Source organism: Melitaea cinxia, chromosome 7 (assembly GCF_905220565.1).
Source record: "Melitaea cinxia chromosome 7, ilMelCinx1.1, whole genome shotgun sequence".
Lineage (NCBI taxonomy): Eukaryota > Metazoa > Arthropoda > Insecta > Lepidoptera > Nymphalidae > Melitaea > Melitaea cinxia.
The window spans coordinates 12,928,940-13,069,219 of record NC_059400.1 but is presented as its reverse complement, the minus strand read 5'-3'; the positions used below and the strand labels follow the sequence as shown (position 1 = coordinate 13,069,219).

The following is a 140,280-nucleotide window of genomic DNA, read 5'->3' as shown; positions in this document are numbered from 1 at the left end:
AATTTTTTTTGTATTCTTTCTAATCTATTTTTGTGAATTTGGTAGTATGGGTTCCAGATAATTGAACAATATTCGATTTTGCTCCTGATGTATGAATTAAAAAGTATAATTTTTGTATATGATTTTTTGAAATCCTCTGTATTTCTAAAGATAAATCCCAGCATTTTAAGGGACTTTTTCACAATATCTTCTATATATGTGGGATAAAACTTAGCTTCGAATCCATTAAGATTCCCAGATCATATATTTCATTAACACATACCAAGTTATTACCCCTTATATTATAATCATAACGAATATTTCGAATTTTCGACTATATGTAATTTTATAACACTTTTGGTGATTTAATGTTAACTGATTCCGTTCATTATTTTTTAATATACTAATTAAAGATTCATTTTAAAACGAACCACAAAAATATTAGTTTCAAAACAAATATGTCACTCTAATGAGTGACATAGAGACAGTTTAACCAAGTTATACTACAGAGCAAATTTCATTTGATTGTATGTCCTAAAACTAAACCTGTTCTTAAGATAGAGAGGTATGTGATTCAGGTTTTGAAACTGTAGTTGTATATTTTGAATATTTTAAAAGTTTGTTAATAGCATAGGTTTTGTATTTATTTAATGAAATAATTCATATATGTTTGGGAAAAATTTGCTAAGTGAAGGAGTAGACATATAAGTATATAATTGTATGTGTGTAGAGGTTAAAATTGTCTAGATTAGATATAAAACGAGTTAGGATTATATGTAGACCACAAAAGGATAAATATTTTAAGAAGGAGCACCTATTTATAATTACCTCAAATATGTGACGATTTTGTAGAGTAGTATTTACATTTATAAATAAAAAAAAAATATTAAAAAAAAACGAGTGTGATTTAGACCACACGACCGAAATAAAACCTCTTTAGCTTCATCTAACTTATATCTTCCTCTCAACTTCCGTTCGTCTCGCCCGATCACACTTTTTGCGATGCTCTCGTCACGCATTCACCAGCTTACTTCTCAAGTCTACAGTGTGTAAAAAGTTTTACTTCAAAAAACGAGTGTGCTGTAGACCACACGACCGAAGTTAAACTTCTTTAGCAATAGGCCTGCACTGTGTCTTAGATATACGAAACGTAACTGACTATGAGAGAAAGAGTAAAAGAAAATCAGGTCCGCACTTCTCTTTCTCCGTTTGCCTCTCCCGATCACACTTTTCGTAACGTATTCGTAACGCATTCACAAGCTTACTCCCCAAGTCAAGCGTGCGTGAAAAAGTTTTACTTCAATAAACATACGAACAAGGCTTGAAACAATAGCTAGCCATGTATACAGTTATGTATAGTTGAAAACATTTTCACAAAACTTCGAACCGTGAGCTTTCATAAATTCTGTTTATTCGCTACGAGACGTAATAAGACAGGCGTTTTACGGGAGGGGCGCGATTCACGGGCCAATCTTCACTTGTTCCTCGGATATGGTAACATTCATGCAGTTACCAGCTGAATTGGCCGCTTCGCCTATATTCAAGGAGTTCGGTTGAATTTACGGAGATATACCGTTACTAGACGTGAAAAATACTTGTTTGTTACTCGTGTCTTGTGATTTAATCTTGCGTTGATTTTTGTTATTTTTGAACTATTCGTTTTTTAATTTATTGTTTTGCTAATAAGATAGTAGTAGTGTGACCTCATAGTTTTACTCATCAAAAAGTTGGATATGAAAGAAATTTAAAATAATGCTTATTTAGTGAATTTTTTTATAATTTTTTTACCTTTTGTGCCAAGTTTTGTCATTTTTGTAATAAAAGTCGTATTTTTGTTTTAAGGTTATGTGTTAATCAAAAATAACTACCATTTCTACAGTCTTCAAAATTCTATTGAGGTTTTAACCTCTAAATTACCCATCTCCTTCGTGTCTTCTCCATTCTACGTGTCATTTGCTAAATCATAATCATAATCTTGATAATGAAAGCCATTAATTCTAAATTATAATAATAGAATTTTTAAAAAATAACATTTACAATTTATACAATAAATTTAAATTTAACAGTAAAAATACGATAAAAAAAACAAAGATACAACTAAAAATTACTTTGAAATTTAAACAAAAGACGATAATTTTAATAAAAGAAAACTATTAAAATTAAAAAAAAAAAAAATTACACACTTTTTTTATACAACTAGGTCGGCAAACAAGCGTACGGCTCACCTGATAGTAAACGATTTCCGTAGCATATAGACACCTGTAACACCAGAAGCATTGCCAGCACGTTGCCGAGCTTACCCCCAGTCCCACCGGAAGCTCTCGTCACCTTACTCACCACAGAAACACAACACTGTTTGAAGGTAGTATTATTTAGGTTTGGATATTTCCTGCTGTACACTACGTTATTTAAATTAATATTATTTCGAGCTTTCACTCCGGTATTTGTACAGTACCGCAGCACTGCCGAATATAAGCAAGCAAAATGTTCCGCAATATTCATAACTTGCGATAAGATAAGCTTTTAATCGAGTTCTAGTTCGGCCTGTATAAAATACATTATATACATTATTCCTTGTCACATCTAGGTTAGGTTTTTCAAATAGGTTCACGGAGTATCCGTTGAAATATTTTACGATCTTGTGACATAAGCCGCTAGAAGACTTTCTGAACAATGTTCGTCCCCGTATGGTGATTTGGGCCATACATATTCTTGTCTACGTAGAAATGGACACACGCTTATTTGCTTATAATTTTTCACTTAACTATCTATATTTATTGTTATAAAGTATAAGAAGAAATATATTTTTGTGACATAGTGTTGTAAAATAAATATTTTACTACAACGTAAGAAAGTACGGAAAATTTTTAAGTATGTCTTTAATTTTAGTTACGTAGTTTTATAGGAGTTAAAAACTCAACAAAACAATGCCTGACGATGAAGTAACCAGTGTTAAAAAGTCAACGAGTAAAAGGCAAAGTTCGCAATGCAAGAACAAAACAGTATTACGATACAATGTAGTCACATTATATACAAAAGATACAGAAATAAAATAATAGATTTCTGGAATGAAGAATTAAGTGTCTTAAAAAACGAGACAAAGAATGTTAAAAATAAATACCCAACTACGACAAAAAAAATGTATGTCACTTTATATCCTTAAGAGGGCGCCACATTAAGTATAATGTAACACCATATAACCAGCGGACGATTAAGAAGCTTCTAATAATACCTAATTTGTCTAAATATGACTAGTAGTGTGGGAGATTGTTGTTGTTGAGATATGAGGGAACGGATGAACATATATACGTATATACATACATACATACATAGATTGATAAAAGTAGTGGGTCAGATTACACAGTACACCCTTCAACTTCAATTGGTCTGATAACACTGGCAGAGTTTTCTCTGTAACATCCTCAGCGGTCTTCTCCCTAACTAGCTCCATATAACAATAGTATTTTCCTGGGTGCATGTGTCTCCTGTCTATTCAATCCTTGGGCCACTAGTTTTGCCTGAGATTTAAGCAGTTAAGTTTATAAGATTTCCACACGAAGTTTTTAAAAGTGTGTTTTGACGCGGTGCCAGCTGCAGGAAGGATCTTTTTTTCAAAATCTTTTATCTTGGTACTGATCATAAAAGACAGATCGTCTAAGTTTATGAGAAGCTGTTTCACTATTGTCTCCATTGTTATAGTAATGAGTAAGAAAGTGTGATAACAATCAACTAAGGCAAGATATACTTATTATATCATATATAACCAGAGGTAAACTATTTGAATTCAAACTTCACAAACACGTCTTGACACTTCAAAATCTACCCGCCGAAAAAAAAATGAACAGTTGATTATATTGTATTTTATTATAGCATATTTCCGTTAGCTGTATTTATAAAGTTATTTAACTATCCCAATTTCCAAATTTTTGATATTAGATAAATCTTTAAATTGTTCCCTGTTAAATACATACATACAAATATATATCTAGCATATAAAATTCTCGTGTCGCGGTGTTTGTAGTTAAACTCCTCCGAAACGGCTTGACCGATTCTCATGAAATTTTGTGTGCATATCGGGTAGGTCTGAGAATCGAACAACATTTATTTTTCATACCCTTAAGTTATATAGGGGTGGGGGGGGTTAAGAGGGTTAATAAACTATTATGAAATTTTGTGTGCATATCGGGTAGGTCTGAGAATCGGCCAATATCTATTTTTCATTCCCCTAAGTTATAAGAGGTTAATAAAATATAATATGGCAAAACAACGTTTGCGGGGTCAGCTAGTTAATTTACTTAAATTTACGTTTATAATCATAAATGATGGAAGATTAAATATACGCAGTCAGATTTAAAACGAGAGTAATCTTAATAAGTGAAATCTTTAGAAAATTGACAGCTGCTGTAGATGGCGAGCGAGGCTAACCGGGGTCAAATTGTTTAAAGAAATATCTAGGCATCGATAGGGATGATTAGACTTGACAGACTAGCTAGTACGCTAGTTCCAAATACTAGCCACATATATAATAAATAAATAATAATAAATAAAAAATATATAAATAAGTTATTAAGTTGAAAGGTGACTTCGCCCGTTATAATAGTCATGTTGTAATTTGTATTGGACAAACAGTTACACGTCATAGGACTTTGCTCTATTAACACCTAGTTGTTATTGTTCAATCATATGGCAACGAACCATTCACCCAACTCCGTTTGCAAGTTCATCCCATTTGCATAAAGACATTTCTGATTTGCATTGAATGTGAAGAGTAGTGTTAAACACTCGAGTGAGAAATCATGATGTTTGATCCTGCTGACGATGATGATGACGCAAAGAATAACTATTTTCTTGTTTAAATAAAGATAGTACTATTACTGTCGTAACCACATAGCAAGTATACTCTTCATTCTTTTGTATAATCTGCCAAACAGTATGGATATGGTCTACGGTGCTGTAACCATTTCGAAACCCAGCCGGCTCTGGTTGATGGAATTAGTCGAGTCTTGTGGCGAGGCGATTCACAAGGACTCTCGAAAACAGCTTATAGACGTGGCTCAGAAGTGAGATCGGTCTGTAATTCTTCAAGAGAGACTTATCGCCTCTTTTGTAGAACAGTACTATTACACTCCTGGACCACGCAACCGGCGTGGAACTCCGTTGGATGACGGCGTTAAAGATTCTCGGCAAGGCTTTTAGGACAGTTCACCACGTGACCTTAAGAGCTCACTCGTAATTCCGTGATCCCGGGGCCCTTCCGATTTTAAGCTGCTCGAGCGCTGCACTAATCTAGTCGAATTCTATTTTCCGAGATTTAACTAAATTATCTATATACAAAACATACTAATGATTACTGTACGACATGAATCGTATGCAATTTTGGGTATAAAAATGTTATTACGTTATAGTTATTACTTTTGATTTATTCTCAACCGTTTCTTAGCGTTATTAAAATGTGCAATTAAGGAATAATCTTTATGAGCTTAAAATGAAATTTGCAATCTTTATCAGATCCCGCATACAGGATTTGAAGTTTCTATTGTAGAAACATGTTTAAAGTTTTTAGTTCAATAACTTAATATAATTCTACCCTAATATTATGAACAGGAAAACTTGGTGTTTTGTTTTTTTGTAAAGGATAAACTCAAAACTAATGGTCTGATCGTAAAGTTCTTCATAAGAAGTAATAACGTTATCATTGAGCTACGTAGGCTATAATTTAAAGGGAGACAACATCAAGATAATTAAAATCGTGTAACCCATGCGGTAGAAGTGGCGATTGGAAATCTAGTTCACCTTTTTTTTGAATATATAGACTAGCGTTTGACTGCGATCTCACCTGATGGTAAGTGAAGATGCAGCCTATGATGGTGCGCGCTTGCCTAGAAGATGCCTATTCATTCTTGATTTGAAGATATCCAAATTATAATTAAAACAATTCAACATATGAAAAATGTTTAAAACAAGCTTCGATTTATACATTAAACAACAAAGAGAAAGACTTTTGATTATTCAATTAGAGTATGTGCAATGTTTATGCTTTGTACATGTTTTGTGTAACTATTTGGTTATTTACGCTCGTATGCACTTTGAATCGTTGTTAGTAAAGTTCGAGAATGCGGGATACTGTTAGCCAAACTTGCGTATACCACGGTATTAGATAGATATACACTTGTTTCTAAGTCGTTAAAATGTTTCGGTTCAATTGAAACGTTTTAACCAATACGCGTGTGTATTTGTTATATAGTTTAAGCTGCAAGCTGTTCGTTTCAGAAACATTTTCTGACCTATATTAGCAATATAACTTTAATAAATATATTTTTTATTATTTTTGCTATTTGTTTAATGAAAAAAATTCAATACTTAAATGACCGAAAATAAAAATAGCCGGCACTCTCATTACCGTTGAATAAATTAGTTATGAATTTTTTAAAGTTGATATGTTAAAAAAATACGAAATACAAATTCAAATATTTAAGTTACAACAAGAAACTGGCAATTTCCTTATCGTAGTCTACAACGTGACTATTGCTCATATATGTATAAAAATATGAAAGAAAATATTAATTTAGACAGATTTTATAAATAATATTTTATAACTCAAAGAAAGTAAAATGGGTTGTAGTATCAAGGTGATAAATAAAATATTTATGTTGCCTCTGGGACTTATATACTTTTCAATTTTATCACTAAAGTGATATTACGTAATCGAGCACGTAATGCGAATGCTTATACTTTTGAGGGATAGCCTTGGTATTGAAGTTTTACACATGTAAAATGATTAGTATAAAAATAAGTTAAAAATTTCATCAAGTAAATAACTGCTTTATTTTAAATCATTTTTGTGACTTTTTAACCGACTCCCAAAAAAAGGAGGAGGTTCCTAATTCGATTGTATTTTTTTATTTTATTTTTTATGTATGTTACTTCAGAACTTTTGACTGGGTGGACCGATTTCGCTAAAAAAAAATTAATCGAAAGGTGGTTCGTGTAATTTGGTTCCATTTAAAGTTGTTTGAGATCTAATAACTACTTTCCGGGTTACATCTAATAATGCGTTTTTACTTGGCTATTTTTTCAACGACCAACGTTGTATTATACCGCATAACTTTTTACTGTGTGTACTGCTTTTGATGGTTTTTAATTTAATCGAAAGCTGATGTTTATCATATGGTCACATTTAAATTTCATCGAGATATGATAACAACTTTTTGAGTAATCTTTGATAACGCATGCTTGCTGGACTATTTTTCGTCTACCTACGTTGTAGTACTTGTCGATGTAACTGAAGTCGTTTTTTTTCGTTTACGAGCAAATACAATAATTTGATAACCTGTTCTCTCGAGCGTTGCCGAGGCGGCGCGAGATTGTCATTCGGCGCTAAAATGCGAGCCTGTTGCTACTACGTACCCACTTAATTTTGACTGTCTGACCGCGAGCCGCCGTATCATCATTTCATTAGGAGATATTTCATAGGAGAAATCCACGTCTTGGGGACCCTGCTCCGCAATTGACAATACGAGCCTGGAGTGTCCACGCCACGTAGAATACTCTTTTGTTTTCTCCGAAGACTACAAGGCTGCTGCTTTCACCCATCTGGACGCGAAGTCCCTCGCCCTTGTTCCACGGCTGTACCAGGGGAGTAGTCCTAAGTAGGGGGAATCCCTATGTGGCAGAGTCATAAGTAGGCTCTATACCACGTCCCTGTATAAATTTGTGTCTCACCTACCGGCTTAAACTATTATTGTACCTAATTGTAGTAAAATTAATAAATTTAATACCGTTTTATTACCTGATAACGACAGGAGTTAAAGCATTAAGTTACTTACTTTAGGAACAGATGTCCGTGTACACACACGGATTATGTAGATATTTATTATTTTATTTATAATGATAATATTCTTTATTGTACATTAAGATACATAAAAATAGAGTAGTAAATAAAAACAAAGATGTACAAAGGCGATTTTATCGCTGAAGATTCTTCCAGATAACCTTTGGACCCAGGACACGATGTAGTAGCGACGGATAGGAAGCGTATAATATGAAGATTCAAAGAATTAATAATAATAGTGTTTGATAGATTAAATAATACATACTCACACATATAACTACATACACATATCTATATATAAATAATCACAATGGTATAATATACGCCATATACGTAGAGATATGTATCGAATTGTCTTTCTGTTTTCATCGGCCAATAAAATGAATCCCAAAAGAATGAACAATATTGAAAATTTAGTCATAAAAAGTCTTCAACCCTATTAAAGTAATTGGTTCGATAAGACATAAGAGAAACTTTCTATTCGACAAGGGACCGGGTTCTATGAGCAGAGGAATCTTGGGAAATAAAGAACTTATTTAGGTTTTATTTGCAAATACCAGACGTCTCGGTTTCTACTTATCTGGCAACGGGTAAGAGCTATTTGTAGTAAGTTAAGTAATGTAATATTGAATAAATTTTTGTTCCATAAAACTGCTCTGGCGTCCGCCTTCAATAAAATATTTTGTACGTATTTAAGAATAGTATTTATCAGTAAATTTCGCATTATAATGAGAAAAAAATTGAAGGAGTTGGATGACCTGTCTGATACAATTTTACTATTACATTTATAAAAAAATCACGTTTAACACAATTGTACATAATACTTACAATAACAAAATTTGAATCAATTTTGTTAAAAAGTACCATAAAGTATCTAAATAAATTGTGCTTGTACTCAAAATTAAAATAGATGTTTATTTCCTCGTCTTCGCTAGTCAGAAATAAATTTAATGATTCGAAATGAAACGTTTGAAATATGTTTACTTTATGTTTGTCTATATTGTGTATTCTTTACGCGAGGGTACTTTATTCTTAAACGGTTATGGCTTACCGAAATGAGTATTTTATAAATATCGAAGCAATTCGCAGATTCCCATTTCAAGTGGCATTTTGTTTTATGTGACTGCTCGTTACCGACGCCGGCCGCGCGTGAAGTTACGGCCGCGGTGGGAGTTATATACACACCCTAAATTCATACCATTTATGGACTTTCCGAAAAAGCATAATCAGCTTGTCCACTCACGCCTGAAGGTTAGTGCAATTTAAACATAGATACCCAACATATGTTTTGCTTTAATAAAAATATGTTAATAATAACTAATAACGTTGTAATATTTTCTATAAAAATAGTATGTAAAATCTTTCTAAACGAATTACTAACTAACGACTTACTTACCTATTTATTTTTATACGACTAGGTCGGCGAACAAGCGTACAGGCCAGCTAATGCTAAGCGGTACCTATAAGACGCCTGCAACACCAGAAGCATCGCAAGAGCGGTGCTGACCTTACCCCCAAACCTTCCAGAAGCTCTGGCCACTTTATTCACCACTAGAACACAACACTACTTGAGATACTTTTCCAGACAGGCTTATTCAGATTTTAAAAAGGATATATATTGTTGTGATCAACTTAATAATTTTTGCGTTGGTATGTATCAATGTGACATTAAATTTTGACATTATTTATAATGAATAAGTTCCAAAAACACACACTCACATGCAAGAACGCATGCATACACGCAAGCACGCCCATTATTCGAAAATGACTGGACCGATATTGAAATTTTTTCATCCACTTCGGTATCACAAGTTAAATAGTCTATATTTAAACGTGAGGAAAACACAGATCAGATAAAAAAGTGTAATAATACACTTAGTGGAAGTCGTGGGCGAAAATCTAGTTTATAAATAAGTCTTCAATACAATATCGTGTGTAGTAATATAAATACACTACACGATTAATCTCTTGAGATATATTTCATGCAAAATACTGCCTTCTTACACTTTTATTATAGAAATGTTACTTTCTTATTTATTACCCACGAAATGGACCGTTATATTTCAGACCACGTCTATTACTGTGTCTTAATTTGTTTTAGTTTCTCAAAACGATGTAGCGGCAGGGGCGAACCGTTTATTTAACTGATAGTTAAAGGTTACATATATACTGTTTTTTTATACTTTTACCACTACGTATTATTCCTCAACACGTAATGGTAAAGTATATAGAGTTGCGTGTGTAGTGTGTAGAGTTTATAATATTCCTTCAAATAAGGCGTTGCAGATTTGCTGCGTAATAGTGTGCTTAGTCTTCGAATAAGTAAAATGAAATGTAATAACTTAATAAGTAAGTTAAATAAATATTTACTTTTAATAATAACTACTTTTAAGCAGTGTTGTGTTCCTGTCGTGATTAAGGTAACCAGAGCTTCTGGGGGGGGGGGGGATTAGTTGTAGGGTCTGCAACACGCTTGTAATACTTTTGTTGTGCGTGTTACAAGCGTCTATAAGCTACGGTAATCGCTTGCCATCAGGTGAGCTGTATACTTGTTTACCGACCTAGTTGTATAAAAAAACGAGTGTGCTTTAGACCACACGACTGAAGTAAAACTTTCTATCTTCACCAACTTCTCAACTTCCATTCGCCTCGCCCTATCACACTTTTCGTAACGCTCTGTCACGCATTAACTACCTTACTCCCCAAGTCAAGCGTGCGTAAAGAAGTTTTCAAAAGTAAATTACTCGTAATTGTAAAGACTTTATATGTAAGTGTAATAGTGGAATGAACTAAATCAGTTTAAAATGTGGGACTTTGCTGAGCTAAGGCCTCTTACTCGTGGTAAGTATATTACCCGCTAAGCTACAGAGGAACAGCGTGGTGAATTCAGCTTCGATTCTTCTCCTACTGGCTGTTGCGCTGGTGGCAGCGTGTTCGAATTATTAGTATTATAGAAATTCGTAGTAACTGCTTTAATTTTTTTTTTAATTTTTGATTTTACTAACCTGAAGTTGATATCATTAAACAGTTATAAAATTATTCAACAGTAATTAATTTATAATTGCCGCGTTGGCGCAACGGTCACAGCCATGGATTGTACCCGTTGTGCTGGCGGTTGCGGGTTCGATCGCGGTGTCAGTAAAATCGAAAAATTTTATTCATATTTTATCATTATTATTTTTTATTTTTGATTTTTTATACTTATTTATATTTTTTATTATTGTCGGTAAAAAAAAATATTATTCATATTTTATAAATATGTAATTCGTATTTAAATATGATTTTCAGAAAAAAAAACACAATTTGTTGGAGCGCCTGTCAGTTTTTGAGAAGCAATCACTATCAATCTTGTAATTGTGTGTGACACGCGTTGGCGCAACGGTTACGCCATGGATTATACCTGTTGCGCTGGTGGTTGCGAGTTCGATCCCCGCACGTGACAAACATTTCTGGTCTGGGTGTTTGTGCAGTCCTTGTGGGTCTCCCCACCGTGCCTCGGAGAGCACGTTAAGCCGTCGGTCCCGGTTGTTATCATATACACCTGATAGCGATCGTTACTCACAGTAGGGAATATATCCGCCAACCCGCATTGGAGCAGCGTGGTGGATTAAGCTCTGATCCTTCTCCTATATGGGGAAAGTGGCCTATGCCCAACAGTGGGATATTACAGGCTGAAGCGATAATTTATTATTACAGAAATTAAACTAAAAATATTATGAAATTAATTTCATCGTAGCATGTCATACTGAGAAGTATAAATAAACAAACGAAGTAGTGTATGCACTTCAGCTCACAAACGAGCGCCATCGTGCTCTTATGTGGCTCACTTGAAACCTGCAATTGCATATAACAAACGAAAACAAACGAATGATGAAACGAGCGACGGCTTTATGTAGGATCCGTCTTGGCAGGTGAAGAAAGCTAAACAAAAGGTTGCGAGGTCTAACGCAGCCTGCTCAAGCCCCTGAAGTCTACCGAGCGAGACAATGGCGCGAATGTGGGCTCGAGAGAAACGCTTCTGTCTTGTTACCGCGGCAATATTGTTAGTTTTATGAAGGAACTCATTGAATCTTTTGTGCCAACTTTTACAGTACACAACACAAGGCCTTAAATTTTTGCACGCGTCTAGCGTTATACGTTGCGAAAGCTAGGAGTACGGTGCTCTCGTTATTTTTATAACCGCTGGCGAAAAATGAATGGATTTGGGGTTCTTTGAGAATGTTCAACTATTCCACGTTCAATTTATGTTAATGCCTTGCGTAATATTAAATTCTTATGATATTTTAGTAAGTCGTCACAAAATCTCAGAATTGTTTCCCTGTCGACTTGAGATTTAATTAACCTTATATTATATTATATATAAACTAAGGAAACATCTATTCCAGTTATAGAAAGATGCCTACTCCGGGTATAAAAATATAGACTCATTAAATTTTTTTATAATGTAATCATGGATAATATGGAATAATCACATAGTCTTAATGAAGAAGAATGATTATAATGAAATAACTTTGTCGGATTTTATCGCGGTTTATTAGGTTTTTTACGTGGCCGACGTTTCGGATACTTTACAGCAACTATAGTCACGGGAGGGCTAATAAAACGTGATAAAATCCGAAAACGTTGTTTCATTATAATGACTGAAATTCGCGCAAACATTAGAAAAAAATATAAGAAGAATGTTTTTAAGACAATTAATTTCTCATACTTTGGCGTAATCTGTACATACATTATGAAAATTTAATCAACTTTATTGGTTTGTCATCCTATTAATCATTAATAAATTAAAAAAAAAGTATAAAATTTTATCATAATTTGAAAAGAGATAACTGTCAACCAAATATTATGTAAAACGACCAATACAAAGAAATCGGGAACGACACACAACGCACAATCACATAAAACTGGAAAGGAAGTGTATTTTCATATCCCTTTTTTACTTATTGTAGTCGTCAACAGATCCCCTTGAGACAAATACTTCGACGAATCCTTTCCACAACAATACATCGCAACAAGTTACAATGATTGAATGTGTTTTTAAGTAAGCTTGTTTACGGGAAGCGATGGTAGATTTATTTGTCGTCGTTACGTTTATTAACCAATCTATACTTACTTATATAATAATAAAAACGGACTGCCTAAATCTAAAAATATCAAATTTTTTACGTCGGTATTCAAAACACTTTGTATATCTAATATATAAAATTCTCCTGTCGCGGTGTTTGTAGTTAAACTCCTCCGAAACGGCTTGACCGATCACACACTCACACTTCAGCCTATCGCAGTCCACTGCTTGACATAGGCCTCCCCAAGTTCGCGCCACACATCCTGGTCTGAGAATCGAACATCAATTTTTTATCCCCTTAAATGTTAAGGGTAGTCCACCCCAAATTTTTTTTTAATTTTTAGTTAATTTTTTTTATTTTTTTATGATACAAGATTAAAAATACATACAACCCTAAATTTTCAACCTTCTACCATCAACCCCAATATTTTATTTGTTAATTTTAAACTTTAATAGATTTGGTAAGATTTTTATTATTATTGTCATGACTTAGAATAAAAAAAATATTACTCTTAATTTTCCACCTCTCTACGATCAACCCCTATTTCAATTAAGTAAATCTCCGCACACTTATAGTAGATAGTTTATTGGCAAAACAACGTTTGCATAAACATATAATATTATAATTTGAACATAACAGATTGTAAAGTTTTATTATTAACAAAAACGAAGGCAAAACAAAAGCTACCTTTTTGTTTTCGTTAAACTAAAAAGTACACACAGACTTCATGAAAACAATAACGAGTAAAACATACTTAAAAAATGTTCTAACTTTTTACAGGCTATTTGTTTATCCACTTATACATGATTATGGTTGGCCCGTTGGCGTAGTTGGTAGTGATGATTCTGTTCCAGGGTTGTAGTACCATATATATAATATATATAATACTAGCGACCCGCTTCGGCTTCGTACAGGTGTAATGCTGATACTAAATCCAAAATAAATATTTGCAATGTAAGCGCAAAAAATATGTTTATTTACGACATTATTTTAGAAACCTCGAAACTATCAGTGTTCCTCTAGTATATTATGCATGTATTATACATATAAACCTCTGGAATCACAATATTTGCTTACGTTGCTTTCCATTGAAAGAAAACCGCATGAAAATCCGTTGTATAGTTTTAAAGATCTAAGCATACAGACAGCGGGAAGCGACTATGTTTTATACTACGTAATGATGGGAGAACCTAGCCAACAAATTTCCTACCTTAAGAAGAGATAAACGGGTGCGTAAGTTAAATACATTTATTTATTAATTAATGATGATGACGATATTTTTATATGAATATTAGCTGGTTACCATTGCTTCACATTCAAGTCTCACAAATCGTCTATTTATCATCCTCAATACGCTTCAAATTATAATACCGAAATAATTTTAAAAATTTGGACTCGTTTAGTCCGATTACGTATGATATTGTGAATTCTAGGAAGCACATTATCCCTTTACTTAAAAAAAAACTCACGAGAAAATACAAAAAAAAAACAACATATTAGTAATAAATATCCAAAATTCAGGTATAATCAACATCTTTGACAATTTATTACGGCCTTACCGCTAATAGTGATCTCTTACAGCAACCTCTAACGATATATAATATAATCGTGCTCGCGACATCGTTCACGACAATACTTTTTTTAATTTCATCATCTCCTGAACAACCGGAACTGAAAATTATTTCGAGGAAAAATTATGGACTCAAATCACGTCAAATTTAATCAAAATCCATTAATTAGTTAACAAAAACGTAAAGAGCGACAAACAGCCAAAAATATTTCAAAATCTTTTACAGAAAGGCTTGTTGTTTTAGTTTTATTAAAAGTAGAAACTCATAACTTTACCGATTCAAAATATAACGTAATGTGAAATATATTGTGTAAATCTATCATAAAAATATCCCTCGATAAATATATGTAAGGGGTTGTATCAAATATTGATCGTTTTGCTGCTAATAAATAATGTTGAAGTGAGGTTTTATTGGGCTATACGAAATTGTTATGAGCGTTACTCCTTGGGAATCTTCTGATATAGAAGTGGATAAATTATACTTTAAATGTTTTCTAATTTTGTATATTTACCATACACACACGGTCGTCTGTTCTCTGTCTTATTGTCTACTAATGTCTGTGTTAAGGTAGCGATTGATTTAATGATTTAATATTTTTTGAGGCAGGTACATTTACTTCAAAACTCGAAGCGGGAATCAAACTCACAATTTTTTGACCATATTGCATGATTACAGAAAAATATTAATCTTATTTTTCTACTAGTTAAGGAAAGTGACTAGCCCATTGGCGCAGTTTGTAGAGACCCTGCTTTCTGCTCCGAGGGTTGTGGGTACGATTCCCACCCCGAGTCTGGGTGTAATGCTTGTGTATTTATATATGTATTATTTATAAGTAAGTCTATCGAAAAAACAAAAAATTATGTAGCTATATCAGTCGGCTGTTACCTATAACGCAAGCATTAAGTTGCTTACTTTAGGAACAGGCGACCGTGTGTGTATTGTGTAGATATTATATTGATGATATATTATTTATTTATAAATGAAGGTATTAATCATATTTCAAATTTAAAATATGTTTGAAAGATGTGACCACGAACTTTAATCTTTTTCTTATAATGTACGCAAATATATGATTTCTGGCCATAAATAAATACACAACTGCATATATACTATAATGTGCTACTTCTTTATAATTGTTATCATCAGTACCTATAAAATGAGGACTCTATTCTTTCTAGGCGTTGTCTGCTTTTTTCGCTTTAATTGACACGAAGTTAACACAATTTTTGTTGCGATATTTATTATAATTAAAAATATTTTAGATAAAGTTTTTATACACTGGAAAATCTAATTAAGATTTTGTATAATTAAGATACTTCCAAGTTTTGTAGCTAAAATTAATTGCAGATGCTTATCTTGATAAATTCTTCCTCTATTCACCAAACAATTGTAATTAGGATTTTAGTCCTTTAGTAGGCTTAGCAAAAATATTAATAATATCGGTTTATTTTCGATGTTTAACTCACAATAAACATTTTTGCCTTATTTGAATTAAAAATGCTTAAATTACTTTCGAAACAATTTTCTTATGGGGGTCTTATCTCCAGGGTTTCTAGAAAGTTAAAAAAAAAAATCATGTATTCTTACCGATTACTATGTGAATAGTCGTAAGAAAATAATAAAAGTAAAAATAATATCGGTTAAAAAGATACGAAATTATGTTATATTTTTTATAACTTAGTCGGCAAACAAGCGTACGACTCACCTGCTGGTAAGCGATAGCACGAAGCAATCGTGCGTCGCTGACAAAAGTATAATATAATATATAAAAAATATTGTTTACTTAAAAATTGTTTAGTCTAATTTTGAAAGTTGAAATTGTCCACCGTCAATTAAAAAAATCGTGAAAGTAAAACATTAAATATCATAAGAACGCTTAGATTGTCAACAAAGGCTTGAGATAAATTTCGAAGTACAGAACTGAAGGAGCAATGTGAAGGGTCTTATTAAAAAGCTCTCATCTGCTCGTACAATTTTGGCGGTTGAAACAGAGAGATATTATGATAATACAAAAGGCTTTTAAATACAAGTAAAATAAAATATCTGGTGTAGCTTCTTGTTTGAAACTACATACATAAAACGTATTTACAAAAATATCAGGAAATACCAGAAGCGTTGCTGCTACAATTCTATCTCACAAAATCAGAATAAATATTTATAGTGTACGTAAATAAATAAATTAACTCTTCACAAAATATGACCCAAGTAGTGAACCCTGAGTCAGGGTTTCGGAAACAACAACAACTATACAAACATCGGTACATCATCAGCCAGTTTCTGCGACCTCTGTGCCGTGCATTATCAAAACCGGACGTCTAAACGTAAATTGCATGTTGGCCTAAGTTTTTTTTTAAATTATATTTAAATATTATATTTGTTGTGGACGAACTGACACGTTGTCGTCGGAGTTGTGTGTTGTGGTCGGAGCACTGGTTTGTGGCTGTAGCGCTGGCGGTTGCGGGTTCAATCCCCACACATGACAAATATTTGTATTAGCCATGCAGATGCTTGCCTTAGTCTGGTGTTTCGATTGTTAAAATAAAAACAATAAAATTTATTAAATGCTAACCATTTGTTATGGAATTTAAACGTCGTGCTTCGCTAAAAGTTTGCATCCAAAATCGTATTTGATCATAATAAGGCCTTTTCAAAATAGTAAAAAATGGCTGACATATAACAGCACCCGTTACGATCCTTCTGGATTCAGAAACATATAATTTGTAAACACTAACGCCCAGATAACTAAAAATTCCATTCAAATGTTATACAGACTTATCGTGACCAATATTTGTTAGCCAGTCTCCGAGATTGCTGGTCAACGTGTCGTCGAAATAGCGTTGTTATATTTAACATCTTGTGTCTGTTACGTGTTTTGTTGTCAAGCAATAAAATGTTTATATTATATTACTAGTTGACATCTCTTCTATTTAAAACGATAAATATATATAACTAGCTATGCCCGCGACTTTGTCCGCGTGGAAGTGACGTTGGACAGCATTTTTTAATTCAATATCTTTTGCTTTATTTCGGACATCAGAATAGCTCTTATATTTTGTCTCTTGTCGCAAACTTATAAAACATTCACATAAACCTTACATATTTCCATACAAACTCTCATCCTCTATTCTCTATTGTTATTTTACACCCTTGAGGGTAAACCTTTTACAAACCTTGAATTTTATATTTAGTTATATCGAATCAACTGCCTAAAAATAAGTTTCAAGCTTCTAGCTCTAAAACTAACGATACTTCCGTTCAAATTTTCATTCCCACCATTACCCCTAACACTCCCTTTTTGTATTAAGAAGTAGTCTTTGTCCTTTCTCAGGCTCTCAGATAGTCTATCTGTATACCAAATTTCATTTAAATTGGTTCAGTAGTTTTGACGCATAAGCGCAACAGACAGACCGACAGAGTTACTTTCGCATTTATAATATTACTAAGGATTTATAAAATAAGTGAAGTATCACGTGTGTAAATATGACTTTTCACACAGAACTTTATTTCTAAAATTAATTTTTAACTTTATTTCTGAAATTATTAAAAATTAATTTTTTTTTAGAAAAAAATTATAATTTTTAAAAATTTTATACACCAGTGAATCTGTTCAAACAACGTTACGGTTGAAAGAGAATGCAGTGGCGTGTGGCGAGTGCATAAACTTTGATGCGGACAAAAGATCGAAGCCGGTGTTTGTATCAGCTTGATTGTTATTTTATCTTTGTAAATAATTTGAGATTCATCTTCAATGGAAGCAACTTGATCAGTTTGAACAATTCGATAAATAACCGTTTCAAGAATTTACTGCCAAAACTTTGAAGGTAAAATTTCTACGCAAAATTTAGGTGGAAACAGTGTTTGGAATCCATATGCTTTACGAATATAAAAAATTCAGTTTTTATAATCAGCTAAAATATCGTGAAAGATACAGTTAAATTAGGAATTAAATTTTTTAATATATTTAATATGCATACTTTAAAATAAATATTGTTGTAAAACAAGTTAAACTACAGTTATAATATTAATCTTACCTGTCAGTTCTGTTTTTTTTTTATCTAAAATAGTTCTGTTCATTGTAGTAATGGAGTAGTAATACTCTTTAATTAGTTTAAAATTATATCAAGGATTAGATAAGGCCAAAGTTCTTCAATATCCACTTAGTTGCCTGATGTTACTTTGTTTATATATATGGGTTTATATATACATATTAACAAATTAACAAATTAGATATTAACAAAGCCAGTACTGCGGTCACCAATTCGCCTGCCCAGCGTGGTGAATATGGGCAACACACATGAGTTCACGCTATTTTTGGCGTAAACTTGTGGAGGCCTTTGTCCAGCAGTGGACTGTATAGGCTGTACCGGCTATACCATATGGTATACCATATGGTATAGCCGGTACAAGTAGTACTCAAGGCAAATATTGACAGTTATAGAAACAATTGTTTCAGATCTACGTGTATCCTTAGGGTTGTATTTACCGTGCCTTGAAGAACACTGCTTGTAACTCATGGTAGGAAAATTATTCCTAGACAGCAATCAACCAGAGTGGTGTAGTAAAATTTAACCCCTTTTCTGTGTTTCGGTTTTTGTCCAGTTTCAGGTCGGTTAACATTTTTGCTCTATTTTTAGCATGATTTAAAAATTCGTATCGTCTACTTAAAGCATATACCTATAATTATTTTGTATTCAATGTATGTACATATATGAATACACAAAGTAGAGAAGAGAGAGTGCAGTGATATATAAACGAGATCATGCATTCCTGTGTTGTAGTTGTTACGCCAGTGTTGCGCTCAGTTTCAACTAGCTTGTTCAAAGATCTAGCAAAATGAAAACAAGTTTCCCACGGTTAGCAACAATGTACGAAACACTATTACAAGTTCTTCTATATTATGAAGAGTTGAACGCGGTCTTACTGACCGTACCAAGAAAAACTTTAAACAATTCAACGCAAAACGTGGGTAGTTTCACTCAACGGTATTCAGACACAGTCGGTTCCCTTGAGATAAATTCTTACTTCTGCGAATCCGTTACCAAATTATATTGTGACAGGCACTCGCATTAAGTGAGTGAGTGAGATTTTTTGTTGTTAGTAAAATAGATTATTTTTGTTGCCTATCGTTTTGTTGCCTATTTTTGAAAAATTGTAGTAACTCTTTACTATAGTGTTATTATTATATTTTTGATTTGAATTATGATATCTCCGCGCACGGCGTCTCCGCCACCCCTGATGATCTTTAGTTGTTGATATGTTTTTTAGTTAATTAGCCTAGTGTTTTAAAATTTCTGCTAAATTACTAGGTTTTTTTAAGCCATCTTACCTTAGCGGTACATAAGCTATATACTATGTAATTAATTAGTAGGGTATTAAGATTCAATTTTATTCTGTTATGATATTTGTCTTACAAAAATGCTTATCTCTTTTTGATACAACTTGTGTGAGAAACAAGCGTACCGTCCGACTGACAGTAAGCAGAACACCAGGAGCATTGCAAGCGCTAGCATCACCGACCCTACCTTCAAATCTCACGGAACTTCTGCCTTCCTTACTTACCACAGGAATATAATTAGAGCAGCTCAGAGAGTTATTTGGGAGTAGCATTATTTAGCCGTGCTCTCCTGTATGGTGAGCTACTTCCTCAGTCGTGCTGTTCTAAAATTTGAGCAATATGTTTCGTGTTATGCTTACAATTCAATGATGCTATCTTACCTCAATAATACCGTGCCCCGCTTTAGTAATCTATAATATATATAAAAGCGAAAGGTCACTCACTCATCACGAAATCTCCGAAACTATAACACCTAAAAACTTGAAATTTGGCAGATAGGCTCCTTATAGGACGTAGACATCCGCTAAGAACGGATTTTACGAAACTCGACCCCTAAGGGGGTAAAACGGGGGTTGCAAGTTTGTATGAAAGTCCTATGTTTTTAAAGTAAGAGACTTGAAATTTAAAATGTATGCTCTATAGATGATGTGAAGGTGTTCAAATAATGTATCTTTAGAAATCAACTCCCTTTTGGGGTTAAAACGGGGGATGTTAGGTTGGCACACTCATCACGAAATCTCTGAAACTATAACACCTACAAACTTGAAATTTGGCAAGAAGGCTCCTTATAGGGCGTAGAGATCCGCTAAGAACGGATTTCACAAAATTCGACCCCTAAAGGGGTAAAGCGGGGGTTGGAAGTTTTCATGAAAGTCCTATGTTTTTGAAGGAAGAGACTTGAAATTTAAAATCTATACTTTATAGATGGTGAGAAGATGTCCAAATAATGTAACTTTAGAAATCAACTCCCTTTTGGGGTTTAAACGGGGGATGGTAGGTTGACTCACTCATTACGAAATCTCCGAACTATAACAGCTACAAAGTTGAAATTTGGCACGTAGGTTCGTTATAGGCATAGACATTCGCTAAGAACGGATTTTATGAAACTCGACTCCTAAGGGCATAAAACGGGGGTTGGAAGTTTGTATGAAAGTCCGATTTTTTTAAAGTAAGAGACTTGAAATTTAAAATATATGCTCTATAGATGGTGAGGAGGTGTCTTAATAATGCATCGTAATCTATATATATAAAAGAGACAGGAACTCAAAAACCGCTGGATGGTCTATCCATCCAGGTTGGACAAAGATAAATTTTGGCAGGGAGTTAATTATAGTTAGCAGACGTCCGTTAAGAACAGATTTTACGACATTCCACCGCTAAGGGGTTTAATTGGGGTTGATAGTTTGTATGAAACATATACAGCCTGAAAATAAAACTAAAAATGTGTTGTATAGAGAGGTTTTATAAAAATAACTATTAAATTATACTAAATTGTGCCTTTTAAAAAGTTACTCAGTTTGATAAGCATTTCAAGTGACTGAAATAAAAAAATAATTTGCGTTAAACATCTTAATAGTAATGCATATCTTCATAACCACGCGGACGTAATCTCGGGCAACAGTTAGTGTATTATAAAACAAAGTTCCCAAAAGTGTATGTGATCGTTTCGCTCAAAATCTACTGAACGGATTTTCATGCGGTTTCACCATTGGAGAGAGGGCTCCACCATTGGCAAGAGGAAGGTTTACGGAACGGCTAAGCCAATTTTGATGAGAGTTTCACTGGAAGTTTGCCGGGAAAACTTTATGACACATTAATTTCAACGCGGGCGAAGCCGCGGGCACAGCTAGTTAAATATAATTATAATAATAATAAATAAATAAATGTCATATAACATACACGCACGACTTAATGCTTGTGTTATAACACAGGTTAGGTAACAGCTGGCTGATATAGCTAAATAGTTTTTTTTTTATAATTATAGAAATATTATATATATAAATTTATAAACACAAATATTACTCCCAGCCTGGGTGTACTTTACACCTTTGAACTCTAGCATTATGTTGTTACCTAAAACTTTTTCGTTAAACAAAATGTCATAAAACAATTAACACATTAGTTGACACATTAGTTGACACATTAGTTGACACATTAGTTAACATTTATTTCTAGCCGATTACTATTTACAACAAAAAAAACGTAACCAAAAATTATATTATATTAATTAAAAAAATAATAATTAGAAACTATATCTATCATATAATATACTTTAATGATTTAATTAAATTATGTAAAAAAAATTGACAAGCATATATATAACTTCAGTTTGTTTTGCATTAAAACCCAATGAAAAACAAAATATTGTTAATAAAAATATGTAATAAATTTCATAAATAGTTCATTTTCAATAAATAGCTTTACTTTCGTTACATAATGAATGCGTGAACTTGTTTCAATAACACAATAAAAAATTGTCAATTAATATAACATCATCGTGTGACGCTTTTGATGTTATATATACCTATATGTTCTAAGGCTACGGTAATCGCTTACCACCAGTACCGAACTCTTATCCACCTTAGTGGTATAAAGAAAAAATAAAATCGATGTCAATTCTTCATCATGTACCGTTGACGTGCGTCCGCAAACGATTTTCGTAGAAACAAAACCATTAATTAATAACAATCAGTTAGCGTTACTTGATTCTGTCGTATAATTGGGCAGCCGCTCAACGCCCAGTTACGACGATATGCCTACAGGTCAACTTAGAAACAATAATGAGAATAAGTAAAACTCATTAGTCACGCGACCAACATCACGTGTTGGTTACATTTATGTAAGTTTCGATTTATAGGGAACGATCTTAACTATTTTTTGTGACGCAAACGAATATTAAATGTTACGATCGCATGTAGTAAACGCAGTATGCTGATGCTGATATATTTAATATGTCAATATTTCACAGCTGTCAAATATGTGTAATAAGCATTAATAAAATTTTAATGGCGTTAATTTATAGTTTATAGCTACTTTTTTATTGTATTATTTAAGGTGTTTTATAAAATAATTGTGTTTGTTCGCCAACGAAAAAAATCTCACATCAACTCAGAAGACAACTAAGAAGCCGACCGATGGTGGGATAACCATCCAACTGCTGGCTTTGAAATACACAGGCCGAAGACGGGCAATAGCGTCTTCGGTGCGACAAAGCCAATAATACTGCGGTCACCAACCCGCCTGCCCAGCGTGGTGACTATGGGCAAAATACATGAGTTCACGTTATTTTTGGCGTAAACTTGTGGAGGCCTATGTCCAGCAGTGGACTGTATAGGTTGTAATGATGAGAGTATTGTATATGAGGTTTTGTGGAGTATTGTATATATAACGTATATCAAAAGTTGATGTTACAGCGGGGATCGAACCTACATCTCCAACTCACCGTGTTGGTGCTCTAGCCTAATAAAGCTATGGAACGATGTACCCGTTAGGTCGAAATTTTTGATACAATGATATTATATTCGGTTATAAGCGACTAATGGGTAACAGAAAAATAAAAAATACGAAATAACGTATCTTATCTTGATAAGCTTATTCGCTGGGAATTAGTAAATACATTTTCCTATATCTCAAAATATCTCCTACCTCATACCGATTTATTACACATTTTTTAAGTAGTTTCATCAGACGCAGTAACGCTAGCCGAACTATAACTGCCTCTTTACTTACAAATTATCATATTTATATGACAATAATCGCACCAATAGTTAACAAAATGGTGACTGACCAATCAGAAAATCAGTATCGACTATTCGGAAGAGATGTCTCCATCTTTATGCTCTTCCGGTGCTTCAACAAATAACAATTGCAGTAAGAACGCTACAATCTAATGAAATTACAATCAATACAATCTTATAAAATTACTAGCTGACCTGGCGAACTTCGTATCACCTTATTTTTTCCTGAAATATAATAATAACATAATATATCAAAATAAAATATAGGCTATCTTTTAAGTTGGATCAAACTGCACATGGTGTGCGAATTTTATTATAATCGGTTAAGTGGTTTAGGAGTCCATTGAGGACAAACATTGTGACACGAGATTTATATATATTAAGATTAGAGCATAAATTTGAATAATAAAAGTATTTATTGAGTAACTACCTTACAAAACCGATAATAAAGATGGCGACTGACTAATAGTAAATTAATATTAACCATTCGGAAGATGGTGTCGACATCTTTGTACTGTTTCGGTATTAAACGAATAAACAATAAGAGTAATATCAATACAAAAACCAATATTTTAATAATAATGTTAGAATTACAAATTGAAATGCTAACAATAGTGAAAATAATTCTCATTCCATCTTATTTCAAGACCTAACTACGATACGAACTAGCTAAAAATTATGTCGCGACCCTATCCATCACAACCAAATTATGCAAAAAATTTCATATAAGAAATATAGATACACTTACCCTCAAAGACCGTGGTATGTATTACAGAGTAATAATCAAATATATAAAATTCTCGTGCCGCGGTGTTTGCAGTTAAACCCCTCCGAAACGGCTTGACCGATTCCCATGAAATTTTGTGTGCATATCGGGTAGGTCTGAGAATCGAACGACATCTATTTTTCATACCCCTAAGTTATAAGAAGGGGGGGAGGTGGGATTGAGAAGGTTAATAAAATATATGGCAAAACAACGTTTGCGGGGTTAGCTAGTTGCTTTTTATAATGGTTAGGAAAGCATATATTTTTACTAGCTGACCTGGCGAACTTCGTATCACCTTATTATTTTCTGAAATATAATAATAACATAATATGTCAAAATAAAATATAGCCTATCTTTTAAGTTGGATCAAACTGCACACGGTATGCAAATTTGACTAAAATCGGTTAAGTAGTTTAGGAGTCCATTGAGGACAAACATTGTGACACGAGATTTATATATATTAAGATTTGGCCAAATCAATATTGTGAAAATACATATACAATATACGATATTTTTTGTACCTGCTGTATGTCGTTGTTAATAATCCTGTCTTTGCTTTCTGAAAGCACATCCATATGGGAAAAGCTGGAGAAGAATACTTTACTTTGTCATAACCATGTGTTGACTGGGGCACGGATTCAGCTTGATCTAACATTGATTAGTTAAAATTAAAGTAAACTATATAATATTTGACCATGCCGTTGCCGGCATTGGCAAGTTGTTGTGTAAATCATCTTTTATGCAGCTTGTGGTAGTAAATGTATGTAGCTCATTTTTGAGGCGATTGATAGAACAGCTTAGTACTACTACTAGGCGTACTAGCTAAGCTTCTAATGAACACAAAAAAAAAATCAGAAACAAACTCTCTGTATAGAGATACAAAGAGTAATATCTAAATAAACTCACAAAGTACAAGCAATAAATGTTGAAGCACTTGTATTTAAAACTTTATATCACTTTCCGTGTATCTTGTTGGCAAGCTAAAGGTAAGTCGTTTGTCTCAGTAAATAAATTAAGAATAAAGGTAAACCAATCCATTTATATATATTTTTCTTTTTAGTTTTAGTTCTTATTCCACTTTTGAACTCTTCATATGACGTAAGTTGCTTGATTTAGTTATAGTTTAGTTTTACAAAAATATTTTCGGTTCATTATTTTAAATTGTTTATGATCTAATAAAACAAATATTCGATTAAAATATACATGTTTTGATCTACTAAAAGTAATTTACATATTAATACGTATATACAATAATAACAATCAATAAAATAATTTCAACACGTTAGCATAAAATTTTAGGAACGATAACATAGTCAGAAATTAATGCAGTAGTCCAAACGTTGGTAACGGTCAGTTCGCGACTAACGCGATTTTAATGCGAAGTAACGCGATGACTCCGGCTTATCACTATCGGCGCCGCAGTACATCATGTGATAACGCGACCGCCTCGTTGAACGCGTAACGTTTTCTGTTTCCCTCGTACGGAATGTATGAACAGACCAACATTAGATAATATGTTTGTTTATATGGAAATATTTTAGCATTCAATTTTCATTGTTTTTATTCGTGAAGAAGTTATGAAGGATTTTACGGTTGTGTAAACATCTGAAGAGTAAAAAATGATATATTACATTAAAACTGTTAATTTTTTCTGTATTTTTTTTTAATTGAAAAATTATTCATCGACGATAATAAAAACTATAGGGTAAAACCGGGATAGATGCCTCACTTTTTGAAATAGCCACCTAATTTTAAAAATATGATTTTTATACGAATAATTTTTATTAATGTAGCTATCTCAATCCTTTATGTTGAATTATGACTATTTTTTTTCAACCTAGCCAATGCAGATTAAGCAGAAATTAGCTTTTCGTGAACCCTTTTTTTTGAGGATAGATGCCTACCTATATGGATAGTTGCCTCACCATGAAAATAGTGAGTAGGATAGATGCCCTTTAAACCGTGTAAACGAAAAACCAAAAACCAAATGTTAGGTTAGGCTACTCCTAAAACATCGATTGTCTTCAAGAAACATGGGCCATAGCAATGAAAAAATTTTGTGTTTTTTTATATCTTTTAATTGTTATAATTAGAATATAATTTTTATATCACACAGATTACTATATATATATAAATTTAATTAAATTTTACAAGCATTTATTCAACAAAATGTGTAAATTTTGTGTGTTTTTAGAACATGAGGCATCTATCCCACTGCGGCATCTCTCCCGGTTTTACCATATATCGATTGTTGTATTATATTGTATTATAATTTATTAGATTATGTTACGTTGTATTTTACATTACATTGTTATACTTTAAAATGTTAGGTTCTTTTTATATATCTACTGATTTAATCATTATTAAGCTATGTAAAAAGAGTTTCGCAAGATTGTGGACATGAGATTTAAAATTGTAGTTACATTATGGCTACAATTGGGCTACAAGTTAGTGTTAAATCTATAATTACAATAAAACTGAAACTAGTTATATCAAGATATTTTAAAACCGAACTTACAAAATTTGTCGATAACTTTCATACTTATAGGTGGAAATTTTGAAATCCGGTAGTGAACCGATGCAACCAAGAAGTCTTTAGTACCTGGACTTGCATACAACATATAATTTGAAATGAATTGAACCACTAGTAATCGGTTTGTAAATATCTCACTAGAAGCAAGCCTTCACATTAGATTTAATATATTATAATTTATCGCGATTTTGGACGTATTATAAGTTCGCATGTGCTCGTGGCATGTAGTTTTCTGTTAACTTTTTCACTGAAGCGTATCTAATTTTATTTTATTTTAAGTAATATTTGGTTTAAGAGTTTCTTGAAAAATAAGTTTTTTGTTTGAATATAATATGACTAACGATCCTTAATGATTTATCACATAGGTAGAAAAATTCGATAATTACAGATACAAAAATTACTACGACATTTATTTATGTAAGAAATGAAAACATTCAATATATAAAGATCATTTTAAACCTTTTTTTTAATCTATCTCAATTTGAGAAAAAATCTGTGTGCCTACATAATAAAGTACCGCCCTCCTTTTCAAAGTCAATCGAAAATTTCTTAACACATTTGAAAAGTTTTTAGATCGAGTAGCGATTGACATAACTTTTTATATTTAATTATTTACATCCAATGCTATTGAATATTTATTTTATTTACGTCTAAGTAACTACATGCCTTCAATAACATTATACAGTAATTTTAAATTGAAAGAAATAATTAATTTTGTTGAATTAAACAATTTAAATTTGTTTTAAGTGTAAAATGTAAAAAAAAAGAAAAATAATTTGTTAACGTTTGGTCTACCCGTCTACAGTAATTATTAAATTCAAACATGGAAAGTATAAGAGTACCGGTACATCAAAACCGTCGTAAGTTGCAATGTAATTATTTTACACAAAATTACGGCCGCGTACAATACTTAGATTCTTAGCAAGTTTTTAAAATACAACGCGTGGGGACTGTGACAACGGGCTGTTAGCTGTAACTACGATTATCGTAAAGGGTTCGTCCATCCAATCCAAGATGGATTTTTGATGATTCAGAAGGTATTCGCTTTAAGCGAGATATTACATTTTTCATTACGTATAGTATGGAAGAAGAAATCGTGCATACACATAATCCTTTTACTGTACCCAGTTGAAATGAACATAAATTGACTACAAAAAGATTTTATATTTGTAAGTAGCTCACAAGCCTTTTACTTTTGTATCGTCCATCGGATGAATTTAATAACTGTGAAAAGTAAAACAAACAAGCGGTAAAACGAAAACCTCGTAGATCTCCGCAAATCCTCAGCCTGAGTCACGACAAAGTCTGTTTGGGAAAATTTGTTTAACTCAAGTTGAAAAGGGGCAGATATCTACCAACGAAAGTAAAAGATTCAATAATTTTTCCATTTCGGATAAAAATAATATACGGAACATGATTAAGGAGTACTTATTTGACATTTATAATTTGAAAAATGAAATATTTCTTTTCGTTGCCTGATATTAAAATTTATATCATTTCGAACCGAATACAGGTGAAACGATTTAAGAAGTGGTGCAGATAAAGAATAAAAATAATAAGAATTAGATTTTGTTTGAATAATATCGTATCATATTATTTATATCATTATTCCTTTATTTTTGACAACGTACTATAAGAAAATATACAATAAGTAATGTAGATCGCAAAAACTTATTTCTAACATATACTCGTAGCTCTCGTTCCGTAAAATTATTATAAAATAAAGTTATAGGCCTTACAAGTACTGAAAACGACATATTATATTAATTTAAAGTAATGATTGTTATTAACAAAATTGTGACGTAATATTTATATTTAAAAAAAAAAACGAAAGAAGCAGGACTCTAGTCTTAAATCTACCAAGGACCTTCGCTGCGTAAATAGCTAATATTATGTACAAATTTGATGTATTACTGACTTAACTTAAAATCTTACTTAACTCGTTTTTCTGCATAAAATTTGTTAATAAAAATAAGTGAATAAAGTATGTCGGCTCCCTAAACTGAATCGGTTTGGCTCCAGCCCAGTTCCGAGTCGGGAGGTTGAAGGTGGACAGCATTATGCAAATTACCATACTCTTTGTTCTGTTCCGTAATGTTATTTACATCTTATTTATTTAGAACAATGTAATGGCCCGGTCACGTTGCCATCTACTGCTGGGCAGCTTAAGGAAGGATTTAGGTATATGTTAAGTATTCATGAAAGATGAGCCACCGTTAGAAATAATTATTATAGGGACAACTTTCGGATACTCGTACTTTATTTAACATAGCTTTTGTTTATTTGGTTTTAATGTCAATATAAATTAAATTTAATGTGATTTTTCGTTGCGTCATGAACCCAATAGAGCCTTAATTTTCTGGGGATAAGTTTCCTCACACTCGATCTTAATGGAGTCGATCAATTCACTTCATCGCTTCTTCCGGCATCTTAACAGCGATGTTGGTTATATGGCACAGATTGTTGTGTTTTTATATGAATTGTCCTAACATTATTAGCATAGTAATAACATTGGGATACATTATTTCATAAATATGTGTTAAATATGTGATGAGATATGATGATGTCTATTGTAATAAGAGTAGTGGATATTTACAAGCTACGGCTGGATGAGGATTGCGGAAAACCGGGATGTATGGCGCGAACTTGGGGAGGCCTATGTCCAACAGTGGACTGCAATAGGCTGAGCTGTGCTATATTTACAAGAATAAATCACAATATAAATACAGCGAATTCAATTTTTACACATGTTAATTGTTAACAGGTGTAGAACGGGCGACGGCTTCGTGGCAATTCTATCTTGGCTGGTAAAGACCATTATTATGTATGCTCGCAAACGACAAAAACCCGACTTCAATTATATCGACAAGTAGTTGATGATAACACAGTCAAGTAAATACGCCTTAACCATGTTTACTAAAAAAAGTAGTTATCTTAATCAAATTAAAATGAGACCACAAACAAATATTAACTGAAAAAAAAGGCCAAGTAAACACGCATTATTAAATATAACTCGAAAAGGACTTGTTAGATCTCAATTAAATTGAAATGGGACCACATGACACACACCACCTTTCACCCACTCAAAAGTTCTGAGTTTTTAACTTGGTACTAGTTTAGGTAACTGCATATTATTATATATAAAAATATTTATGTAAGTTAAACTCATCTGCATTTTTAAATTGATTTTTTTTCTAATTTGCAACAACAAACAGGTTTAAATTTAAAACAAATTTAAAATATAAATACAAAACGAACATAGAAATGAGACACTAGTTCGTAAAATCACTAAAAGTACGTAGGTATATTAAGTTTCTTTTGTTAACGAGAAGTAGAGATAATAATTGATGTTGCTAATTTTATTCCTTTTGTTACTTTATTTTATTTTCTTAATGGATTAAATCTTCTGTACAAATAAAATTGGATCGCTAAATGTGTCGCTAAGAAGAACAGGCGAATCAATTCGGCTACTTTTTTATAATTTTTTAAAGGTTCTTATTTTTTTTTTATATATCGACTAGCGCTTGACTGCGATCTCACCTGATGGCAAGTGAAGATGCAGCCTAAAGTGGTGCGCGCTTGTCTAGACGATGCCTATTATCTTATGGTTCTTATTTTAATTATAAATTAATGAAATTGCTAAAAAAATAAGAAAATTTCAGCAGTTGTAACGCGTTTGACAGTTTAGACCAGACATTGCCTGTCGGGTCGGCTAGCAATAAAATAAAAACATTTGACGTCAATCTATTCGAACTGTCATTATAAACGTAGGCGATCAAACGTAATTGCAAGTGAGCGTATCTGGTACACAAACACAGTGAGTAGACAATGGGCAGATAGAATGTTTGCTTCACTGTCGACATCCTCTCTTGTTGCCGGAGATCTAAAACAATCGTTTTATTTTTAAGTTTTCTATCTTTTATTTTACTATTTAAGCTGTTTTCAATTATCTGTTAGTTTTATGAATTATTTAGTGTTTAGAAATATAACATTTTTTAACACTCAAGTCTTAATTAATACAAAATTATAACAAATATGTAATACCTATCATTGACACATCACTTCATCATAACTTATTCTTTCTACTGAATAAAATATATAAAAATTTCATAACTTACCATTTCAAAGACTGATTTCAGTGTTTACCCGATAAAAATAACCATATGTGATGAATAGCTATGCGTGAAATATTATATTTCTAATAATATGTTGCTGATTTTAAAGAGCAAACATAAAATTAAATGTACAAGATATTTATCTCATTATACAAGTGACATTTGTAATTAAGTGACCGATTAACATAATACGATGTCTCACGATTAAAATTATTGTTACTAATAAATAAATAAATATCTATATCAAACACACACACACACACACACACACTACGCGCACACACACACGCACACGCATACACACACGCACACACACACGCACACACACACGCACACAGACAGACAGACACGATCGTCTTTAAGGTAAACAACACACTTCATTATACACCAAAACAGAAAAAATACATATCAGATAGATTTTAACAAAGTATCATAAGGTACAAAGGGCGGCCTTATGGCTAAAAGCGACCTCTTCCAGACAACCTAGGGGCAGAGGAGTGGTATTGTGTCGGTGTAGGTGTACAAATTGTTATACACCATTTCAAGTGACATATAAACGTGTAAATGTATTTACGTAAACACATATACATATATAAATACATAAATATATACAAACTCACATACAATATAATACAACTTAATGCTTGTATTATAGATAACATCCGAGTGTTATGGTGAAACATTTTTTTTGATAAATAACCATAGCCATTATACATATATAAATAGTCAAATACAAATATTACACCCAGACTCTGGCGGGAATCGAAACCGCAACCCGCGGAACAGAAAACAGGTTCACTACAAACTGCGCCAACGGGCTTTTTAATCAACAAATAGCTCACATTCCTCAATAATATTACATTTCGAGACGTATATATCATTAACTGGACAGTTTAATAACGCCTTACGTATTTGAAAGCGTTGCAGAATTCGTGCACCGTGTCTGACATAGCTAACGATTCTATCTCTGACAGCATTCAGTGTAACAAAGTTATTACATCAATTCAGGAATAGAGGAATCATCGAATAATGTTTATAACGACATATCAATTAGCATTAGCTACTTATGCAAAGGAAATTAGTAAATAATTTTTACCATTAAAATTAGGGTAGTGTCCTGTTATTTATATTATCATCAAAAGCTATATTTTAGTTTGAAATAATTGTACTCAATTTCATCAATTGATTGGTCAGATTATAACATCGTACTCCTGGGCATAGACCTCCTTTTTCACGTAGGAAAATGATCGGAGCTTAACCCATCACGTATCTATGATAGAAACCGGCACTCACGACTTAATTTGATTTACGAGGCACGATGTCGAAGTCAACAAGAATAGACACCAAAACCACAAAGAAATATTTGTACAAATACAAAGAGTCCGAGCCAGAATCTTGTTGCTCTATATTGTATTTCGTACTAAGTTAAATCCTACTGCTGGATAAATTTTAGATAAAAGAATAGATTTTAAGGTATTAAATATTTTTTTAAACTATCCAATAAATAAAATAGCAATAAACCGTTCTTTTCTTTTTATAAATAGAATCCAAGATGAAGTTAAACAAAAAAAAAATCCGATGAGTCCTTATCAATGTCGATTGTAATGCTAACGAATGCTATTAATTAATGTTAAATTATTTCGATGCAATCGAATACAAAATAGTCTACCTACATTGAAATTTGAAAGAGGAACCTAAGGTCATTTCATCCTGAATATTTTTTAATTTGAACCCAATTGGATAAATCATCTATGTAGTGGTTATTGTTAGCTAGGCGTTTGTGTTTGTGTATTTTGTGTGTTTTTCTAGACCCTTACAGGATTAACACCATAACGAGGGCCGTAGTGTGAGGCATTTAGTTTTATTGCTTTTTATTTTATTTCCTCTGTTGACCTAATGGATTTTTGTAAAACAAGCCACAATACTGTACATTAATATGAATTTCGAGTTTAGAAAGAGTTAAGTGAAACTACATATTTAATTTCATTTAGAATTTTAATATTACCAACAAAATTAGTAATTTAATAAAAGTTAAAGTTATAAATAATAATTTCAATTACTTAAGTAACTGTTACCGAGATGTATTGATATTGTTAAAATTATTTTATATAGTTTATTGAGTTAGAGCATAACATATATATAATATATATATAGACGCCTGGTTGGCTCAACGGTTACAGCCATGGATTGTATCTGTTGCGCTGGCGGTTGCGGGTTCGATCCCCGCACATGGCAAACATTTGGTTTGCCGTGGTCTGGGTGTTTGTGCAGTCCTTGTGGGTCTGTCTCCCCACCGTGCCTTGGAGAGCACGTTAAGACGTCGGTCCCGGTTGTAATCATGTACACCTGATAGCGACCGTTACTCATAGTAGGGAATATATCCGCAAACCCGCTTGGAGTAGAGTGGTGGATTAAGCTCTGATCCTTCTCCTACATGGGGAAAGAGGTCTATGCCCAGTAGTGGGATATTAGAGGCTGAAGCGTGTATATATATATATACTGTTCAAGATTTGGAGTCCGTCTGGGGAAGTACCTCAAGCTTAAAATGAAAGCCAATTAATACTGATCTCAGGTAGTGTTGTGTTACTGTGGTGATTATGGTGGCCAGAGCTCCTGGTGGGGTCGAGGGTAGAGTCAGCAACGAGCTTGTGATGTTATTGTATTCTGGTGTTGCAGGCATCTTCTTTTGACATGCGACTATATATAAAAAATATGGAAGGAATTTTGGAAAGGAATCTGTATTATTTTAAATACTTTTCAAGGTATTAAATAATGCATTTTTATAATTTAAATAGTTTTTTTTTAATATACTCCTTAATAATCGATTTTCATATAAGGCCCCCGTTATGAAAAAAATATATGGAGTAAAATTCTACTGAACGAATGACCTCGTTACTTACTCGTAACGTCGTACCGCCATCTATCGGACACCAATCGGGATCCGATAGATGACGACGTATAGCCAAGCCAGCCAATAGCTAATAGCCAGTCAATAGTCAAGTCATATAAATTTTTATATTATTTTATTAAATGATACACGTATAAGTATTACATATAGATTTGAAGTGAGAATCGAACCTAAATCGGGATGCAGGTTTATTTCCAAATACGCCAACGGGCCCCATTTCGCAAATAGAATGAAATGAGAACTAAAGTAAATCAAGTAGAATGAGAAGATGCTTAATTATTTTAATAAGAAGCTCGCAATTTGATATCAGTACTTACTAAATTTTGTAAAAAGTTTGACCTACTCTCGTAATCATCGAATGAATTTTAATTTTCACTTCAGACTTTTTATCAAAGTTCAAAGGAGTACAAATTGTGTCACCGTTAAAATTTATTAATTTAATAGCAATTAAACTAAGGATATACTTGCAAACAGTGATATTATCAAGCCGTATATTTTGATTTATTTATTTGTATAAGCTTCCTAATTATATTACTTGCTCGTCCAAATAAAAATTACGTTTTCATGAGCATTATTTTGTGTTGTGTATAACTGTGTTGTTTGACCTTTTTTGATGACAAATTGTGAATATTGTTTAGTTCGATAAATATACTTTTCTTTTTTATACGAAAACGGTTATAAAGTAGTGTTGTGTTTCTTTGATAAGGTAGTCAAAGATCTTGGCAATTCGTTGTGTTGACAGTGAAGTTAGAACGGGTAACGTGTTCGTGGGGCGCTTTTTGTATGGCGTTTATAGGCTTAGGAAACCGCTTACCATCAGGTGGTGACAAACAAGACAAAACTTTGGCTAGATTCTATAATAACAAAAAAATATATAAATAGTAATTAAAATATTATATTTCTATCCTACATTCCTAATTTCCCTGTCAGTTTGGAGGAATTTTACGTTGTTTTAGTGATAACCGTATTCTTTGAGAGCCCAAGTGTAACAAAAAATAAACAAAGTTTGACTCCCCACAGACAGTTGTACCAAATACTTAATCCAATTAGTAAAATTGATTGTCTTACAGTTACAGTATTTTTCGTTTCACCATCTTCATATTTCTTCCTCGACGCCATTCTTCTAAATCCTTTTCGAAGCCTCTTTTTACCACGTTTTTATTATTATTATTTTTTATAGAAGAGGGGGCAAACGGACAGTTGACTCACCTAATGGTAATTAAAAAACAACATCCACAGACACCTGCTATTAGCTTGGGTTGTATGTATGTATGTAATGGAACTTTTAAGCATAATTTTCACCTTGCTTAATATATTAAATGTAACAATTATTCAACTTGCAACTATCTATGTGTGGAGAGTTATAAAAAAATATTAAAAAGTTATGAAAATATAGTAAAATGCACCGCACGTTTTTTACTCTGAATTGAATCATTCTCTTAATAACTAAAATTTTATTATAATTTTATTTTGAAGTACTAAATTATGATTATTGTTCGATCTTGTACTTCTGTAATATAAACTCTTTGTCATTAAAAATTATTTTCTACTTTTTAGTTCGATTAGCTATGTTATTATTGTTTTATTAGTTATGCGTGGTTTTTTAGTTTTTTTTTTAAACTATAATTTATTCTTATTTACATACAGCATAGAATGATACCATTGTAAAAAATTAAAATCGTTTATTCCAGTACAAATAAATATACTTTTATTTTTTATATACTTAAAATTATTATTATACGTTATTGTTGCATATTCAGATACACATTGTACATGCGTGGTTATCCCGCCATCGTTCGGCTTTATAAGTTCCAAAATGGTAGTGGAAATGTGTTATCCCTTAGTCACCTCTTACGAAACCCACGGAAAGAGAGAGGGTGGCTATATTTTATACAGCCGTAGCCACACAGCTTATTTGTACATTATAATTAATTTATTACATTACAATTAAATATTATATATGTTCTGACACAACTGTTGTGGTACAAAATTGAAACTTCTGGCTTGTAAAATTTTTTTTGTACCCCAAAAGAGAACCCAACGATATGGATAATTCATTAGTTTTTAAGCAATAATTGTGTTTGCTGGCAAACGAAAAAAAAACCGACTTCAATTACATCGACATGTAATACAACGTAGATAGACGAAAAAAATAATACGCATCCTTACCTAAAATACATTTGATACAACACTAAATTGGACAATAAACAACTGGTAAGACTAAAGAGTTAACACGTTAACAACCCTTACATTTGAGCGTGTTGAAAAACCTCATCAGAACAAACGCAAGCCGCGTACATCGTTTCGTATAATTATCGTGAGGGTTCACGGTTACGATAGACTTTATTTCCTCGCCGAAACTTCTGCGTACTGTTATCACAGGATCTGTTTGAAGTTCGCCAAACAAATTTAGCACGGGTCATTAATTTTAAGACTGCCTGTTTTTATCAAGAAGTTTTAAACACTTTTTCACTTCGGAAATGTCGTATGTTTTAATCATTTATGAAGTTTACGCGTGTTCGACCTCGTAACTGTGGCAGGCTGGCACCGAGTGTCCCTTTATCTGTTTAGTCACTTTTGTTTCACTATTAACCGTGTATGGTAAATATTAGCCATTTTACATTTCAAAAGATAAAAATTAATCTATGTCAAACACGTTATTAATTAATGAATTAATTTACTCTTTATTGTACACATAAAAAGAAGTTTCCAATTTATAAAACAATTCACAAAAAGAAATGTACAACAGGCGGTCTTATCGTTAAACAGCGATCTCTTCCAGACAACCAGCTTGGAGGAGATAATGTGAAAAAATCCAAAAGGGTGTACAGAATTAAAATGAAAGAAAACAGCAAGAAAACCAAATACATACATACATACATACACATATTATTACACGTTATTATATATGTAAAAAAATTGTTAAAAAGTAAAATAAGGGAAAGTAAAAAGTAACTTTAAGTCGTACATTAAACAAAAAAAATCCAATTTCACATTGTAAGCAATAAATCGACTTTACCACAAGGAAAAGAATATTATCGTTAATATGAAATGTAGGGTTGCATAATACTGTTAGGAATCTTTAGTTATGACTTATGACATTTCGTTGGCTTCACACTAATTTGTTACTTAGCATTGTTAAGGAGCAGCGAAAAAAAATGGTAGCAGATATGTGTGATTGAGAAAAATTGGCTTCCAGACACTCGCCGTTGTCAGTTAAAATCTTTTTCAGTAGTAAATAAAATGCTGACATCTTCAATAAAAATTTGATTGTTTAATTACGATCGTTTCAATTTCTTACTAAAATAACATTTTCAAGAAGTTGTCTATTTTCTGACGTTTACGTATGAATATAAATGACATTATGAAGCTACTTATTTACTTGTTTGAAGAAAAAGACCTAAGTTCGCAGAAATAGCGCTACGGCGTCGGTCAGCCGGCCGGCCGGTCGGCGTTTTCTAGGAAACAATAAATAATAGAGTTTTTAAAGCGTTCGATTTGAAAACAATTTAATTGTTTTCTGTTGTTAGTAAGTAGCGATAAATATTTTTTTCGTAATTGTTAACTACAATTGAATCTATGAAAAAAGTTATCCTGTAGGTCACTGCAATTTACGGTTCAATAGTAAAATATTAAAATGTATTAGTAAAACAGTACGCTTCAGCCTGTAATATCCCACTACTGGGTATAGGCCTCTTTCCCATATAGGAGAAGGATCACAGTTTAATCCACCACGCTGCTCCAATGCGGGTTGGTGGATATATTCCCTACTATGAGTAACGATCGCTATCAGGTGTCCATGATAACAACCGGGACCGACGGCTTAACGTGCTATCCGAGGCACGGTGGGGAGACCCACAAGGACTGCACAAACCCCTAGACCACGGCAAACACCTGTATGGCCAATACAAATGTTTGTCATGTGCGGGGATCGAACCCGCAACCGCCAGCCATAGTAAAACAGTATTGAGAACAAATTAATTAAAAAAAAGAAATTAAATTAAACACATAAATAATATATATATAAATATATATATATATATATAAATATATATATATAAATATATATATATATAAATATATATATATATATATATATATATATATATATATATATATATATATATATATATATATAAATATATATATTACATCCAGACTCGGGTGGGAATCGAACCTACAACCCCCGGAGCAGAAAGCAGGTTCACTACAAACTGCGCCAACAAGCTAGTCACTAGTTTTTAATACTAATTTTCACTTTACGTTTTTTGTACAAATGATAGTACTTAATGAAAATACTGACTACTGTAACTAAAAATTTACTATATTACAACTGTAATTAAAAATTTTCCAAACTTACCCTCAGCCAGGTTTAAACTATTATAGGTGGCGAATGCTAGCGCGACCCCAACTCGCCCCACCCAGGCGGACGACTGCTCACAGGTGGTGGGTTTTAGTCAGTAGGAGTCTGACATAATCCTCTGGCGCCCACGCGCTAGAGGGTATCCATGAAGGATTTTCTCCACGTAAAAAAAGGTTTAAACTATTATTTTTAGTATCAAGAGATGGAAGAGATGTTTATCTAATTTCAGCAGTAAGATATTACATGTTTTATTATACCACGCGTTTCACCGCGATTGAGGCGATGTTGAATTCACTTGTCAAGTGAGAGACGAACTTCTTAGCATTCCATGGATTCACCGTGCGGGTGCCGGGTCAATGTGGCAAAAGGAGAAACTCAGAACAGTTCCCAGGACTTGCGACCTAGGTGTAGGTTTAAGGACCCTTTGAGATGCGCATCAACGCTCACCTTCACTGCTCGAGTTTCCCACCCTGACTAAATTGTATGCAAACTACGTAGTCATATGATAAGTTACACCAGTACTTGTTATTTTCAAATACCTATTTTGTCTAATTAATAATTAAATCATTCAATCATATTTACTAGTTTATTCTTTATAATTATATATATTTTAGGATAGCTAAGACTATTGTTAATTTTAATAATAATTTTAAGGGTAAATACTTTGTGATTATGTATTGCGTATTTTATTATTTTTAACAACGTACAATTTTTATACCGCGATTTATGTGAGCAAACCTACATATAGTAGATATTGTAGATTGTTTTTATAATATAAGCCTCTAATGAACTTTTGATAAATAGACTCTATCTCGTGCAAGGATAAGTATACCTTTTATATATTTGTTTAGTTAACTTATATCTGTGCAATTTCTTTGCTAATAATAAAGCATATTTATATATGCTTTATATCTATTATGTAATTACTATGATAATATCTATAAAAAGAATGTAGTTAAATATTAATAATTTAATAAGCATTAATTAGTCTATTACATATTTTGTGTTAGATTTATCATTATTAATGCAATATATTTTAATTAAATTGTAGAAATACTTATGTTATTATTCAATTTTATTTACATTATTAGAATATGATAAAACAAACATAAAAGTCAAGTCTAAGAAAACAATCTTTCATTCTAGTTTCAATAGCCGTTGCGATATTGAATACAATTTCTATTAAAGGTCCTTGAAAGGTTTCAATGTTATTTCTAGCGTCAGAAAATATTTGCTTCACGGGGAAGTGACGTATCATTTACAACCGCAAGTATTTATTCAAGGAAAAAAGGCGATTGTATGGATTTGTTTCCGACGTTTTTTTGAACGATCAAACAGTTATTGATGTTTGGTTTTTATTACAGTTTTCAAAATATTTTTTTAAAATTTTGTTTGTTATTTCTTTTAAAAAGTATTTTGATTGTTAAAAACAAAATTCAAATATTGTGACCTAATTTATAAATAAGTACAAAAAATTAATAATTTAAATTTGGATTGTCTAGAAGAAATGGCTAATTAGGCATTAGTCCGCTCATTGTACTTTATAATATGTAAACTATATAGCTTTATTTGTAATGCATTTGTGGTTTACAATAACTTATAAAATTAATAAATAATTAACTTTTACATACACGCCCCGTCATTTGTTCCTTAGATAGACAGCTCACATATTTATTCAACAAATATATACGAATAATAGATTAATAAATAAGTAAATATGTCACACACAGAACTTAGGGCAGGAATCAAACCCATAACCTTCGGAGTAGAAAGCTCAAGGGCCCAAGCCACTGCGCCAATGGGCTAGACAAACTTTCCGTTTATTAAATATGCAACATTTTATAACAAGTTTGTTTGAGGTATTTTTTTTCTAAAAAATATAATTTATATGTTAAAGATATAAAAAAAATTATTAGCCTGCACAGTTTATGCTGCGTTTTTCTTCGTATTTTATGTCTTTGTAGACAAGGGCTAATGAAAGGGGAGGCTCCGCGCCGGTGCAACCCCTTTGCGCCTTTTCTCAACGTTCAGTAGTCCGCGAGATAGCGAGGCGAGCGGTTGTATGCCCAACTGACCGGATCATCACGAAACTTTTGACGGGACTTCGATGAAACATATTAAAAGTTTACCGCCCCCTTAATCACTACTTCGCGTGTGTTGAATGCCATCCAATGATGGTTAACGATGTGTTTCATTCCTTAAAATGTTTTCATAGAAGTGTTATTTTTTAGTTTTTTTTTTCAATGTTGAAATGATGTTGTCATTATCTTAATGCTATGCTTAAAATCAAAACGTTTCATTTCAATTACTCGACACCGAACGGGGACTAATGTTTCGATCAATTTAGTAAAACTGACGAAACTATAATTAAAACCTTTACGCATAAACTTTTAGTTATATCGAAATGACTGCGACATGTAATGTAATTTTCGGTAGATTTAGGAGCATGATTCTAGCATTTGTAATATTGGATTGGCTCCTAGCAAGAAGTATACATGCAACCATACGTAAGTATTGATAAGTTCATTTTATTTTAAATCTCAAGGTGTTGTTATGTTAACGTATTTGTTCCGTGATTTTTTAGCATTTTTAACCGATAATATTTACGCTACGCTTGACTTACTGTGAAAGGTCAATGTCAAAACGTAAAAGAATATAATTCTTGCGTTAAAATTCTATACAAAATCTGTTTAAATGTATTATTATATTTTTGTTTTCATCAATTTGTTTTTTTTTTTCACTACAGTAAGTTTTAACTAATTGTAAATGATAAAATTATAATTATAAGAAGTAAATTATTAATATATTTTACTACTTCGTACTACTAAAATTATTTTTATTCATATTTTTCTCTCTCTTCTCGGGAATCATACTTATATATATCTTTATTAACGGCTGAATATCGAATTGAATAATAATTTGGATTCTGAAAGACTTAAAGCTAGTATTTCTGTACTTATTATTGTCAATTCAATGCCAAACTGCAACTTATAAATAAAGTCTACAAGTTGAATTTTAACGTTTCCTCGCTTTAACAAGTGAGGAAACGTCAGAAGTATTCATTCATATTAGAATGAAATTGTAGTTATTATGTATTTTTTATACTTTAAAATTAGGTACATTAAAAGTTTAAAGAGTTTCATTTTTTTAGTAAATTTACAAACTAACGGTTTAGTAAAGTATCGACGTTGATAAAATTGTAAAAAAAAACATCCATATGAAAACATGTATGTACGCTTCAGATACGATATTGTGTTTATTTGGCGACTAAAAATATTTAATATGTATTACTCGGATGTCGTATGTTAATCCGCCAATATGTAGTAAAGTAGCGTGATGGACGAATCTTTAATCCAACTTTTTATTAAAATTTGAGAATTCACCTAGCTGTAGGGCATTTATTGGGACTACTAACTACGATACAAATTTAGTTTGTAAATAAAGTTAGGCGTTCCATTATTATCTTAGATGTTCACCCTTTAAGCGGTAAAACAAGAAGTTAGCAAAGGAAGGAATTTTCGAAGTTTCGAAATTGTTACTTTGCGGGCTTGTTGCTAAGACGACCGATCGGAAATTTTTGAAGGTAAACACCTTTCTAACATTTTGTAAAAACGTCGCATCGATTTAAAGTTTTCCTTATGTAGTCGTCTGATTTTACACGTTGGGAAAAAGTGCTGAATAAAATAATAACATATACCTATTTTCAAATAAATGGGCAAAGTATAGTGCTTACGTTACAAACACTTAAACATTAACATAATATGTATTAAAAATATAAAGCTAAGCCATTCGCCGTGACTTCGTCTAGAACGGAACCAAGCGTAGTAGTAATTTCAATAGAGTAATGTTGAAGACCGCGTTGGCGCAACGGTCACAGCTATGGATTGTATCTGTTGCGCTGGCGGTTGCGGGTTCGATCCCCGCACATGACAAACATTTGTATTGGCTATACACGTGTGGTCTGGGTGTTTGTGCAGTCCTTGTGGGTCTCCCCACCGTGCCTCGGAGAGCACGTTAAGCCGTCAGTCCCGGTTGTTATCATGTACACCTGATAGCGATCGTCACTCATAGTAGGGAATATATCCGCCAACCCGCATTGGAACAGCGTGGTGGATTAAGCTCTGATCCTTCTCCTACATGGGGAAAGAGGCCTATGCCCAGTAGTGGGATATTACAGGCTGAAGCGTAATGCTCAAGAAGGAATGTAAGCACGCTGTAAGCCAAAGCACAAAGATATATTTTTCGTTTTTTTCTTATAAAATTTAATTTAGGTGACATACGACACGAATATGTAGTGCAGAGCGACAATTTTACATTTTCACTATAACGGACTAAAAGCCAATAACTATTTATACAGTTCTCATAACAGGTGAAACCTTTTATTTTGGCTTCACGTTACGACAGTTACATCCGTTGTGGTTACGAGCTGAATGAAGAACTGCACGCCCTCAACAGTGAAGTTTTCTAAGCGCAAACATTGATAAGGTATCTTCATAATGTAAACATGTATCTTATCACGTGATACAACTTAAAGTTTCTGGTTTTCTGGTGGTACACTTTTACAAGGCCAGCTCAATTGAAATTATTTTTATACAGAATATTCCCGTTTTAAATAATTTTAGTAATGAAATCACTTCAGCCTATCGCAGTCCACTGCTGGACATAGGCCTCCACAAGTTCGCGCCAAAAATATCCTGAACTTGAGGTGTGTTGCCTATAGTCACTATGCTAGGAGGTGGGTTGGTGACCGCAAGGCTGGCATCGTCGCACCGAAGATGCTACTAAATGAAATAAATAATGAAATAACAATTTTAGTTTAAAATCTTATATTTTTATACAGAATTGCGTTTTATATTCTCCTTATCACCCTGTTACAGCACATATGTACATGTGATATATTGTCATATGAATAAACTGTGGCCTGCATGTTTGAAAATAAGAAAAAAACCTCCCCAAAAATCGAAACCGAAGTACACGTTTCAATTAAACTGGAACTGTATTAAATACGTACGGGCTTGACAAAAGTCTGTAAATGTGTAAGGCTATGTTAAAAGAAGATCTTCTGCTGTAACAGTTAGTCAAACTCTTCAGTATGTTGTATAATCTACCAAACATTATGTGGTCTACGATGAAGTAGCCATTTCGAAACCCAGTCTATTCCGTTGGTCGGAATTCGTCGAGTTTCGTGAAAGTGTGTGTCGAATGATGCTCTTGAAATATTGCTTGAATTATAAGAAGTAATTAACTTAAAAAAAGAGTAAATATAAATTTTGAAACACTTACATGGTAATTGTAATGCGCAACTACAGAACTCAGTGTCGTTCATGAGTCAACATTAATTTTAGAGGTTAAATAAGGTTGTAATGATAATATGCTAATGTCGGTGTTTATTTTTTTGCAGTAATTCAATTACTATTCTGTTCAGTTACAAAAATTTGTTCGTCTTCAAAGCAATAAAGCTAAAGTAATTATATCAGTCTTTAAAATAAGTACAACAATTGAGAATAACAAAATACCTACTTGTAGTTTTCAGACTCATTATTTAGAAATGTAACTGTTACAAATCAATTAATTATATTTGTTAGACAAGTCTAAATCAGGTTAGTAATGAAACCGTGTCACAGATTTTTGTTTCATTAAAGTTCTCAAAATGATGAATATTTTAATGCAAGGCGTTTCTGAATAAAATCACGAGTATTATATCATTTCGTCAAAAGCTCAGAAAGGTTTTAATTAACTTTTTAAGGCTAACACGTTCAAGAGTTCGTACTCGACGATTTTACTCGAACTATTTTTAGTTAGTATTTATATACCATATTTAAATGTGGAGAAGAAACTTTTTAATCACTGTAAGTATCTCGCGCTACATAGCTCGCAAATGTTAAGTGTTTTAAAATTAGTGTAACGAGTCTTTTTTTATATAACTAGATCGGCAAACAAGCGTACGACTCGTTTGATGGTAAGCGATTACCGTAGCTTATAGACATCTGCAACACCAGAAGCATCGCAAGCGCGTTGCCGACCTCATCCCCAGTACCCCCCAGGAGCTCTGGTCACCTTATTCACCAACAGGAACACAACATTGCTTGAAAACAGTGTTATTTGGCGGTGATCTTCTGTAAGGTCAAGGTACTTACCCCAGTGGAGCTGCTCCATATTTTAAGCAGGAAATTTCCTGCTGTGCCCTACCTCAGTTAAAGTAGTTAGTTCGACTTTTAATTACAATGACGTTCAAATAAAGAAAAATTTTACATTAATAGTTGCAGTTTTCATATTCACGACTTCACAAGTTTATTGTATTTATTTCAAATATTGCATGCCATCAAAATTCAATTCAATTTATTATAAGGAAAATTGCCCGTAAAATATTATAAGCACAAAAGTAGTGAGAACATAAAGATGGATATTTGTATCTCTTTCAAAATAGTATGCCGTTTGCTACGAATTCTGATGTTTTTGTGACTTGTAAGACATTTGTATATTAATAATAAAACAAATACAATTGAAATGCAAATTAATTTATATATAATTATATTATAATATATTCCTCGTATATTATCGTATAGTATCGTATATATCGCGTATTCTTTCCGCGTACATGCAAACTGTGGAATGACCTTCCTCCTGAGGTTTTCCCTGAGCGCTTTAATTTAGGGGTTTTCAAGCGTCGAGTGTATAAGCATCTTTTTCTTAAATGCCGGCAACGCACCTGCAACTCCTCTTATGTTGCAGATGTCGATGGGCGATGGTAGCCGTTTAACATCAGATGGCTTCGTCTGCTCGTTTGCCCCCATTCTTATTATTAAAAAAAAAATATTCATACTCACGTACATTTTACAAAATAAAATTATTAAAATTAATATAAATCGCATTTCTTGTAATCTATAAAATTTGTTGAAATTTGTCGTTAATTTTAGTATAAATTACATAATTATATTCAATAGCACCACAATTATTTAACAAAATACTAAAAGTTGCTAATTTTTGTAATAATGAGTTGCGACTGTTACTGCCACTCGCAAGGTTTCTCAATAAAGTGCGATACATTTGTGTATCGTGGTATAAGACATACACACAAATACAAACATTATATACGTGAAATTATTGCAGACGTTTTGGCGTTTAGTCTTAGCACCGCCCTCAGTTCATTGTAGTATTTAATACGAAGTATTCTAAAAAAGATTTTGTGATAAGACTTTGTATTCTTTTCTCGAGAATAATGTAAAAATATATATAATATTATGTACGATTTGATTTTTGTGTTACCCACACATTAGGAATTCTAAACATTTTTGAATATCATATTAAAAATTGACAAAAATTGACGGTTCGCTTAAACCGAAAATAAAAATCATCATATCAAAAATTTCGATCTAACGGTTACATCGTTCCATAGCTTAATTGGCTATTCCCGCTGGAACGGTCAATTTTTGATATGATATTCAAAAATATATATAATATAACACATATACATACATACATACACATAAAGACAAAAGTATGTGCGTACGTAAATACTTAATACATAAATAATTTAATAAAAAAGCAAAAAAGGTGTGTAAACATAGATATACACAGAAATAACAATAATTAATAAATAAAAAGAAAATTGTTACGATGCCAAAAATATTGCTTTGGTTAACTTCTCAAAACATTCTAATGATTGAGCTTTTTTGGATAGGGGCATTGAATTCCAAAGAGAACTAGGTTTGACAGTAAAGGATTTAGAGGATGAAGTATGTGATGGAATCTTTAGGATAAGGTTAAGGAATAATGAAGAAATTCGAAACTCTTTTTAGGTAGAAAGGAGTTAAATAGAACCGAGGTTAGACGAGACTGAATGTGACTATTCCTGCGAAGTCGGATAGGTAGACTTGACCTTTTTGTGAAGTTCTGAAAAGTGGTCATATTTACGTAACCCAAATATAAACCGAATACAGAGCTTTTGTAGGCGCTTAAGTTTATTTAATTGTTCCTAATTTAAATTAACGTCACACTGTCAGGAATTGTGCTGTGTGGCTACGGCACTAAAGAATTTAGCCACCCCCTCTCTTCCCGTGGGTGTCGTAAGAGGCGACTAAGGGATAACAAGGTTCCACGACCACCTTGGAACTTAAGAAGCCGACCGATGGCGGGATAACCATCCAACTGCTGGCTTTGAAATACACAGGCCGAAGACGGGCAGCAGCGTCTTCGGTGCGACAAAGCCAGTACTGCGGTCACCAACCCGCCTGCCCAGCGTGGTGACTATGGGCAAAACACATGAGTTCACGTTATTTTTGGCGTAAACTTGTGGAGGCCTATGTCTACCAGTGGACTGTATAGGCTGTAATGATGTCAGGAATTGGTAAAAGGGGGGTCTGTTCAAGCATAACTTCTCTATTATTCTTGTTGTCAGAGGTTCGGTTAAGACGATATGAGAGTTTGATGCTAAAACTGGAAAAGTAGCGTAGTTTTAAATATTTGTGAATAGAAAGGTTATGCGTATTTTTCGATTTTTCTTATTTTATGTCATGTAAAAGTATCATATTACTGCGTTTTTTCATCTCCAGAGTGCTAAGAAAATCCACCTGGTATTAAAGTGCAGAAAAGCCTACATTCTAAATTTTTTAAGGTTATTGAATTCTGCTGCTAGAGAGACTGCGGGGACAGATGATGGCGATTTTTGCAATAGCAATCGCTGATGGAATTAACTCATTTCTTGCTTCAAGCATTTCAGCTGTCTCAGACAGTGCATCTTTTACAGACTCCATTGTGCTCTATATTTTATGACAGTAGTAAATGAGCAAAGTAATATATATCACATATATCATATAAACATAGCTGGTAGGTAATACACTTTTTAATTAAATAATCTATACATTACAAATAAATAAAATTGGAGTGTCTGTTTGTAATATTAAAGTAGCCGCTTTTTCTAGATGCATATGGATGTATACGCGGTACATATACCAAAACAATTTTTTTTACAATTTTTGTCTGTCTGTCTGTTTGTTCCGGCTGATCTCTGAAACGGCTGGACGGACTTTGACGGGACTTTCACTGGCAGATAGCTGATGTAATAAGAAGTAACTTAGGCTACTTTTATTTTAGATATTTATTTATTTTATAACTCTGCGAACTAAACAATAACTTTTTTGTTAAATTCCACGCGGACAGCTAGTAAATAAACAAAAGCTTCACACTCAACGGTCCAGTAGGACTCTCCTGTGTCGGGGGTCCGGAAACACATAATACACATGAACATATGTCTAGACCACGAAAATTACTTATATGGCCAATGTTAATATCTGTCGTGAGCGGGGATCAAATATCACAATTATACTTTGCTATAAAACAAAATCAGTATGAGTAGATACGGGCAGTAAGATCAAGTAAGACTAAAGTTAAAACTCTGTCAAAGTTTAAATTATCAGCTAGATGAAGAATAATGAGCTTCGTCTAGGATAGGTGATTCGTCATCATTAAAGAAACACTGCATTCTTTTGGTGCAGTACGTGTTAAGAACTACGACTAGCTTAAACTCGCAGTTACTGCGGTCGTTTTACTTAAATCAAAAATACTATTATAGTATTATTACAAGAATCATGTACGCCCAAAAATTAAATATTCTTTTAAAAATAATAATTGTGTTTGCTCGCAAATGAAAACAAACTGATTTCAATTACATCGATAAGTAACATAACGTAAGTAGACGAAAAAAATTAACAAACGCACTAGTCGTCACTACGATTTTCGAAGGTTTCCCTCGATTTCTCTTGGATTGCACCATTAGATCCTGGTTTCCTTATCATGATACCACACTTGGGATATCTACTTTCCAACAAAAAAAAAAATTATCAAAATAAAATTAAAAAATTTATACGGTCGAATTCAGTAACTTTTTTGAAGTCAGTTAAAAAGTTAATATTTTCATTAAATTTATTAGGTACATACATAAGTTTTTTTTATTACCAATTTGTACTACATGAAAAATGTGGAAAGCGGAAAATGTACATACGAATAAGCAAAGAAACTCCCGAGGAATTTATACTGCGGAGTACATACAATGTCTGCGACATTTTTTCTTAACGAAGTAAAAATCTCTATGCAATTTCGTAACATCACTGAACGCTACTACTTAATGCCATGATATACATTACAATAAATTGACGATTTCAGTCATTAAATAACTAGTTAAGAACTATATAGATACAAAGGTAGGCAACTTTGTGCTCCTATGTTAGGTAACAGTTGGCTAATATAGACAGACTTTTGTTATAATAAATGTACATATAAACGATACACGTATAAATATATTTTATAATTGGCTTAGGTTTGAACTTAGGCCGAGAGTGAACCCGCAACCTTCAGAACAAAAAGAAGGGTAACTGCAAACTGAACAAATGCAACGGGCAAGTCATTGTCAGGAATTAAGATGCATTTTTCAAGTGTTTACATAGATACGGCTGAAATGTAATCTATGAAATAAATTATGATACAGATTTGAGCAATATACTCGTATTCTGTTACTTTCGCACAAAATAGAATTAATCACTATAAATTGGTAAACTATACAAGTAAATGAAATTGGAGTCTGTTTGTAATTTTAAAATAGCTGCTTTTTACTAAATGTATATGAATGTATACACGGTACATATACCCAAAATAACAATTTTTACAATTTTTGTTTGTCTGTCTGTTTGTTCCGGCTAATCTCTGAAACGGCTGGACCGATTTTGACGGGAAGTTCACTGGCAGATAACTGATGTAATAAGGAGTAACTTTGGCTACTTCTATTTAGGAAATTTATTTATTTTATAATTGCGAACTGAAAAATACCTGTTTTGTTAAATTCCACGCGGACGAAGTCGCTGGCACAGCTAGTTTAAGAAATACATTGAAATTTAATTTGAATTTAGGAAAAGCACCAAGCAATCAGTATGAACCTGAAATTAAACAACATTTAGCAAACAAAACATCATACTATATTTGTAATTACTAAATAACGTGTATTAAATACATTATTATAAATGTTTGTATAATTCTTTGCAAGTTCATAAAAATTCGAAAGATTATGGAAAATTTAATTAAAAAGTATTATTTCAGCCTCGATAGATATTTTAAACTGCTAGGTGTTTTGGTTGACAAGCTATACATCTATAAGTTAGTAGGCATTTTTGCAACGGTGAACGTTTTTACCTACCGATAACATTTTATAAGTACATTATTAATAAGTTTGTGATTACAATGTATAATAGTTATATTATTAAAGTGTTGTACTTTTAAATTTATACTAAGCTATGGTTCTAAGAAAGATATAATGTCTTAAAACTTTTAATTATGTTGTACTAAACGAAGACTATATACATTTAAAAAAAATAATGTACATTTTACACCTCTCGATTTCTAAGACCAATTTATTTTGCATAGTTTATATTTCTAATTTAAAAAAGTGTGAGTAGGTATACTTAAGAAGTTATACTTCATTGTCAACCTAACTTCATGTTACTAACTTCTTCGTTGACTAGCTAACTTCAAGTGTCCGTATTTGTGACGGTGTGCGCGCGCATCGTAAGAATTTACTCTCATTATTTTTCCCTAGCGCACCAAAACAAGTATAACTTCAAAAAATATTTTCTATAACTGAAATATCATTGTAATCATTGATTTATATGTTTAAGCTACATTTTACACGCACTGCAGCCGAACATGTTTCAAATATACGCCATAGCAAGCGCTGCGATCAGTCTGTTTTTGAAACTTACTATGCACATAGTCGATCAAAGTCTTACTTTTCCAGTTATTTATTCGCGGTAAAGAAAACAAAAAAAAAAAAAAATCTAAAAAAAAAGAATTTTACTATGTATAAAATTTATGCTTGTTATTTACTTTGTTTTCATGTCTCGTAATAACAGGCTTAAAGAAAGTATGAGGTTGGTATGCAAAGTTGTAGAAGAAATAAAATCTAAGTATTGTTTTAATGTAGCGTCTCTCGCAGCCAAGTCATATAAACGTTACTATTATTTCGTGGCATTCGTTGTCAACACACATGAGTTCACGTTATTTTTGGCGTAAACTTGTGGAGGCCTATGTCCAGCAATGGACTGTATAGGCTGTAATGATTATTTCGTAATAAAAGATTTTATTCATAACATGTACATAGAATTCTACTAAACACATACCTATACCTACGTAGTCTCAACTCGGTATAAATCTGTCATATCTGCATCTGTCATCTCTTGCATCAAAATATAAATCATATCAAAACAGAATTCAATATTTATAATTTAACAGAATTCAATATTTATAATTATAAGTCAAGTTTAAATTAGTTATAGAAATATCATGTATGCAAAGATATACAGACTCAACCCTGAGGGCAAACCATACAACTCTAGTAGGATCTCTCGTACGTATGTGCCGGTCGGCCAAGAAAGTGGTGTACCAGTTATTATTTAGTTTCCTGGTCATCGAAAATTACAACAATTCGTTCGTTATTAAAAAAATATTGATTGATTGGTTTAATATCTGGGGGCACGGTGCCCCCGTCAAGACGAGCCCAAAAAAAAAACGAAAAGCCCTATCTACCTTTTCTCGAAGCGCTTCGTCATTTTTTTGAACCCTCATAACTTGGGTTTGGATTATTACCAGATAAACAAAATTCTCGGGATATGATGTCAATAGTGGACTTATTAAACATATAAAGTTTCAATTGCATAGCTCTTATACTTTAGATTTTATTGATATCTAAAAAACCCCGATTTCGTCACTCACTGATGATCATCAAAATTCTTAGAATACTTCCTGAAGTTCCAGAAAGCTGATTTCGTATGTAAGGTAGTATTAGTACACAAACAACAAAAAATTCTAAAACTTGGAATTTTTACCCACCGACCCCTAAACTAGGGGATGGAAGTTTGTATGAGACTTCCGCAAATTTTGATGCTAGAGGTCTGAAAATTGATATAGGGAGGAGTAACAATACTCCTTGTTATAAATAATAATAATAAAATACATAAAAAATAAAAATCGGTTATTAGTTTATGTCGAAAATTTACATTTTGTAATTTTGGTATTTAAGTTTTGGCGGAGGTCACCGTTTGCATATTAGTTCAACATAAAATCAAAAACAGCGTGCTTAAACCGAATATGGTGAAGATTTGATGATGTATGTTGAACAAATGCCTGAAAAGTATTATTTTTCGATGCTTTTATTGTTTAAACCATGGCGTAACCTACAAGATTTGAAAATGGGATTTGAAACATACACTGAGGCTGTCAACTTTGCGAAAGATGATATGAAAAATGAACTGAGACATGTCAACTTACGCATTGAATTACAAAATCAGTTACAAAAGGCTTTCGAAATGGTGGAGACTAAATTGGCCGAACTAAATGAGGAGATTGAAAATGATGATGAAGATATAGGTCCTGATAATCCCTTAGATTTTGAGGCGCTTGAAGCGGTTAATGCGATGGATGACTTCAATAATATAAACAATGACGGAGAAGAAAATAATTTAGATGAAATGATAAGAAACTTAATAGAGATCAAAAGAGTGTGTTTAATATGGGGACGGAAACTATGTCTAATGAAAGCGAAATTCTTCGTTGTTTTATAAGTGGCGGGACAGGTAAAAGTTTTATTATTAAAAATTCTTAAAGTGTGGGTACAAAAACATTTAAATAAAAAGTCGCTGTAGCCGCTCTAACGGGTATCGCGACCTTTAATGTTAATGGATTGACTATTCATAGATTACTGCAATTGCCAGTTGAACACAAACAAACGCCTAAATACAAGCCACTTTCTGATGAGGTTCTCCAAGTTCTGCGGTCGGATTTGAAAGACGTTTTATTTATAATCGATGAAGTATCAATGATATCAAATATCACTTTGGCTTATATTCATATGCGTCTGACATAAATATTTGATATCATCGATGAAGAAAACGGGTGGTTTGGTAAACGGAATATCGTGGTACTTGGAGATCTTTTACAGTTCCCACCTGTTAGGGAAAATTCTCCTTGTATAAAACTGTCGTCTCGAGAAGTTACAAAGCTAATAGGTGCTCTTAATTTTCCAAATCTGTGGGAAAACCTTTTTAAATACCAAGAGTTAACACAAAACATGCGGTAGTTGAATGATATGAAGTTCGTAGAAATGCTTCTAAGAATAAGAATAGGAATCACTACAGAAGAAGACCGCCGTATATTATCCAAACGTTTAATTACACTGAAATCAGGTTTTGACGAGGGTAGATTTCACAAAATAGCTGAATGTCTCAGTCGGCTTCCTGCAGATACAGTTTGTTTGTTACCGACTAGAAATATGGCTCAGCAACTAAATGATGTCACGTTGCAAGCTATTCCTAATCCGGAAATTACACTTAAAACTACAGATAGTGTCGATTGTAGATATCTTGTAAAAAGAGCTCGCGAGTCCAGTATGAGGAGCATGCTTCTATGACAGTAGGCTTAGAAAAAACTATAGTTATTAAAAAAGGAGTGAAAGTAATGCTTAAACGAAATGTTGACGTTTCCTTTGGTCTTGTCAATGGTGCTATAGGTATTGTTGACAAAGTAGAATGGGATTCGAACGACAAGAATAAAGCAAGAAGAGTTGTAATTATTTTTAATAGCGGTCTTAGACACGAACTAGCGCCTGTAAAATCGAAATTTAAAATTATCAATAGAGCATTCGTTCACCGTGAACAGTTTCCAATCTGTGTCGCGTAGGCTATCACCATACATAAAAGTCATGGGATAAGTTTGAATAATGCTCTCATTGATATTGGGTCATCCACGTTCTCTTGTGGGCAGGCTTATGTAGCACTCTCTAGAGTGACTAATTTGCAAGGTGTTCACCTTATAAATATTGACTTTAGTAGTATTAAAGCATAACAGTCAGCTATAGTCGAATATAATCGCCTAAGAGCCAAGTATCGCCCTGATCTATCGCTTATTATAAACAGTAAACCAACAAAGAAAAAAGGCAAAGATAGAGAGTGGGCTATGAAAAAAGGCACCTCTGATGTGCAAGAAATACACCCCAAAAAAAGAAAGAAAAAATGAACATGTGGCTTGACCGTTTGATGATCTCGTCTTAGCAACATTTTTAACCGACTTCCAAAAAAGGAGGAGGTTCTCAATTCGACTAATTTTTTTTTTTATGTATGTTACATCAGAACTTTTGCCCGTGTGGACCGATTTCGACAAATTTTCTTTTAATCGAAAGGTGGTGTGTGTCAATTGGTCCCATTTAAATTTATTTGAGATCTAACAACTACTTTTCGAGTTATATCTAATAATGCGTTTTTACTTGACGCTTTTTTCGTCGACCTACGTTATATTATACCGCATAACTTTCTACTGGATGTACCGATTTTGATAATTCTTTTTTTGTTAGAAAGGAGATATCCCTAGTTTAGTACCATGATAAGGAAACTAGGATCTGATGATGGGATCCCAGAGAAATCGAGGGAAACTCTTGAAAATCCGCAATAACTTTTTACTGGGTGTACCGATTTTAATAATTTTTAATTTAATCGAAAGCTGATGTTTGTCATGTGGTCACATATAAATTTTATTGAGATTTGATAACTACTTTTTGAGTAATCTTTGATAACGCGTAGTTACTTGACTATTTTTTCGTCGATCTACGTTGTATTACTCGTCGATGTAATTGAAGTCGGTTTTTTTTTTCGTTTGCGAGCAAACACAATTATACATGAAAATGTTTTTGGTGGGATTTGATATTACTGAAAGAGACATGTATTAATGACGTAAACCTAATTGATAAGTATTCATACGTCATTATTATACATGATATTTTAAATAGGTATAAATAATATCGTTATTAATAATCAGATAAAGACGGCAATAGAAGTTGTCAGATCAATCTGCAAGTGAAACTAATCTTTTTCACCTATGAATCTGCAAGCGGCATTCAACCTTAGGGTGGTACACCACTTTCTTGGCCGACGGTACTTACACAATTAACTAAAAATAGTTAGTAATAAGTACTACAAAAAGTACCTATTTATTATTAACAGTTATGAATAAAAAATTTACATGCAATACTTTTTGAAGTAAAACTTAATTAAGAACGCTTGACTTGGACTTGGAGTAATCTGATGAATGCGTGACAATAGCGTTACGAAAAGTGTGATCGGGTAAGACCAACGGAAGTTGAGAGGGAGATAAAAGTTAGTAAAGACAGAAGGAGAGAGAAAGAGAGAGAGTTATGTTTCGTTTATTACTGTAAGGACAATGAAAAAAGTTTTACTTCAATCGTGTGGTCTAAAGCACACTTTTTTAGGCTCAGACAAGTAAAGCAAATAATATTCAATAATAGCAATTTATTCCAATGGTAGAAGGGGTCATTTTGCATTTTAAGTAAATAAAGGTCCTTGTATTGATAATAAACTAGTCACTCCTATAATCACACGAACTTTATTTATAATTACTCAAATGTTTGAGTAATTGGAAAACAAGAGTAAAATGTGAGTATCTTTGAAATACTTTTATCATGGATCAAAACAGTTTTTAGTTTAATTTAAATTACCCTTTGACGTGCCGATTCATATTATCACTTTCATGCGAACAACGTTCATGTACATCATATATTGGTAGATATGATATGGCACAACGTACTATAACGTTCAGCAAAACCCCGATTTATTGAGCACAACGTAATGGTTCGGTGCCTGGCCATACTAATGTTTAAAAGTTTGGTTGCTGTGCCACAACGTATCGAATTCTAAAAATTGTAGTGCAACGCCGCACCGATTTTATTTTGCCTTCTTTGATGGCATTCAGTCCTGACACAGTACCTACTTTTTTAGCGCACAACGTCACTATACGTCGTTTCGCCTAAGAAGTTTTATTATTTCACTCGACTTGTGCGCCTCGCGGGGGTAGTGCGTGCGCCGATTCTGTGTTCACGTAGAATATTGACGTAAAATATATGTAAAATGAGCTAAAAAAGGAATCTTCTTTGAAAATCTTAGAACTTTCGTTATCACGAGGAATCACCCCACAGACCCTTTTGTTGACGATGGAGAATTTGGATCGGATGCTGATTACGACTTGACGATTGACGACGTCTAGGAACGTCAGCGCAATATATTTAAATACTAATATCATCAGCTATTTGCACAACGTCATTAGACGCCGCTCAAATTTATATGAAAAAATGATGTGCAATATCGCATAGAGCTACAATATTGACTTGTTCGCGTGAAAGTGTTATATTTGAACTAGTTTGTCCTAGTTGTACTAGTTTACAATTGAATGACTGAGGGTTTTGCACTCGCCTTCATTCAATGAAAAAATTGAAAAAATTGAAAAATTGAAAAATTCTAGGCTCATTCCTTCAGAAGGTACGCTACGGTGTTCTTTGCACTATTACAGTGCGTTTAGTGTGTATATGTGCTGCGACGGATAAGTGCTAGGTGGAATAGGAAATTTTATAACAGATTATAATAGTATACTTTTCTTGTCTAACCATCTTTCACCCATTACTTTTTACGAGTGGAATTTACTCGCAGACCTCAAAGCACAGCAGCCAACATCAAAAATGTGGTTAGCAGATTTTGCGTGATGACCAAATAAATGTATCTGTCTAAAGATAGACAAAGGAAAAAACAGACAGACATCAAGAGAGAGAGAGGGTAGTAAGGCAGACTGACAACTAACAACTGTCAGTCTGGCTTATTATCTACAGACTGACATTCTGACAGTTACACTGTCTGTCAAAGTGACCGTCTGATAGACAGTCAGGCCAATAGACAAACAGTCTGAGAGACACATAGTCAGACATTCAGATAGATAGAAGAACAGATAGATAGATATGCAGTCTCCCACATGACATTAGCGAGGTGATTCGCGGTTTATTGATATAGCTAAAAGCCATATAACGAATAACTTTATTGAACCATATCTCATTTAAAAACACCGCTTCTATCAACCTAATTGATAAACTTGCTTATTACTAAAAATAGTAAGATTTTGAAATGTTGGTAATATTTTTAGGTGCTGTTTATAATTTGGAATGTGTTCGATTGAAATCAGATTGATTTAACCATAGATTTACGTACAGCATGTTATGAACTTTAGTCACGAATATATGAACTTGACGCATTTCCTGAAATGAAAACATTAATAAATTATCCGCATTAATACTTCAGCTGTTTAAACTGTTTAATAGCAATTTGCATTTGTAACGAACTCTTAAAGTAAGCGGGATTGCACCGTAATATAGGAGCTAGTTTAACTTTATGATAAATTAAGAGTACCTATCTGACGGGTAGGATTTATGCATAAAAATAAATGGGTAACGGAAAGTAATTTCCGGCGCTGTTAATTAGTCCTCGAAAGGATTTTTTTAAGTTGGAAGTTAAATTGTAGGCAATACTATTACGAGTAGTAGAATGTTAATGGAGTACTTTCTTTTATATTGTGACAGCATTTCATTATTATTTACGAGATAAATTTAGAACACGCCATGATAATTTTACTGTCATCAATATTATCGGAAATCTTCTATACATTGCTAGTAAGTTAACTGAACTCTTCAGCTTTATAATGTTAGTATAGATTTTATTGTGTTAATATATATTTTGGTAACGATATTATGCAGACTTTCTTTTAAATTTCTACTTATGTTGACACTCGATTTTAAGATAAACATCTAGATTTAGGATACAGAAAACACTTGTTTATATTATTACTTAAAGATCACAAACAAAATCACGTTACCACTTGACATGTATACATGATCGTAATAAGTAACTGTATTGTACATATTTTTATTATCATATTTTTAAATATTTTTTAAAGGTCATTGGGCATAATCTGACCCGGTTTTCGAAAAATTTCCTACAGATATCAAATTGTTGGTAAATTAATGAGTGCTAGCCGAAATTTAATTCTGTGTGGTTTTTTTTTTTTTAAACGCTGGAGAAGTCTAAAAACGACGATATGTGTTTAAAAATGTTAGGCACCTATCAATTAAGTATTGTTATCAATAAAAATAACACAAACGTTTGCGTCATAAACTTAAGGTGCGCAATGAATAACGTGCGAGTGAAACGGCTAATACAAGCCGCATTAGCCGTTTCACTCGCACGTTAGACAAGTTAGAACCGGTTTCGCATGTGCTCGATTCCCGCGCTACCTGAGCAGTCGCAGTCCCTCGTCTTGTGTCGTTGCGATCTGTGCGTTTCTTGAGTTTTAACTATATTTAACGATTAATTGCTGTGTTATTGGATTTTAAGTTTGCATTTTGATTGGGTTTCGTTGATATGGAAAGACAAAATAGTTGTGTTTTGTGTAGCCGCTCTGTGTTGCGGCGAAGGAAACATATTCTCACAGTGCACTTTCTCGGAAAGTTCCGAGATCACGTCGAGTTATTATTACAGGAAATAACACCACGTGAGGTAAGAGTGTACCTTGTCCGATTTATTTGATTACTTGCCTTACGTGTCGTATGTCGTACACACATATATAATTATATTTAAGTATGTGATCTATACCTACAGTTTAAACTACATGGCGCTGTGTATGCCTAAGGATATTGATTTATTAAATGTTATATGTTGTGTATAATGTATAAGTTCAGCATTATATTCAGCATAGTGTCAATTATTAGGTACCTAATAAAATAAAATATAACATTCCTACACGTTTTTTCTTTTTTCAGATTCCTTTTGATGGTTCGCGGTCTATATGCCATGCCTGCTGGGTGAGATTGGATTCCACTCTGAGAAGTCAGCATAGGCAAAATGAGCCACCTCAACGAGTTCAAGGCGAACAACGTCAACAAGCAGAAGATGCTGGTGAGGAACCAAATGAGGGTCAACAAGATAACACCGGTTTCATTTCTGTACAGGGATATTCCCGTGCTTCAAATACAGCAAGACGTTGCCTATTTCAAACCTGCAGAAACATTCCTACGCATATATTGCCATTGTATGTTAAATTCTATGTATTGCATACCATGAATTTTTATATACCACCTCTTGCTCGTGTTTGCCATTCACATTTGCAAAGAAATGATTGGGAAGAACTAACTACTCAGGGGCAAATGCATCAATTTAATGGCACTCATGTACTTGATATGATGAATTTATACAAATGGGGCTTGGAACGGAGAAACCAACTTGATTTTGAAAACATAAATTCAATTGATGATAATGAGCTACATTTTTGGACAGGAATAACAAAAAATCAATTTAACACTATTCTTCAGCTAACACCATCTCTTCATAACAGAACTGATAGGCCTGCTGCGACTTTAGGTATATACCTCACAAAAATTAGGACTGGTGAACCGGATGAAAGGTTAGCTACGAAATTCCAAATGTCCAGAAGAACGTTAGAAAGAAAAATAAGATTAGCAAGAGAATGCTTAACTCAAGATTTCGTCCCGCATTTTCTAGGCTTAGATCACATAACTAGAGAAGAGGCGGTTGCTCGAAATCTTTGTATACCATCTCATATTTTCGGAGGCGACCAGAATACAGTCATTTTGGTGCTTGACGGCACATACCTATATGTGCAAAAGAGTTCCAATTTTTTGTTTCAAAGAATTACATACAGCTTACATAAATTCAGGAACCTGGTAAAACCGTTCCTGATAGTTTGCACAGATGGCTATATCTTAGATGTGTTAGGACCTTACGCAGCAACAACATCGGATGCAACAATTATGCGTACCATAATGGAACATGAAGACTCGCCTTGGCATTGGTTTTTACGGCCTAACGATGTCTTCATACTAGACCGCGGCTTTCGGGACTCAATCTCCTCTATACAAGAATTTGGTTACAATCCTCAGATGCCACCATCCAGATCCAGAGGAGAGCAACTCACAACCGAAGAAGCAAACAAGTCTAGACTCATAACAATGACCCGGTGGGTTGTCGAGACAATGAACAGTCGTTTCAAAAAAGATTTTAAGATTTTTCGACACACCTATTTCAATGTTTCTTTGCCTAACATGATGGTGGATTTCCGAATTACTGCAGCGCTCATCAATGCTACTCGGCGACCATACGAGGATAGCATTTTCGCCGAGCAATTCATTAATATAATTAATGAAAATATTAATAGAAGGAACGAGCTGGCGGAATATGTGCGTGAGCACAATTTAAATATGCAAAGGGTAGCTTTCACTCCAATTGATGCCAGTGATGCAGCGTTCGATTTCCCACAATTGTCGTACGATGATTTGACACTATTTACGCTGGGCAGCTATCACCTCAGGATCGCCAGATCATATGTCCATGAGCAGTTACGACCAAATGGCCTATATATCGTCGAACTCTACCGGCACCAAGAATCGGTAAATAACAGAACATTGATACGCGGTAGAATTCAGTCCCGACACATCAGGAGTAAAAAATATTACACCTACATATTGGTAAACCCCACAACAGAGGGCAGAGAGAGTATAGAAGATTATTACTGTTCTTGTATCCACGGCCGCCGAACTATCGGATGCTGCGCACATATAGCCAGCATGGTGTATTTTTTGTCATGGGCCAGACACCAAGAACAAATAGATACGCCAGCAAGGTTCTTGGACGACACTATCGTTCCTGTTGACATTGATCATGTTGAATAAAAATGATATAATTCTATATATTTGTTTCCTTTAAAAATACATCAGATTATTCCCATTGTATTAGTGAAGGAGAATAAGTTTTTATCATTTAGGTGTCCAACAGACTTGTATTATTAGAGCCAGCAGACGAACACGACGAGTTCAGGTGTTCCAGCGTGTAATCATGACACCCAATCAATGCAAATAAATAGTCGAACAATGTCTTATCACTAGAGGATATAATCGTAACTTAAGACTTTATTTTTTAATTTTTGGGCTGATTCCCATACTCTACAATGATGCGACATATATTTTCGTAAACTAGGGATATTTATCTAAACATACACACCAATTTTGTTTCTGTAGGTCGTGGGTAGATTTTTCATACTAAGTGCCCAATGACCTTTACAGTGAATTTCGTAAGCCTATCTTAATCTTATCAAAAATAAATTTATTAAGAACAATATATTACATATGTTTTTGTGTTAATGTATAACATGAAGTGCAATCTATTAAATAACGCATTTGAGTACTTAATTCTTTCAGGCAGAGTAAAATTGGAACTGGAAAAGATTTATTATGTTCCCAATTCTTTTTTTTTCCTGAACTTTGTACTAACTGCAATCATTCTCGTGAACTGCACTTACTGGGTGACATTCGTTTTATTAACTTCGGATGTGTTTTTAAGTGTCACACGCCTGTATGGTATGTATGCGATATTGAATGTGATAAATGACTGGGTTCAGCGTCTTTTAAGTATTTTTTAGTTTATGTGGTTTTTTCTCGATTGGACCCAAGTGGTCATACTTTACACCCCTAGTTAGGATGTACATTGAACTATTGTTGTATAATATGTAAACACCGGCGGTTTGCGAATTCAATTCCCGCACGAGATAGATATTTGTATTTGTACAAATATTTCTTTCCGGTTTAGACGTCTGTCCTTGTGGATCTCCCCACCGTGCCTCGGAGAGCACGTTAAGCTATTTGTTCTGGTTGTTAACATATATATAAACTTGGTGACGATTGTTATTAGCTTTAATTGTGTTAAGATATACGAAGTTCCGTGAGCTAGGTTTTATATATTATTTATTGACAGAGTAATTGTTGTGTTTTTTAAAATAATATTAGAGTTGTCACTTGATGTCACTAGCCGCGATAAGATTGTCTATATGTAATAAATATTAAAACCAAATATTATAGTAATTAAACCTGCGGTTTTATTTACGCCCTAACAGGTTATGGGCCCAGTGAACTATATACAATTGATTTCATACCAGTAAATACAGCGAAAAACTGTGGTAAAGTATACAAGCGAAATACGACAACGGATGAATCTACGTCTGAGTTATTTGACATTTTTACGTCGTCTTTAATTTTAAAGATATTTAATTTTAAAGATATTGTTGAAAAAGCATTATCATGGCTGCTTCTATTAAAATAGACCCATTAACTGCAGATAACTATGATACGTGGAAGATTCACATGAGAGCCATTTTGAAGAAAAATGATTTGTGGGAATACGTATCGGGTAATATACCTAAACCGGTTCGTACCGATCCTAAGTATGCAGACTGGGTAAGGATGGACGGAAAGGCAGAATCAGATATATTACTGGCTATAAGTCCTAGTGAGCTCGCAGCATTAGGTGGTTTGGATACTTCGAAACAGGTATGGGATAAATTGAAATCAATATATGAATCTAGCGGACCAGCGCGTAAAGCGTCATTGTTGAAGAAACTTGTACTGACGCGCATGAAGGAAGAAGACGATCTTCGTAAGCACCTTGCAGATTTTTTTGATGCAGTTAAAAAACTCAAAGAAATCGGTTTAGTAGTGATTGACGAATTATTAGCGATTTTACTATTGTACAGTCTACCAGATTCATTTGCTATGTTTCGCACTGCAATGGAATCGCGTGATGATTTACCATCAATAGAGATATTGAAGGTAAAGATCGTCGAAGATTATGAAGGTAGAAAAGTTACAGTAACTGATCAGGGAGCTATGTTCGTCAAACGAACTCACGACGTACATCAAAAGAAAACTACACACAATAACATTTCACCCAATAATAAGAGGCAAGTTGAATGTTATCGTTGTGGTCGTCGAGGACACATTGCGAGAGAATGTAAAACTAAAATGCAAAATAAGGCGAATCAAAGTGCAAAACAAGCAGAATGCAGTTCTGAGCGGCTAGAATATATGACAATGTTTGGCACGACCGAAGAGGCTCGTACCGGTGAACACAGTAATCCTATTTGGTGTATCGACAGTGGATGCACGGCACATATGTGTAATGATAAGCGAATGATACGAGGGTTTACGCAACTAAAAAATGAATTGAAATTGGCAAATAATGGGAGTACACAAATAACCGGAGTAGGAAAAGTCATAATTCCGGTTGATACAGGTAGTGAAAAACGCCAGATAGACATTCAAAAGGTGTACTATGTCCCAGACTTACGAACAAGCCTTTTATCAGTATCAAAAATGACTGATCATGGTTTTGAAGTTCATTTTTCAAAGAATAATGCTGTAGTTATTGATGAGAACAAAAAGGTTCACATTAGAGCAGAACGTGTAGGTAATTTGTACCATGTGAGATTGGGTCAACAGTACTCCAATAATCTTGAGGTGGCGAAGAAGCCAATTGACATGTGGCATGAGCGCTTGGGACACCTTAATGAACGTGATCTCAAGGCTATGGCTAAGAATAATTTGGTACATGGTTTGAGATTCGATGTTAATGAAAAGTTATCAGAATGTGAGGTATGTTTAAGTCAAAAACTGACATCTAAGCCATTTCCTAAATCTAGTGAAGGTCGCACAAATGATTTATTAGAGATAGTACACACAGATATATGTGGTCCTATGAGGCACCAGTCGTTTGGTAATAAAAAATATTTTGTCACTTTTACTGACGACAAATCTCGCTGGTGCGAAGTTTATTTTATAGCTAACAAAAGCGACGTCTTTAAAGTATTTAAAGAGTATAAAGCGTACGTGGAAAACTTAACAGGAAAGAAGATAAAGAATTTACAGTCAGATAATGGAAGAGAATATATAAATACAGAGTTTGATGATTTCTTGAAGAAAGAAGGAATTAGACGGAGATTGACTGTACCGTACACACCCCAACAGAACGGTGTTTCTGAAAGAAAGAATAGGACGTTAGTTGAGATGGCGCGATGCATGATGCGTCAAGCTGGAAGCCCTCCAAGTTTTTGGGCAGAAGCTGTAAATACCGCTAATTTTATACGAAATCGGTGTCCTACTACTGCTTTAAACGGTAATATACCATACACTGTTTGGACAGGAAAGAAACCAACAGTGACCTATATGAAAGTTTTTGGATCTAAACTTTACTATAAAGATAAGGGGAACCAAAAAGGTAAATTTAACTCTAAATCGGTCGGAGTTGGGATCTTCATGGGTTATGATAAAGAATCTAAAGCTTATAGAATTCACGATCCTAAAACTAAAAGAATTATTATAACACGAGATGTAAATTTTATGAAAGAAAGTGCATTTGATAATCAATATGAAGAGATTCTTGATAGTGAAAATGAAGATGATAAAAAGATATGTATAGATCTAAATGAACAGAACCAAGATAAGGAGAAAGAGAAGGAATCATATGCAAATGCTATAAAAAATGGATCTAGAGTGAGAAAATCGCTTGAGAATGCACATGAACATTTGGAAACAGAATCAAATGATAGATCAACAAAAAATAAATATTTAACTGTGCAATGGGAAAAACTGATAGAACCTGCAAAAAGAGGAAGAGGAAGACCGAGACTCATACGCACAGGAATGGCAGGACGACCCCGAAAGGAATATCAGTTTCAGCAGGATGATAAAGAACGGACAGAAGGTGATACCGAAGATGAAGAATCTGAAGCACAAATATCAACAGCAACAATAAATCCAATGTCTTGGCAGAAAGCTAAAAGAACCAGTAATTCGATTAATTGGAAAAAAGCGCTAGAAGATGAATATCTAGGTCAAATATAAGAGAAAGTTCGGCTAGTTGCTAAAGGTTGCACTCGACGGCAAGGGGAGGATTTTTTGACAAGAAATTATCATTAAAAATATTTGTGTACAGAGAGAATGCCATGCCTGCAGATATTTTTACGAAAGGTTTGAGTGCAGCGAAATATTATGAATGTGTAGGTAACCTAGGAATGATAAAGAAATAAGTACGATACGCTCACGACTTCGAGGGGAGGTGTTAAGATATACGAAGTTCCGTGAGCTAGGTTTTATATATTATTTATTGACAGAGTAATTGGTGTGTTTTTTAAAATAATATTAGAGTTGTCACTTGATGTCACTAGCCGCGATAAGATTGTCTATATGTAATAAATATTAAAACCAAATATTATAGTAATTAAACCTGCGGTTTTATTTACGCCCTAAAAAATTGAGATAGGGCGCAGCAGAAAATTTCCTGCTCAAAATATGGAGCAGCTCGTAGGGTAGTACCTTGACCTTATAGAAGATTACAACTAAATAATACTGTTTTCAAGCAGTGTTGTGTTCCTGTTGGTGAGTAAGGTGACCAGAGCTCCTGGGAGGAACTGGGGATGAGATCGGCAACGCGCTTGCGATGATTCTGGTGTTGCAGACGTCTATAAGCTACGTTAATCGCTTATCATCCGGTAAATTGTACGCTTGTTTGTCGACCGAGTTGTATAAAAAAAAGTAGAGGAAATATCCCCTAACCGCAGGAGATGTTAAAGACTTAGCCGTGTATAAAGTTGGCTCTTACCAAAAATATTTCACCCGTGTTGGTTAAACATATTTATTTATTTACACTTATATTACAAGTCACAGTACCTTAAATAACGCATTAAAGCATAATATATTGTTTTAACCGGTGCCGTAATATAATCTAATCTAATATTAAAATTAAGTGCTGAAAATTTTGATACGATCGGCATAAAAATCTACCTAGTACTTATACATGCAGAGATTAAACGATATCATTGAATAATATATATATATATATATATATATATATATATATATATATGTATATATATACGTCAGTTAGATGCATTTATTTCTAAATACATGAACTGCGCCAAAAACATTACTATGTAATAATTAGCTAATATATACTTAGATATTTAATGCGCAATTATTTGCAATGTCGTTTTATGACTAATTATAAAACTATCAATTATAATATGACAATCTATGTCTAGAAGATTATTTATGGAAACTATTTATAATGGACCGTGCGATTTCAAAATGTGTTACCACTCAGGTAGGTTCCACAAATAGTTCCTAAGTTTGACGGCAATCATAGTTTATATTGTAAAAGCGGACTCCATGAAACTTCCGGAGCTGTCACTGACAAATTGCGAACGCTCCCCGGACCAGGCGCTAATTGACTGCGCGTCAAATTTAGCCGCGGTAATCCAAATAGAGGGGAGTGATTTTAATACAACATCTCTAATAGTCGCTGTCAGGGCAGCTATTAGTTGCGGCTAATGTGCTAGAAATAAACATTACCGTAGCTCATGTTATGAAACAGTCAATTATGGGCTGTAGAGCCGTTAGGAAGAGTTGTGAAAAGTTGAGAGAAATTAGGTTAAATAAACAAACGAACGGTTCGCACTTAACGACCCCCAGTAGGATTTTAAAAAACCTTCACAACCCGAAAACCTCCACAATACACAAGCATAAACGATCACTTCACGAAAAAAATCTGTATGACTAATACGGATGGATCAAAGCCGCAAACGCTAGCGTAGCAGCCAATGCGAAAACTTACAACCGTTGCGACAAGGCGTCGTCAAATGTTACTTATTGTTTTCAAATTTTTTGAAAGTATCTACTTAAATGAGGTATTATTGCTGTTAGTAATCTTTATTTCTTATATTAAACAATCTTTTTTTAAAATAATTGAATCACTATGCACGGATAGTGCACTATTTTAAGCACATAATACTACTTTTTTACACTATTATTTTTAACAAAAAAAAAAAAAAACACGACACAATAAGCTACAGTATATTAACATATCACTTATAATATTTATACATAAATAAATTCATGTATGTGATCTTTGATTGTAGTATAATTGTGGATATTTAGGAATGTTCATAATTACTTTAATGTTGAGTTGGTGATGAAGTCCTGGATTCTACCCAAGCTAGCATTGCTGGATTATTTATTTTGCAATAATTCATAGTTGAGACAAATATATAAGTATATATACCTTTTGGTTATTCAATAATAGAAAAAAACTAAAAAAGAGACGAATTCACTACTGGAATACTTGAATTATTTGTTTACAGCTATTTGCATCGCTAACAATTTCGCGAACCGTGAACAATTGTTTGTGAACGAATTTTCACTTCCGAGTAGATCCAACTATTTACGCTTGATTAGAAAAACTGCAATACCTAATTAGTTAAATAAGTTTGTATTTCTCTGTTGTTGCTTTCGGCAGCACTCAAAAAAACATAAAATTTACCTTATTTATTTTAAAAAAATTGTTTCTGAAAGTATAAAGAATTTATCATGCGTTAGGTACTCGATGTAATAAGTTTATTTCAATGCGCTAAATAGATTATAATCTACAGTGTCAATATAAAAATATGTTTATTAAAAAAAAAAATCACCATGTAATGTAATATAAAAGTTGAGAATTAAATTTTACGAGTTCGTATTTGTGTATTTTATTTTTATAACGGCATAGCCCAAAATTCTATCCAATATCGATAATTCAGAGTCTATCGTCACATCTGTGTGAGTGTACGTACGACACTGGACCCACGCTAATACGTGTGTGGTACCTAAATAAGATACAAACCAATCGTTAATATATTGTTCTGTTTTGATTGAGAAATCTTCAACTGTCTATAACGGTAATAATAATACCTCTTTAATATAATAGAATGTGACTTCTCAATTATATACGCTTCAGCCTGTAATATCCCACTACTGGGCATAGGCCTCTTTCCCCATGTAGGAGAAGGATCAGAGCTTAATCCACCACGCTGCTCTAATGCGGGTTAGCGGATATATTCCCTACTATAAGTAACGATCGCTATCAGGTGTACATGATAACAACCGGGACCGACGGCTTAACGTGCTCTCCGAGGCACGGTGGGGAGACCCACAAGGACTGCACAAACACCCAGACCACGGCAAACACCTGTATAGCCAATACAAATGTTTGTTATGTGCGGGGATCGAACCCGCAACCGCCAGCGCAACAGGTACAATTCATGACTGTGACCATTGCGCCAACGCGGCGTCACTTCCTAATTATATAATAAAAAAAAATTACGGTATTAAACAACGTATATTTTACTATATTAAGCCCGAAAATTAAATTCTAATATTCATAGACAAACCAATTACGTAGTGAATTCGTTTGTTTAGGTAAGACTTAATATTAAAACGTTTAATTGAAATAAAATTAGTTGTACCTGTATCATATTATAATTTCTATTGAATGTTATATATAAGTTGGTTTACCTGTTGGAGCAGTTGGCACTAACTTCATTTTCCATTTCAGATCTGTTGTATGCTAGGTATGTAAAGTCATTTTTTTTTTGGAACTGTCTTATTAAGTAAACAAACCCCTGTCAATACGTAATTCACGTTTTTTCCGCATTTATCACTCACTTTCACTACACATTAGCTTACAGACATTTGTAAAACTCCATTTACTATTTATTTCATTAAAAATAAATATCAATTTATCATTTTATACACATAAAAACTATGAAAATACGAAATCCGAGAGTGCAAATAACTAATATTTTTGAATATGACATATCAATATCTTTTTTTAAAGGAAAATAGGGATGTGGTCATAATATTTTTAGAGGTGAATGAGTATAAGTGAATGAACAGCATGAGCGATAAAATAGGCCGTGTTCTTTAACTATATTTTAAATTTGCACGAATTATAATTTGTTATTAGATAATGCTGTCCCATATAATATAAAAGTATAGCACATAAAACACACTGGTATAAAAGTTTACTGTAGTTCACAGGAAAATTTTGTGGGACTTTAGGATGAGACTTAGGATTACCCAATGAGAGCTGCGTGAAAAACAATGTTATTAGTCCTTTTGTTTAGATGTTAGAGAGTGTGTGTCGCCGGCGCAAGGTTTTTATTCATATTAAATACAAATAATGTGACAATAATACTAATTGAGTTATTTTTTACCATAGCCACACAACAAATATTTATATTTATGAATATATTAATCCTAACACGAACATTAAGTTACCTACATTTGGAGTAGTCAACCGTGCGTGATAGATATCACACATATTAAATTAAATGTTTGTTTTAATAATCGATAATAATTTAGTAGACTCATTATTTTACCATTTATACACTTTTTAACCGACTTCCAAAAAAGGAGGAGGTTCTCAATTCGACTGTATTTTTTTTTTTTTTTTTTTATGTATGTTACATCAGAACTTTTGACCGGGTAGACCGATTTCGACAAATTTTGTTTTAATCGAAAGTTTTTGTATGCCAATTGGTCCCATTTAAATTTATTTGAGATCTAACAACTATTTTTCGAGTTATATCTAATAATGCGTTTTTACTTGACGCTTTTTTCGTCGACCTACGTTGTATTATACCACATAACTTTCTACTGGATGTACCGATTTTGATAATTCTTTTTTTGTTGGAAAGGGGATATCCTTAGTTTGGTACCATGATAAGGAAACCAGGATCTGATGATGGAATTCTAGACAAATCGAGGGAAACTCTCGAAAATCCGCAATAACTTTTTACTGGGTGTACCGATTTTGATAATTTTTAATTTAATCGAAAGCTGATGTTTATCATGTGGTTACATATAAATTTTATCGAGATCTGATAACTACTTTTTGAGTAATCTTTGATAACGCGTAGTTGCTTGACTATTTTTTCGTCGATCTACGTTGTATTACTTGTCGATGTAATTGAAGTCGGTTTTTTTTTCGTTTGCGAGCAAACACAATTATTTTTTATTCAGCTATCAAGTAGAAGATGGAACTCTTCAATAGTTGAATCAAAACGTCGTCTGTTTTACGGACACGTTTGCACGATTGTTCAAAAGCCCTGTGTGTTATGACTGTGTTTTGACAGTGAACAATGCAACTGAAATAAAGAATTAGAGGTGTTCCTTCATCATTAGTGCTCCACCCTTTATGTAAAAAAGTATTGTATTTGCATACGAGTATGAAATGGTAATCAAGAAATGTATCATTAAATGATTCTTTTATATGTAGTTATTTTTATAATATTAATAACAACTTGAATTTAACGAAATCAGTAATGTCAATTTATTAAAGTATTAAATTGAATTGAAGGTTGTTAGCCCTAAAAATATCGTGCAAGAGAGTAGAAAATTTTAACATTTTACGGAGAAGTACTTCTAGAAGTGGCCGATGATTGATTATTTATTATTATTTATAAGTTGTTTTTGATATCGCATTATAGTGATTATCTTGAGGTCACCTTATTTTGGTTATGACCTGAATTTGTTTGTACAGCCTCGCGTCGCGTGCCAACCGACTAATTTAATCAAAACATAGTTTATTAAACCTTATTCGGCAATAACGTTGCGCCTTGACTCTTTCTGGTTCTTTCTTAAGGATGCTAAATAATTGAATTACCCCAGGCAACAAAGCAGAGGATTGAATAATATAAAACTGGTTTCCGTTCACAAACAAGTCAGTTTGCGTAGTGAAACTAAAATTTTTTATTGAAACTATAAGTTCAGTCAAGCCTGAGTTTTCTCGCTAAATAATTTTAAAAGTATTTATTCCTTTAGTCTATTGCGTCACCGCCGTATTAAAAAACCCTACGTTATCTATCACGTCGAATTATAATGATATGAATTTATATTTATACTTTAAAAGATATACAATGCTGCGACAGAAAAAAGATTATAAGGTACATTTTATCAAGTTCCTTATATATGTTTCATATCAGGAAGGAAGATTCTTCGGAATTTCTGTCAGATTCCTACAAAATAATAATTTCCTGTTATTAAGTTAGTGTGCATAAATCCGGACAACGGTGTATTTTAATGTAATTATTTTAGTTATTGTTTCAGTAATAAAACGTTATTTAAAAAATGAAACAATGTTTTAACTTTTCCATAAATATTTATATAATACAATCAAATTTAAAATATACTTGAAACAAGTTTGTTATGTTAAGCACTGTTGAATCGTTTATTTACGAATTATTTTTATTGCAGAATTAAGAAAACTATTTTACTGAATATATTTTATATAATGAAAATTTTATAAAACGTAAATCTGTCTGGTTTGTATGGGTGGTTGTCTCTGTTTTGCGATTATTTCGGGACTCCTGGCACAGGAAAAAATCCTACAGGGACCGTTGATTATGTGGCGTTACTTACAGATTTTAGATCAGTTTCTGGTAGAAAATGAACGCGTTTTAGTGAAGTATGTTATGTAAAATGTTATCCATCAATTAATTTAATATACGTTCTTAAATTTGAAAATGGCCAATGCGAAACTGTTTGAACTACGTGAAACACTTAAAAAAAAAAACAACCACATAAAAGAGTAAGAAAATATTTTGAAGTATTCATTAAACGTTCTTATTTTATATTAACTTGAGAAAATGTTTTACTTTGTAGTAAAAAAATACAGAAAATTTTACGTAACAACATCTGTGTGCCTTTCAACAACCTTCGGCTCATTAAAATGTGTACCTTGTTACCAAATTAGTGGTTTCAATACGGGCCGAATTAATTCAGTACAATTACTCTTAGTTTGTATAACCCACGGCCGTTAACTCTGATTTGTTGTTTATTATCCTTAACTTCATAAACGATACGTTTGAGTGAACAATTCTTCGAAAGCTGTTGTATTCCCACGGAACTTAAACTAAACCATTAATTAATATACTAAATCAATTTTGAATGTATGAAATGTGCAAAGGCGCTACCAGTCGCGGTTTCAATCCCCTCGCATGACGTACATTTGTATAGGTCATACATATGTTGGCCGTGGTCTGGGCGCGTATGTTTGTGTATTGTGTGTTTCTGGACCGCCTGTATAGTAGTAAATTCTCTTGTAAGGATTTTATTTTAATTATATTACTAAGAAATTACTCGTGTTCACTTTTAAGACTCTTATATCAACTGTATTTCGATTATCATTTTGTTGTACCGTAACCATGGCACGTGCAACGTCACCAAAATATCGAGAATATCAAAATGGTACTCGCTGTTAGGTCCGAACAAATCAAAAAGTGTGAAAAATCCAAAAATATTATTGAATTAATTATTTATTGAGTTTACCACTCATAAAAATACAATTTATAACTTACTTTTTGAATACTTAACGTTTGACTTACGAGCTCAAAGATACTAAAAAAAATAATTGTGTTTGCTCGCAAACGAAAAAAAAACCGACTTCAGTTACATCGACGAGTAATACAACGTAGATCGACGAAAAAATAGTCAAGTAACAACGCATTATCACATATTGCTCAAAAAGTAGTTATCAGATCTCGATGAAATTTAAATGTGACCACATGATAAAAATCGGCTTTCGATTAAATTAAAAATCATTAAAATCGGTACACCTCATAAAAAGTTATTGCGGATTTTCAAGAAGTTCCTTCGATTTCTCTGGGATCTCATCATCAGATCCTGGTTTCTTTATCATGGTATTAAGCTAAGGATATCTTCTTTCCAACAAAAAAAAAGAATTATCAAAATCGGTACATCCAGTAAAAAGTTATTGCGGATTTTCAAGAGTTTCCCTCGATTTCTCTAGGATCCCATCATCAGATCCTAGTTTCCTTATCGTGGTACTAAACTTGGGATATTTCCTTTCCAACAAAAAAAGAACTATCAAAATCGGTACATCCAGTAAAAAGTTATGCGGTATAATACAACGTAGGTCGACGAAAAAAGCGTTAAGTAAAACGCATTATTAGATATAGCTCGAAAAGTAGTTGTTAGATCTCAAATAAATTTAAATGGGACCAATTGGCACACACCACCTTTCGATTAAAAGAAAATTTGTCGAAATCGCTCCACCCAGTCAAAAGTTCTGATGTAACATACAGTCGAATTGAGAACCTCCTCCTTTTTTGGAAGTCGGTTAAAAAATCAAGTGAAATTAATTTGAATCAAATATTGCATGATTCATCGTGCAAAGCAATAGAGAGAGCTTTGCGATCGAGATTTTTGTTTGCCTCGTCTCCTTAACTGTTTTTGTTTTTGTCTTCTTAATTTACGGAAAGTTGTTTGCATATCATTGCGCAGATAATTTAATAGAAAATAACTGTAATCATCGAAAATTGATTTATTATGGGACAAATGTAAAAATTATCAAAATAGTTTAAAATACCTCTTCCGTCAATCAACAAAAGTATGTGTGAAAATCAGTTGAAATGTATATTGTAAAAAAAATTAAGAATCTTTCAGCCTTCATGTTCTCTGGACTTATAAACAATTAGTTTCCTGACATAATTAAAAACAGCTTATTCCGCCAAATGGCTCTCGCATTATTTTAATATCATTCGTACATCCAAAAAGTTGACGTCTAACATAATATTTATTTAATGGATTATTTTTCCTATAATAGAATTAAACGACTTCAAATTATTTTAAATTTCTCTCCCCATTCACCAGCCGTCAGAAGATATGACTGAAGCAATGTTAGATTACAAATTACAAAAATAAAAATAAAGCTACAAACGCACAAACACGAACAACAGTAAGCAAATCACAAAAAAATAAAAATATAATAAAAATGAAGAACTGACGTAAATTACGATTATAATAAACTTATATACAAACTATGTCCACTTTAAGGCATCTAGTGACGACAGCTTGTTACATTAATTATCTGTTACTCTTTTAAACAATTTATATTTTTAATCTGTGGCCGAATGAAAAGGACTTGTCAGTTGTCATATAACATAGTGTATATGGAGGGTAGATAGAAGTTTATCGAATTACCTACACATAAACTAAGTTATTACAAATTCAATCACTCGGATGTTAGCAAATCCTAGAGGAAGCTAGAATTTAAAAAAAGAAGAAGAAGAACTAAGGTATTTATTGGTCAATAAATAATTAATAACGAAATAAAGTACATCAACTAATTTGATATATTTAATGTTAAAGTTTAAGTAAGTTTTTATTAATACGTGGCAAGGATTAGATAAAGAGGAGACATAAACACAGAAATAAAAGCTTATAAATACTATGTTACCTTTTTACTAAGTATTTTAGTCTTACTCCTGTTGGTTTGGTGTCCTTGAAGGCAACAGCATCCAAACCAGAAGCTGTTGTTATAGCCGTTTGAACAGACAAAATTTTCTGGAGATCAGTAACAATGGTTATGTGATGCTGCGTCCCGTCTAGACCAATGCAGGTGATAGTGCCTTCTTTAGTCCAGCATTTAGCTGAGAGCCATTAAAAAACATAATGACGACTTTTGAAAATTCGGAGATTGTAATTCCCGTTACATTTAGTTTGCTCTTAGCAAACCAAACTTAATTTATAGGGATATCTTAGAAATTTTACTAGGATTGGCCGAGGTTCTTGTGGATCCGGACGTTTGATTCTTTGACGACGACTTATTGTATCATCCGAAATATCAGGTATGTCTAGATTTTTTGACAGGAGTTCTAAAATTATTACTACTAGTGGTCGCCCAGATGTCGGAATTCGAACATAATTAAAAATTTAAATTAAAGAAAACCAAAGAATATAGAAAATAAAGAAACTTTTAAAAAAAAAAATCAATTTGTCTACAGCCTTTAACAATCAACAAAAAAGTATAATAAGTTTTGAAAGAAAAAATATCAAGGTATGGCTCATAGAAATAGAGAATAAATATACGCCAATGCTACATATATTACAATTTCATGGGGGTACCAAACCATATTAGGCACAGACTGGTATGAGTGACAGTAATCCATATTTTGTTCTTTTTTACTTCATTAAGCATCGCGTAAAGTTGACAATGACAAACTATGTACTTTTTGACTAACATCTTGTTAATACATTTTTTCGTGTAAGACCTTAAGGTAGCATTCGGATCTGAGCAGCCGCGACCCGGCAGTGGCGACCAGCTGCCGCGACCCATTGTCGCTGCTGTGCAGCGCTGCTAGAAGCTTACGGATCCGGGCAGCGACTGCCACGTGCAGTAGTCAAACAGCACTCAGTGTGAACGCTTGTGCATTCCAGTCGTGTATAAAATATTCACTATGTCTGACTATTTAAATATACGAAAGCGAGAACTCGTGAAGAGACTGATAGAAGACGAAGAAGAGGATGATGAAATAATGTTGATCTTGCTATCATCAAAGAGAAATAACATCGATTCATTATATACGTCTAGAATTGATGAAGGCACCTATCAAATCCTGATAAAACGGCACTTAAATGTAAAAGAAAAGAAATTCAGGGGTTACTGTAGACTAAATAAAACTCAATTTCAATTTGTTCTTAGTTTAATCAACAGTGATATTCAACCAATGAAAAAAGGATCAATAACAAGCGAGGAAAAATTATTTCTCACTTTAAGGTAAATATGAAAAGTTATCTAGCGGGAAATATGTGTTGGACATGTTTTCTGAAGTATTTGTTGGAAAATTAATTGTATTTGGAATACTTAAGTCAGTAGGTTCACAGAGTGGTCTGATGGGTGATGCGACGGAAGTTATCGGAGAATAAGGGTTTGATGAAGAATTTTCATCAAAAGGGGGACTGCTTGAGGAAGTACTAAGACCACTAACACTAGTATGTTCGTTTAGGCTCCTTAATTCATAGTCGGCTAAAATATTGAATACTTTAGTTTTCGCTTCTACTCTTAAAGCAGGAGTAAGTTTTTTTAGCATTGTCCCAACGTGCGAGCAAAACGATGTAATACCATCCACATCATCCTTGTCCTGGGTTGACTGAGGTGTGAGGGCTTGAATTTGGGCACGCCTTTCAGCGTCCCTTTCTTTCCAGTAGTTGAGTAGAGCCGCCTGCATGGTACTATTTTGATTCTGTTTCTTTTTTTTCAATACGCTTCCTGTAGATCTCCCTGTTTTTTTGTTTCGTTTCTCATCATCAGCAGTTTCTTCAACGTCTACCTCTGTTGCACTCGATGGCGCATTCACCATTATTATTCCGCTTGTTCCTTCGCTATTCATTTCTATTTCGTTAGGTTCCACGTTAATGTCTTTCTCTTTATTCAAAAAGCTTTCATCATAATTTAATACTTCATTTTCGCTATCATTAGTATCATTAGTTCCCTCAATATTACATATAGTTTTTCTTTCAGTGGGAACATTTTCCAAAAAAGTTAGTCTTTCCATTAAAGGCCATTTTTTTGACTTGCTGCCGGCTGCTGATCCAGTTGGTAATTTATTTTTGCGCTTAATTCTTTGATAGGAATCTCTGATGCATTTCCAGCGTTTTCTGCAGTCATCACCTAAAACATATTTAAAATTTATAGTATAAATATGTTGTAGTTACATATTAAGAAGTCTACTTTAAAATACATATTATTGTTAGAATTCTGTACAAAATCAAAATATATTTTTCAATTTCAGATTCCTAGCAACTGGTGAAACATACACATCTTTAGAATTCAATTATCGTATATCGGCAAGCTATATAAGCAGAATAGTCGCACAAGTTCTTGGAAGTTTGCGAAAAAATTTAGTACCAATTTTCCTGCCTGTGCCAACGGAAAATCATCTAAAACAAACTGCTGAACATTTCTGGAATAGGTGGAACTGTCCAAATTGTTTTGGAGCAATTGATGGCAAGCACGTACGTATTAAATGTCCGAAGAACAGTGGATCGATGTTTTTTAACTATAAAGACTACTATTCTACTGTATTATTGGCTATTGTAGACGCAAACTGCAAATTTATTGCTGTTGACGTGGGCTCATATGGAAAGGAAGGGGACAGTGGTATATTCAAAAAGTCAGCTATGGGCAAAAAAATTATGTCCGAACAATTTAATGTGCCTCAACCGGCAGCCTTACCAGGAACAGATATCTTAACCCCACAATATCTAGTTGGCGATGACGCGTTTGGATTAGACGTCTACATGATGAAACCCTATTACAGAACTCATATTAGAGGCGATCGTGGTAAAGCGATTTTCAACTATCGCATCTGCCGAGCAAGACGAGTCACAGAGAATTCTTTTGGACTTCTGAGTCAGGTTTTCCGAATATTATATTCACCTATAGCAATTAGACCAGAAATATGTGATGACTTAATTACTACACTATGTTGTCTCCATAATTTATTAAGGGATGCTTATTTAGAAAAAAATGGAATACCATATTACAGTTACGACGAAAAAAAAACAAAACCAACAGAGAACATGCTTCCACTGACACGTACGGGAGGATTTCGGAACATAGATGGATTTCGAATCAGAAATATCCTTAAAGATTACTTTACATCAGAAGCTGGAAAAGTCTCATGGCAAGAACAGTCGATAAACAGAATGAACTAGAGCAGGTAGGTATGAACACGACGCAGAGCAAGCTTCATTTGTCATTTAAATGTTTATTTATAATAACTATGTAAAAAAAAAAAAAAAAAAGTTGGTACTTACTTGTTTTATTGAGTTGACTACCAATATGCTCCCATATATTATCTCTAACAACATTATCCTTATAGCTTTTGAGTTGAGGAATGTAAAGCGGTGGGTTTTTAGCAACTAACTCAACTAAAAACTCGTCATTTTCATCGGTAAACGTCGCCATTTTGTCACCCTCTGCGAACGGGCAGCGCGACCCAACTGCCACCGGAGCGGTTCGGCGGCGCTGCCAAGGCCGCGCGTAGGCCACGCCCCCCGGCCGCGCTGCTCGGTCGCTTGCGTTGGTTACTATTGCATACAATTCCCTACGAAGCGGTGGGTCGCGACCGCGGTCGCGGCTGCAGGGCCGCGGCTGCCGGGTCGCGACTGCCCAGATCCGAATCATACCTTTACGTTTCTTTTCTATTTTTTTTAAAAGCATTTCAAGGCATTTAATCACTTGCTTATAGAATAGGTATATAATCAATACATTTTAATATTGCGAGTTCTGTTTTGTTTTATTCATTTGTAATAACTACATTATTTATCTTATAAATAATATCCCTTTAATCTGGAATTATCTGGAAGAAATCGTTATTTAGCGATAAGAATTACTTTGTACATTTGAACTTGATTGTTTTAATATATAATCTAAATAAGTGTATACAATAAAGAGTATTCTCTATATTTCTTTTATATTATTTTAAATAGGATTAGATTTAATTTAAATTTATTTGGGCATTGTCTAGACTTGACCTTTTAACTTTAGCCCGTATTGATTTGTAAAATTCTAATATCTATAGCGAACTATTAGGAAAAAATACTTTAAGTGCTATCGACTTATAATAATTGTTCTGTAAAATCATTTAAAAATTTTAACATAATATTTGTATTATCGATTGATGTGTAAATACAGTTTTCGTATTGTTACAGACGAGCCGGGCTTCAGTGGGCCCATAGAAAACGTCACGGCGCCTCTAGGCCGGGAGGCAATATTAGCGTGCACAGTACACAACCTCTCCACATACAAGGTGCCTATTATTCGCCATATTTAGCTCGATACTGCATTGTTGGTACTATTTAGTCCAAATACATGGAAAATTGTCGGCATTTAGTATTGTATAAATTTTTAAGTGATTGTTAGGTTTTGACTACGATACGATTTATTTTAAAAATATGTATGTATATTGTATACACAATACCACATCACTGACCACATTACCGAAGTATAACTTTTGCACAATAGGCCTGCTGCGTTTTAGATATACGAAAGAAAATTTGGTATGAGAGAAAGAAAGAAAGAAAATGTTTGCTCACTTCTCTCTTTCTCTCTTGCCCCGTTCGCCTCGCCTGATCACACTTTTCATAACGCTCTCGTTAGACACTCACCAGCTTACTCCCCAAAGTCAAGTGTGCGTAAAGAATTTTTTCTTCAAAAAGTTTTATCCGTATTATTTAATAAACGTTAGATAAAAATTACGTTCAGTACATACGACTAATTATATTTTAATAAGCATGTATATCAAATATTAATGTAGATGAGCTAGAGTTCGTATCCAGTGTTCATAAAGTTAAAATTGTTATAAAGTCTCCGTGAAGTGGGATGTTAAAGCAACGAAGTTATGGTGTAGTTCAATAAAAACTTTCCTGAGTACATACGTGTTCCTCGTATCTTAACTTGCATCTCAAATTCACTAGCAAAGCATTAGCATTATATTGAACGTTCAACAGTAGAGTGAATAGAGATTACGTTCAAACAAGGCTTAAAACTACACGAAGTATCCCGTCACTGGAGTAACTTAAACCTAGCAACTGTTTGCTTGCTTCTTAAGAAAGATTTATTGATTGCTGGCAATCGGACGTGGTGTGTGTGGTGTGTATTAAGAATTCAATTGGATTTATTGTCGTTTTCTTGAAAACTCGAAATTAGTTTTTAAAAGCTTTTATTTAACTTGCATGTATGTATGTATGTATGCTTGTTAGGGTGGCATCTTGGAACTCAATTTTGAAGCATAAGTTATCTTCAACCGATTGAACTGAAATTGTGTCTACACGTTTAGTTTGGGTGATCACCCACAGTTAGTTACATGGTTAGCTGTGTGAAATGATTCTAAATCCAACATGGCGAACCATCCAAGATGGTGTACTAGTTATTTTAATACACTCCTACAATACGAGAATCAAATAAAAGGTTTTTCTGAGAATAACTAAAAAAATAAAGTGTCATTACTCTAAATCTAATACGGCTAGCTAGCATGAATAGAATTACATTTCTACATGAATTAAGGTTTAGTTATTTTTTCGTGGAAACTAGTAAAAACTAATTAGTTTTATGATGTACTCGTAGCTTATACAAACTATTTCAATATCTTCTTAAAGTCAACTTAAAAGTTCACGTGCTTTTTGCGTCTAATAATATGAAAATGTGTCTAATGTCTAATAATATAAAAATATTTTTCTTCTTCTTATTCTGCTTGCTTGCTATTTCATTATTTATTCTGTTCTTTTTTGCCAGTCAGCCTTTCGACTAACGCTACGCCACATTGTGCGATCTTTTATCTAAAATCCTAAGCCTCCCAGACCTTTCTTATTTTCTGATGGGCAAAAAGTATACAATAAAGTAGTATTAGTGTGAAGTGTGGTTATAGCAATGGCTGGTTGCGCTGGCGCTCGCGGATGTGATCCCCGCGCAGCAAACATTTGTATAGGCCATAAAAGCATTTTCGTGATCTGGGTGTTTGTGTTAGTGTGTTGTGTGTGTTTCCAGACCTCAATACAAAAATAAATCCTAGTGGGGAGCGTAGAGTGTTAGATGTTTATTATTCTGTTATTTATTGGCCTGAGGGTACAGTTTGTAGTATTATAAGATATATATTTATTTATTATTAATATGAATTTATTTATACATATATTATCATATTATTCATCCGCCAATCTGCAGTGGAGCAGCGTGGTGAATTAAGCTCCAATCCTTCTCCTACATGGAGAAAGAGGCCTATACCCAACGGTGGGATGCTACAGACTGAATGCGATATATTGTTAGAAAATGTATTACGTATAAAATATGTTATTCTGGTGTTACCTAAAACATATGACATTAATCAATTATAGGAATTCAGAAATTTCCACAAGATTGTGACTACGGTGAAAAAGCAACTATGACGCACGACGCTCAGCTAGATCAAAGCATTTATAAAATAGTAGACTCCCATTGGACTGTAGAACATTAAACTGTTTCTCAGAAATTGACTATTTTAACACAGAATGTATCTTATACTATCAAACGAGCAATTCTTGTATATATATATATATATATATATATATATATATATATATATATATACAAGCTTTGTGTTGACGTTGACACAGACACTGACATTTGAGTATGTACCTATCAGTTCAGCCACAAGAGAGGTCTTATATATTATAATCTGAATCTCGGAAACGGCTCCAACAATTTTCATAAAATTTAGTATGATCGGATTTCGGGGGAGATAAATAAATCTAGCTAAGGTTCATTTTTAGTAAATGTCATTTTATCCCAGTTTTTAGATGATGAAAAATCGCTACAATATCGTTAGAATACGAAGGTAAATTTCGCAGTATAAAGTTGTAATAGCACATGTGGGAAATCGGCCAGTCGCGATCGTTAAAATACCTACGGTTCTAATTCTCAAATTTTCAGATCGATTTTTTTTCTTCTAATTGCACTCGTTATTTTTTATTTAAATAGCCAGTTTTTATTTTTTATTATTATGTCGGTAAAATCGAAAAATATTATTCATATTTTATCATTATTATTTTTTAATTACTTTTTATTTTTGATTGTTTATATTTATTTATATTTTTTATTGTTGTCGTTAAAAAATATATTATTCATATTTTATACATAATTATGTAATTCGTATTTAAATATGATTTCCAAAATAACACGATTTACTAAAAATACCGAGCTAGGCTCGGTCACTCAGGTACTTATTATTATTATTCAACCAAAATATGTCAATATTAAATTTTTTCCATCAATTTTTAATTTCTTTGGTAAACCCTACTGAGAGTTGCGCATAGTTATTATATAGTCGATAGTGTGTAGACTTTTTAAGTTAATCGTGATCCGATTTCCAAATAAGATATAGTTTTTTATAAAGTATTAAAAGGGAATTCGTGTCAATTGAGTTAAAATAACATATAGAGAAAATCGTTTTCGTATTAAAGTGTTAAAATTAATTTTATTAATGTTAATAATAATTTAATTTTAGCCGTAATAAATTTAAAAAAAACAAACGTTCGTAACGTACAATATGTAAGTAATCTTATAACTACTCGTAATAATGGGTGTGTGCGGTGCTATTAATGATACTTCTACATTACACCGGCTGCAATACAGCAAACTTTTCATTAAAGACCTCATAAAATATGTTAATTTAAAGTTACATTTCGAAATCTACATAAAATGATAGTTTTTTTTACTTCTAAAAATTATGAATTTTTTTATTTTGTTTTATACAGCATAAGTCTATTTCTACAATAAGCGAGGAATTATTTCACTGAATTGTTAAAATGTTATATTATAAACTATTATTTTTATTTTTCTATTAGTTTGTAAGTATTTGATTTAATCTAGATAAAGTTGCAAATCGTCTAATGTTTAAAAGTATATATTTATGTCACTTAAAATTGGAATAAGTGCTCCTTATTATAATGCTAGAATATTTCGATGTAAAATTTACAGTGCCCTTACAGGTTTCTTGTTTAAACTTAAACATAAATAAATGTAGTTAATGGAATTAAAATGTTATGTTATTATTTAACATCAATTTAATATCTATATCAATAATATCAATAATATCTAAATAATTATATATATTTTTTTGTATGTTCCTCAAGGCCTACGGAAGGTTTTAATACAAAAAATAATAAGTTTTTACTATTAACTTTTGACAGAACGGAGAATATACAATTGTGTATATATATTTTTTACTATCATATAATATTCATTAATACATCGCACTTTTAAAAAATTGTTAAAATAATTGTTTGCTCGCAAACGAAAGAAAAAACGACTTTAATTAATATCATATTTAAATGGTATCATATGACAATCATCAGCTTTTGATTAAAGAAATAATTATCAAAATCGGTACTTTTCGTAAAAAAAAAAAAAAACAAATACAGTCGAATTGAGAACCTCCCCTTTTTGAAGTTGGTTAAAAATTTATGAAATTTAATGTGGCGTATAAAATCGCCAATAAGAAGTGGAACGGATGTCCGTATTGGTTCCAATCTTTGTTTAATAGGTAGCTTTAAAGGACTTTGCTTCATAGTTGGACGTATAAAGGCCTGTTCAATGATAAATCCATGGTTAGTATCGTTTGTATTTTGTTCTCGGGTTTGTTAAGCAGTCATGGCAATAGCTTTTGCACGTACGGGTGTAGACCATACATATTTCTGTCGTATTGGTCTTTATTTTTGATTTAAGTGTGAATACCATAATCCTACAAAAGGGAAAGTCCTTTAGAAACACGAGTAGGTATATTTCTGTTTAACGGTGTAAGCCGTATATAACATCCGCTCTGGTGTAGTGGTGAATGTAGATGCCTAAAACACAGACGGTTTGTAGGTTCGATTCCCGCGCGAGGTTGTTTATACAAAAAAAGAATCGGCTTACATGTCACAATCGGTCTCCCCACTGTGTCTCGGAGACCATGTTAAGCCGTCGTTCTCGGTTGTTGATAGATTAAGCTTCGATTCTTCTCCTTCACGGAGAAGAAGAAGGAAGATATCGGATCGAAGAAGGTAGATATTCAAAGAATAGATTGATATACACGTGTTATCGTAAGCTGCTATGTGATCAGGACTTACACGAGTAAATCCGATTATATGTGTACAGTTAAATATGAAGCGTTTGTTATAGTTTCTACGGTGCATTTGCACTTTATGATAATGAAAATGTTTAAAGTCATTTATCAAGGCAAGGAGGACATGCTTCGGATATCCGCATACCTTAAAAAGTCTTGCATATTACACGAGTCGTGATACGTCATAATATATTTATGTCTTTTTATTTCTTTGTTTTACTTATTTTCCATTATTATAAGGAACCTTACTTTAGTCAATTTTATGATTTAAATTTTTACTTATACGCAAACGTTGAATATAATCAAGAGTTCCCCTTTTTATTTAAATGATACCTTTCAGTTATGATGTGCTTTATAATTAAGAATTAATAATATAGTACAAACGTTTTATAAATTTTACAAAACCGTCATGAACACCAGACGGAAATACATCAACTTCATTTCTCTAAAAGTTTATTTATTTATAGAAAAAAAAAAATACTATTGATGTGATAAACAAGGCAGTAAGAACAGTTTAACAGTGTACTGTGCAAAAGTAAAAAGTTAATAGTCTAGTAAGTCTCCTGGCAATAAGCGGTTACCACAGACTATGGACGCCTGCAACAACAAGAGGACAACGCTTGATAAGATTCGTGTAAATTTTCTGTGATATTCCATATGGTTGACCTACTTCCCCAGCAGGTATGCTTCTATTTTTATGAAAGATATTTCCTGCTACATAAATATAAAATTACGCATTATTCCTTATCGTTTTTTGTCGTTAGTTTGGGGCAACGAGTTGACCAACAGTGCTATTATATTTAGTCTTTCGACTGTCATTAGTATCGTTTGACATTTTCTAGTGGGCGTATATTTTAGAAAGGTAGAAGAAGTATTATTCTAAAAAAAATTGCTGTTACAATAATCATTTCACTGTATAATTAATTCACAAATAGTAATAATTACTAAAATTGATTTAAAATATAACGCCTACCGAATACGTGGTTGGGTGCGCGCCTTTTCAACATTTAACTATTCTCTGTCACTTTTAAAGCTTTGATTTAATTGCAATGTATATGTGTCTGTTTGTATGTATTTATGTTTGTAGGTGGGGTAATTTTGAAGCATATATCTTCAACTGTTCTAGCTGACATTCTGAAAACACGTTTATTTTGGAATAACAATGCATGGCTAACTATGTGACGTCATTTTAAATCCAACATGGCAGAACACCCTAGATAGTGAAGTAGTTATTTTCAATCGACTTCATAGAAGAGGTTTCTCAATTCGACCGTGTATATATATCTATATATGTGGTCGCAGATAACTTCGGCGTTTGTGAACAGATTTTGATAAAAAAATTTTTTGAAAAAGAGATATCTCGTTGAAGGTACCATGACATGGCAACCAGGATTTGATGATGGTATCCCAGAGAAATCGAGGAGAGCCTTCGGAAATCGTTGTGGCAAATAGTGCGTTTGTTAATTTTTTTTCGTCTACTTGCGTTGTAGTTACTTGTCGATGTAATTGAAGTCGATTATTTTCGTTTGCTAGTAAACACAATTATTCATGAAATCCTACAATATTGGTATCAAATAAGAGGGCTTGCTAAGAATAACTTGTAAAATAAAGTAACGTCAATCTAAATCCAATATGTCGAACTTTCAAAGTTGGCTGACTTGTTATTTTTGATGCACTCCTACTAGGGATTGCAATCCGGTGTCGTTTTCGATCCAGCCGGATTGATCAAAACTAAACTAACTTTTTTGTTTCATTTCTACACCAGTATACCATTAACGATCTGTAAAAAAAACAAGACATGTTTTGTGATTTTTTAAAACTAATTTTAGACAAATTTTAAAATATAATACTAATGAGATTCTCAGTTTCAAAACAAATTACATATATTTCAGATTAAAATTTAAATAATTTAAATCGAGTTCTAATTGGAGCTAGTCTGTCAATTTAAGCCGTCGCTTTATTAAAAAACGGTTAGAGGGACCAAGCAGCTGGTCTGTAATTTTAATTCTTCTAGTAATGTTAATTTTTTTTTTATGATTGTAGATCTTCACCTCTACTTTTTTTCACAAGTTTCACGCTACTTGTCGAATTATTAATTGATTAAGTTAGTCACGTGTCTTTTTTCTTTAGCATTGTAAAATCAGCATCGCGGTTTTAATTAAAGATGTTATGGATGTGAATGTTCGGATAAGGATGGATACGAAAATTTATGGATATTATATGGTTACAGATAATAAATCTATGCCTCTTGTGATAAGCTATATATGTCGAGTTAAAATAAATAAATAATAATATAATTACATATCTACACAATACACACAAGGTCGTCTGTTTCTAAAGTAAGCAACTTAATGCTTGTGTTATAGGTAACAGCCGACTGGTATATAGCTACATATTTTTTTTTTTCGATAATACGCTTCAGCCTGTAATATCCCACTACTGGGCATAGACCTTTTTCCCCATGTAGGAGAAGGATCAGAGCTTAATCCACCACGCTGCTCCAATGCGGGTTGACGGATATATTCCCTACTATGAGTAACGATCGCTATCAGGTGTACATGATAACAACCGGGACCGACGGCTTAACGTGCTCTTCGAGGTACGGTGGGGGATCCACAAGGACTGCACAAACACCCAGACCACGGCAAACACCTGTATGGCCAATATAAAATATGTTTGTCATATGCGGGGATCGAACCCACAACCGCCAACGCAACAGGTACAATCCATGGCTGTAACCAATGTATGTTTTTCGATAAACATACGTATGAATAATACATATATAAATATATTAATAAATATTTATATTACACCCAGACTCGGGGTGGGAATTGAACCCACAACCTTCGGAGCAGAAAGCAGGGTCACTACAAACTGCGCCAACGGGCTAGTCAAAAATGTGGAACGCTTCACGATTTTGCGTGTCATCCTTACGCAGGGGCCATGCTAATCTTCTCTGTATCGTTCCAATTTTAGTAGGTATATGTACTGCCAAAGCGGGTACAAACAAAAAAATTGTTACAATTGTTCTTATATCTGCTATAATTACAAAAATATTTTTTTTTTTACAAATAACTTTGTTAATAATTGTGTTTGCAGGCAAACGAAGAAAAACCGACTTCAATTATATCGACAAGTAATACAACGTAGGTAGTAAAAATAGTCAAGTAAATACGCATTATCAAAGATTACTCTAAAAGTTGTAATCAGATCTCGATGAAATTTAAATGTGACCACATGATAAACATCGGCTTTCGATTAAATTAAAAATCATTAAAATCGGTACACCCAGTAAAAAGTTATGCAGATTTTCGAGAGGTTCCCTCGATTTCTCTGGGATCCCTTCATCAGATCCTGGTTTCATTATCATGGTACCACACCGGGGATATCTTGTTTCCAACAAAAAAAATTATCAAAATCGGTTCATAAACGACGAAGCTATCTCCGAACATACATAAAAAAATATATGTATATATAAGTCGAATTGAATAACCTCCTCCTTTTTTTGAAGCCGGTTTAAAATTCGTGGCTATACTCGTTCGTGACTATACTACTGACATATATGTCAAATTATACCCCTTCGTCAGTAATCAATCACTCGAAGTTTTCAATACTATTTTTCGTGCTTTGTGATTTAAGTGCGACTGTGTTGAATTTCACATTAATCTATCTAGATGATTGATTGAGCTATCTTGATTTATCTAAAGTTACTAGTGGTCGCTCAGAGTTCGAAATTCGACCATAGTTAAAATTTTAAATTAAAGAAAACAATAAAAAAATATTGAAAATAAAGAACCTTTTTTAAAAAATTTCAATTTGACTACAGACTTTGACAATCAACAAAAGAGTATAATTATATGCGTGTGTGTCAAATACATGGTAGAGCGTGTAATGTTTTTTTTTATTAGTTTTATATATTTTTATGCATAATTAAAAAAAATATTAGCATTTTTGCACCTCGTCTCTATAAGTGTACAAAATTTCATAATTCTCCGTCCGCGCAATTTTCGTAAAAAGTGGTTGCCAGTTTTTGCTTCATGTATTAGAATATCATTTTGAACCAAAAACTTTCGTAAACGGTTAAAATTCAGTTAATTTATGTAAATAGAAGAGTGATAACAAAAAAAAAAAGAAAAATTACTCTAAAGAGTCATATCTTCATCTTTTGTTTGAAGAACATTCCACTAGGATTATTATTCTAGAGTTTACAATAACATAAGTTATAGGTGTAAGGTAATTTAACTGTACAAGTATGAATAATTTTACACAATTTTAGCACTTAATAATTGTGATAATTAATAAACATAAAACTGAAAAGTTATTTTCGTAAACTACCTTTAAAGTTATTATATTTATTATATTAAAAGATAATGTTTTACTCTATATAAGAAGATAGATACTCTTATTGAACCGAGCCCACTTAGTCAAAGAGCGAGAAATTTTTGAAATCTTGATTTTGCTCGCCTGTAAAATGATGATTTTCGACTTGTATCACCTGTCACAGGAGGCACAGAAATTAATTTGGAGTTTCTTTAGTTTAAATTACAGATATGAGATTTTAAATGCCAAATTACTTTATACTTACTATAATGAGTATTTATTTAGTACAGTGTCTTGATATTATATTATTATTTTATTAATTACAGTTACAAATTCTGTGTACGCTATGTAAGACAACGATGAATCTCCCAATGATTTTGTAACAAAATTTACTTACTTTGTGATAAGCGAGGGTTGTAGCTTGTGTTATTTGACCGGGAAAATAAAACAAAATAGCACAACATGTATTATTTAAATTCCCTCTGCGATAGATAGATAAATGAAATTATCCAAAGCATTTACGTCCGTTCATGTTACGGATAGATTTTTAATTTTTTAAATCCGATAGTTTGAATGTTAAAATTTCTTGATAAGTATTTGAAAAGTAGATACAAAGTAAGCTCTTTAATTCTCGTACAATAAGTCATCAATACGGTTCTTTAGTGCTGTTTTAGCTGTAAATGGAGTTCAATAACTTCACCACAAACGCCTCTTATAACGAATTTAAATGGCACAAAACTACGAATCAAATATTTTATGTCAGCTTTAAAAGACCTATACACTTAATGACCATGTTCTCTCTTTTAATAAAGTGGTTATTTTCTCAAAAAATGATGGATTCGGTCACCGGATCTTGGCATTTGGCATCGGATCCGGGATGTGCGAAATGATGTCGGATTGCCGGATCCGGTTTTCCGGATTGTAATCCCTAACTCCTACAGTATGGTTATCAAATGAAAGGGCCTGTTGAGAATAACTCAACATCGGCAGACTAGTTATGCAGTTATGCTTAACGAACTCTTACAATATGGGTATCAAAGAAAGGGCTTGCAGGGAGAAACTTGAAAAATAAGGTAACGTAAAGAACTCTAAATCCAATATGGCAGATGTCTAAAGATGGCGGGCTAAGTTTTTTATGCTTTCTTTAAGATCATGAGATTATGCATATCAAATTAAGGGATTTGTCTAGAACTCCAGTCTGAGAAACCGGTCCAGCGATAACTAAAAAGTAAAAAACAAATAAAAATAAAAAATTAGCATTTATTTTATTGATCTAAAAATAATAAAATAAACTTTTCCTTAAACTTTTACTATCTACACATAACGTCATTACACAATATTTATATGATACAAAATTTATCTGTGTAGATAAAAAAGGAACTATATAGATTTCATATGATTGGTTTTTTTTTTAATTTAAAACTAAATAACTACGAGTACTTAAATCTGGTGACGTATGGCGAAAATGTTTTACTTTTAATTTATTTATAACTAGTTGTGTTCGCGATTTTGTTAAATATATTTTTTGTTTATTTGATAAAATAAATAAATTTCTAAAATAAAAGTAGCCTAAGTTACTCTTTACTACATCAGCTATCCAACTGCTGGCTTTGAAATACACAGGCCAAAGACGGGCAGCAGCGTCTTCGATGCGACAAGGCCAGCCCTGCGGTCACCAGCCCGCCTCCCCAGCGTGGTGACTAGGGGCAACACACATGAGTTCACGTTATTATTGGCGTAAACTTGTGGAGGCCTATGTCCAGCATCGGACTGTATAGGCTGTAATGATGATGATGACATCAGCTATCTGCCAGTGAAGTCCGTCAAAATCGGTCCAGCCTTTTCATAGATTAGCCGGAATAATCAGACAGACAGACAAAAATTGTAAAAGATATTATTTTGATATATCTACCGTGTATACATCCATACGCATTTAGTAAAAAGCGATTAGTTTAATATTACAAACATATTGACTCCAATGTTATTTATTTGTATAGATGTACAGATGTGGATACCCAGACAACAATCAGGATTCGTAATGGATTTTGAGTTTGTATAAGGTGCGGTAAGACGTGGTAAAGAGAGAATGAAAATGAATGAAACCTATATATTAATATTATTAACTTACGCTATGTAATGTTTCTTTGCTTCTGTAAAAATAATAGATTTATTTAGGATTCTAATACTGGAGCAATTTTGTGTTAATTTACTGTTATTTCTTTGGTAACAGGTTGCGTGGCTCAGGGTTGATACGCAGACGATACTAACAATTCACACGCACGTTATATCTCGAAGTAGAAGAGTAGGGGTCACCCACAGCGATCAGAGGACCTGGTTCCTTCACATTCGGGAGCTGCGGGAGACAGACAGGGGGTGGTACATGTGTCAGATCAATACTGATCCGATGAAGAGTCAGATTGGATACCTAGACATCGTTGGTAAGTTCAATAGTTGTTTTAAAAAGATTTTTAGATATAATAAAAATTTAATTTATAGCAAAAACAATTCTGTTTATGTACGTATATTAATAACGTATTAAAAATAAACTATAATAGTATAAGCAAAAATAGGCAGTAATGTTATTAGCTAGGTATTTTTCTAAAAAAAAAATTAGCAGTAAGATTACCCTTAAATTAATACAAGTTACTGAATTGAAAGCTTAAAATAATGACATGGTCAATTAGACATACAGTATTTCTATTATAGTTACGTATCTAGATTAAAGGCACAGTGTCCACATACTTTTTATAAGTAGCCCTCAATTTTACCACATTACAGCAACAAGTGTTGTATTTGCTGTCTTTTTCGTACAAAAAAAACTGCAAAGTAATTGTGTTTCGATAATTAGTTGTCAAAACCTTAGGTAAGGAAATGAAAATTTTACAACGTCGAGCCGAAGTATAGGTAATCCAAGCTAGAGTCAAAATTAATCAAATTATTTGTGTCGTAAAGGTCTGATGAGCGAGATTGTGGAATCTTGAAAATTTATTGATATAAAATGAATATATATTTTGTTATACAGAAACTCCAAACACACGTTGTCTTACAATGCACGTGGTAGTAAAGTACATCGAAGCAATCTGCCCCTCTTTTCTCCTGACCTCACTTCTTCACCACACTCCTTTTAACCTTACAGAATGTTTTCGCAAGTTTGTTCTGGATTAAATTAATTGTTTATGCGCAGGCAACAATAGTTCATCGATATAAATATTTATTTTTTGCGTATGTTAAGAGTAGTCGAGTAGAGTAGAGTAACATCGATAATACATTTTATTACGACGTATCATGTTACAAAAGCAAGGCAAAGTAGAATAATGCGTATTTACTTGACCGTTTTTCCGTCACCTATAACGTTGTATTATACCCAACGTTGTATCTCATAACTTTTTATTGGCATAGTCGATTTTGATGTTTCTTTTATAAATCAAATGCTAATACTTGTCACGTGGTTCTATTTAAATTTGATCGACATCTAATAACTAGTTTTTGAGTAATCTTTGACATCGCGGATTTACTTGACTATTTTTCGTCTACTTACGTTGTATTATTATAATGGTTCATTTCGTATCTGCCTAATACGCTCGGAAAGTATTACTAAACATAAATTCAAATTCAAATTCAAATTCAAATTCAAAATATTTTATTCAGCATAAAATTATTACAATTTCTTACTGAACGTCATGAGTCTACTACCAGTTCGGAAAGAAGAAGCCTCTGACCTGAGAAGAACTGGCGGAAGAAACTCAGCGGGACTAATATCATATTTTTTTTTTTTACAGTAATGTTTTTTTTTTTTTTCCCAAAGCAAATCGAATTGAACAATAATTTTATAAGTTGAAATAGCCTGGAAGCGATCACATCATTCCCAAGGCGTACTGTCTTCTAGAAAATCATTAATCGAATAATATCCTTTACTACACAATCGTTTTTTCACAATTTTTTTAAATTTAGCAATAGAAGCTTTTTGAACGTTTTCTGGGAGCCTGTTGTATAAGCGTATACATTGTCCATAAAAGGAATTACTGACTCGGCGTAAGCGAGTTACAGGCACTGCAAGTTTATGTTTGTTCCTAGTATTAATGCTATGCATGTCGCAATTCCTGGGAAATTCGTGTATATTTTTATGAACATACATAACATTTTCGTACACATATTGAGAAGCAACAGTCAATATTTTTATTTCTTTAAACTTATCTCTTAATGATACTCTAGGGCCTAAACTATAAATTGCACGAATAGCTCTTTTCTGCAGGACAAAAATAGTATTGACAGTAGCTGCATTTCCCCATAATAAGATTCCATATGACATAATGCTATGGAAATAACTAAAATATACTACGCGAGCTGTATCTACGTCAGTAATAAGTCTAATTTTTTTAACCGCGAACGCTGCAGAGCTGAGCCTATTCGCTATCCCCTCAATATGAAGATCCCACCGCAATTTCGAATCTATAGTGATGCCTAGGAATTTAGTGGACTCCACCGGTTTTAACATCTCTCCTCCCAATTCTACACCATTATCAACAAGTTTAACATTAGGTGTCGTGAATTTTATTAATTTTGTTTTTTTTTTATTTAATAATAAATTATTTGAATCAAACCAGTAGACAACCTTTGAGAGAGCATCGTTTACATCGTCGTATATAAGTAAATTACGTTTCACCTTAAAAATAAGTGAAGTGTCATCAGCGAACAATACTATCTCATGCTTGTCCTGTACAAAAAATGGCAAATCATTTATGTAAATAAGGAAGAGAAATGGGCCAAGGATAGAGCCCTGTGGAACCCCCATATCCAGAGGAGCCCCAGGAGATCTCTTACCATTTATATCAACCCTCTGTATTCTATTATTCAAATAGGAATTCAGGAGGTCGAGTGCCTTATCTCTAATCCCATAATGATGCAGTTTCCTGATCAACGTCTCATGGTGCACACAATCAAAGGCCTTGGATAAGTCACAGAATATCCCAAGAGCATCCTGCGACCTCTCCCATGCCTCAAAAATATTTTTAATTAGCTCAACACTAGCATCTGTTGTGGAGCGACCTTTTGTAAAACCAAACTGTTTCTTATGTAGTAGATTGTGTGCATTAAAATGCGATAACATTTGCCCGAGGATGATTTTTTCAAAAATTTTACTAAATGTTGGGAGTACTGAAATTGGTCTGAAATTATTAGGATCTAGGGTACTGCCTGATTTAAAAATAGGAATTACTTTACTGTGTTTCATTAGATCAGGAAACACACCATGTTCTATACAGCCATTAAATATAGTAGCTAGATGAGGTGCGACAACATCAATTATCGAACTAACGACTTTTACAGATAAACCCCATAGATCAGCTGTTTTCTTGACGTCCAGGCTTCTGAAGGCTATTATTATATCTTTGGGGTTTACAGGTTTAAATGTAAATATTACATTACATTCTTTAACGTTTTTCTTTAGCAAAAATTCGGCAATGCCTGGAGACGAATTAAGTGATTGCGTTGTAGAAAGCGGAATGTCAGTGAAAAATTTTTCAAACTCAGATGCAACTTCTCGGTCTGAGGTAACAAATTTATCATTGACATTTAACTTAAAATCGAAGCTGCGATCTGTGACTCTTCCACTTTCACAAGCAATTATGTTCCATGTCATTTTAATTTTATTATGCGCATTTCTTATTTTGTCTTTAATATACAAGGATTTTGCCATGGAACATACTCTTCTAAACATTTTTGAGTAGGCACTTACAAAAGAAGCAAACGATACACTATGATTATAGGCTTTTTCACTGTACAATTCATAAAGCCTTTGCCTGCTCTTGTATATGCCAGTAGTTGCCCATTCACCAAATGTCAAGAGACCCCCTGAATTGACTGTTTTTGAAGTGAATATTGTAGAAAATTCAGTTTTTACTAATTTAAATAAAGAGTTATATAAGTAGTTAGGGTCATTAATGTATGATAAATAAGGAAGTTTTGCCACAATACTACCTCTAAACTTCTCCACACGTGTAGCACTTATAGGTACAAAGGTCTTTTTTAAAATATTTTTGTTGACATTTAAAGAATAAGAAAAGGAAGCTAACTGGCCACAATGGTCTGAGCTTAACTTATTAATAATAGCTTTAGAATAAGGTTTACAGTTTGTAAATATGTTGTCAATACATGTAGCACTAGTAGCAGTGATTCTAGTGGGTTCAGTAAATAAGTTATGTAGGTTATATGATAGAAGCATAGACTTAAATCTCAGACTTATATTAGAATTATCTAATAAATCAATATTAAAATCCCCACATACAACAATAGCCTTATTAGAATTATTTGATTTTAACAAAACTTCTTCCAATACTTTCTCAAAGTACTCATATAACCCACTAGGAGGTCTGTATACGCATACAACAATGAAGTGCTCAAGCTCTACGCAGGCTAATTCAATAGTTTGCTCAACAGAGAGGCTCACAATGTCTTTACGTTCTTTATATTTAAAAAGTTTACTTACAATTATTAAAGAGCCACCGCGTATAGCTTTTTCTCTGTTGAACATACTAGCTACCTGGTGACCGCTGAAGTTAAATATGGACTGGGAAATAGAGAGCCAGTGTTCTGTTAAACATAAAATATTGATATTTTCACCATTCATAAATAACTCCAGTTCAAGATCTTTACCTAGCATGCCCTGTATATTTTGGTGCACCAGGTTTACAGTATATAAATTTTTACAACTGTGGGCTTTCCTTACCAAATTATTATGACATTTATCTGATTTAATGTCATGGATTATTAATATGCTAGAGGTTTCCTCTGTTGTCTTAATAATTAATTTAAATTATTATTTGGAACGGATTCCACGTCAGAAAATGTCATATTACAGTTTTGCTCAATATGAGCAGATATCAAAGTAACCAGATTATTGGCTATGTCTGTTTGTATATAATATGATAGCACAGATGCTATCTGTCGTTTAAAGAAAAATGGTAGGCTCAGCCTACTATATGTCAACATATAATTATTATTGTTCCATAAATTATTTATGTCAATAACATCAATTTTGTTACTTTTTTTAATATTTACATTTAAATACTTACAAGTAGTTATTGTGTGCATTAGATTATTAATGTCATATCTTAACCTATTTTCCTGTGGCAATTTAGCTAAATAAGGTAGTGTAAACAATAAAATTTTATTTATATTTAACTGATTCAATCTATTTAAAATGTTTTCCATTAGGTGTTTGTTTACATTACCCCTTCTCCCAATTAATAAAATAATAGTTGTGTTGGGACAGTGAGCCTCACTCAAAATGCTATTTACTATTTGATTATAAGTGGCTCCGGGCATGCAATGATTGATTACTCGCTGGCCCACACAAAAATCACTCAATAATACTCCCATACCTTTTCCTAACTCATCACTGTAAATTTTTATTTTATTTTTTTCCTCAGGAATAGATATGGAATGTACAGGTAGTTGTACATTATAATATTTGGGGTCGGTGTGAGTCCCCGCAGGCCGAGTAAGGGATTCACTAGTTAAGCTAGTATCTATCTGCCCTGTTGGACCGGAGGCTGAAATGTGGCATTCGCAATTATGATAATTAATAAAAGAGTCAAAACGCTCGAGGTTATTGTTGCCAAGTTTCACCAGGTCATCCATGGCAGATATGTGTTCAGCAATTTCTTTCTGAGCAGTACTGTATTTAGATGTTAATATTTCTAAACTATGCTTTAAATTTCCAATCTCAGACTGCAGTGAGCTAACATCCGCCTCATAGTCTTTTTTTAATATATTAATTTCTTGACAGTATGATATCATTTTTGTTTTAATTTCTATTTTCTCTTTACAAATATTATTATACTTTTTATAAATATTTTTTGTTTTTAAGAATTTGTGACATTTTTTGATGAGTTTATTAATTTTGATATATTTTTTTAATTTATTTTTACTTGGCATAGGGATGGTAGTGTTCGAGTCATCACTGGTTAAATCTATTACACTAATATTATTTTTCAAGTTTGAGACAGAAGACACTAAGTTTGGTGCGTTTTCAACCAATTCATTGTATAGACACTGGGTTTGAGAGGCTGTTAGACTATGGTTTATATTTTTAAGCTGAATAACTTGTTTATTTGCCTCATGCAGCTGATGTTTCAATTCACTGTTGAATTTGAGGGTTTCCTCATACTCATCTCTGCACTGGTCAAACCCATTGACTATTTTGAGAAGATTTTCATTTTCATTTTTTACATTAGTATATTCAGTATACATTTGTGACATTTGTTTTTTTAATTCTGTATTTTTTTTGAAAATCTTCTCCAACTCCTTCTCATTTTCGTCTCTCTCCCTTAGTAATTGCTCACACTGTACCCTGTATGTCTTTAGCTCCTGGAGCGCCAGCTGGAGTTGTTCCTCCGCCTGGCGCGCCTTGGATCCACGAGTCATCATTTTTATTTTTTATGTTTAAGAATTTAGATAAATGTAACAATCTCTAACGTATGTACAGGTTGTGTGGACAATGTATTATACTCAACAATCTATGAAAAGATCAAGGAAAGAAATTACAATGACAAAGATACAATTTAAATCTCGAGTTCGTTACCTGTACGATGACAGCCGACGAACACAATTTATCTTTTGGGTATTCCTTTTATGAATACTTATTACAAATTTGGCACTTCGAGTAAATTACTACTTATTTAAACTAAGCTAGTTATTTTAAATATACAAAATTTATCAAAAATAAATAAAATAATTGGGAGAAGTTATTATGACATGTACACTCAGTGTTGCCACAGTCAGTCATAGAAAAATAAACCCTGAACCCTGATCTAGTGTCGATAGATATGTAATTAAAATATTTTTGATAGCGTATAAGCCATTATTTCATTCGAAAATACGTTTGTTAAAGCTTTAGAGTACTAATTTTGTGTTACAATCAAACTAAAAACTATCTCGGCTAGGCATTACATGTTGACTACTGTTTTGATTTGCTTGTTAAAATTGGAAAACTAAAATTTTCACTCCAACTTCATCGATAAACTAAGTTGTTATATTAGGTACGGAATCCTACATTGCTCTTGGATCGACAGCACACTCAGCCATAAAAAATGAAAATTTTAAAATGCAGCAAAATGCATATTACCATATTACGATAAATGTTTTTTAATGAGTATGCTACAAACATTTTTGGCTTCTTTGTGTTTGATTTACCGAAAGAAAGACGTGAAACATTTTAGAATTTGGAAAACGAACAAGCGTTATAAAGCGGGACCTCTGAACGAAACTTACTGTTAAATATAAACTTAGTTTATATTACTTAAGTGATAAATTGTTATTTTTAAATATAAGTTAAATTTGGAGTGGCTTATTAATTAATCTTTGGTCTAGTTAATGGAATGTGAATTCGTGTAATCGTGTAAAATAAAGTCGCTATCCTTGTTTCATCACTTCACTTCAGCCTATCGCAGTCCACCGTTAGACATAGGCCTACACAAGCTCGCGCCAAAAATGGCGTGACCTCATGTGTGTTGCCCATAGTCACCACGCTGGGCAGGCGGTTTGTTGACCTTGTTTATCATTAAATATATGCCTCTTATTTCTTTATTAGATTTACTTGTAAATATTTGGTATTATTTCAAAATATTTGTTATAAAAGATAAATAAAAAAAATGTACTATATTATAGCATGTTTTTTATTATCTAGTAAAGAAGTATTTTAGAAGATCTATTTTTAAATTTTTGTTTTCATTGTACATTGTACTATAAGTTGATATGATTAATGTAACAGTATTTAGTATTCATATTAATATATTTTACGCTAGACGAATCAAAAAGTTTCATCGGATCGACAGCTCTTATGAATTGATAAATATTCAATTAAAACAGCTTGCTAACATAAAAATAATGTTTGAAATCGGTACAGTAGATCCCGAGTTTAGCGAGTCAAAACAAACTTCTGTCATTTCCACTCATGTTAGTACTCCTAGACTTTTATTTTAAGCCTTTATCTTTCATAGTTACGATGTATGTTTGTATTAGATACTAAAGAACCTCCAAGCGATCAATTGTAATTGACAGCGCAGTTACGATATAATAAATGCGAATTGATTGTAATTGATGAAGCATCAATCGCCGCGTTAATATTTATGTCATTGTTTTGTCTTTTGTCATTCGTTCGAGTTCCCATTCAGTCACTGAGTCCAACATCCGCGCTTGTATAGTGGTGCGTGTGCCATGTACGCGTCCTTGTGGTCGCCCCCATCGTACCTCGGAGAGCACAATAAGTTGTCGGTCCTGGTTGTTATCATATACACACGATAGCGGTCGTTACTCATAGTAGGGAATATATCAGCGAACCCCCAGTGGAGCCATTTGTTGGATTAAGCTCCGATCGGTCTCCCACGTGGAGAAGGAAGCATATGCCCAACAATGGATGTTTGATGATGAAAAACTCTTGTAGATTTGAATAACATCCGTTCTCAAGGCGTTGGTACATCTGTTTTCTATTTCGATGGACGTTTAGCCCTAAAATCATATAAGCCAAACCTTTAAAGATGGTGTGTATGTGGTCTTTATATCCATAACCTGAGATTATTTTGTTCTACAACGAGTCTAAAGGCGGTGTCGACACATTTGATTAGATGAGTTCTTCACTGTGTTGCTCTAGGAAGACTAAAAGATAGATAATAATAATGTTTGCGTGTGGTGAACTTAAAAAATATATTTGCAACAACTGTTTACAATTATTGAATTTTCAACTACCTTCATAATTAGAGGCTGATTATATCATAAGTTATTAGTTACTAAAACAAAATATTACAACTGTCACATATTTTTAACCTACTTTCGAAAAAGGAGAAGGTTTTCAATTCAATTTCATTTTTTAAATAATTATGATTTTATTGCAAATATGATTTTAATTTAATTTATAGAGATTATTTTTTGTGAATTTGCTTAAATAAAATATAATGAAATAAATTATATGATAATAATTATATACTTTGTCAACGATAATGTATGCTAAATTAAATGAGAAATAAAGGCTTATTTATTTTTTTATTTTTATGATTTTTCATGCAATCAAAAGGTGGTGCGTGTCATGTGGTCCTATTTAAATTTAATTGAGATCTAACAAGTACCTAAATTCTAACATAGTTTTTAACAATAAACAAACAATATCACATATTTGTTATTTATTTATTAACAATTTAAAAATTTGACTGAAGTTTAAATAATTCTTTATGTAACTTTTTTAATGTTTAAGAAACTCGGTAGGTATTAAAAATTGTGCGCCTTTCGCATGTTTACCTTTTCTGTACTAAAAATAACGTTATCTTTCTAGGGTTGAATTATATTGCGATAAATTTAGAAAATGTTTATATTATAAATATTTTTACAAACATAGACTTAATGTTCATGACAGACGAGTGAAATCTCTAACAGACGAAATCACGATCCTTCTATTTTACTTCAAGTCATTATAAAAAAAATCAGTTTTAGTTATGACCTATTGAATTACCGATGGTTATCGTATAAAACCACGGTGTTTATAATAAAATTGATTGTAGATTTTTGTTAGTTTAATGGACGTGCTTACCCAATTGACGACAAACAAATAATTTTCTTAGAATGTCGGCATTTTTTACTTGAACTAATAAGGCTATAGTTTATTTTCTAATAATTAAAGTTTCAAATTATAAGCAATAAAAATTATTTATGTACATTCTCGTGTTTTAGTGTTTAATGGTACATTTTCTTTAAATGAACGGCGTAATACTTCACTAATTGAATCGTTAATTTTGTATCAATGATCTCATGATCGCATATTTTCTTTGACTTGTTTATAAAAACACTATATGTTTTGAAAATTGACGACAAGTATTTGATTTAGTTTTTGTAGAATAACAATTTTCCTATGAATTTAATTTGTTTTTTTTTACTATCCAAAATGTTTTATTTTTACCAAGTTTTATGTATATTATTAAAAAGCATCAATTCCTATCCAAAGATAGAAGCAATTTTATTAGGTTAAGAAAATATTAAATTATTTTGTCAATTTATTTCATACTGGCTAGGATTATTCGACAGATTAAGCTTATTGTTTGTTTTTTTTTAATTTATAAAAGCGATTTAAGCTTATAAGGTATTCATTGTTGATTATTAACCACTATTAGTGCCTCCCGATATCCTGGACCGAGGTACGAGCGCTGATCAAACGGTGCGGGAAGGGGCGTCAATCAGTCTGACATGTGCGGCCACCGGCTCACCACACCCTCAGATCACTTGGCGAAGGGAACATTCCAAGCCCATTATTATTTCTGATGCGATGCAAGGTATGTAAACGCCATAAATGTCCTGCTGAGGACTGACTGTGCTGTGTGGCTACGGCACTAAAGAATTTAGCCACCCCCTCTCTTCCCGTGGGTGTCGTAAGAGGCGACTTAGGGATAACAAGGTTCCACTACCACCTTGGAACTTAAGAAGCCGACCGATGGCGGAATAACCATCCAACTGCTGGCTTTGAAATACACAGGCCGAAGACGGGCAGCAGCGTCTTCGGTGCGACAAAGCCAGTACTGCGGTCACCAACCCGCCTGCCCAGCGTGGTGACTATGGGCAAAACACACGAGTTCACGTTATTTTTGGCGTAAACTTGTGGAGGCCTATGTCCAGCAGTGGACTGTATAGGCTGTAATAATAATAATGAGGACTGACTGAAATGTCGTAAGATGATCATACAAAGTTACAAAGAAAAAAAAATGAGTTACAACTTGAATTTTTGGTAAAGCATTTAAAATATTTGCTTTAAGTTTATTGTATTAGTTAGTTACGTTTTATATTGACCAAAGAATGATGAAATTTATAAAGTATCGATAATATTCGCTAATGGGAGAGGAAAGTATTATCTATAAGTATTTTATATTATGCATGAGCATAGCTAATAAACTAATATAACATAATTATTTCAACAAGAATCTGACCTTCTTGGGGACCATTTTTTAAATAGCTATCAAGGAAATCTAAATTGTATTTTTACATCTGAATTAATTGTTTATTCATGATACAATTTAATCACTTTAAATACTATCTTTATAATATAAATATCATTAGTCAATGAATAGTTATTTCCTATTCATCGACCGTAAGATTTGCTTTACCTAATTTAAATGTAATATAATTTGGATGAGTTAAAGATACCACTAACAGACTGACGTAATTTTAGTTTCATCACTTGAAGGACCAGTGTTAAATATAAGTCGAGTGAATAGACAACACGCTGGCGCCTATTTGTGCATCGCTTCTAACGGAGTCCCGCCGACAGTGAGCAAAAGAATAATGCTAACAGTTGAATGTGAGTGTACCTAAAGCTTGTTTATTATTTGAAGCATACCGTGGTCTAGTGTACAGACTGCATCTTAACCAATGCACCGTAGGTTTATATAGCAATCAACTATAATGAATATTTTTTCACGCATTAAATAATTATTATAAAATAAAATATATCAGAATTGTTATTTTTTGTTTTTGATTCAGTCTGTAACAACTGCTGGGAATAGGCTCTTTATCCACGTAGGTGAAGGGTTGGAGCCTCATCCTCTCTTCATCAAAATTATCAATTGGCGGATAAATTCCCTATTATGGACACGATCGCTATCATGTATGTATGATCACAACTGGGACCGACAACTTAACTCGCTTTCCAGGAGATGGTGGGGAGACCCATATGGACGGATACCCAGACCGAAAATAAATATTTATACATTTAAATAGAAGTTTTTAATATTATTAACAATTTTAATTTAATATTTTATTCTTTTAGTTCCGCCAGTAATTGTGATAAGAAATCAACTGGTGGGCGCGTCGTTGGGTACAGACCTAGTTCTAGAATGCGAAACAGAGGCCTACCCGAAACCAGTCAGCTACTGGAGTCGAGATAACGGTGAACTTGTTCCTATAGGTAAGATTCAAATATATCTACCTAAATTAATTTAATACAGTTTTTTAATTCAATTCAATCTGGTTGAAAAGTAAAGTAATCGTAAATTAAGTAATCGCACCGCAAAGGTTTTGTTCTCTAAACGGTGTGTATGTGTATGTGTGTAACGGGTTATGATGTGTTTCTAATAACAAACTAAACAAAAAGTTTTAAGTACTAGTTCAAGCATGAAGGGGACTACCAACTTTTTAGATGTACAGGAAAAAATATTTTGACTTTTGAGTTCTACAGAGATCAAGTTCAGTCGCACTCGACTAGAACACAATTTACGATGTAAAAAATGAGTCAGAATCGAATCCGCGACCGTTGTCCATTTTTGTCGAAAACTAAACCAGATTGAATTTCTTTTCGGAAACCCCTAAAACACGAAGCTATAACGATAAACCTTTCCGGTGTATTATGAAGAGCTTATCCAAAGTGCATATGTACATTTGATAGAAGTTGTTCTGCTGAAGGTTTATAGGCATGTCTTTTACTTGTTGGTGACCAGTTAATTTTTCTTAAAACACAGTGCTTTTAATATTTGGTAAGTGATCAACTCTACCTCAATGTATTAGTTTTGCAGGTCTTACCCACACCCAATGTGGTTACATTGACATTGTTTTGTTATCCTTGGAATATTTGTTGTTATATCTTCTGTGCTTAGAATTGCATTAGGTACCTTATTCATTCTTGAAACAAAAACGTAGCATCGCAAAAGATTCCTGTTTGATCGTAGAATTTTTATTAGTTACGAGCTTAACAATCTTAATCTAATTATTATTTTCATTTGAGAAAATATCAACATTTAGTTATATATGAGTAGTTACTTCTACGATTTTATTTTTGTGTTACCCACACATTAGGAATTCTAAACATTTTTGAATATCATATCAAAAATATACTTTAATTTAATATAAACTATTGACACAATAATTAACAACGTTGTCATTAGGATTACTCTCATATCGTTAATGGAAAATTTTACACGAATTTAAATCAAAATTTAATGCGATCACGGCTCGAAATTGAAATGCAATCAATTGTTTTAATGAGACGTTTCGAATCAATAAAGGTGATTTTATCGTTAAGTACATGAAATAAAATTTCGATGAGGGCAATGGGCGAGTAATTTAAGCGCTCCGTGATAATGAAACGTCACGCAATTAATCAGAACAGTATTCACGAATGAGTTTTGATCTTTGTTATACGAGTAAAGTGTTCAAATCAAATTTCTTTTAGATATATTTTTCCGAAGGATATAAAAAACTTCATCATTCATTCTTTTTACCATGAGTTTCATCACTTGACTGAAGATTTCAAGCTCAATTTACTCCGATCTTTTTTTAACAAAAACCTTAACTAATTTTACACCAAAACTATCTATTCTATCTATTAGCATCAAAATAATAAAAACCACATAAAAATTTAGCACTTTTCGAGTTCGGTGCAAATGATAGACAGATGTGGCGCGGAATTTTGTTTTATAATATGTAGTGACGGTAGATAGTTTCCATAAACAATAAAATTCATAATGTTATTATTACTTTGATGATAACAAGCGCAACAAAACAAGCGATTTCTTGGTTGTTTTGATAAAAAGCATGCTATCGCTTGTCATAATAATAATGATTTAACCGATCAAATTTGAGAATGAAGATGGAAATCAATGCAAAGTTAATAGAATAAGGGTTGACTTTAGATAGATTCCCATTAATAATGCTAGAAAGAGGAACGATATTCTAATTGGGATTTCAGACTGAACAGCTCGGAGTACATTAGGGTCTATTTTGGACAGTTGTCAAACATTTAGCAATAGTCAAATTTGTAATGATAAAAAAAATTTAAATTCCAAAAATTATTCTACTACCATTAAAGTTTAGAAAAAAAAAAATTAAAAACTTGACGGTCGCGTCAAGTAAAGTTACTAATTAATACATGTGCGTAAAAATATAAGTGCTTAGTTTTTAATAAATATAATAAATCTTCACCATTTCACAGACAAAGATAATGCGGAAATGCGTGTTATACAAATAGGCTCATTACATATTTAATCGACTATTAAAAATAATATTTTAAAACTCTAGTTGAGTATATAAAGAAGTTTAATGATACCATATTACCTCATGATTACTATATTATTAATAATAGTATTAATTACTACTACAGTTTAAAAAAACTTTATTAATAAATATATTCTTAGTTACAATGGAAAAAATTTTTGATGAGATTAGCATTTTTTTATACAACTAGGTCAGCAAACAAGTGTAAACAACGCTTGCGACACCAGAAGCATCGCAAGCGCGTTGCCGACGCTATCTCCAATATCCCCGAGCTTTTTTTTTATGTCACTAGTTCGGCAAACAAGCGCACGGCTCACCGTAGCTTATAGGCGCCTGCAACACCAGAAGCATCGCAAGCGCGTTGCCGACCCAATCCCCAATCCCCCCAGGAGCTCTGGTCACCTTACTCACCAACAGGAACACAATACTGCTGTGTGTCTTCTGTAAGGTCGAGGTACTTCCCCAGTCGGGCTGCTCCAGACTTTGAGCTGGATATTTCCTGCTGTACCCTACTTCTGTTACAAATGTTAAAATAATGAAAAAAAAAACTTTTAATCTTTTGATAATAAAAAATAAAACTCAATAAAATTAAAATTTAAAATGTTGATTGTGGCGATAGCGACTAATCAGACAAACATTTAGCTCTAATAAAAAAAAATGTAAAACATTTAGGTATTTAAAATAGCTTTAAACCACTACATTTAAACATTGTTCAATCTAGGCGGTGGTCTGGAACCGCAAAAGATTGCTGGCTCGTTCCGGTCCGTATTGAGGCTACCTATACGAAGAGTAACGAACTCGGACTACGGAACATATAAATGCGTCTCAAAGAACTCATTGGGGGACACTGAAGGAACCATAAAGCTATATCGTAAGTAAAAACAATACACACGATTATCTGTTCTAAATTAGGCAACTTTATTCCTATGTTACAGGCCTTTTTTCCAATTTTTTTGCGCTTATGAGTCCCACGGTAACATCATTTCTCACCACCATGAGTAGAGGATCTCTTACAGAGATAAGTTCGCTCTTGCCAACATGCTTAGTAGAGTAGTGTAAAGAATATATATATTGTTTGTATAAAAAAAATATTTTTTTTTTGAAAAAAATTATATATAAATAAAACGTATATGAATAAATATCAGCCTGGAAATTATAAAGCTGGAGCAGAAAGTAGTTGCCCACTGACCTATGCCACGGGCTAATTATAGTACAATTGGCGTAATTGTAATGAATTAAGAATGCATATTTTGCACAATCTTATTATAAATTTATAATTATAACTGGGCTATGTAGGTGCTTCTTTAACTGGACAACGACTGTACATATATTTTTTTGAAAATATTACAAATAGAAAAAGTTACAAAGTTAAGTTATTTCAACGTCGTTGTATTGCTCTCCATAAGATAAGGGGAAATGTTTAGTTAAACTCTCGTTGATAAATTAAAGTGTTCTTTTATTTTGTATAAAAAGTTGTGTATTTATATTATTAATATTATGGTACACTATTTTATAAATGTACACATACACACACACATATATATATATATATATATATATATATATATATATATATATAAAATTCAATTTTTTAACTATTTACTTAGGTCGTGTTTAATTTTTCACTTTTAAAGTTTCTTGTAAATTTAAATAAATTAAAGTTTGTCAAGACTAATTATGAGAAGCATTTGATTAATATTCTTTTATAAATAATAATTTTCGGGTGTTTTCAACAGCCATGCAGTCACCAGCGATGGAAAACAGGAATGGTTAGTACCAGATATATAATATCAACTTTTTTTATACTTCTGAATATAATATCCATTAAGTTTCAAGTTAAAAGAGATAACGACTTACTTAAGAATTAACAGAATATATGTAATTATCTTTTTGAAACCTATCGACGAATTCTAATTCTATTTTTGAAATATATTAATTCTTTAGAGGACTGATAATATACTTGTACTGTCGGTAGCTAAGACTATAGAAATGTTAACAATGTTAAACGTTTGATGAAAGTCCTTAAGGCTTTTCCACAAAAGGAATAAATCACTTATCTTAATTACTCCACATAAGTACAAATCTAAAGAGTACGTGCCTCTGCCATTGATTATTTTTGTTAGAATATTTTAACTAAAATGTAGCACGAATCTAAATTTGAATCCATACAAAATAAAACAAAAATCGTCAAAGGCAATTCTCGGCCGGCTTTGGCAAAAACTAAATTACTTTTACACACGGATTATTATTCTTGTATTTATTTAAATTGAGGTATATTATATATTGATCATCGTGTTAGATTATTAGATCGAAGTACGAGTACGTAAGACTATTAAATATTCTACTAATTACTTTATCATAAGAATAAAAAGTTTGATTAAAAGTCATTTGATTCAAATTCAATGTGACTTTAAATTGAATTTTTAAGTTATATATTATTATTTTTAATAGGGGAAGCCTACTCTAACGTAGATTAGTTAAATATGTTAAACAGAAAACAAAGAATAACTTTTAATAACCTTATATATCTATACAATATGTACATCTGTCACTCATGACATTTTTTGAAGCTCTGTGATTTGATGGTTATTTTTTCATGTTTTTATATTTACTGAACTTTCCACGTATTTGAGTTTCAATTTATAGGCTATGACAAACAGAAGGGCAAGCGGGCAAAAGAATTTTAGTAATGGGGGCCGTGACACCGTAAAACTGAATATGACGTAAAGCCATTGAATTATTCAATAGCAGAAATGCTATGTGCAATTGGAGATGTCAGAATTTGAACGAAATAAAATCTTCAATAGAATCAATATATATATATATTTTTTTCATATAAAATCAATCAATAGTAACTGAATTTATGTTTTGGTATTATCTCTTGTATATTTAAATGTACAATGTTACCTTAAGCCTAAACTTTAATACGCTTTTCATAATTTTATATAATTTTTTGCTATTATATTACTTTATACAAACATTAAATTATGTAATGTTTTTATTTACGTTTTAATATACATATTTATATATGCTAGAATTTATAACACATTTGTATAATGATCTTTTTAACATATAATCTAAAAACCATTCGTGTCTCAGTACTCGTATATAAAAGAAAGTTTTTTTTTTAATGTGTCATTGACAATTCTAAGCTTAAAGGAAGACAAGCTAGTATTACACTTTATTTGTTTATAAAACTTAGTACATTTATTATTATTGGCTCTGGATTAATGCAATTTCTTTTTAATATAGATATTAAATATATTAAGCACTTATTTGGAATTGAAAATTGGTGATTTTTTTTTGTAATGTTAGTTTAATGTATAAAAATTGTATCGATAATATTTTTTTAAACTAACTTTATCGTTTGTTAACAGTTATCCAAAAGCTAAATATAGTAGCGGGAAAGACGTCTGAAAGTACCCCATTTGGCGCACAAGGTGAGTGTCTTATTATAATAAGAAAGCGTTTAAGCGTTAGTAAGATACTGTAAAATGGAATCTTGAAAACATTTAGAATTTTCTTAGTAAGGTAACTTCTAATATATTTTTAGAATCGTCAAGGAAATGGCTGTTTATATTATTTGAAATGGATAAACGGTTTTTTTCCACTTGTCGTGTAATACTCGTTAACGTTATTCGCTATAGCTTATATGGATAGTCAGTATATGTGACTGAGTAGCTTTCGTTTTTTGATTCGTAATTTGACTGCTGGGCATAGGTTTCTTTCCTTATGTAAGAGAAGCAGGGCTGAAGGACATATTCCCTACTAAGAGTATCGATCGCTATCATGTGTCTATAATAATAACTGAGACTGACAGCTTAACGTGTTCTCCGAGACGCAGTGGGGAGACCCAACAAGGACAGACGCCTAGACTGAAAACAAATATTTGTACAAACATCAAGAAACCATTACAAAGAAACGAAACATCAAACCATTACTCGATACAATATTAATATAAATTTATATTTCAGACGATATTTAGTAATAAAAAGCAAAGAAAAAAGTTTATGTGTACCTATTTCCAATATATGGTATAAGAACGAAACAAGAAAATTCTTTAATTTTAAGTTAAGCGAAAATGCGAGGAATTTTTCTTTATTTGTGTTTCTGACTCAACCCGATTTCCATGAAAATAGGATAAATTACTTTACGTTAAATTGAACTTTGATTCTTTTAAATCAGTAAAATAATAATTAAGTTTAGGAACGAGTTAGGTAAAATCCGATTCTACGTAATATGTCAGTGACGTCCCTATAGTAGTTTTAAAAAAGTGAAGAAGCGAAGGGGGAGATACCTCCGTCTCTGAGCATGGCTGCGTCTCACTACGCCAAGTCATAGTACTTCCTACAGATCGGTAGACATTAAAAATCTAAATTCTGATTTATTCTCGTCACAATATTCGATCGATTCTACGAAATTGTTTGTGCTAAGTGTAGCTTGTACGTTCTGCACGTAAAATAAACTGGTTTTTCGAGTATACTAGATTGGCCTGTAATCAGATTCGGTAGAAAACACATGTGTTCACACATCTTGACTTTTTAGTGAATTTGTTATTTAATTATTTAATTGACCTTACGCGCTTATTCCGATCGCGTGTGAGGTAGCTTTAAATTTTTCTAAAATAAAATGTTTAATAGGTAAAACGTTTATAAAATATAATAATGTATATATAAAAATACCGTAAACAATTATTTGTAAGGCGAATCGCTTACTTTTGAGCTTATCAACAGTACATCATTACAGCCTATACAGTCCACTGCTGGACATAGGCCTCCACAAGTTTACGCCAAAAATAACGTGAACTCATGTGTTTTGCCCATAGTCACCACGCAGGGCAGGCGGGTTGGTGACCGCAGTGCTGGCTTTGTCGCACCAAAGACGCTGCTGCCCGTCTTCGGCCTGTGTATTTCAAAGCCAGCAGTTGGATGGTTATCCCGCCATCGGTCGGCTTCTTAAGTTCCAAGGTGGTTGTGGAACCTTGTTATCCCTTAGTCGCCTCTTACGACACCCACGGGAAGAGAGGGGGTGGCTAAATTCTTTAGTGCCGTAGCCACACAGCACATTTTTATCAACAGTTATTAAATATATAATATATATAAGAAAAAAAAAATAGGAACATCGTAAGAAAGAATAAAGACTTGTATCGATCACAATCGAGAATTGTAATCTGCTCCGTTAAATAACAAGGAAGGTGTATTCTTTAAAAAACAAATTTGAAAAAAATATTGTTTATTTATTAATAAAAAAGTTTTCCTTACAAAATATGTAACGAGAAATATTTTATTACGTGAATACCGTATTTAGCTTTAAGATGTAAACTGAGTAATTAATAAATAATTTTAGATTTCAGGCTACAGGACTACAACAGGGGCGAGTTGAGCTGTCTTTGTTACAGTACGATGTTATTATTTGTTTTTATAATTAACGTTGTAATATTATAAACATAATATTCATTGTTTGGATTTTGAATAGAATTGCAATACTATTGTAGTAACTGTTTTCTTTATATTTTTTTTAAACAATAGAAAGGCTCAAAATTATACTGTTTTAAAAAATTGTGAGCCGGAGTGTATCCGATCCCCTATTTCAATAACAAATCGGGGTAAATGTAAACACAGATTAAACATATTATTATCATTCTGACTATTACTTCTTTTTTTCTTTTTTCATTCAACAAGGAAGCCCTTAGTATAATTTTATATAAAATATTGTTATTAAAGAATCTCATGTTGTTATTAATAACGATTAAGCAGCAATAAAATACTTATCTTTATGTTGATTTAAGGGCAGTGTTTTTAACTTAAACCTACCAAAAGTCATCGAAACAAATTACGTAATGATTTATGTTTTGTGAAATTATGATTCGAATAAGATAGAAAACTCAAATTCTATTAATATTTTATTTATGTGTATTAATAATATAATGATTAAGTTTATTCATGTAATAAAACCGATATGTATCTACTTTAATTGAAAATTGATTCGTTCGATAATGTCGACGTTTCACAATTTTTAACTGGATGGTGTTTGATTATGTACAATAATAATACTCATATAATTTTCCTAGTAAATAATTAAATAATTTTTTATCACTGTTTTATTTTTTTATTTATAAATGTGTATATGTGAACTATTTATACTATACGTATAGACAAACTTATACGGAAAACATTTTTGTTTTGTTTTTTTTTATTGTCACTCCAGATATTTTTTTTAATGTGTACTGCTCATATTGTGTTAATATCTAAGCCATATGATATAATTTACAATAATATTATTAATGATTTCATAGTACAATTCAAGTTACATAAAATACAGTATTAAAAGTATTATATAGCTTTATAGTATAAAAGACTTAGTGATATAAACGAAATAAACTATTTTGTTACTGTAATATAGAGAAATGCTTAAATAGCTTGCAAATGGTTAGTTTATTAAAGACATATCTTCGAAAACGATATGATTGAATTGTAAATTTTAATACGTAACGAAATATATAAATAAAATATATTATGTATAGACTGAGTTCAATAAATAAGCGCGTATCATAAAGAGGGTACTAATGAATATTTTTGTGCTTAAGGTCCGGTATAAATCAATTTGTAGACGTTCAATTATTTTAACAATAGCCGAATAGTAGTGGTCTTTTGTTTCGTTGTTAATAAAATATTAGACAATATGAGACAATTATTTTTAATGAATCTATCTTTACTAAAAAAATAAATGTAAAAGATTTTTTTAATAAGTCTGCGTTTAGTGTAATAAATTAAGAAGTTATCTAAATATTTTTCTTTAACATTTCTACTTATCATTTTACGATCGTTAATTTATTAATTACTATTTATTTTTAGGCAATAGAAGTTTTTGTAAAAAGTTGCGACTTAATTAAATTTTCAGGTGATTTATTGATATACTTAATTTAAAAAAAAATGTATAGTTATAATTATTATTGAAACGTTCAATTTAATTAAGAATTTCCCTGAAATATATATCCAAAGCAGCTAGCACAAAAAAAAAACTGTATACGTTTATCGAACTTTGTATCATTAATAAATCCAGCAGCTTGATGCGCTAGTTTCATTAAACTCTTTTCGTTTGGGATTATGGAGTTTTTTGTCATAATGTCTTGGTCAAACAGAATGCAAACTTTGTTTATATAAAATTATTATTAGCATGATAAAAGTTTAATATTATTATATATATATTTAAGTTTATTATTATTAGTTTATCTATTTTATCTTTACGAGTTATTCAATAAAAACTTTAAAGCTAAATAAATTAGCTCAGTTTGACGAAGGCATACTAGTAAATATTCACACGATTTATAATGTGGTACAAAGTGTAAGCCTTCAAATCTTTGTCCTTGAGCATTTTTAAACTTAACAATGCCACGTTATGGAAACTTTTAAAGATGTATCGGTACCCCATAAGAGATAAAAAATAATCAGTGTAAACGTAATATATCTATTTTAATACGTTCATTGGCAAACCAAAAATTTTTTTTCAATAATTTACTTCTATGTATATCTTTGCTCTAGAGGCCCACAAGTCACACATTTGCAATAATGCTAGGGCCCGTGTAAAAATCATCAAAAAAAAATCTTTGGATACTTCACGCAACGTCGCATGATAGGCCAAATTGAATATTGCCGAGATTGGCAATGAACGTGTTAAGTAAGGTACATTTCATATGTAATAGTTTCTTATGTATCTATAATTTAATTTCAATTCTATGTCAATTTAGTTGAACGCGGACCACTTTCGCTAATTAGTGAAATAATAAAATAGTCAATACTATATTTATGTGTTTTTATTAAACATTTCCCTCTTGTAGCTTTTAGTTTTGGTGATTACATACAACTTGATAGTTCGGCTTTAAACGTCTCTTTTGCTGGGCTAAGGCATTTTTCTTTATATGTCCATTATCCGTTGGCAGATAATTTCCGTGCATCAGTTTTTTAATGACAAAATCGGCAAACAAGTGTACGGCTAACCTGATGGTAAGTGGTTACCATAACCTATAGACGCCTAGCAATACCAGATACATATATACAGATATATGTATGTATTTGTATAGTTTGTATATGAACATTTTTTTAATATCATATCAAAAATCGACCGTTCCAGCGGGGATCGAACCTGCATCTCCGACTGACCGTGTCGGTGCTCTAGCCAATTAAGCTATGGTACGATATACCCACTAGATCGAAATTTTTGATATGATGATTTTATATTCGGTCTAAGCGACCTTTGGTCTAAGCGATTTAATTTGCCCGCATTAAGCCCGCCTTTTGTACAATTCGTTGATGTATTGTGCAATGAAGTATTAATAAATAAATAAATAATATTATAGTGCTGCCGACCATACCCCTCACGAACCACTGGAGCTCTGGCTACCTTAGAATAGAAATACAAACTACACGAGAGCAGTGCTATTTAGCTGTGATCTTCTGTAAGGTACTTCCCCAGTCGGGCTGCTTCAGGTTTTGAACAGATTTGAATGCTTTGTCTGATTCACTGTTGATATAGGGACTGCTATAATGTACTAGATCGTTCAATAAGTCCCGAGACTAACCTGGAAATGGCGCATATATTAAAAACTCTTCTCTTTTCTTTCTTTTCGCGTGTTGATAAAACATTGTTTTTTAATGGGAAAAAATACCGTTGAAGCACAGCAATGGCTTATAAAATGTTATGCAGGATCAGCTCCCTCTAAAGCAACCATTTGTCGGTGGTATGCCGACTTCAAACGCGGTCGCATGGACACCAATGATGGGGAACGCTCAGGTCGTCCAAATGAAGCAGTGACTCAACAAAATATTAACCAAGTCCTCAAAATCGTATCGGAAGATCGGAAGGTAAAAGTGCGAGAGATAGCCGAGATAGTGAAGATTTCAGCTGGTAGTGTTTTCACTATTTTACATAAAAATTTGGCCATGAAAAAGCTTTTTTCTAAGTGGGTGCCGCGTTCGCTTACAACTAATCAAAAGGAACAACGTATCAATGATTCAGAGCGATGTTTGGCGCTGATGAATCATAATAAAAAGGATTTTTTACGTCGGTATTTAACAATGGATGAAACCTGGATATACCATTTCACTCCGGAATCCAATCGGTAGGCAGCGGAGTGGAGAGCGGCTGGTGAAAGCCGCTCGAAGCGTCCAAAGACTCAGAAATCGGCCGGTAAGGTTATGGCGTCTATATTTTGGGATGCGCATGGAATACTTTTCATCGACTACCTTGAAAAGGGGCAAAATATAAATAGTGACTATTACATGTGCTTATTGGAGCGATTGAAGTACGAAATTGCGGATAAACGACCTCACATGAACAAAAAGAAAGTGGTGTTTCACCAGGACAACGCGCCTTGTCACAAGTCCGTGAGAACGATGGCCAAAATTAACGAATTGGGCTTCGAATTGCTTCCTCATCCCCCTTATTCGCCAGACTTGGCCCCCAGCGATTACTGGCTGTTTGCAGACCTCAAAAAAATGCTTCAGGGTAAGAAATTTGACTCAAATAGTGAAGTTATCGCAGCAACGGAGGCTTATTTTGAAGCCAAAGACAAATCGTTCTACACACATGGGATAGAAAAGTTAGAAAAGCGTTGGAGGGACTGTATCGCTCTTGGAGGAGACTATGTTGATGAATAAAAATTAATTTTATAAAAAAGACCTTTTTTTAGTACTTAGTCTCGGGACTTATTGAACCACGTGTTATTAGCTAGAAGCTATCTCTGGTTTTAGATAACGAGTTTACTATCGCGTTTGCGAAAAAAAAATGTACTGATGTGTTCTTATGAATATAGGCTGATATAGTATGACTTAGTGAAACACGTGAATCGATACACAACTGTTGAGTATTTTAATCCGGGCTATTACCGTTACCGAACTCTCCAACTGCTCCAACTATTCGAGTGCTAAATATGTCTTTATAATTAATTTCTTAACATAATTGTACCATTGAAAGAATAATTTGCACTAATTATTATAGTGTCAAGAATCAAATCTTAATCCCCCACGCTGCTCCAATGCGGGTTAGCGGATATTCTACTATGAGTAACGATCCCTATCAGGTGTACATGATAATAACCGGGACCGATGGCTTAACGTGCTCTCCGAGGCACGACGGGGAGACCCACAAGGACAGTACAAGCACCCAGACCACGGCAAACATCTGTAGGACCAATACAAATGTTTGTCATGTGTTTGGTGGTGGGTGGTGTTATTCGAACCAGCAACCGTCAGCGCAACAGCCATAAACCAGTGCTATGACCGTTGCGCCAACGCGTCGTCATCCTCCCATCCAAATATTATATATAACTCGAACATGACACGCACACCTTTCAATTAAAAAAAAAAAAAAAAACAAAATATATATATATATATATATATATATATATATATATATGTATATATATATATATATATATGTATATATATATATATATATATATCGAAATCGGTCATCCAGCCAAAAGTTCTGAGGTAAATGAGGTGAGCAATAAAAAAAAATACAATCGAATTGAACCTCCTCCTGTTTGGAAGTCGGTTAAAAAACTATTGATTTAAAGTGTGGATTAACGTAGATGTTAAAACGAGTCCTTATCAAGAAAAATTAAGCATTGCTTTGGGCGTCTAAGGTTTACCTTGAAATTTTATATACAAAACTATAATTATATAATACATAACAAGTATTTTTTATTACTTAAAAGTGATTTATACAAATACAAATTGAATATCTAAATATGTTGCTAGGTGCAAGACTCAAGAGCGGCTGGATCAATTATAGCCGTTTTTTGTAAAATAAAGATTTTCATTAAAATATTCAGGAAACCACGATTATTTAAACTTTACACGTTTGACAGTTAGAAGACAGGATAAACTCTATCTAACCAGCTAGTATTTAGTAAAAAAACTTTTTTCGTATAAAAAATTAAGTTCAAAAATAATTTGAATGACATTTATGTTCTATCGTCCAGATATACACGGATTAGATTTCTAGATATCAAGTGTACGGTCAGCCTGTCAAGCATGCGGTAATCAACTTAGGCAGGCGAGCATTACTGTCTGTAGTGCCTTATTCGACAATTAATCAGTGATAACTCTGTCATGTGTACCAGAGATGTGATAGAAAGCTATTGATTATTTGTTTGCTTAATTCAGCCTGTTGAAATCCACTACTGCTCAATTTATTATACATATATAGGTGATATACATAATCAACTTATGATGAAGACTCAAAAATTTTCGCAATTTAAATAGCGGAAGTGTAAATTTATGCTTAAAAAAAAATTAGTTATCATATTCTGCAAGAGCTATATCCTTCACCTGTTTACCCTTCTTTCTACTCCGGGGATTTTGAGTTCGATTATCATCCTGAGTCTGGGTGTGACATAATTACGTGTGTATAATTTATATATACACTTATGACAGAAAAAAATGTATATACGAGTATAAGCCCACTAACCTAACTATATAAGCAACCTTGCTGCCTTAGGAACTACCTTAAGGAACTTTGTGTGTGTTTAAAAAAAATATCCCAGTTAGTATCGATTCAGCCTGGAACCATCTTGGAGAAGTTAAAATCGTAAGCATTAAGCATATTTTTATAAATAACTAGCTGACCCCGCGAACTTCGTATCGCCTAACAGTCGATTCTTTAATTTTATTAATTTTTTTTAGAATTTTTCTCTCCGTAAGAACCATCCTCGTACTTCAAGGAATATTTTAAAAAAAGAATTAGCGAAATCGGTCCAACCGTTCTCGAGTTTTGCGTTTGCAACACATTCAGCGACTCATTTTTATATTATAGATAACCAACATACATTTGACTTCGCTTGTCAATCGTATGGATTTTTTTTTTTGATACTCTGTTACGTAGATACCACACGTTTTTCATTTAATCAAATTTTTAATTCTATATCCCTCTTTGCTTAGTCCTAAAACTGTCGAAACATGTAAATATGAGTTTATTTTTATTATGAACAGGTTTTAATTTTAATTTTGAAATTCAGACAGAATATAGCAAAAAAAATTAAAGTTTGTTTTAAAAACAGATCCTTAATTTTATATTATTTAATTTTTTGTACGATTTGGTCCTCAAACGTTTCACTTGAGGATCAAGTGCATTAAAATGTAAAATTGTCTGAAAGCTTTTGAATTTTACAGTCACGACTTCTTTATGAAATTTGTGAAAAAAAAAATCTGGTTAAACGGATTTTTCAAGCTCTAAAATATTTTGTACAACCAGAGTTCGGAGCTTAATCAGTTCCATAGTTTGATATGTGTGTGAAGAAATGTCTTGAAATTGATTTTAAGGTTTTGTTACAATACAGGAACAATTTTATTACCTTACGTGTTACACATTAATGAATGGTTTCTCATTGGTAAAATAATGTTTGTTTTATGAAGTTCAAACGCAGAATTAATACAGTGAAATATTATATCATGTGGCAAAATGCCCGGTTCACCTGCTGTATTTCCTTGCGTTTTACTTTATGCAATCGCTGGAAACGGAAAATGCCGCACCTACTCATCATTTTTCTTGTCTCAAATACAAAATAAAGCATTTGTTTACTCCATATGCATTATTTCAAGATAGCAATACCGTATTTAAATATGCGTGCAAGACGTGCTTGTGACGATGGAAAAATGACATAATTTCTTTTTACTTATTCCTATATTTTAGCCTTTTGTTTTATTTTTATCTAATACGTATTGTAAATCATATGTAAAACTATGATATCAAGCTTTTTATGTAATATTCAACAATTATACAAAGAAAATAATCATTAACAATAATATTTTTAATTTACTCTAACAATGATATAAAAAATCGTGTTGCTTTTTGGGTTCCATCAATTTTATTAATTTAACGTAGGTAAAATATTACATATATTAAAATCTATTTTGAATTTAATTATAGGATACGCAGATGACGTAAGTATTCTTTTGCAATCTATCTCAAGACTTATGAGAATTTACGTTTATATATTTATATAATTGTGTTTGTTTGCTCGCAAACGAAAAAAACCGACTTCAATTACATCACCAATAATACAACGTAAGTAGACGAAATAAATTAATAAGCGCACTAGTCATCACTACGATTTTCGAGGGTTTCCCTCGATGTCTCTGGGATTGTATCATCAGACCCTGGTTTCCTTATCACAGTACCACACTTGGGATATCTCCTTTCCAACGAAAATGAATTATCAAAATCGGTTAATAATATATATAATATATAAGTTGCTTTATCTGACTATTCTTTTTAAAAGGGGGTTTTTTGAAGTATATTTACGATATGATTTATTGGACTGACCCGTTGGCGTGGTTGCCAGTGATCCTGACTTCCAGTTGGGGTACCTATGGTTCCCACCTTGAGGATTGATGTAATATTTGATATGTATTCTATATACGTATACATGTTCACTAAAAGGCAATTTTTTAGTACCACTTAAATTCACAATCAATGTAGTACACTAAACAGCACCACCCAAAACCACAAAAATTATACTGTGTACACAATACAATATTATGTGAGTGTTATGTGTGTATTACAATATTATGCGATTGCTGTGGTCCAATGCGTTCCGAATCAATAACTTTAAGTGAGTCCCTGAATTTAGGTTCTAGTTTATTTATTGGTACCATAAGTATTTCTGCCAGATAGATCACAAGATAACCATGGGTGCACGGGTTAATTTTGTTGTGTCTGATTACAATTTTCAAATAACTATTATATAATATTCTTTCTTTAAGAGTTGTTGTATAAGCTAGTCCTGAATATGCAATAACAAATAATAATACTTGAAAGTTGCGAGGCTACGTGTTTTAAAATACGTAATTGAAGATAAAAGCATTATGGATTTGTCCGTAGCTGGAGAAGCCGTTAGTTACTATTGAATTAGCAACAAATTATAAAGTTTAAGTCTAATTTTAAAAGTCATCTTGTATTTAATAATTTTTAACTTTACAAGGAAAGCACGAAGTTAATCTCAGAGTATCTAATCTGCGAGCCCGAACTGAATGCATTATCTATTAATAAACCTTATGGAATATTATGGAATATTAGCGCTAGCTACAGAGCTAACTACAACGCTAACTACTATGCTAACGCTAGCTCTGTTAATAAACCAAGGTATGTCAGAGTTTACAGTTTTATTGTTTGGACAACTGCACGATAAGTGATTCGTTTTATTCGATCGAGACTATGCAGGCAGAGCAATAAGGCTTTTACTCACATAACTTATTTCCGCGTAAGGTAATATAGACCGAACCGTGGCGCCACTTGTTTGTAATTTATTTATAGCTATTAAGGGATCGTTTTACTTGTTATGTAAAAAATTAAACGTTGTATACACCATTTGATATTCCGTAAATATTTATAATTATACTTACTTAAATACTAAAACACTAACTTAACTTTAGTAGTGTTACAGTTTTGGAGGCAAGCCAGAATATACTTGTCACCTGCAAAAATGAATTATTATCGCAATATCTTGGTTAATATTTCCTAAGTAACATTAAATTAGAGTTCTAGGTGCAGTGTATAAATAATATTTGTTCATTTTCTGGATCACTTATGAGGTTTTAGCTGACTGCAAAAATAAGGAACTGTGAAAGAAGGGTAAGATTAATATTGTTGTACTTGTACAGAAATTAAATTAGGTATAATTTGTTACATTATAATTTGGCAACTCGTAAATAGTTATTCTCTAAACTAATATTTCCATCAACCTTTTACTTTTTTACAACAATCCTGTCTTAAAAAAGTCCGTAAACTAGTTTTAGTAGTTATATAGCGAAGCGTGGCGTTCCTGTGGTAAGAGTCAGAGCTCTTGGGTAGGGTAGCGAAAGAGCTAAAAACGTGTTCGTGATACACCAATTGTTGCATGCAGATCATTTCTCAGGTTGGTTGATAAGAAACTGCAGACCAGCTTTTTATCGGCAGATGAGTTAGAAATAGAGCAAATATTGGGTGCAATCTTTTAACAATTGGGTTTGGTAATTGATCAACTACAAAAGAGAGAGCGAGCAAATGAGAAATAGAGAAGGAGAAGAAAATTGTTTCTCAGACACATTGCAATTATGTGGTCAAAAGTGAGAATTTAAACAAACACAATGAAGGCTCCATTATATGGCTTCATCGTTTCCCGTTACTGTTACTAACTAAGACTAACTAAAAACAACGATTATTAATTGCTTTATTGGAGTACAGCTATCGTTATTCACAGATAATATGCTATCAATTAACTTACCAAATATTGGTGGAAAAATGAGGGCGCAATATTGGGAACATTAAATATACAGTAGTGATGAAGAAGGAAGAAATGTTAAGTAAATACTAATTACAACTACGATTACTACGTGGGATTTTTCTTATAAAATAGCTGTTGTGTGGAATGTAGATTCTGCACTATTTTTGACAATACTAAGACAAATGTTAGCCGAATCTTCAAAGTTTCCCTGAGTTTCAAGTAGCCTCTGAAAAAATCCTTACCTGTCGTCGCAATAATGTGCGAATAATAAACCATTTCTTAAAAGGTACAAATTATGATGGAACTCAGTTTAAAGTTATAAATTCACGGGAAAAATTAGATAATTTTAAAATATTTGTTGTTCTTTTTATAAAATATTTAAAAATACAGGAAACAATTTCATAACATCATAAATATGGTATTTTAACATACTTTTAAATTAGTTACGTCTTTAAACATTCATAGTCGATATGAAAGATTTCGATACTTCGGGAATTACTACTCGCGATTGTCATTTTGAAACACTCGAACATGGTCGCGAGTGTCTTAAAGTTGGGGTTTTGAAATTGACAGATAAGTACGTTCGAACAAACTAGTAATTATACATACCGTTCTCTGTAGAAAAATAAATAATAGTAAATAGTTATATTAAGTATGTATCTAATATATGTGTGTATGTAAATAGTGCTGTGTGGCTACGGCACTAAAGAATTTAGCCACCCTCTCTCTTCCCGTGGGTGTCGTAAGAGGCGACTAAGGGATAACAAGGTTCCACAACCACCTTGGAACTTAAGAAGCCGACCGATGGCGGGATAACCATCCAACTGGTGGCTTTGAAATACACAGGCCGAAGACGGGCAGCAGCTGTCTGTCTGTCTGCCTGTCTGCCTGTCTGCCTGTCTGCCTGTCTGCCTGTCTGCCTGTCTGCCTGTCTGCCTGTCTGCCTGTCTGCCTGTCTGCCTGTCTGCCTGTCTGCCTGTCTGCCTGTCTGCCTGTCTGCCTGTCTGCCTGTCTGCCTGTCTGCCTGTCTGCCTGTCTGCCTGTCTGCCTGTCTGCCTGTCTGCCTGTCTGCCTGTCTGCCTGTCTGCCTGTCTGCCTGTCTGCCTGTCTGCCTGTCTGCCTGTCTGCCTGTCTGCCTGTCTGCCTGTCTGCCTGTCTGCCTGTCTGCCTGTCTGCCTGTCTGCCTGTCTGCCTGTCTGCCTGTCTGTCTGTCTGTCTGTCTGTCTGTCTGTCTGTCTGTCATTAAAATAGAGAAAAATTATATATTTTCTATTTTTCAGTAACGTACCTAGCTAGATTACTGTGTCAGCGTTGAAATAAATATACCTTATCGACATGCAAAGTACAAAAACTCGTTTCTTCACTTAGATTTATACCTGTGTAAACCAAGGTTGGTCTGCTGTGTGGCTACGGCAGTAAAGAATAAAGCCGGTAGAGAATACAGGCCGAAGACGGGCAGCAGCGTCTTCGGTGCGACAAAGCCAGCCCCGCGGTCACCAACCCACCTGCCCAGCGTGCTGACTATGAGCAACACACGTGAGTTCACGCCATTTTCGGTACGAACTTGTGGAGGCCAATGTCCAGCAGTGGACTGCGATAGGCTGAAGTGTGTATGTGTAACCAAGGTTAACGACAACGACCAGCTATTCAGCCTGTAACATCCTACTGCTGAGTATAGGCCTCTTTCCTCAAGTAGGAGAAATGTTGGAGCTTAATCCGCCACGCGCTCCATTGTGAACGGAAGAGTGTAATGACTCGTACGAAGTCGCGAGTGGAAAACATGTATTTAATAAAGATACATTCGTTTGTAGTGGAAATAAAACAATCCCTATTAAATAGGTTGATGCGTATCCTATGTAAGGGGCTCTCTTGAGTACTATCACTCAATTAACTTGTGTTAAGTTGCTGTACTTTAAGAACTCATAAATTCCCATAAGGTTTTCCTACTTAGCGAAATCTAGGTACGTTCGTTTGTTATCAAACTTGAGTTATATGAGCTTGGCAATTGTTTTAATGGTTTCTAATTTGCCGTCTAGCTTTTACTCGGATGTCGTAATCCAAGCTAGTATTATGTACAGCTTTGAAGGGTTGATTGCAATGAAGTAAACAAGACACGTAACGTTGACTCTACTTATTATGATTGGGACTCCATGGAAAATATGAAATTCAACACGCATGTATTTCATTTTTTTAGTTAAAGCGTTTAGGAGAGGACAATTAGTCTAGCCTTCTGGGTGTTAAATATAACTGATTCGATAGTGCTGATAAAGTGCACGAGTTCTATGTAAATTATACGCTATCACAACTTTTTAATGGATTAATTGCTGAAAATTTCCTTTGTTTGGAGTTTTGAAGCATGATGTAATCAATGGTCGCCATAATCTGAGTGATGAAACTTAGGAGAATACAAAGACAATTTTGTATTAAGCAGCATTAAAAAATTATATGTTGATGTTTTTTGGAGTTTACTCTTTAAGAAACGAAATAAGACCCGTGGTATGAAGAAAAAACGTGAGGAGTGAAATCGTGTGAAAAAACTGACGCCGGCGCCGTGTGACGCTGTTTATGTAACGTTCACTGTACTAATACGAATAGCAGGCTTCAATTATGTTTTCTTATTATTTGTTTGTAATTAAATTAATTTCATTCCAAAAAAAATCGTGTGGTGTCGTGGAACACCAGATAGGAACGAAGTTCCTTATTATAAAACATCAATTTCAAGTTCTATTCGAGGTATTAAGAAAATAAATTATTCGGGTATAAATTTCTATAATGATTTTACTATCGATAAAAATCATAAAAAATACTTTACAAAATTATCTTAAAACCTTTATTTTATTTACAATGATTTATAAAAATATAAAATAATTATCGAATGATATAATAATAATAGCAAATTACAATAAAAATAACAGTCATCACGTAGATTATATATTACAAACTGTATAACTATCATGCATAGACTATACATCAAAATCTTACGCTGTTTTATAACGTTACGGACGTTTTTTACCGGCTAGGGCTCTGCAATATCCCAGAAGGAACTTCGTTCCAAAAATATCCCGATTATCCTTCTTCCAGCCGCTGGCGGAGCTGTCACATACAGTTTTTAATTTAGTATAATTATGTATAATTGCACGTAAGCGGAAAAAAATCTGACTTGAATTTACATCGACAAGTAAACAACGTAGTAGTAGTAAGTACTGGTCCAACGTTAATGCTGGCGTTCCGCAAGGTGGCGTGTTGTCTCCGCTCTTATTTTCGATCTTCATAAATTCAATAACTCTCCGCATATCTTCTCTCTACCACTTGTATGCCGATGATCTTCAAATTTATTCTCACGCTAAGTTGACAGATTTACCTACGTCAATAAGGAATTTAAATAATGACTTGAAGAACATATATAGATGGAGTAACTCCTACGGATTAAACATAAATCCCTCAAAATGTCAAGTCATTATTATCGGTAGTCCTAAGCTTGTGTGTCGAATAGATTGGTCACTTATACCACCAGTCGTTTATAACAACGCCGTAATCAGTTACAGCGACACAGTCAAAAACCTCGGAATTATCTTCGATAGACATCTTTCTTGGGCACCTCAGCTGAGTGAGATGAGCCGTAAACTATTTGCAGCTATCGGATCACTACGACGACTGCAATATTTCCTCCCTTTGCCTACCAAAATTACATTAGCACAGTCACTCCTTCTACCAATTCTTGACTATGCTGACACTTGCTATCTTGATCTTAAAGAGGAGCAATTAAATAAGCTTGAGCGCCTTCAAAATCTTTGCATACGGTTCATATTTGGTCTTCGGAAATATGACCACGTTTCCGAATTTCGCAGTTGTCTCAAGTGGCTTCCGATTCGCTTTCGCAGGAATACTCACATACTCTCGCTACTATATTGTATACTTTTTCATTCTGATACACCTCTGTACCTTAAGGAGCGTTTCAAATATCTTTGTAATACACACGAACGCACCCTTAGATCTGAGTCTACTTTGATGCTCGAAACCCCAGCTCACACTACTTCTTTTTACTCCAATTCCTTTTCAGTTAAAGCTGTTCAACTTTGGAACGCTCTACCTCTTCCTATAAAACAAGCCCAATCCCTGTCTTGCTTTAAAAAATACCTCAAGGCGCACTATTTGTCGCTTAGTACGTCATAATTGTTTTTATCTCTGCATAACATATTGTAGGAGTATCGCTTCACTTGTGTTTTGTATTCTATGCTATTATTCATATTATATGTATTTCGTTTATATGTAGGTATAGTATTTTTATGCGTATGTATATAAATGTGTATGTATGTCTGTGTATATATATATATATATATGTATATATATATATATGTTTGTATGTATGTATCTATGTATGTATGTATGTATGTATTGTGCTGTATATGTATGTGTATTTATACTCGATAGTTTGATATTGTTCTGGGTGACACTAATTGTCACTTCTCTGTATACACTTCCCCTACCGCTTTTTCACTACGCTGTGTCCTATATGCCCAAAGGTTGTCTGGAAGAGATCGCTACTCTAGCGATAAGACCGCCTTTGTACACTGTTTTATTTTTATTTTATTTTTATTTGTGATATGTTATTGTGTTGATTGTTGTTGTGTACAATAAAGAGTATCTATCTATCTAAGTAGTCGAAAAAATAATCAGCTAAATACGAATTTTTTCTAACTAGTACGCTTCAGGCTGTAATATTCCACAACTAAGAGGCCTATGCCCATAGGCCTCTTTCCCCATGTAGGAGAAGGATCAGAGCTTAATCCACCACGCTGCTCCAATGTGGGTTGGCGGATATATTCCGTACTATGAGTAACGATCGTTATCAGGTTTACATGATATCAACCGGGACCGACGGCTTAACGCACTCTCCGAGGCACGGTGGGGACCCATAAGGACTGCACAAACACCCAGACCACGGCAAACACCTGTATGGCCAATACAAATGTTTGTCATGTGCGGGGATCGAATCCGCAACCGCCAGCGCAACAGGCACAATCCATGGCTGTAACCGTTGCGCTAACGCGGTGAGGCTCTAACTAGTGGTCGCCCAAAAATAGGAATTCAAACGTAATTAAAAATTTAAATTAAAGAAAACCAAAAAATAACGAAAAAAGGGAACCTTTTTCTTTGATTTATCAATTTGACTACAGACTGTCAATCAACAAAAAAGTATAATGAGCGTGTTGTGTCAAATTAATAGTAGTGTGTGTAATATTTTTTTATTGATTTACTGTACTTTTTATGCATAATTTTAAAAAAATATGAGTATTCTGCACTTGTTCTCTATATAAACTATAAGTGTGCGATATTTCATAAACCTCCGTCAGCGTAATTTTGGTAAAAAGGGGTACAAAGTTTATGCTTCACGTATTAATATATAGATAAGAATCAAAAAGTATTAGTCATATCTCGATCTCTACATGGGACCATATAACAAGCGTCATCTTTCGATAAAAAAAAGAAGTATCAAAATCAGTAGGTACTATCAGTAAAAAGTTATGAGGTAACACACACAAAAAAAAAAACACATTCAAATTGAGAACCTTTCTCCCTTTTTCTGAACTTGGCTGAAAAAAGGTTCAACGCGAAATCATAAGCCTATATAAGAATAACCCTATTCAAAAAATCTCATAAACCTCATAAAAAATGGACAAATGCCGACTAAATTATCATACCGATAAGAGGCTATGAGATCTATGAGAATTTGGTCTGCATTTGTTCAATGATGTCTTCAATAAAGAACCCTAAGTATGTGCATGGAGTAATTATCCATATACGAGTAACAAAACGTTTCCGTTGCCAAACATTTTTTTATACAAATATTTATCTATAATAAACAATGTAAAACTACATGAAATGCGTATTTTTTTGTAAAGTTAATCTCACTAAATACTAATGAGATTCGATCAAGGTTTTTTTTGTTTTGACATATTCGTGGTTGACTAAGGAGATGAATACGCTGGAATAACTTTAAAAAGAACACGACGAAACTTGTCCTAGGCAAGTAGGCAATCAATAATTTTATTTGAAACATTGACTTTATACTATTCTTTAACATTTAAATTTTAGGCATCTAAAATCATATTTCATTCATCCCGTCGTAAATTCATCTTTATATTGAAAACCACAGAGGCAGAGAGCCTAAAATACAAATTAATTCTAAAACCACTAGCGCAAACATCTATATTTAATCCTGTTAAAAGCTAATCCTACTAAACATATAAAGGTTAAAAATCCCCTACGACATCCGAACGCCAAGGCTCTAACTTAATTCGGTTGGATAACTGCTGGCTCATTAAACAAAACCTGGATTACCAAGTTGGTGCTCCGTGGCTGAACGATGTGAATACAATGATGTAAAAAGCAATGAAAACTGCCCTATCCATGTATAATTCAGTCGCCATAAAAACTTGGGATTTCGTTAAACACATTAGAAGGTCAACGTCGGTGAACATTATATGTAATTGTTCCGTTTTACTTTTTAATTGGCGTTTAGCAGATTAAGGATGACATAATTATTGTTAATGAGTAATGTTATTCATTCAACAAAGTGTATGAAGGTTCGGTAAAGTTTTTCTTTTTCTGATTATTGTATGTTATAAAATAAATCACATTTAAAACAACTTATTAACTTTTCCTCGCTCTAGGCAGTCACAGGACTGTCGATTTGTAGTTTGAATAATACATCGCCTATGGTATTATTATAATGCATGATGTCAACAAAAGGCACGGGCATTTTAGAGACCGTGGATGTAATTTTAAATACGCTTCAGCCTGTAATATCTCACTACTGGGCATAGGCCTCTTTCCCCATGTAGGAGAAGGATCAGAGCTTAATCCACCACGCTGCTCCAATGCGGGATGGCGGATATATTCCCTACTATGAGTAACGATCGCTATCAGGTGTACATGATAACAACCGGGAGTGACGGCTTAACGTGCTCTCCGAGGCACGGTGGTGAGGACAAGGACTGTACAAACACCCAGACCACAGTAAACACCTGTATGGCCAATACAAATGTTTGTCATGTGTGGGGATCGAACCTGCAACCGCCAGCGCAACAGGTACAATCCGTGGCTGTAACCGTTGCGCCAACGCGGCGTCTTTTAATTTTAAATAAAAAGAAAAAACCTTATTTACTATATTATAGAATTATATATTCGTGAAAACTACTTTATATCTTTTTGGTATCTATATATTAATACGTGAATCAAAAACTTTGTACCCCTTTTTACGAAAATTGCGCAGACGGAAGAGTATGAAATTTCGCACACTTATAGTTTATATAGAGAAGGAGTGCAGAAAGCTAATATATTTTTTAAATCATGCATAAAAATGCATTAAATCAATAAAAAAAATTACACACACTATCATGTATTTGACGCACATGCGCATATATTGTCTTTTGTTTATTATAATAGAAGTACAGTCTTTGACAACAGACCCTTAATAATGTTCAAACTTATAATAAATTTAAATTAATTATGGTCGAATTTCGACCATTGGGCGACCACTAGTTTAATATAAGTACTTTAATATACCAAGAAGGAGGAGTAAAGATGTAAGGTGTAAATTCGTGAACTGCATTGGATTTCATTTAATAGGTATTATGAAGTTAATCTGAGTAGGTGAAACTTCGAAATCACAATATTATTCTGATCGTAACACTCATCTATATAATCATTATATCATTTATTTCAATGCTTAAAGCCTACACAGGCTGTAAATATTTTTGTTACTTATTTTATTATTCTATTGTGGTTCTTCAGTAACTGGTAATAAATCAATTTAAGTAAACTTTTCTAGTTATCCCACGGGAAAAGTTACGAACTTGCAAAAATTTCAATTCGCCAAATAAAAACTAAATAACGTTGAAGAGGTCATCTCGGTCGTGCCCTATTACAGAGTATTATAGTATTAGAAAAAATATTTCAAAAAATACGATAGGAAACATGCTATAAGGTAACTTAGTAAATTCAATGTAGCGGTATTTATGTACACGGCTCATTATAATGCCTGCCCGTGTGGATAACGTCATACAAGACTAATCATTTGGTCCAAAAAGTGAAACTTTTTAATGATATAGCACATTGTGTGTCGTTAATTGTTTTTATACATGCTTTAAACATAATTTTGTTACAATGAAGCTTTACTTTTTAATATATTTTAAAATTTGGAATAGATCGTATATTTTACCAAACATAACGAATCAAATAGAAACAATAAGTAAGACATACATACTCAGTTTTTTTTTGCATTACTAAGTAGATACATTTGTATATTTATCTAATAAATAAAATTCTCGTGTGTCGCGGTGTTTGTTAATCACCCCCGAAACGGCTTGACCGATTCTCATTAAATTTCGTGTGCATATTGGGTAGGTCTGAGAATCAAACAGCATCTATTTTTCATACCCCTAAGTTATACTTTATAACTTAGGGGGGCAGGGGGTATTAAGGTGTTTAATAACATATATGAAAAACAACGTTTGCGGGGTCAGCCAGTACTTTAATAAAAGTCCATGTATAATTTATTTACCTTGAAAAATCATGAATAGTTTACATAGTTTATTTAATAATGATTTTAATATTATTGAAATAAATATTTCATAGCGTGCTACAGAATAATATCGTTCCATAACAAGTATGCAGTAAAGCGTTGACCCTTGATTCGGTCTTGATAAAAACCCTAAATACTTCGTCGACTGGAAGGTATAAAATTGGGCCGAATAAATAAATAATTTTACGAAGTTACCCCAACAATATAAACCTTACTCGCCCTTTGAGGAAAGACTCTTCTAAAGACCACTAAATGCCATTGAAGTTATACGACTGTTTAATTTAAGAAATTTATGTTACTTTGTATTGGGTACAAGTCGTTGACATTTTTTTTCAATAATTATTATAAGATATTGATTCGTGCACGAATTTGGTTTCAAAAATTAAATTCAAAGATAATTTTGTAATGAAACAAATTCTCGACTACGCTAGGTCCAGATTTTTTTTCAATGTTCTATTTATATTATGTTTTTTCGTATTACGTCACAAGTCACACACATACTATAAATATAAAAAGGAACATAAACAAGTGTACCATACGGGGTGAAATTAACAAATTATAATTAAAGTGTGAGCTTTCTAAACTGTGTTAAAAATCTCTACTGTTATTTTTACGATATTGTAGGTATTTATTTAATTTTACACTTGTATAAATTTTTAGGTAAAACGTTAGGCGCTTGCGTGCATATCTGTGACTGATGATGTATATATCTACTTACGGCCGAACCCAATATTCAATCTACCTCTGGTTATGTCCTACTAGAGACAGAAATATCTATCTATCATTCATTTTACTGACCCAATAAACTTGTCGACGATAGGCAATCTTATCCTTCAAAGCTGTCTATCGACGAGAGGGAGGATAGCTTACTAGAGATAACAGTTCGTATGAAAATGACAGTGTAAGCGTCCCAATAATAATAGAGTTCTATCTGTCAGTAACGTTGGTTATCTTTAGTAACAACAATATCCGATCTATAGTTTTCGGGGGATAACTAAGATTTATTAATTGAAAAAGTATTTTCTTTGTTTAAAATAAAATTAATTTCGAGTGAAAAATAATGGCAGACTCAAGTTCAAGTAGCAGTTCAAGTGATATTGCTCTTTTGCAACAATTAATTGAATAAAAATAATATGTTTCTTGTGAAATAATACTTACTTTACTCATCTTGTGAATAAAACAAACAATTTGGTGAATGATTGTACCTATAATTTGCAATGATTTCTATAATTTGAATTTTGATTTGTAAAAAAATTATACAAATTCAAACGAAACAACGATTCAATAAAGCGTAATGGCGTCGTAGCGTCTTTTCGTGTCGTGTTAAAACGTTCCGTTACTAGATTTACCATGGATTCCATATTAAAATAATATCATTTATTATAAATTAAAAAGTCTGTGTAAAAATTAATTTGTCCATATTTTTATAAAACAAGATTACTTTAATATGAATAAAATTTGTATGACAAATTTAAATACTACAAAACATCTGTGTAACATAACTGAGGCCGTCTGTGACGCTGCGTATACTGGAATGTAAGGAAGAGCTCAGGTAGTCGGTCTATCTACAGCTAACTGGAGATAGTAGTCCCCTATGCGAATTATTGGGACAACTACAAAGGATAGATAGTTAGTTATTAGCAGTCGATGATAACTACCTATCTCTATCTTTAGATTGAATATTGGGTTCGGCCGTTAGAGATCTATGTACCATAATTTTCTTTATAACGTTTTTGCTTTCCAATAATTTGCTATTATTAAGCAAATAATACATTACTTTAATAATAAAATTGTAACGGGTCGCCTAGTTTATTTCAAATCTAAATTTTTCCATTATTTTTATCGAGCTGACCACATGACAGGGAAGAGAAAACAATATTTATATAAATATTATTTCTATTTAATTTCCTAAAACTATTGTGTTTGGAATATATTTCGGGCGTTCACATAAATTTCGTTTAGCTGGACGTCTTAATTTCCGGGTGCATGTGTAAATGGTTTGTTTCGATGAGATTTGAAGTACTCTCAATTAAATAATATCGAATTTGAACGCCATATTTTTTATATTCCATTATTATGAACGCAAATCCTTCATGTATAACTGAAACTTGTACTACGAGATCGTTATAAGAATATAGAATATATATAGTTTTAAGCAAAATTGCTTATATTTTCAAAGCTAGTTTTCATTTAAAGTAGTCATTTATTCATAAAAAAAAAAAAATGTAAACCTACGTTGTTCAATAAGAAAGATACATTTTTTATCGGACAGGCCTGCTCAACCTCCAACGCCGGATCGCACAGAGCAACCGAGCAAAGCTCCAGGAAGCCCAGCGCGACCCGGTAACAACCTTTCGGGTCCGCCGGACTGCACCATTAACCGAGCAAGCTCCAAGGAGCCATCATAGCCCTGCCCTCAAGCCTAGTTCTCATTATGCTAGTATTTTAGTCTAGTAGCGAGAATTTAGTGGCTAAAATACTCGTTTCTGCACCAAAAATTTACAAGTGAATGATGTTTTGTAAGATGAATAACCTACAGCGCAATAAAGTAATAAAATCATTAAGTTAATCTAAACCGAGCAACTCTCCGCAAGACCCCTATCGCTCGCAAGCGAGTAGCGTTCCCCTATCCGCCACCTGGAGACGCACCCAGTAGTAGATCGAGCAACTCTCTCGGAATTATAACTATATCTAGCGAAGCGCAACAGCAAACTTGCAATTTTGTTAAAACCAAATAAAGTGTAGGTACTCTTATAAAACAGTTAGTTATATATATAAATTTATGTCCACAGGCTTATAGTGCCCGTGGTTTTGTTATTCCGATTTTTATTTTTATTACTGATCGTTTACTTGTTACACTACTGCAGCTTACATTAAGAGAACTAATTATTCTATCTTAGTATCCCTCATGCAGACGTGAGTCCACCGACCAAAATTATGCTAAACTTAATTAATATCTTACATGCAAAAAGACATAGAATTATATTGCGCCTTACTTTAGTTATTGTTGTCAATATTATCTATGTTTATATATACACTTACTTGCTATCTATAATATATGTACACTTATTGTCTAGTTAACGTATATGTACACTTATGGCCTACTTGGACTACTTACAATATACACTTAACTAAACAGTAAGTTATAAAAAAGTTACATTAATGTACAAGTACATCGACGATCTAGACGGTAGTAGTTAAATAAAATTGACTGATTACCACTGACACACTCCTTCGCAGAATGGTTCGTGGCCTTTGACGAATCACTACATACTCGTAGTATAAAACAAAGTCGCTTTCTCTGTCCCTATATCCCTATGTATGCTTAAATCTTTAAAACTACGTAACGGATTTTGATGCGTTTTTTTTAATAGACAGTGTAATTGAAGAGGAAGGTTTATGTGTATAATAATATCCATTAAATAGTGGAGAAATACTGTTATTTTTGAGGTTTCTAATGTGATGTCGTAAATAATTACATTTTTTCCGCTTACATTGCAAACGCAGGCTGAACCCTACGAGATTTATCAAAATAATGTACTAAGTATTGTACATATTGAATAAGTCTACAGAAACTCCGCTATGGTATATGTCTATCTCTTATGGATATTCCACAATAATTTTTTTTTGTCATTTACTTTTTACGACAAATAATGGGTAATTTTCGAAGCGATTTTAACCAATACAGCATTAATCCTTATCTAATAAAATACCTTAAATACATTGTTGATTATAATATAGATCTATATGGCTCTTTACAGCATATGATTTAAATTAATATTTTCGAAGATATTATAGATTTAAAAATTGCGGGACGTAGCGTTTGCGGCGGTTCCGGCCGGCCGGGGCGTCAGGAGCGTGCCCATAAATAGCGCGTCGGAGGCAGCGGTTCTCCCTGTAGCACTTTGAATTTAGCAGCGATCGGACGTGTTAACTATCGGAGCTCTCTAGCGAGGAAAATAACAATACTTGATAAAAACGTGCTTATCAGCGCGACAATGTATCAGTAGTTTTTCCCCGTGTAGGGACGGGCAGTAGAATACAATTTCCTACGGCCCGGCAAGAAGGCCTGTCGTAAGAGCCGACAAAATTCTTGAGGTGGTAGGCTTCGGCCGTGGCTTAATTACCACCCTCTGGGTAAAGTCGCGCCGCCAAACGGCAATTGCCGTGTTCCGGGGTGGGTCCCAGAGCAGCCATTTGGGGAATGTGTCTGGGTAGTTGTGGCACTCTATGTGACCGATTCTGTCTGCTCATCACTGCCGCATCGGGTGCCTGGCTTCGGAGGGTAGCGGGATCCAAGGCACGGTGCCGCCGCTGGCCGACCGTAGGAAGTTGGGGGCCCAAGTAGCAGGAAAGCCACCTGTGAAAGACTGCCCCGCCACCTGACGAAAAATCCCAGAATGTTCTACCTTGCCGGTTGGCGACCGGAAGGGAGGACCAGGTAGCCATTCTGGGGGGGCTCGGGCGTCCCCGCAGTCTCCGCGTCAGGCTCCCTACGTGCGGCGGTGTAGAGTCTGACACCTGGTAGGTAGGATGCTGCCTCGTCCAGTTCGCATTCCCCAGCACCTATTCACTCCCCATGAAAGCACACAAGAATAAAAAAAGGTATACACAGCGGCTGCACGTCCTCCCACTGAAAGTGCACCTCTCTAACATCCGAGGTCTGCACTCCAATCTCGAATCTGTCCACCACCACCTAGAAACAGAAAAACCGCAGCTGCTGTTCCTCACTGAGACGCAGATCAGATGTCCGGCTGACACGGCGTACCTCAGCTACCCCGGGTATTCTCTGGAGCACAGGTTCATACCTCGTGCCGGAGTCTGTGTGTACGTCCGTGATGACATTTGCATCAAGCGTCTTAAGCACCTTGAGACATCCAGTTACTCCATCCTATGGGTTCTGGTGGACACAGGACAGGAGAAAATCCTGTATGCCTGTGTCTACCGTTCGCACAGTGGAGACGTGGAGACAACTTAGTTATGTGACCATCTTACCCTAACGGCGGATAAGGCTCGAGAGCGTTACCCTTCGGCACAGTTAGTCATCCTGGGGGACTTCAACGCCCACCACCAGGAGTGGCTGTACCCATACCAGGTGACCGACCATGCTGGGAGAGAAGTGCGTAAACTAGCCTTGACGCTGGACCTCACCCAGCTTGTAAATTGTGCTACCAGGATACCAGACGTAGACTCTCATACCGCCAACTGCTTAGACCTATTTTTAACAACTGATCCAGACAGGTACTCAATAACAGTTTCTGCACCACTGGGTACTTCTGACCACTGTCTGGTAAAATCAATATCCGTCTGTTCCCCACCCGAAGAATCCCCATGTGGCCCAAGACGGGTGTGGCGATATAAGGCAGCGGATTGGGATGAGATGCGTCACTTTTTCTCGTCCTATCCTTGGCGAGGGGTATGCTTTTCTTCTGATGATCCGTCGAGCTGCGCTGAAGCCATTACCGCGGTTATACGCCAGGGTATGGAATATTTTATACCATACTCTGACGTAGCGACGAATGGAAAAGCTCGCCCATGGTTTGATGCGGGATGCTATCGTGCAGAAGCCAAAAAGCGGTCGGCATACACTGCATGGGCTGAAGCTCGAGCGCGCAAGTCTCCAAATTCTTGGAATTTGAAGAAAGCTTTTAACCAAGCCGCCAAGGCATGTAAAATGACGTTACGCAAGACTAGATTCAACCATATCAGCCGCATTGGGGCCAAACTAGCTTCTTACCCTTCTGGGAGCAAAGCGTTTTGGTCCCTGGCAAAAGCCGTTGAATCTAACTTTTGTCGGCCGTCACTTCCACCATTGCTGAGGACTGATGGATCACTGGCCCATTCCGCAAAAGAGAAAGCGGATTTGTTTGCATCTCTTTTTGCTGAGAACTCGCGTCTGGATGTTGCAGGAAAAGCTCCACCAATCTCAACTCGTGCTGACTGCATTATGGCAGAAGTACGCATACGCCAAAAAGAGATCCTTAAAATCCTGCAAACTCTAGACGTGAACAAGGCCAGCGGACCGGATGGTATACCAGCGATAGTCCTGCGTACCTGTGCCCCTGAGTTGTCTCCACCTCTTACACGCCTGTACCGCCTGTCACTTAAGACTGGCAAAGTGCCGAAGTCTTGGAAGCTTGCCAACGTGCAGCCTGTGCCCAAAAAAGGTAGTCGTGCAGACCCTGTCAATTACCGTCCCATCTCGGTCACATCCATACTCTGTAAGACTATGGAACGTGAACTAAACAACAAACTCTTGGCCCACTTGGAAGGTAACGATCTCCTCAGCGACCGGCAGTACGGTTTCCGCCAGCACCGTTCGACTGGGGACCTTCTAGTGTATGCCACACATATTTGGAGTGAGGCCATTGACAAACACGGCGAAGCACTTGCCGTGTCTCTCGATATCTCGAAGGCCTTTGACAGGGTTTGGCACGCGAGCCTTATAAGCAAGCTTCCTTCATATGGTATTCCACCTGGCCTTTGCACTTGGATTTCTGACTTCCTGAGCGAACGTTCAATACAAGTTGTCCTTGACGGGTACTCGTCGGACCAAAAGGCTATCGACGCTGGTGTTCCTCAGGGATCAGTCTTGTCCGCTACCCTCTTCCTGCTGCATATTAACGATCTGCTCGTCCCCGGTACCTTTGGGTACGCTGACGACTGCACAGTGACGGACAGATACTTTTCGAGTGCAAGGGCTAGTAAGGATGTTATCCAGTCTTGTCGAGAGGATATGGTCAGCCGCTTGAACGTCGCCCTCCAGGCAGTCTCCAAATGGGGCGATGCCAATCTGGTCACGTTCAACGCTACAAAAACACAGGCGTGTGTGTTCTCCTCTAAACGGAGCCCTTTACACCTGGCTCCGACTTTCCGGGATGTTTCTGTGGAAATTACCGACTCCCTACAGCTCCTCGGTGTAGAGCTATCGTCCAATCTGAACTTTGGGCAACACATCGAGTCCAAAGCAAAAACTGCAGCAAAAAAACTAGGTATTCTCTCTAAGGTCAGGCGATACTTCACTCCAGAACAGCTGCTTCAACTATACCAAGCACAAGTTCGGTCTTGTATGGAGTATTGCTGCCATCTTTGGGATGGATCCGCCAAATACCAACTGGCAACTTTGGACTCGGTGGAAAAACGAGCTAAGAGACTCATAGGTGACCCTACTCTGACAGACACCAAGTTGCAGAGTCTCGATCATCGGCGTAGGGTAGCTCGTCTGTCGGTGTTCTACAAAATATATTTCGGTGAGTGTGCGAAGGAATTACACGATCTAATTCCCCCAACAACCTTCCGCCATCGGGACACTAGGCGCGGTCGATCGTTCCATCCTTATGTCATCGATATGCCACCTACGCGCACAAAACGCTTTGGCTCTACTTTCCTGATGCGCACAGCTAAGGAATGGAACTCGTTGCCCGCGTCTGTGTTTCCCGAACGATACAATCTGGGTGCCTTCAAGGCCAGAGTGAATAGGCTGTTATTAGGCAGGCATGCTCCACCTTCGACCGCATCGTCACTTAACATCAGGTGAGATTGTGGTCAAATGCCTGCCTATTTGTCATAAAAAAAAAAAAAAAAAAAAAAAAAAATTATAAGTAAGTTACGATAAATAATTGTATGATAGTAGTAGTTTTAAAATATAAATGAAAAATAAAATAAATGGGTAAAAATGTAAAAAGTAAATAAGTAAAAATGTAGTGTATGAATTTAGATATTCCAAAAATAGCAGGAAATCTTCATGGTTTACCGAAAGAAGAATTGTTTTACTCTAAATTTAACGCGTGCGGGCCACGGGCAGTAATGAATAAATCAAAACTACTGGATCGATTTTAATCATTTGTTTTTCACTGAATGACATAGGCTATATATTTTATACCCATGCGAAGACGGAGCGGGCCGCTAGTAAATGAATATAATAATGTATGTGTTATATGTCGTGATAACTCGCTTCGTAATAAAACTATTTCCAATACAAAACAATAACTTAAATTTTCGTTACACTCGATAATTATATTTCAATGTATAAAAACGAGTGTCCCCTAGACCACATGACTGAAGTAAATCTTCTGCATAATAGGCCTGCACAGTCTTAGATTACGAAACGTAACTGGCTATTAGAGAAAGAGAGAAAGAAAATGTGTGCTCACACCTCCGTCTCTTGCTCCACTCGCTTCGCCCGATCACACTTTTCATGGCACGCTTTCACCAGCTTACTCCCCAAGTCAAGCGTGCGTAGAGAAGTTTTACTTAAATAAAAATAATAGAAGAAGTATTATTTTTGTGTCGTACGAACTGCATACATACAAATATTTAAAAAAAAAACTAAAAATTTCTTTAGAATTGTGAAAAGTCAATTATTATATAGTGTATAGTATAGTACATATTTTCGTTCGGTTGCTTGCACTTATACTTATTTTACATAGTAAAGATTCTTCTGCTCACGGGATTTCGAGCGAATGTGAAGATGAGGAATCACTCGTGTGTTACTGTGCTGAAAGATACTCATTTATATGTAAAAACTACCCATTCTTATTATAACATGAACTGATAATGTGCTAAAAATTCTTGATGTGTGGCATCTATAGACTTACTGTCTACCCGATTGTTTGGGTGGTAATATAATAAGATAATAAATAATAAGACGTAATCATTCAAATATTGCATCAAATATAGCACTTGCCATCATTACAGCCTATATAGTCCACTGCTGGACATAGGCCTCCACAAATTTACGCCAAAAATAACGTGAACTCATGTGTTATATTATTATTATTATATGTATTACATTAAATCTTTGGCATCTGGTATTTGAATCGTACTACAACCTGATTGCTATACCGGCTACCTACTTAACTACGCAGGTAGTGTTTTATAGGAATTTTGTGAAAAATTTTGGTCAGAAGTAGTTTAGTGACGCAAATATACTTTATTTAGTATAGTAACAGTTATGGTAAGGCACTTGCCATAAACCTGATTATTATGTTGTTTTTATATATATATTATACTAGCTGTACCCGCGGCTTCGCCCGCGTTGAAATTAGTGTGTCACAAAGTTTTCCCGGCAAACTTCCAGTGAAACTCTCATCAAAATCGGCTTAGCCGTTCCGTAAACCTTCCTCTTGCCAATGGTGGAGCCCTCTCTCCAATGGTGTAACCGCATGAAAATCCGTTCAGTAGATTTTGAGCGAATCGATCACATACACTTTTGGGGACTTTGTTTTATAATACACTAACTGTTGCCCGTGATTACGTCCGCGTGGTTATGAAGACATGCATTACTATTAAGATGTTTAACGCAAATTATTTTTTTATTTCAGTCACTTGAAATGCTTATCAAACTGAGTAACTTTTTAAAAGGCACAATTTAGTATAATTTAATAATTATTTTTATAAAACCTCTGTATACACCACATTTTTAGTTTTATTTTCAGGCTGTATATGTTCCATACAAACTATCAAGCCCAATTAAACCCCCTTAGCGGTGGAATATCGTAAAATCCGTTCTTAGCGGGCGTCTGCTAACTATAATCTACCTCCCTGCCAATTTATCTTTGTCCAACTTGGATGGATAGACCATCCAGCGGTTTTTGAGTTCTCGTGATGAGTGAGTTAGTGACCTTTCTCTTTTATATATATAGATTACAATGCATTATTTGAACACCTCCTCACCATCTATAGAGCATATATTTTAAATTTCAAGTCTCTTACTTCAAAAACATAAGACTTTCATACAAACTTCCAACCCCCGTTTTACCCCCTTAAGGGTCGAGTTTAGTAAAACTCGTTCTTAGCAAATGTCTACGCCCTATAAGGAGCCTATCTGCCTAATTTCAAGTTTGTAGCTGTTATAGTTTCGGAGATTTCGTGATGAGTGAGTCAATCTACCATCCCCCGTTTTACCCCCAAAAGGGAGTTGATTTCTAAAGATACATTATTTGGACACCTTCTCACCATCTATAGAGCATACATTTTAAATTTCAAGTCTCTTACTTCAAAAACATAGGACTTTCATACAAACTTGCAACCCCCGTTTTACCCCCTTAGGAGTCGAGTTTCGTAAAACCCGTTCTTAGCGAATGTTTACGATCTATAAGGAGCCTATCTGCCTAATTTCAAGTTTGTAGCTGTTATAGTTTCGGAGATTTCGTGATCAGTGAGTCAACCTACCATCCAACGTTTTAACCCCAAAAGGGAGTTGATTTCTAAAGATACATTATTTGGACATCTCCTCATCATCTATAGAGCATACATTTTAAATTTCAAGTCTCTTACTTCAAAAACATAGGACTTTCATACAAACTTCCAACCCCCGTTTTACCCCCTTAGGGGTCGAGTTTCGTAAAATCCGTTCTTAGCGGATGCCTACGTCTTATAAGGAACCTACCTGCCAAATTTCAAGTTTGTAGGTGTTATAGTTTTGGAGATTTCGTGATGAGTGAGTGACCTTTCGCTTTTATATATATTATAGATATATTGCTCAAAAACGACGAAGTCCGTTAACTTTCTAGTTTGGGAAACTTTCTGATATCTTTGAGTTCCTTTGGAACTTTGAAATCTAAAATCTTGTTTTAAAAGCCTATTGTGGTAAGATTTAAATAATGCATTTCCGCATTATACATATCAAATGTAACCCATTATTTAAAGTTTATGTTTGAATTATTATTGAACAACGAAATAAAATAAAATTAATGTAAATGAAAATGTTTATGTCCTATTATTATCAAAAATTGTACATTTTTAAACAACTAACTACAAGTCGTGGTAGCAAAATCAACATCCAATTACAAAATTGCTACATTTTACTATTAGGTACATTACCGTCTTAGATAACGTACCCATTGTTATCCAGGAACTTTAAGTTAAGCACACTGTTTAATGAACTACTCTAATCCCTAGTGTCTCGTTAGATCACCTTCCATTTATGTATCATCTTTATTGAATATCGCAATAAATAACTTAATGTCCCTAGTGGAGGCTGAGAGAGGAAAAAGCCTGATTTTTTTTAATTATATTAAGAGCCGCTGTTGCGCTGGCGGTTACGGGTTCGATCCCCGCACATGACAAACATTTGTATTAGCCATACAGGTGTTTGCCGTGGTCTGGGTGTTTGTGCAGTCCTTGTGGGTCTCCCCACCGTGCCTCGGAGAGCACGTTAAGCCGTCGGTCCCGGTTGTTATCATGTACACCTAATAGCGATCGTTACTCATAGTAGGGAATATATCCGCCAACCCGCATTGGAGCAGCGTGGTGATCCTTCTCCTACATAGGGAAAGAGGCCTATGCCCAGTAGTGGGATATTAGATACAGGCTGAAGCGTAAGAGCCGCATTCTGGTCCAGATTGGCTAAACACTATTTTAGATGAAAAATGCATCGTTTGTAACAACTTAGTATTCTTTGATTTCAGATAGAAGCCCATCGGAGCCAAATATACCTCTTACCAACTGAAGCAAAAAAAGACTGGCGAGTGAAGATTACAGTTCTAATATGTATATCTACATTAGATCTTTGGCATCTGGTATTTGAATCGTACTACAACCTGATTGCTCTACCGGCTACCTACTTCACTACGCAGGTAGTGTTTTATAGGAATTTTGTGAAAAATTTTAGTCAGAAGTAGTTCAGTGACGAAAATTATTAGTCTTTATTTTGTATAGTAACAGTTATGGTAAGGTATTTGTAGCTAAACCTAATCTTGCGATAGATATTTTCAACACATATTCTCAACTACACAAAAAAAAAGTATTAAAGCCATATAACTTCACTCAATCTTTCTTCGAATTTTCAGAGTTCTTTCCATATTTTTTCGTTTCGCTGTTTTCAAAGAACTGCTTTTTATAATGTTTCTTAGTTACTGACTATTGTTTATTTCATTTATCGTCAGCAATGGGTTAAAAAGGGCTTTATAAAGTAGTAACAATTCTCAAATATTACGTAACGTCCATGTTACGATGTTTGTAGGTATACAATTATTCATTTTTTCACCAACGTATATTTGACGAGATTATTACTTCATATGTACATATTGTATGTAATCTACAAAATCACAACAATAAATTCTGTCCGCTGTTCTGTTGGAGGTTCCTATTGTCGATTGATACCTAAATCATTTTACACTCCTATAAAGCTTTCAAGTTGAATCTTTGTTGCTTTATCATCAAATGTATTGTTTATATGTTGTTATGTGTTATTTATTTTTAAAGAAATAAAAAAATCAACAACCTTATTAATTTTAATGTGATATTATCTAACACAATAAGATTAAGCAGTATTATAATAGCTGTATATTTATATATATAAACATATTATATATTTTTTTAATTTTAATCATTTGACTTCAATGAATTGTTAATTGCGCTGCAAAATTGAAAAATTAATGTAACAATTTTTTTTTATAACTCACTCTAGTTTTTCTTATTGGCACTTAATATTTACAACATTATGCTTCAAAGTTTCAAGTTTACTCTTATTAACATAAACATGATACCTTAAAATTTATCGATTGATTGCTTAACAATTGAAAGCTTGTTTTTTACCGCTACTAGCCAACTATACCAAACAAACGTTCGTCGTAGCAACTGATTTTATTTATATTTTTAGACATAGAGGGGACTTTTTTTTTTCGTAGGTGATCGCTTGTTTTGGTAAATCTACCAGTAGCGTTATTTGTGAAACTGAAATTTTCATTGATTGAATAAACATTGCAATATTGAAATTCGTTTTAAGTGTTTTGAACTTTGTTCTATGATAATATTATAAAAAGGTATCTTTGAGATTCAATTAAGTACCTTTGTAGCAGAAACTAACAGATGCACGTATTGCAATATTTATTAAAAAGTTTTTAAATTGCTAAATTTATACATATAATAAAATGGTACGAAAGTCAAAACTGTACATTGAATATTTTTTTAAAAGAATACTTGGGGTGTGATCTACAATCGTTACCGAAGCCAAAAATATGGTTTTTAGGATGTAATTTAAATTGCTTGCGTGGGAGGTTAAATTCTTTCAAAAATAATCAACTATAATACAACGTTCATTTTATACCAGGTAGATTGAATTTATAGTTTTTTTAACATTTGTAAAAATGATTAAGAACTATAACATCTAAAAATGTATTTATGATTGGTCGGAATGCTTACAAAATGTGTCGAGTAGCAAACTGTTGACGAAGATCAAAGAATCGAATGTTACGATCTGATATCGATGTTAATAAGTCAATAAAACGTCGTTCGAGTGGAAGCAATCTCTTTTTATAGGCCCCGGGACGATAGCTATTGGAATTCAGCCCTTGATACTATCTACCTAGCCTATAAAATGCTGATTCTAATTTAATTTTAGTTTCTTGTTTTTAAAATAATATATTTTTATCTTTATGTGTATTAATTTTAGTTCTAATTTTGTACCAGCTCTCCAAAATTGAAAAAATTGTGAATTTGGAACGTTGGTACAATTGTCAGATGTTTTTGTAAATGTCAGTTTTTTTCTTGTGTGCTCGTCTAGGAGGTTCGCTGTCTTTACGCCGGTGTTGTGCGATATGCGATATCTATGGGGCACCTATTTGGTTTCACCGACTTTCAGGGATCCGCCACTGTAGATTGTGGGTTGTAGCGAAGAGTAGCTATCCGCATATTCCGGGGATATCGCACTAAATCGTTTGAGTCTGAAACCATACAGGCACGCTTTCCGCTATTGCACATTCTGGCGGAAATAGATAAAAGGGTGTATGACCGGAGTCATATCCTACGACATAGCGGGGAAAGTTTATCAAGTTTTGCCAGTGCACCCGAAGCAATTAAACGACAGTAGCATCGAAGGTCTCGATGTGGTACACCCGTCTTCACGAGGAGTGCTGTGT

General features: G+C 33.5%; 3 protein-coding genes, 2 long non-coding RNA genes and 1 other non-coding gene across 6 annotated transcripts in view; 3 read left to right on the top strand and 3 right to left on the bottom strand.

The window, feature by feature from the left end:
- Positions 1-30,324: 30,324 nt before the first annotated feature.
- On the bottom strand, positions 30,325-48,851 carry LOC123655041. Its single transcript, XR_006743308.1, has 3 exons — positions 48,841-48,851; positions 41,616-41,618; positions 30,325-30,428 (listed from the first exon to the last, which is right to left on the bottom strand). It is a non-coding gene; the product is annotated as an uncharacterized LOC123655041 (long non-coding RNA).
- Positions 48,852-57,309: 8,458 nt separating this feature from the next.
- On the top strand, positions 57,310-59,830 carry LOC123655384. The gene is made up of 2 exons (XM_045591198.1): positions 57,310-57,625; positions 57,889-59,830. The coding sequence occupies exons 1-2, from the start codon at positions 57,491-57,493 to the stop codon at positions 59,812-59,814; spliced, it is 2,061 nt and encodes a 686-aa protein (XP_045447154.1). The 5' UTR covers positions 57,310-57,490; the 3' UTR covers positions 59,815-59,830.
- Positions 59,831-77,270: 17,440 nt separating this feature from the next.
- Positions 77,271-108,056, top strand: LOC123654875 (opioid-binding protein/cell adhesion molecule homolog). Its single transcript, XM_045590736.1, has 9 exons — positions 77,271-77,399; positions 88,777-88,984; positions 98,702-98,860; positions 99,751-99,879; positions 100,348-100,485; positions 103,288-103,437; positions 104,303-104,335; positions 105,944-106,006; positions 107,913-108,056. The coding sequence occupies exons 1-9, from the start codon at positions 77,271-77,273 to the stop codon at positions 108,008-108,010; spliced, it is 1,107 nt and encodes a 368-aa protein (XP_045446692.1). The 3' UTR covers positions 108,011-108,056.
- On the bottom strand, positions 78,005-85,224 carry LOC123655382. The gene is made up of 3 exons (XR_006743390.1): positions 85,102-85,224; positions 82,808-82,813; positions 78,005-78,015 (listed from the first exon to the last, which is right to left on the bottom strand). It is a non-coding gene; the product is annotated as an uncharacterized LOC123655382 (long non-coding RNA).
- Positions 85,120-85,230, bottom strand: LOC123655442. Its single transcript, XR_006743402.1, has one exon. It is a non-coding gene; the product is annotated as a U6 spliceosomal RNA (small nuclear RNA).
- Positions 108,057-130,997: 22,941 nt separating the features above from the next.
- The window catches only part of LOC123654874, an 11,051-nt gene continuing 1,768 nt past the window's right edge, over positions 130,998-140,280 (top strand). Inside the window, exons 1-2 of the mRNA XM_045590735.1 lie at positions 130,998-131,357; positions 131,457-132,447. Coding sequence (XP_045446691.1) covers positions 130,998-131,357; positions 131,457-132,447 — 1,351 coding nt within the window. The remainder of the gene's footprint in view (positions 131,358-131,456; positions 132,448-140,280) is intronic.

What these genes read in the sequence shown, in the direction of transcription:
- LOC123655384 (XM_045591198.1), top strand. Translation starts at nt 57,491, where the DNA reads ATGGAAAGACAAAATAGTTGTGTTTTGTGTAGCCGCTCTGTGTTGCGG. An exon ending in AGGAAATAACACCACGTGAG is followed by an intron (nt 57,626 to 57,888) that starts GTAAGAGTGTAC and finishes TTCTTTTTTCAG; the next exon opens with ATTCCTTTTGATGGTTCGCG.
- LOC123654875 (XM_045590736.1), top strand. Translation starts at nt 77,271, where the DNA reads ATGTGTAAATACAGTTTTCGTATTGTTACAGACGAGCCGGGCTTCAGT. An exon ending in TGGATACCTAGACATCGTTG is followed by an intron (nt 88,985 to 98,701) that starts GTAAGTTCAATA and finishes AACCACTATTAG; the next exon opens with TGCCTCCCGATATCCTGGAC. An exon ending in AGCGATGGAAAACAGGAATG is followed by an intron (nt 104,336 to 105,943) that starts GTTAGTACCAGA and finishes GTTTGTTAACAG; the next exon opens with TTATCCAAAAGCTAAATATA.